This window comes from Salminus brasiliensis, chromosome 24 (genome assembly GCF_030463535.1).
Source record: "Salminus brasiliensis chromosome 24, fSalBra1.hap2, whole genome shotgun sequence".
NCBI classification, from domain to species: Eukaryota; Metazoa; Chordata; class Actinopteri; order Characiformes; family Bryconidae; genus Salminus; species Salminus brasiliensis.
Genome location: NC_132901.1, coordinates 14,437,641 through 14,581,819, shown reverse-complemented (window position 1 = coordinate 14,581,819; position 144,179 = coordinate 14,437,641). Strand labels below are relative to the sequence as shown.

Here is a 144,179-nt window from a genome sequence, read left to right as displayed (position 1 = left end):
ACAGATCCTATATCCTTGTAGATCAAATGACAAAACAACAAGAATTAAAATTGACAAAATATATATATTGTATTAAGAGAATATAGCAAATGTGACATCAGGCAATAATTGATGAAAATGTGAGCAAAAAGTGAAAGTCCATGCTCGTAAACAGTTGCAGACCTATGCAGTGATGTAAGAATGAATCAATCAATGTGAAGATCCAGAACAGGATAGCATTGCAGTGGGTAGCAGGGTAGTGGAAAGCCAGGTCTGGCAGTACAGAGAGAGTTTCATATCAATACATGGGAAAGAGAGAGAGAAAATAGAAAGTAAAATTGTTTGGAGTTTTTTTTCCAGTGGGACAAGACTGATCCAGAGGGTAGGCACCCACACCCAACCACAAACGGACTTGCATCAGCAGTAAGCAGACAGCAAGTGTCAGATCAGCAAAGAGAAGAAGGGGTTTAGGAGTATGAATAGACTGAAAGAAGTAGATCAGAAAGACAACAATAATGATCTTAAACCTGTAATCAGAACCAGTACAGAACAATGTTAGTATGGAAACAGGCTACATCAGCAAGCAAAACAGTACAGTACACTGGTGGATTATGCGAAAGCTTGTCCAAAAAAGGTATGTTTTTAATCTAGACTTAAACACCAAGAGTCCCGAACAGCAACAGGAAGTTAATTCCAGGATTTGTAAGAAAAAGCTCCTCCCCTGGCATTGGTGTCTTCTAAAGCGACTTTACTGACAGTAGGCCGGCGTCCTGCAAACAAAGTGAACATGGCAGGTTGCAGGGTTCAGGAAGTTCCCCAAGGTTACCGTGGGGCCAAACCATTGAGGAAGCTAGTTGGAGCTTATTTAATGATTTGCATGAACTTCCAACCAGAAGGCCATTACAGTAATCCAATCTTGAGGTTATAAATGCATGCACCAGCTTCTCAGCATCCTTTAAAGAGAGTACATTCCCCTAGTTTGGCAATATTACATAGATAGATAGCCAGTTCAACTAGCAAGTGACAATTTAGCATAATTCACTTAGCAAGAGAAAAGTTAGCATAGCCAGTTTACCTACCAGGAGCAATACAAAAAACAAGCATCATTGAATCACAATTGAGTCATCATTACATCGTCATTGAGTCACAATGGAGTCACAATTGAGTCATTGAGTCACAATGGAGTCACTATTGAGTCATCATTGAGTCACAATTGTCACAATTGATTCATAATTGAGTTATCATTGCATCATCATTGAGTCACAATGGAGTCAGAATTGAGTCATCATTGAGTTATCATTGCATCATCATTGAGTCACAATGGAGTCACAATTGAGTCATCATTGAGTCACAATGGAGTCACAATTGAGTCATCAATGAGTTATCATTGCATTATCATTGAGTCACAACGGAGTCATCATTGAGTCATCCTTGAGTCACAATTGAGTCATCATTGAGTCACAATTGAGTCATCATTAAGACACAATTAAGTCATTATTGAGTTATCATTGCATCATCATTGAGTCACAATTGAGTCATCATTGAGTCACAATTGAGTCATTATTGAGTTATCATTGCATCATCATTGAGTCACAATGAAGTCATCATTGAGTCATCATTGCATCATCATTGAGTCACAATGGAGTCATCATTGAGTCACAATTGAGTCATCATTGAGTTATCATTGCATCATCATTGAGTCACAATGGAGTCATTATTGAGTTATCATTGCATCATCATTGATACACAATGGAGTCATCATTGAGTCATCCTTGAGTCACAATTGAGTCACAATTGAGTCATCATTGAGTCACAATTGAGTCATCATTAAGTCACAATTAAGTCATCATTGAGTTATCATTGCATCATCACTGAGTCACAATGGAGTCATTATTGAGTTATCATTGCATCATCATTGATACACAATGGAGTCATCATTGAGTCATCATTGCATCATCATTGAGTCACAATGGAGTCATCATTGAGTCATCCTTGAGTCACAATTGAGTCACAATTGAGTCATCATTGAGTCACAATTGAGTCATCATTAAGTCACAATTAAGTCATCATTGAGTTATCATTGCATCATCACTGAGTCACAATTGAGTCATCATTGAGTCACAATTGAGTCATCTTTGAGTCACATTTGAGTCATCATTGAGTCACAATTGAGTAATAATTGAGTCATCATTGCATCATCATTGAGTCACAATAGAGTCATCATTGAGTCATCATTGAGTCATCATTGAGTCATCATTGCATCATCATTGAGTCACAATGGAGTCATCATTGAGTCATCCTTGAGTCACAATTGAGTCACAATTGAGTCACAATAGAGTCATCATTGAGTCACAATTGAGTCATCATTAAGTCACAATTAAGTCATCATTGAGTTATCATTGCATCATCATTGAGTCACAATGGAGTCACAATTAAGTCATCATTGAGTCATCATTGCATCATCATTGAGTCACAATTGAGTCACAATTGAGTCACAATTGAGACACAATCAAGTCATCATTGATTCACAATTGAGTCATCATTGAGTCAGAATTGAGTCATCTTTGAGTCACAATTGAGTCATCATTGAGTCACAATTGAGTCACAATTGAGTCATCTTTGAGTCACAATTGAGTCATCATTGAGTCACAACTGAGTCATCATTAAGTCACAATTGAGTCATCATTGAGTCACAATTGAGTCATCATTGAGTCATCATAGAGTCATAATTGAGTCACAATTGAGTCATCATTGAGTCACAATTGAGTCATCATTGAGTCATCATAGAGTCATCTTTGAGTCACAATTGAGTCATAATTGAGTCACAATTGAGTCATCATTGAGTCACAATTGAGTCATCATTGAGTCATAATTGAGTGACAATTGAGTCACAATTGAGTCATCATTGAGTCACAACTGAGTCATCATTAAGTCACAATTGAGTCATCATTGAGTCACAATTGAGTCATCATTGAGTCATCATAGAGTCATAATTGAGTCACAATTGAGTCATCATTGAGTTATCATTGAGTCACAATTGAGTCATCATTAAGTCACAATTGAGTCATCATTGAGTCATCATTGCATCATCATTGAGTCACAATTGAGTCATCTTTGAGTCACTGTACATTCTTATCAGGCTTGTTGCCAGTAGCGGTAATTATCCAGTTGTTCTGTTGTAATTCAGGTCCATTGACAGCATATAATAGACTGTGTTGTTCTCAGTTGTTTTTGCTGTTAAGGCACGTTTAGCTTGCTGTTTTGCGCACAAGGCCCTTTGGGTTTTGTGACCTTGGCGGCAGCATTTTGTGTGGTGCATTGAGCCGAACGAAATTGAACTTAGTGGTCAAGTACCCTCCGTTCTTTCGTTCTGCTGCAGCCTGGGAATATTGTCTGTTAATGGTCTTGAAACACCAAAAAACTGATGCTCCTTTCACTAGATCAGTACAGGGCTTCACAATAGAAGATCATTTGCAATCCATAAACTTTCTGACAGGCAACGTGTATGAACATGTGATCAAGCGTATGTGGGCATGTATACATAGCGTATACTCCCCAGCTGTTTTCCCTCTCTGGGCATTTTCATAGGCCTATCAACACCATTCCTGCTCCGTTTTTGTCCCGCTGCTCGCTTTGCTTTAATTCTTTAATTGGTGTTTGATATCTGAACAGTCGTCTCGGTGTTGTCAATTAACTCGACTGAGGTTTGAGCACATCCTGGTAATATCGACAGGGCGTTTCATGCTTCTGCAGCATCAGAGCCTCTCCCGCCCCACTGTACTCAGTTGATGGCATTAATTAGCAGGGATGGGTTTAACACAGGATATTTTGTTCTTAGTTGCTAAATGTTCCTCCAGTGCAAACAGCCTAATTAGCTGTACTTTGTGTTTGTTCTGAGGAGAGGAATTGAATATTAATGCGGTGGGGTATAGAAATAGCAATAAAAACGAGCTGGCTTTGGGCTGAGAGACAGCAGTAATTTACACTCATATAGGTTCACTGCAGATTTCAGCTACGGGGCAGTGGAATAAATCACTTTACGATATTACAGTGAAACGTAATAAGGCATAATTTATTCATATTTGTTCTGCATTGTAAACAATGCTTTAACCAGTTTCCTTTTACACACTTGTACTAATGAATCTACATTGAGTGTAAAAATGAAGCGGCAAAACAGAACAAAATCAGAGACAGTTCGGCTTTTTGGTTCTCAGGAACACATTCAGATCTTAATAAAACACACACACACACACACACACATACACACACAGCTTCAATGAGCATTCAGACACAAATCGTATTCCTGTGTTGATTTAGTCCGTCTTTTCTTCTGAGTTTTATTCAGGCGTATTGGATTCGGGTCCTGTTTTGTTCACCCACATCCAAAAAGAGCCAAGGCGTGAGAGGTGGGCCGGGAGTATCCATGGAAGCCGGAGGAACGAAGTGTTGATAAACAAGTTTTAAGTGTGAGGAAAGCACTCGATCTCTTTCTATTTTTTCATTTTACGCTCACTCTCTCACTCACGCCACACTCTCCAGCCCTTTCTTTCTCTCTTTCCCCCCTTTTTCTTTCCCTTCTCTCCTTTTCAGAGTGGTGGGAACAGCAGGGTTAGTGAATAGAGGGGCCTCCACCATTGCAGCCTTTTTTTTTTTTTTACGATCTATGCCAGAAGAGCAACGCAGGGCTCTTTGGGCTTTCTCTCCGGTCCTCTAATGGACGAGAGAGAATAGAGGCTGGTTAAAACGAGGGGATGGGGCCCTACTGTAATTAGTTATCTCTTTATCTGGCAACCCTTCTGCTGGAGCAGCACTTTCAGAACCTCCCTGTCCTTCTGCTGATGCTTAAAGAATACATAAACAGGATAGTAAAGTGTCCGTGTCCTTCGTTCTGTTTGAGTGGGTTTATGAGCCAAAACAATGAATGAATTCATTTCTACTCTTTCTTTATTACTTAGAATTAAATATTAAATAGTTTTTTTGTTGTTGTTGCTGGGCCTTTTAAACCAATGTATGTAACTGACCTTTGTTCTGATTGGCTGAAGTTTATGTAAAAAGCAGGCTCAAGCCCCTCAAATTTATCTTCATGTTACTTCATCATAAAGGAGTAGGACTAAACTGCAATTGGTTGAATTAAAGCGTGCATTAAAAAAAATGAACAATGTGTACACACCACACACTTTCAAAAAGCATGAAAAAATCATAACATATAATACAGCTGAAATGAAAAGAGGAAGACATCTACAACAGAATAATGATCCTAAAAATACCTCAAACTGAACTACCTCAGGAGGTGCAAGCTGAAGGTTTTGTCCAGGCCTTTACAGTCCCCTGACCTAAACATCATACAAATTATGTGGACAGGCCTTAAAAGAGCCGAGTGTGCAAGCTGGCCCAAAAATCTCACAGAACTAACAAGACTTTTGCTAAGAAGAGTGGGTGAAAATCTTTCAAACAAGAAATGAAAGACTCTTCACTGGCTATAATAAAAGGGGTTTAGAAGCTGTGATTTTCCAGGGTGTTACTAAGGACTAAGTCAGGTCCTTTGCCTTTTTTGTTATTTTTAAACTGTAAAATATAGAAATAAAAAAATAATCTAAAGAAAGAAATATAAAATTTTAAAGTTTATCTGGTCAGAAATGTCACATGATGAATGCTGTTATACAGACTTTTTTCTAGCAATATTTCTAAGAAAAAAATATTCCCTGGTTAAAAAGGCATTTCTCCTTGTGTAGAAGTGTATAATTATTATTTAGATTTTAACATGTTCATTATTGAAGTACATATATTCTTAAATTAATGTGTATTTAACGTTACAAATGTGCACAGTTCTATGCAAAGGTTTCAGTCTATCTGAGAAAATTGCTATGTAAAGCTGTTTGTCTGGACAGCAAGGATTTATCAAACACTAATATTAGAATAAACATAAATAAGTAAATCAGCAGTCCACCATAATTGTTGTGTGTGTGTTTACCCCAATGCTTCCTATCCTACAATGTGTTTGTGCACTTATGTCATTTTTATGTATCAAAATTTTATTTTTACTTGGCCTTTTTAGAGGGGTTTTTGCTGTGTCTTTAAAACTGGTAGGCTGTACTGTAAGTAAATGAGCTGCATTGTGCCTCATTCATGGAGCCGTCTTGGCTAAAGAACTTATTACAGTTTTAGTATTAATGAGTGGGGCTAAACTCCTGTAAGCCAAATGGGCAGAACTAAACTACTGTATGCTGAATAGGAGGGTATATAGAAGATATGTTGAGTTTGTGATATCACAATAATGGTAAATGTAAATGTGCTGGTTTTGCAGCTTAGTTGCCATATATGGAAATGAAACATGTTTTCTGGGTCCTTTTAAATTAAATATGATGAGCTGCTGGTGGGCTGAACTAATCCATACATTATCTGGAGTTCACACGCAGGTCAGAAACCAAACATGTGTTTTTCTGACCAACATATCAATAACTTCACTGACCAACAGCACATTCAGACTACTGATTCTTAGTGCATTTGGGTTGGGTGAAGAGTGTTTTACAGGTAAAATCACTCTTACAGTTGAGATACGCAGTTTGTAACTAATGTTAGGCACAGTAAAGTATGTAAACATCTATTATTCTGTGCATGTGCCCTTTAAAGTAACAGAAAAAAAGTTACTCGTTTGATGGAACATCCCATCTATTGTGTAAAGTTCAAGTGAACGAGAGAGAAAACACTCCAGATAAAAGGAGGGGATGGGACCCAGCTGTAATTAGTGATCTCTTTACCTGGCAACCCTTCTGCTGGAGCAGCACTTCCTATTGTGTAAAGTTGGGGTGGTCTGGCTATTCTACTGCTATACACACTCACAGTAAGGACCAGAGTGCTGTAGAGGCCCAATCGCAAGTACAGAACGTTGGAGAGGCATTTCAGAACTGATTGAAAGTCCCGGTGAAGCTAATGAAGCTACTTTTAAAGTATTAAATTCTGTAGACACCTGGTTCTATTCAATACCACAGTGAACAAGTCTGACTTGGTTAATGTCTTTAGAACGGAGCACTTCGCATTAAATAATTTGAATGACTATAAATTTGTTTATGTTTTAGCCATTTAATTCTGCAGAGATTTTTTTTTAAATTGGTGGAATTCCTCTTAAAATTATAGACTTGCTTATGTGGTTTCGGACACTGTATAAGTCACTGTTATCTAAACAAATAAACACAATTAGAAATTGCTGCACTTTTGTACATTGTAATAGATAACAATTAAGACAGTTTAAAAAAAGCCACAGAGCAAAATGAAAACTCTAGACTTCTAAGACCAACGAGTACTCCAGATCAGCCCCAAACACCCTGTGTGCACGGCACCCTCCAGTGGACACCCCTCATAATTACATGTTCTTGGTTCTCTTTTAACTTTACTGGCCATGTGGAAAGTGGTGTAGATTGTTGTGCTGTGTGCAAAGTGACTTCTAGCATTCATTTATGACATATTAAACTACACCAGTTATAATTATTTTATTAGTAGCATTTAACATATCAGCAACATCTGTTCTTTCAAGCAGCTTTTTCTGAATAATTGTCACTTTTACTGGTAAATTTTTACCAGTGAAAGCCTTCAGATTAATTTTTAAATGTTTAAACTTTATTTTTTACCACTTTTCTTTACTACAGTACGATACAGTTGTTATGGTCAGTATAGGCCACAGTGTTTGTGGTTTAGAAAAATAAAGCTAAAGCTATATTAAACTTTAAATGTAAACAGTGGCATTGGCATTGGCATATGTGCCCAGCGGCCTGGGGTTGTGCAGTCAGATTTAAAATGAATTTTGTCAGGTTACAGTCAAGGTCAGACAGAACCTGGTCAGTTTACAGTGAAGTTCAGACAGAATTTGGTCAGATACAATCAAGTTCAGACAGAATCTAGTCAGATACAATCAAGTTCAGACAGAATCTAGTCAGGTACAGTCAAGTTCAGATAGAATCTAGTCAGGTACAGTCAAGTTCAGACAGAAACTAGTCAGTTTACAGTCAAGTTCAGACAGAATCTAGTCAGTTTACAGTCAAGTTCAGACAGAATTTAGTCAGTTTACAGTCAAGTTCAGTCAGACTGCAGACTCATTGTGCTTTTTCGTGTTCACAGACCCTGCAATACATCCTTTTGAAACACACACACACACCATAACTGAACAAAAATCTACCAAATGTTCACATCAGAAAGCCTCTCAGACTGTGGTTTCTGTTTGGTTTCAGCTATAAACTAGTAAGAGATCTACTGACAACACACATACACATAAAGACATAGTAAAAGGCTTTCTGATGAGGAAGAAATGTGACCATATGGAAGATGTCTCAGAAAGAGTAGAGTGTGCTTTTAAAGGAGAGCCCATTCTGTCATTCATAATTCTGTTGATTGGTGTGTGTTCTGACACACTTATTGCTGTGTTTCATTCTGGAAAAAAAACAAAATCACCAGCTAAGAGCATGCAGAACTACAGGCTCCTGCAGAGGAGAATGAAGAGTGTGTCTGTGTGTGTGTGTGTGTGTGTGTGTGTGTGTGTGTGTGTGTGTGTGTGTGTGTGTGTTTTCTTTGTAATTTTGGGGGTAGGATAATTGGAAGGTGATTTCAAGTCTCTCCCCAAGGCCTGGTAAAACTTTATGAATACACAATAAAATATAAATACTCCTGATCAGATATTGTGTTGGCTGCTGCAATAGTGATGTACTGTAAATGCAGAATTAGCCATGGTCTAAACCTCTTTATTTTTAATGAATGTCACTTTCTAATGTTTAATGACTTATAAGAGGTGTTTCATTTTGCCCAAATGATATAAAAATGATAAAGTGTAGTGAAAAACATGGCGTTTCCTAATTGTTGGCCTCATTATTGGTATACTTTCGGTTTGATCACCACTGATGCCACAGCCTGCCCTGCACTTCCAGTCCTGGCTTATTGGTGGAAACTGAAGACTAAAATTATGGTAAAAATTTCCCCCATATTTATTTATTTATGGATTTGTGGTATTGTGTGTGCTGCACAGCTCCTTGGAGCCTTGGGTTGTGCATTTGTGCATCCTCTATTGGGTTTCCTCTGGTACTCTGGTTTCCTCCCACCTCAAAAAACACACATGGTAGGTTAATTGGCTATGCTAAATTGCCCGTAGGTGTGAGTGTGTCGGGGAATGGGTGTGTGTGGTACCCTGTCTAGGAGGTATTTCTGCCTTGACCAGAAAGAAGCAAGTTTTTCCCAGCAAATTTACCAGTGTAAAATATATTAATTACATCAGTTATTGACACTGTAGACAGACAGAAAAAGAGAAAACAAACAAATTGAATCAGGTTTACTGCCACATCACATTACACAGGTGCAAAGGTGAGTGGAAAACCTAGGTGCATCACGGTAGTAATAACACAAATATATTAAAATAAGAAATACAGAATATATACACATTAACATATAACTATACACACATCATACGTATGCTGTTGTACTGTTTAAAATGTACAGGTTAATATATATCTGAAATATTTACATTACTGTTACATACATACATAAATGTGTATGGATATACAGATAGACAGCATCTCGCATCCAACACCCAAAACAGTATCTGAACTTCAGAGAGAATAGTTATAGCTATAGCCAGAGAGAGATAGAGCTTGTGTGTGTTCCCACAGCACAACCGAGATGAGAAACACTCATCACAAATTCATTTTCCACAGCTGAAATGACTAATGGGCCAGAAGGCAGGGGCTGGATGGTAAAAGAATGAAAAAACAAGCCTGTAGCGGGTGGGACTTGTGTTAAACAGAATGGGGGAACGTAAAGCAGGCATGAAATGAAGGCAGGCAAATGAAGCATTTGCCAGCATGCGCAGAGAAAAGAAACAGTCCAAAACTGCAGAGGCAAATGGTTTAGAAACATTTCCAGAGCAATCCACCATTACCATACACGTGCATCGTACATACTGTACAACTGTACACAGAGAATCCTGTGTTACAATTTCACAAAATGGCTTAGAGAAAAAAAATATTTTGAAGTATACTCTCTGCTACAAATAAAAAAAATATGAACTTTGTTTCCTGCTTTTACTGTTCATGAACAATTCGGCTGTAATTAGAGTGAGTGCAAACTTTACAACTTACCCAATAGTGCTAAAAAAAAAAGTCTGAAAAATCAACACAAGATTTTATACAAACACATAAATATGATCAGTAAAAAGAAACTGAAACAAAAAACGCTAGCATATTAATTTTACACCACAATATACAAAACCAAATATCAGAACCATCCAGTGAACTAGATTTTATTTACCTCCCATCTACAGTGTTTATTTCTAAACAATCTAAATAGTTTAAAAAAAATAAGATGCTGGGAATGTATACAGGGGACATAGAGTTGTCTCATTGTTTCACTCATAGTTTACTTAGTTTAACCCAGTTAACCAAGTCTGTTCACTCAGTGGCCATCTTTGCAACATCACCGGGCAGTTATTTCCAGTCACACGAGTCCAGGCTTATATCTCTGTCAATGGAGAGGGACCAAAACAATCGAAACTGAAGGGTATGAGATCTCCCCTTCATGTTTTAACCAGTGGGTGGCATTCTAATTAATAACGTAAGTAGTTAAACTAACCCCACCATGAGGAGGACGTAATTCAGCCTGGCTAATTCTCACTGTGAATTGTTTACCTGCTTGAAAATGGGGCTCTGCAGTGACAAAGAGGGAGTTCAAATAATATGGGGTTGCATTCTGTGACTTTAACACCCAGCTCGCACTTTCCACGTAAAACTACTACAGAAATGTGGTACAAAAACAGACTGAAACTTCAGATTAAATCTTAATGAATATCTGTTTAACTGCTGTGAATTAAATTGGCTGCTGGAAAAGTAAGCTTCTTTAGAGTTTACACTCTCCATCTCAATGAAGTGCAAGAGCAATAGTGCACAGGTACATCCACTAATATGATAGCCTGCAGTTTGCTGAGTGAGGATGAAGTGTTTACAGTCTGGATTAACAGTGTGTAATCCCAGCAGTAATGTTATTCGCACTTCTCTCCAGTGTATGTAGTGGCATGCTTTGTAATGGATCCCTAAGGCAAGACTCCCATGTAGGGGGTATACCCTATAAATAAAGGATCCAAATCTGGTATAAAAACTCTGAAATACCTATAAGAATAACACACACTATATGCCTGGCCCAGACTAGAACATTGAGAAAATCCTAATGTTAAAAATTTTAAATTATGCATACAGCAACCTAATATTCGTTTAAATGTCCTGAAGCAAGTTGCATCTTGACCAGACTGGTTGTATACTTGACCACTCTTCTTGGTAGAATTGGTATAGTTCAATTAAATGTCTTAGTACCCGTACCTGGCACTGTCCTGCAACATTATGCAGAATTCTTACCTTAAAATAACAGCTTCAACCAGAAGGATAATGCTCGTGAGGACTGCATAACACTGCATAACTATAAACATATTTGTGTAAAGTCCTGTAATATTGCTCTTCCGCTTCAGTCCACATGCTTTATTCACTCTTAACTCAGCCAGAGTGCATGTTTAAAGCCTGTTCTTTAACGGCAGCTAAAATTGCAAATTCTACCCAGGAGCAAGAAATTCCCATTTTCGCACAATACTGCTTTAATTCATAGTGCACACAATCGATGTCTGGACTGTGAGGGTCATTCCAAAATGACTTAATTTTACTCTGCTTTATTATTATTTTTACTTTTCTGGGCATTTTGAAATGTTAACAGTCTTTAGATACTACATCAAATTCTTCACTTAAACACATCTTTGATATAAGCCTACTGTTGGTAATTAACTCCATCAGTGCAGTAATTTGGAAGTATGAAGTTCCAGGGGCCTCCAGTTAAATAACTGGAGACAGCTACTCCAGACATACAGCTAAATAGGACAGGAGGAGTTTTTGATGCCGAATCATATTTGGAGTAGAGATGAAAAGCTATGCATCTGTATGGGCAGTTTTCAGCCAAAAGATGTGACTGACGGATCAGTCGACATTTCAACACCAATCAGATCATATCCAGCAGCTCTGTGTGAGGCTCCACGGTGACAGGGCACTGCAGTTCCTTGTTCAACCATTACTTGGAATAACGGAGCTTGCACATGGCTGCAGAAACTCCTTAAAGTCAGTGCTTGTTCTCTGTGTGCTTTGTGTGTTCATTAAAGACCTTTAACTCCATTAACCAGATACACACTGAGAGTACATCACTCAACCAAGTTCGGTTGAGCACAACTAACCACTCAAAACAGCAAGCCGTGCATGACAGCAGCAACCGTCAGAAAGCTAAAGGAATCACATCCAAAGTGAGGGAATGATATGGGAATAAGGGGATATGGGGACATGGGAATATGGGGATATGGGAATATGGGAATATGGGATATGGGAATATTGGAATAACAGTCCCCAGACATCTTTCACCCTCGAATCACAGCACTATTGTGGAAACTCTCTGTTTTAACCAGTGATGAACAGTGCACTCAAAACCAAGAGCGTAGAGCATGCTAATGCATGAATTACAGATAAATGAATTCATAGCACATTCACTGCTCTATAAAAGACTTATTTTATACTGGAAAGAACAACACATAGTTCAGAGTGTGTAGCACTATACACACACACACACATCATGCATGAAGTGATTTGACTGCAGCATTTTAGTAAGTAACTGGGAGCTGAATGTTCAGTCAGATTGAATTATACAACATTTAACAAACTTTAAAATGATCATGTTAGAAATGTAGACTAAATAACTAAACCAGACCAGTCCAGAATGTCCGATTATATAAGTAGCCTGATAAAAACACAGATTTTACTTGGCTGTATTGTCACTCAAAGATCAGCTCAGAATGTGAGCGCCACCGCAACAGGGGCTGGACACCATGACGGACACAGTGGCACAACTAGATTTCCGCAAAGAGTTGCTAAAAGAAGAATGGAGCACTTTGAAATGTGAATTTGGGACATGGCCCGTGCCACCGGCGCCGTGTGTAATCCGTGAACAGGCCTGCCAGGGCCAGTGCCCTACTACAGAACTCTCCGGGTGGCGGGACAGGCTGGCACAGCCAACTTTCAGAGGAGGCAGAGAGAGACACAATGTGCCAAGTTTCCACACAGACAGACACATACACACACACACACTGCTGAACTGTAAGGATTTCTTGCTGTGATAATGGAAAATGAACAGTAGAAGTACAGTCCAGTGGTTTTAAGGATGGGATATAATAATTAATACGCAGTACCACTGTCACAAATGCACTGGAGGATGGACGGATGAAGCATAAATGCATAAAGAAACCAATGAATCACAGGGTTTTACACTCACTGGAAAAGAAACGGAAAACAAAATGAAAGCTCTAAGGATAAGGAAGCGTCGGAAAACAGCAAAGCCAAAAGTTAGCTTGGGGAGACCACATACACAACGCCATTTCACACAAACAGCACCAAACCAAAACTAGACACACCTTTCTGTGAACGGATTCCATCAGGCAAAAGGAAATACGTACCGGTAGAAGAGAGCAATATTAGTTTGTTTCCTTCCAGTTTAAATAGTCTGTCACATTTTCTGATAGTTCTGTTATGACAATGCGAGAACCATCTATTGTTCCACCACATTGTAGAACCCCCATCGTTCCTCTAAACTGTTAGGGACGCATTTTAATGACAAGTGTAAACAGAATCCATTCAAAGTAGATCCACATACTATCCAGATGTAAATTGAAAGGGGCAAATTCTTTGCAGTTTAGTGACCCAGTCATACATGCCAATGCCATAGCAGTGCTTCCGTCATGTTTGACAGATTGTATTAGCCGTTTGAATCCTGAGGTTTTTCCTTTGTGGGCAGTACCTGGGTAGATGTTTTTAGATGTCTTCTAGCATTCCAAGCTAACCTTTCTGTTCTTGAGTGTTACCAGTGGTTGGCGTCTTAAACTAAACCCTCTGTAGTTACACTCATGAATTAGTTACTTGATTGTAGACTTTACAGTGATATGTCTACCTCCTGTGTTCCTGACTTGAGAAGAGATTTTTATTCACCAAGTAAAGAATTCTACTTTTTCGTATTCTGTGGTCTCTTAAGGCTCTATGTTACATACGAATATTGTCGCTGCCCAATGAAAAACATTATCTCCAAAATAGTTACTTTACAGGAATTTCTATTGGTCTATTCATCCACAATTAGTGACACAGTGTACAGAGCAGATACAGGGTTTAACCTATGGAGAAAGCTAAAAACAGACAAAAAAAGAAGATGAATGGTTTTTGAACTGCGCTCTAATGGATGTATTGTTTAACATTCATGCCAACATAAAGGATGCATGAAAGTATGTGGGCAGTGACGGTTGCAATGTTTGAAATGGACCGGATCATTTTCGTATATAAAGGCAGTATTAAGGAGCCCTTAAAGTCGCTGCTGTCTCTCTGATAGTTTTTTTCTCTGCCTAATGTAGTCCTTTACTTAAATCAACATCTCTCTGGAGACCCCCAGACCAAATCCAGACCACTGATCTCTTTAATCTGTCATGAAATAACAAGAGACCAAACCACACTTGGCCATGCAACTGCTTATCAATCAGTCACGTACTTACCAATTATTGAGGAGTCTGTGAAAATAGAGGGGCTGCATAAGAAGTGATGGTAATTGTGAATTTGCAATTTTTGTAAAGCACTTGAATTAAGAGACACAATTACAAAAATTCAATTTCTGATATTTATGGACCTGACGGTTTGTTGAATTGGATGATAAAGATTACAGGCACGGGTGAATTCATTGGGTAAGATCTTCTAAATGTTGCTTTAGCAGCATTAAATGAGCCTGTTTACACCTGGAATTAACACTGCATAAAACGCTAGGTGTAAACACCACAAAGATGCATTGTGATTGGATTGCGAGCTAATGCATGTTAATGCCAGGTATAAACAGGCTCAATAACTCTACAACATGAACTTGACAAAAATTAAACGATTACAGCTCAAATTGCTTAAGGTATATTATTCCATACAGTACTTTCCACTAATTACAAGCTACTAAGCAAATACTTTTCATTCATGCTTTGTCTTTGTGCATCTGTAGGAATAGAAATACTGAGTAAAGAATAGCAGTGGTTTAGGTAGCTGATTAAAAGTCAGTAAGCAGTTTCTGAGTGACGTGACGTCTCTTGCTGCCTCTTTCAGTGTTGGAACAGATGTTGAGTTGAGAAGTTTTCTGATGTTATTCCAGTCCGCTTAGCCAGAGATTAGCTGTTGCGGGGATTTAGTGTGTGTGCTGATCAAATGAGAAATTAAACAGAGCATGACACTCAGACTGGCAGGCAGAAATTCAGAAATCTGAAATCTGGCAACTTGTACCTTCAGCTAAAGCGTCTGATTCGGACAGCTGAATAATGAGCTAATAAATATGTAAAAAAAAAAAATAGGAATAGCAAAGTATATGTAGCTGTATGAATATTGCGGTTTCATTCACCTTGAAATATCAGGATTATTTATACAAATCCAAGATGTATTTAAATCATATGTAAATCATATCCCTCAGGGGAGGTCTGAGACATATTTTAGCCAGATGTCATATCAGTATAAACATATAAATCTCTCCAAAACACATTAATAAACAAACCCCTTCCCAGTTCTGTAACAGTACACTGCTTACTTGATAGACCCGGTCGATGGATCGCTACCGTTTAGCAGAGAGGAGCTGCTCCCAGTGTTTGACAAAGATTTCTCCTACGAGTTCAGTAGACTACTATACCAGCATGCACTCTGTAGGTAAGTAAATAACTTCCTAATGTCTAATGTAAAGCCCTTCATATTCAGCCATAGACACCACAGCCCCTTATTTAACATTCAGTGTACCATTTGGATGTAAAACCCACTGCAATATGCATAGGGAGCTATTAGAGATGAATCCTGTGACTGTAGCACCTCTTGCTCAAATCCAGCTTTTAAACGGTTCACAGGTTTCACAGAGGCTCTCTTCATAGGAATCATTTCTAGCTGCTGCTGTGATTCTGTTCATGACCTACTACATCAAGTCTAAAGAACCATTTACAAACAATCCACACCACTGAGGCTGAAATATCAGTAATGGCATTGAACATGGAACATGCCTTAAAAAAAGTATGCATGGTTCTTTGAGTGCTGCAATAAAAGAACCACTTTGGTTCTTTGTCATAGAGATGTGACGGTGTAGAGCCTTTTAAAGGTCTAAAGAACCTGTGTGAACCTTGATGTGACGGTTCTTTATCAATTTAAAGGATTCAAGGATTCAAGGAGACTTTATTGTCATTCGCATCACATGTGGTACATGGGGATTAAGATCTCAAGGTGCCAGTTACACCGAAGAGTAATTATTGAATAAATAAAATAATAATGCTAATAAAAAAATCTAGAATATAAGAGGGGAAGACATAAATAGGAAAAGTGGGAAGGCAGAGAATTTTTTAAAAGTAGCAGCAATCTAATTACAATCTGAGATGAGTGTAGAAGCATTAATGAATTAAAAGCTGGACCATAATAAAGTCTGAGTAAAGTGTCAATGCAGTGTGTTTGGCTGGGTGGAGTTTAGGAGTCTTACAGCTTCTGTTTCTCAGGCTCTTCTTTTTACACTTAATGTTTTGCAGCCCCTACCTGTGGGGAGTAAGACAATAAGTGAGTGTACAGGGTTAGTGGGGTCCTTTATGATGCAGGTGGCCCTTTTCCTGCATCTGGAGGTGTAGATGTCCATGGTGGTGGGTAGGCTGACTCTGACGGACTTCTGTGAAGCCTTTCCTGTCTGCAGCAGAGCAGCTTCCATGCCACATGTTGATGCTGGAGCACTGGACGCTCTCCACCACACATCTGTAGAAGGAGGTGAGGACTGCGCTCCTAAGTCCAGCTCACCTCAGCCTCCTGAGGAGGAGTCTTTGATGTGCCTTCCCTACCAGACTAGAAGTGTTGTTACTCCAGGTGAGGTTGTTGCTCAGGTGCACACCCAAGCACCTGTGGCTGGAGACCACTTCCACCGCAGATCCTCCGACGTCCAGGGGAAGGTGGGCATGTCTGCCCCTTCTGAAGTCCACAACCATCTCCTTCGTCTTTTGTACGTTGATGCAGAGGTTGTTCTCTCTTCACCAACCTCTTACACACTGTGGCCAGTTGGATGGTCAGGAAGTCCAGGATCCAGTTGCAAAGGGATGAACTTAGACTAAGTGAGGAGAGTTTGTTTGTCAGGGTCTGGGGTCTGGGGACTATCGGCATGAGGGCTATTGGCCGTCAATCAGACCTGTCACTGCGGAACTCGTGGGGACCGGGATGATGGTGGTGGCCTTCAGGCAGGTGGGAACAGCTGCCTGGATGAGGGAGACGTTGCATACACCTCTATTACAAACATGGTTCTTTAATGAATATATTATGATTAAATACACTATATGGAAGTATTGGGACACTTGCTCATTTGTTGTTTCTTACAAAATCAAGGGTATTTAATAAGAGTTTGTCCTGTTTTTGTTGGAGTAATCATATCTACTAGATTTTCTAGCGTTGCTGTGAGGATTTGATTGAATTCAGCAACAAGAGCATTAGTGAGGTCAGTATGTTGGATAATCACCACACCTACCTCCTCTCCAACTCCCGACTCACCCCCAACTCAGAATTGGATGGAGCACCATCACTGAATAGAACACAGATCCACTGCTATACAGCTTCATGCTGGGTGGCTTTGTGCCCCTCTATCCCATGCCTGGCATTAGGCATACTGCCAATGTGTTCATGTTTATCTGCTCCAGAGAGTCCTATTCTATTAGTGGTGCATCTCTGCAGGGACTAGGTAAGTTATGTGTGTGTGTGTGTGTGTGTGCATTTGTATGTCTGTGTCAGCAATGGGTGCAACTTGAAGTAACTGAATGCATTAACGAAAAGGAGGATGTCCACAAACATTTGGACATATAGTGTCTGTCCAGTCATATAGGTAAAACAAAATGCACAGCTTGGTAAATGGTAAACATCTTTAGGGTCAAATGTGATTTATTAATTGGCTGTTTTAATTGTTTGAGAACCCCTGAGTTATAATGCATGTGATTCGCGCGTGACCGTGGTTAAATTGAACTAGACAGCCGACTTGTGAATAATGACTACCGGGGATTTGTAGTGACACATGTTTTGAACAAATTTATCAATAATCCTATTTAACTACTGATTACAATCCATAGTCAGTACAAGTTATATAAAAGGACCCCAGGTGTAAACGGGGTGTAGACCTAAGATTCAGATAAACTCACCCTGGCAGGTAATACTGATGATGTGGCACTTTAATAGAAGAAGCTCTAGCCTGCCCACTGCTTCCTCACTGTCCTCTCTTGCTCTCTTTCTGTGTGTGTGTGTGTGTGTGTATGTGTGAAGAAGGGCAGAGCTTTCCGCCTCTGCACTGGATGACCGATAGTGTGTTAGATTGGGAGAGAAAGGTGGAAAGAGAGAGAGAAGGGAGAGAGAGAGAAAGAGAGAGATGCCCTCTGGGAGTGAAATTGATTTTGTTATTCTTTACAGGAAGTGGTTTTCTAACATTACAGTCACTTCTTTTCTATCAGTTCGGTTTGAAAAAGACCAGCAGCCGGCAAATCTTCCAGTTGGACATTTTACAGTCCAGCAGCGGTCAGTTCCAGATCTAATCTAACTCACCTAATCTAGATAAATCAAAGTCTTCATTGATTATATGGAGCAGAGAGATAAAAAGTGCAGAGACAAACTCTGTAGGGATGAGTATGAGTGTTGGAGCACTGGAGGAGAGTAAGGAGCACAGCACCTGGGCAGGGGTATGTGTACATAGGCAGACTGCATTAAGCCACATACACTGAGGGAGATGAGCTCATGTCTGTGTATTTTATGCGTGATTTTGATTTGTGTGAGTGGAATAAAACCTGTTCTACTGCTCATTACAGTTGCGTTTATATGCTTTTAGCTTTGGAGCCTTTTCTTGTGCTTTTGGGTATGAGGTGTATGGACATGGAGGCCTTTAACCATATTTCTAACATGCAATCAAACATCACAGTGAGCAGTGATTCCTAGCCAGTTTATGGCTGCATAGCTACTGAAGGGCTTGACAACACCTGATTTGCAAATGTGTGCCCTTATGAGGAATTCTCTTCAGGGGGTTGAGTAATTTTGAGATTGCAGTAGTCATTAAATAGGTATTTTGAGTGGAATGTGGAGACAGCAGTTGTTCTGTTAGTTGTGTTGAGCTTTTTTAATTGCTTTTTTGATTAGTTTATTGCAAACACTTACAAGGTATTTTAATTTTGCTAATAAACCTAATTTGCAGTGGGGGGTTGAATAATTTTAAGGTGTTCTTTTAGGTAGAAATTATAAATATGTGACTTCAGTTGGGGCTGGAAATACAAGCTTTTTTTTTTTAACCACCCTGTTATTTTGCCTCAGAATGACACACACTTTTTCCTTTTACGGTGGGCTTGTGAAAAAAAAACTAATGATGAGTTTTGCTTTTATTTGCAGGTTTACAACACTGCAACGGCTCACAGGAGCCACTTAGCATATCATAGCATGTCATGGCATAGCTTTATTTTAGGCCTGTGACAAGAAAATTGCATTGTAACTATATATGTGTTTAGCCTAGCATGGATACCCACTTGAGTATACACTGGCACAGAAAAGGCTGTGATAACATGGCCTGATTCACATAGCAAGAAAAATATCAGAATCACCATTTTTTCTCCAAGTGGCCCTTGTGTTTTACCATATCACCAGCTTTGACTAGGACTATCAGGCCTTTTGATAGTGGAATGGGTGTATGTACATTTTGGGGGTGTAGATTGTTGGTATTGCCAGTTTCAGAGCCTTTTTAAAGATGGGTTTTCTTTGATAATAATAGAACAACAGTATTTGAGTTGCATCAAACTTTCATTTACTCAACTATGCCAAGGTAAATCCAGTTTTCCATTCTTGGTAACCTTTTCGGCTGCTTTAAAGAGCCACATCACGTCCACACGGTAGCCAAGTCAAGTCACGTGTTTATGAAGTGCTTTTAACAATGCACACTGTCACAAAGCAGCTTTACAAAGATCCGAGGCTAAGCCCCAAGTGAGAGAGGCGCCAGTGGCAAGAAAACACTGTCAGAGCGAGAGGAGGAACCAAGACTCCAAAGTGAAACCTATCCTTTTGCAGTTGACACCAAATACTGACATGGAGAACACAATAAAAGTGTGAAATTAGGAAAGAACTACACAAATTCTACACAGACGTGCTCAGATGTAACTACTGAAAACCAAAGAATAATGTGAGAAGTCTTTTTCACTGGGAATAAAGATTAGCTCTATGATTGCTATGTTTGTAAGACATTGACCTCTATTGGAAATTAAGAAGGTTTTTGTGTAACAAAAGCTGTATTTTATGGTAGCAGTAAGGGTTCAGTAAGAGTCTATGCAGCGATCAGTTTTATCACAGGGTGAGTGGAGCATGCTGGTGAGGTTTTCTGGCTTGGCTGGATGATGAATGGCATACGGCGGACGCTCCATGAAAGTTGAGTCTCTGACGGTCTGGAGGGCAGCAGCAGGCACACCCAGTCGGCATTCATCTTACACCAGCATCAACCCAGACTGGATGGCGGTTCAGCTCGGCTGAAAGGAAAACACAGATGGATTGTGTGTGAGAAGACTGGATTCAATATGTAAGGTAAATTAGAGTGAATTCAGCAGGCCTCACTATAATTACAGCTAACACACAGAGAACAAGGTACAGCATAGAACAGCTGCTGTGCTAAAGAACACGTTTCTGTACAGTGTTCAGTCTTTAAAGACTCACCACAGTTCTATGTGCACATTATAATATTTTTTTTGTTAGCAAAAAAGGCAATATGGCAGAAATTCTACATGAGGCGCTGTGGCACAAATTGAACATTGCTGGAATTCACCAAGCACCACCGAGGAGTAACTAGGCTTGCAAGATCCTGTGGAGTATACTATCATTGCACAGCATACCCTTGGTATCATTGATTGATGATAGTATCATTGTGGGGGAAGCTGCTGCGGTCAACAATTTTGTGGCACCTTTCTAGAAAAGCCTATTTCTTTTTACACAAACAAAGTTAGAGCTTGGTTAGCCTACCAAGGTTGCGCGAGAATGAGCAGACACATGATTACTTTCTCCGAATTTAAGCAGGCTTAATTAATTCAATTTAATTTACTTGAAATTCTAGTGAAATTTTAATATTTACATTGCATGATTTAAAACACCACGTTAATCCAACATGAAAAGTACATTGTAATCAAGGAGGTTCTAATAACATGAATATGAAGAATGAGGTTATAAATAAAGGATTGTCGGGGAATGAAGTTAAGAATGAAATTGTAATAAAAATGATCATCCGGAATAAGTTCTAATAAAATTCATTTCCAGAATGAGGTTCTAATATGATTTCTTTCCATAATGAAGTTCTAATAAGAATAACATCCAGAATTAAGCTGTAATTAAATTTATATCATAAAAATAAAAATAACACCCAGCAATAAGTTCTAATAAAATGAACTTCCAGAATGAGGTTCTTATAAAATGTACTTACAGAATAAAGTTTGAATTACATTAACCTGAATGAAGGTGTAATAAAATTAATATCCAGTAATAATGAAATAGTAATTTGTATTAATACTAATAATAGTGTACAAACACACAGTCATTACATGAAAAGCCATTTGTTTATGTTAAATATCCTGTATGTAATAGTGATGGTCTATAGGTCATTCTCTGTGTTGTCAGAGTTACATACTCAGCTTTACTGATAAATAACTAACCCAGCCAGGCTTCACTTTCAGTACGGCCATTACAAACACAAACACAATGGTTTATTTAAGCCGTCTGTGATTCATATGCTGCTGTGTTCTACCATAACTTACCCTGCAGGCTTTATTTAACGCCACAGCAACATTGGCAGGTGCTACATTTCTTCTCTTCGCGTTTACACACTCACAGATGAAGCTGCTGTCATCCTACAGATGAGCTAATATGGGTTATAGATCCGCGCTGTCAAAACAGAAATAACAACTAATACATTCATCCGCACATACAGGCAAATTCAGCGTGCAGCCTTTGATTAAAGCGAAAGCTCAGCAAAAAAAATCTCATCCCCTGTTTCACTCTCACCCTAAATGTAGGCCAGGAAATGAATGGTGTCTTAAGTGGCTTTACGTTCATATTCAACCTACAAGAATCTCCAATAACTATAAAAATGGACGAAGCAGAGCTTTACACAGTTTAGACATTTAATCAAATATCAAATATGAAATATTAAATATGGGACTCACTTTTGTCTCCCTTTTTGAGACAATTTGCAAAAAAATCAGCTCAAGCTGATGTTAACTGCTCTGTGAAAACCAACAGAGCTACACTCAAGTGAAATTCAATGGCCTACATTGACTATTGTGTTGTATTTGTTTGCATTTAAAAGTATTGTGTGAGCTTTATGGACTCGAATGTCAGGAATGTCACTTTTTGAACTGTACAACATTATAATTAGGGTTTATCCATTCCACAACCACCTGGATATGTGTCTACCACCATCATGCTTAACAGTTGGAACATTGTTCTTGGGGTTGCTCCACCTTTACACTGCCGAACATATACTTTATGGACAAATGTATTGGGACACACCTCTTAGTCACTGAATTCTCTTTTTGCTAAAGGCGGGGGAATTTATTACGAGCACTCCTATTCATATTTCAGCCAGTGGCCGGTCTCCTGATATATTATCTCTAATTTATAAGGACATTTGTGCATTGATTCAGAATCATCCACACCTGCATCGAGATGCATCTAAGAATAAGAAGAATCACTGCTATTGTATAAATGAACTTTAAGCAGAAGGGACTCTATATAGTACTGAAAATATGTTCTTTGACTTGTGACAATAGCAGATCCACTGTAAGAGATTTTATAAAGAACCATCAGTACAAGGTTTTTCACCAATGTGAATTATCCTTCAACAAGATAAAGAACTATTTCAACATTCACATGGTTTTTTGAGTTGCATGTTTTTTTAAATAACTTTTTTTTTAAACAACCCCTGAAGAATGATTCTTTATGGAACCATTCATAGCACCTTTCAATTTAAGAGTGAATATCAGACATCACCAATGCTTATGTGTGGCTAAATCCACCATACAGCAATGTTCCAGCATCTATGTAAGATCTTCCCAGAAAAGTAGAGTCTATTACTACAGCTAAACAGGGACAAACTCAGAGTCAATACTCTTGATTTTAGAAGAAATGCTGGATGAGCAGTCGTCCAAAAACTTTTGGACATGTATTGTATTAATGCATGTGTTTCCAAAACGTAATGTGTAACTGTAACACAGCGGTGAATTCGATGACGATTTATCGATTTACTTCAAACTGCGAATCGCCCCAGCTCTACTGAACAGTCCTGTCCCCTGATCATGTACAGCATGCTGTAGAGCAGAGGTGGGGCTCCCCCTGCTGCCAGCCTTAGGAACCACACTCCTCCCTATCTCCCTCACTGTTAATGAAGCAAAGGGAACAGAGCATCTTCCATAGCAACAGCGCTATGGCAACAGTGATGCTGAATAAAGGATGGCCATTACGGCCAGGCAGAAACGGTCGCTATAGCAGCAAACACTGACAGTTCACACACACACTGCATGTGTGTGTGTGTCTCCGGATTTCATTCAGTGCACGCACACAGCGACCCTGGAGGAGGAGATGGAGAAAGCCAGCAGGGACACATACACGTACGAACACACACATGCGCGTATACACACACACACATACAAACACACATATGCACACATGTACACACGCATACACACACCAATTCCAACTACTTCACAGTTCTAACAAAAGCAAAAGAAAGCAAGAAAGAGAGAGAGAGAGAGAGAGAGAGAGAGAGAGAGAGAGAGAGAAAGACAGACAGACAGACAGACAGACAGACAGAAAGAAAGAAAGAAAGAAAGAAAGAAAGAAAAAGAATGTAAGAGTGAAAGAGAATAAGTAAGGGAGGAGAGAGAGCGAGAGGCATAAAGTAAGAAATTAGGGAAGAGAAAAAGAAAGTTAGGAGGAAGAGTGACAGAAAGGAAGCAAGAAAAGAGAGAGACAATGGTAGGAAGGAGAGAGAGAGACAGAAAAAGATAGAAAGAGAAAGGAAAGAGTTAGAGGAAAAGGAGCAGAGAGAGAGAGAGAAATTAAGAGAAAGAAAGGAACAGAAAAGGGGGGGAGGAGAGATAGAAAGAGAGAGAGAGAGAGACAGAGAGAGAGAGAGAGAGAGAGAGAGAGAGAGGCAGAGAGAGAGAGAGAAAGTAAGACAAAGAAAGGAACAGAAAAGGGGAGGGAGGAGAGAGACAGAAAGAGAGAGAGAGAGAGAGAGAGAGAGAGAGAGAGAGAGAGAGAGAGAGAGAGAGAGAGAGAGAGAGAGAGAAAGAAAGAAAGGAACAGAAAAGGGGAGGGAGGAAAGAGAGAGGGAGAAAGAGAGAGAGAGAAAGAGAGTGTGTGAGAGAGAGAGAGAGAGAGAGAGAGAGAGAGAGAGAGAGAGAGTAAGAAGAAGGAAAGGAACAGAAAAGATGAGGGAGGAGAGAGAGAGAGAGAGATTAAAAGAAAGAATGAAAGAGATGCTATACAAATGTATTCTGATTATATACAAATCACATTTCATTTACATAAGGGGTGAGGGTGCACGTATTTGTCACTGTACAGTGTGCAGCAAAATGGGTCCTCCGCATTTAACCCATCTGTGGTAGTGAACACACACACTAGTGATCTAGGGGCAGTGAGTACACACACATGCCAACTCCAGCGCCCGGGGAGCAGAGAGGGTAAAGGGCCTTGCTAGAGGGCCCAACAGTGGCAGCTTGCCGAGCCCGGGAATCGAACCCATAACCCTGTTATCGATAACCCGGCGCTCTAACCGCTGAGCCACCACTGCCCCTACCACATGCCAGGATATGTCAGACATTTACATTTCATAAAAAAAAATTATTACTTGTAAATGTATATTTCTTTTTTTAAATACTGGATTCCAGTAAAGTTGCTTTGCAGTAATGTCAGCTATAAAATAGCACTATACAAATAAATTCATTTAATTATACAATAATTCATTTCATTTACATACTTTTATTAAAATGTGTATTTTTAAGGTAATTTACATTTTAAAATATTTATTTAATTCCAATTTACATCTTTTTACTTTTTTTATTGTTTATTACTAGATTCCTGTAAAGCTGCTTTGTGATAACATCAGTTTTTACATGTCAGCAATTTTTTTAAATGAAAATTACATTGTTATCATTGTCTAAGTAAGAGTTCCTGTAAAGCTGCTTTGTGACAGCGCTGGTTGTAAAAAGCATTATACAAATAAATTTTGATTTGATTTACATTCATAAACAATGATGTAAGTCATTTCGAGTGATTTGGTGTGAAGTGCTTTATGCTAGAGAAACTCAGAACTGTTCACAGTGGTGCTGAATGGGAACAGGACGTCGGCAGAGCTGCACTCACAGAAGCCTATTACACTAAATATGTGTTGCCTGATGCCTGAGACATTGTTTTACCATAGTTATGAGAGGTTATTGGATCTAAAACAAGTTTTTAAATACATTAATGCAGGAGGGGTACATGAAGGGTGTAGTTTAATGCCATGATGTCTTCCCCTGTAGACACGGTATTGACACCCCCAGCTGCGGCTCCCCTCTGGGCTGATTCAGACCTGGAGGTACACCTGACTCAAGTTCAGCTAATTAGCTGTAGGTATATAGTATCCTGCTCTAAAAAGTTTGCGTGGTCTGAGCTGTGTTCCTGTTTGTGTTTTCTTGTGTACGACCCTTGCCTTGTGTTGCTGTCATGATGAGTGCTGTACCCAACCTCTACTGCCCCATGCAGCATAGTCCCCAAAGAACATGTATGTTTTCAGATTCATCACTATTTTACCATCATCAACATTATGCATAAAACCCAGGAGACACATGCAGGCTCACTGGTGGTTCTGGACAACAAATGAAAATGGATATAGTTGTGTTGTCATCATGGCGACCCCTAATTCCTATTATCACCACTGTAAATAAATCTGGAAAGTTTGTCTACAGTGAACCAATTCACACCAAGCCCAGTCCGAATGACTTTATTTAGGTGTTAGCCATCTGAGGTGTGATGCCCTTTTAAATGCATACTTACAAACAGCCCATAATAAGGATATAGGCCTTCAGCAAGCTTGCAGTTTTTTCTGTGATGACACCAGCAGTGACTATGCTGACCACTGATGTTAAAATTGACACACCATGATCGAACTGAGGAGGAGAGGGAGTATACAGAGCACTTTGATGAAATGTGGTGGACATTTTAAAGGAATGAAGTCAGACTGTCAATGGAGGATGACACTCCAGAAAAGAAAACTCCACAAATATTTTAATAATTAATATTAATATTTTAATAATAATTTAAACATAATAAAAGGACAATATATAGGCTTTTATATGAGTGTCTTTCTCTCTCAGTGCTGATTCAGAGTGTAGTTTGCTAATAAACACAGACACACACACATAACCTCTGCTCTCTTATGCACAGAGAGAGAAACAGTAAGTGGAAAGATAAAAATACAGCAGCTGCTGTGCTGACTACACACCCAACAGTGCTGTTAGAACTACAGAGGCCTCTCAGTGAGAGAACTCGACTGTTCCCCTACATATCACTGACAGCAGATCACACTGAGAAATAACATCGGATCACACTGAGTAATAACATCAGATCACACTGAGTAATGACACCAGATCACTCTGAGTAATGACACCAGATCACACTGAGTAATAACATCAAATCACTCTGAGTAATGACACCAGATCACTCTGAGTAATGACAGCAAACCACTTTCAGTAATATACCAGATCACTCTGAGTAATGACAGCAGATAACTCTGAGTAATAACATCAGATCACTCTCAGTTACAAACCAGATCACACTAAGTAATAACATCAGATCACTCTCAGTTACAAACCAGATCACACTGAGTAATAACACCAGATCACTCTAAGTATTAAACCAGATAACTCTCAGAAATAAACCAGATAACTCTGCGTAATAACAGCAGATAACTCTGAGTAATAACAGCAGATAACTCTCAGAAATAAACCAGATTGCTTTCAGTGATAAACCAGATCACTCTGAGTAATAACAGCAGCTCACTCTCAGTGATAAATCAGATCACTCTGAGTAATGACAGCAGAACACCATGAGTAATAACAGCAGATATCTCTCAGTAATAAACTAGATCATTCTGAGTAATAAACCAGATCACTCTGAGTAATAACAGCAGATCACTCTCAGTAATAAACCAGATGAGTAATGGCAACAGATCGCCCAGAGTAATAACAGCATATATCTCTCAGTAATAAACCACATAATTCTGAGTAATAAACCAGATCACTCTGAGTAATGACAGCAGATCACCCTGAGTAATAACAGCAGATATTACTCAGTAATAAACCAGATCATTCTGGGTAATTAACCAGATCACTCTGAGTAATAACAGCAGATCACTCTCAGTAATAAACCAGATGAATAATGGCAACAGATCACCCAGAGTAATAACAGCAGATATCTCTCAGTAATAAACCAGATCATTCTGAGTAATAAACCATATCACGCTGATTAATGACAGCAGAGCACCATGAGTAATAACAGCAGATATCTCTCAGCAATAAACCAGATCATTCTGAGTAATAAACCAGATCACTCTGCGTAATGGCAGCAGATCACCCTGAGTAATAACAGCAGATATCTCTCAGTAATAAACCAGATCATTCTGGGTAATAACAGCACATGACTCTCAGTAATAAACCAGATCACTTTGAGTAATCACAGCAAATCACTTTGAGTAATAACAGCAGATCACTCTCAGTAATAAAACAGATCATTCTGAGTAATAAACCAGATCACTCTGAGTAATGACAGCAGATCACCCTGAGTAAAAACAGCAGAAATCTCTCAGCAATAAACCAAATCATTCTGAGTAATAAACCAGATCACTCTGAGTAATCTCCACCTACCACCTACTTTCAGACAACTGGAACTTGTTTAAAATGGTGGTCATAATTGTCTGCAACCAATGAACTACTTGTGTAACTGCACACAAGACCTATTTCTAACTGTCCACAGGACTGCCTTCTAACTGCACCCAGGACCACCTACAAACATACAGAACATGCAGTGCTTTTGGCCATCTTCTCATGTTCCCATAGCAACATAGCCTGTAATTTTACCCCATGTTCTGACAGATATTATCCAGATTCACTCTGAAGATGTTTTCTCACAGAATTCACTCCTATTATTCGAATCTCCTTCTTGGTGGCTGTAATAGAGCATCCATTCTCCACAACGCAGTCAGGCAGGTAACTTTCTCCTGGCATTCGCCAAACCCAGACTTGTCCATCAGACTGCCAGGAAGAGAAGCGTGATTCGTCACTCTCATCTGGCGCTTGGCATTGTGTTTGGTGATGTAAGTCTTGCATGCAGCTGCTAAGCCATGGAAACCCATGCCATGAAGTTCCTGGTGCACAGTTTCTGTGCTGCTGTTAATGTCAGAGGAGGTTTGGAGCTCTGCAGTTATTGATTGGGACTTTTGTGCACTATGTGCCTCCGCTCTGTAACTTTAAGTGGTCTGACACTTTGTGGCTTTGTGGTTCCTAAATGCTTCCACTTTCAATAATACAGCTCACAGCTGATCATGGTATATCTAACAGGGAAGAAATGTCACCAAATGACACACACACACTTCTATTACCACATAATAGCCCCACCACTTTGTACAGAAGTCCCTGTAGTTCATGAGTAATACACCTTAGTGTGTAATAAGCCTTTATATAAATGCATTTATGCTGATTTACTCTCGATTAACGAATTTTAAAATGATTTAAATGTGTTTGGCTGCACCCCGCTCTCCTCTATATCAGTACTTCTGAGTGTTAGAGAAACCAGTTTGGAGGATCACGCTGTCAGTAACACACAGCCTGGGTTTTGATCAGACACAGCTGAGCACCTGGTGTCCCGGGTGTGTAGAGAAAATATTACAGCGTTCTTCCTGTCTCCACACACACACACACACACACACATACACCCATCTGTGCTCGGCTGCACTTCCACAACAAGATCAGAAGAGCCAGTCTGAGCAGAGTGTTTAACAGAGTTTGGGCCCGAGTGCAGAAGAAAAGGCCAGACACACTCAGGCTGCAGGTGCTCCAATAATGCTAATCTGATACGCATCCCATTACACGGATTCATTCATCCTCATTTCATTATTTCATTTAAAACTTGGGTACAAATTAGAGCTTATTGTGATTTTGGCCTTTGCAGTACTGGCATCACGGAAGGCTTCAAGTGTGCAAATTACAGTTGCGCAAAAGTGTCAGACGTTCAGTACTTTGTTAATACTACAATACTCTCAACTCTTCAAGCCTGATGCAGGATATTGAAAATCCTTTGAAAAATCTTTGAAAAATCCTTCCTAAACCTCAAGTGTCCACAGAGAAGCACCACAAAACTGTGGATATTGACACTTCTGTGTTTCGCAGAGCTCAGAGTTTCCATTTCTACCATTTTTCCACTCTGCGATTGGCTGGAGTTCCTCACAGTTTCACTGGTAAAACTCCGTCCGTGCTACAGTCGCATCAACTGAATTCCACTTAATTATTTTGTCATTACACAAATGCAGGATTGTACAGTACAACAAAACACTGTTAGGCTAAATCTCCAGTGCAGTAATAGATAAGGATGTGGGTCAGATGTGGGATTTAAGGTGCAAGCTAAGTTAATACACTAATAAGTAACTGTCCGAATGACCTTCCGACTTCGTTTGGTACAGTATCGCAGTATATTGAGTCATAACCCCTGTATTGTGATATGTATTGTAGGTCATCAGCTTCTGATGGTGGGGGTAAAACATTTTTATACACTAGTTAGTGTGCTAGTGTGTGGATTGGGATGCAGCTTTTGGATGTCAGCTTTCATTTATAAGATTAGATAGTCCTTTATTAGTCCCACAGGGGGGGAAATTCACAGTGCCACAGCAGCGAAGGGATAGCAAGACACTCAAATGCAAAACGTAGATAAATTACCAATGTATACACAATATAAATAATAGAAGTAAAAAACTCTGAGAAAGAAAGTACAGCACAGTACCAAATAAGGGGCCAGCTGTGGCCTAAAGGTTAGAGAAGCAGGTTTTCAGAACATCACTAGTTTCCCCCCCGATATCCACAATTGAAGCCCCTGAAATCCCTAACTTCCTTCCAGTGAGTGTGTAGGTTCACTGCCACAGATGGGATAAACATAGAGGCTGAATTTTATTGTACTGCTGTACGATGGCAATAAAGTGCTTTTCATTTGAACTCAGAGATTTCTGCAGGCCGTGATATTTGATATTAAATCTGTGCAGTGTTTGGGCTTGCTGAGAGCAGCGTTCTGCTCAGAATCACCTCAGGTTACAGAAGCAGTGCCGACTACCAATGAGCTACCATACTGCAGTGTTTTGCTCCAACCCTTATCTAACACTCCTAATTAATTAATAGGATTAATTAGTGTCCTCTGGGGCATCTCGGGGGCAGTGGTGGTGCCAGGCTATTGATAACAGGGTTGTGGGTTCGATTCCAGTGCTCGGCAAGCTGCCACTGTTGGGCCCTTGAGCAAGGCCCTTTACCCTCTCTGCTCCCTGGGCGCTGGAGTTGGCTGCCCACCGCTCTGGGTGTGTGTGTACTCACTGCCCCTAGTTCACTAGTGTGTGTGTGTGTGTGTGTTCACTACCACAGATGGGTTAAATGCAGAGGACACATTTCACTGTACATAGTACAGTGACAAATACGTGCACCTTTATCTATATATTAAAGTATGTGTTGGTGTGTATGTGTTGATTCTGAACCCTAAGGCATTTTCACACCTGCACTTTTTAGTACGATTAAATCAGACTCCGGTTCGTTTTCTTCCTTGGTGCGATTTGTTCGGCATGTGTGAATACAGTAATCGCACTAGGATAAGGACCAACGCCAAGACCCTGAGATAAGGTCATTGGATGGACTTTATTTCTGAGTAAAAAACGTATCAGAAGGCCAAAATTGAGGTTCAAAATTGGACTAAAAATGACAGTGTGCATCAGGCATTTTTTAAAATAAGCAAGAACCAGATTAACATTGTCTAAATTCATCTACACAAAAAAATATACTAATTAGGGCTGTACGAAAATATTGATATCAAGGTATTGTGATCATGTTTTGCAATACTGTATTTATTCTCAAAAGAACAGGATCAACACTTTGGCTTCAGATCCCACTGTTCTCATTGTATATGTTATGTTTTATACTATGCCAGTTCTCCACAAATTCGATCTCCAAAAGTTAAAGCTAAACAGCTCCCATAGCCAGGTGTTAACCTTGTATATTGCCCAGATATTTACGACAGCTATGAACTAATGCCACCGCTGCCATAGCTCCATGTTAAACTGCACAGAAGTCTGCACTAACCCATAACACAAGACCTTCCCGTATTTACTTTGTTGCTCCCGCCCCTGAGAGGTCTGACCAATGATCAGAAGTTTAGGTGTGCCTTTCCCTCTGTGAAAACAAGCCAACTCCCAACTTCACAAACTCAACCCCTACCTGATCCAACTAATTACACCCTTCAGGAGATTGAATGGAGAGAAGATTCGCTCTCTCTAGGAGTGCAGTTCAAGACACCTGCTTTATTAGGTCCATGACCAGGACTGGACAGCCCTGAAACAGTTGCAAACACTGATTGACTCAAAGTTGTTTGACATGTTTCCACCTAATTTTAGGAACTACTGTCTAGGGTTTGGTTGGTAAGTGTGAAAATCTGCCATGACCATATACCCCACCTCCACCCTCCTAGTATCAGGAGCATAGCTTATAGGTGGGTTACGAACACTAGGATAATTGACCGTACCACATGACCAATTTATATATAAAAAATAAATAAATAAGGAAAAATGTGGAAACCAGATGAGTTAAGACATTTTAACCTATAATTTACCCGATGTGTTACTTTTAAAAGTATAAAGATCCTTGAGGAACTTTTGAAGGGTCTTCAGTTTGAAACTGTGGAAGAACCTCTAAAAGGGTGCTTTGAAGGAACCTTCAAGAAACACTTATCCTAAAAACCCTTTCTTGAAGGTTCCTTCAAAGCACCTTTTTAGATGTTCCTCCACAGTTTCAAACTGAAGAACCTCCAAATGTCCCTCAGGGATCTTAAACTTTTAACAGTGTACATTGTACCCAGTAAAATTGCTTATAACCCTGTTTTTGGTTCAGGCAAGCATCTCCACTGGTAGAAAAGCAGATATAAAATCAACACTGAATCTGAAATCTGCTTAAAGAAACTAATCCCACAGAGCAGCTTTAACCAGATTATAAAACACAAATGATGAAGGCAGACAGTAAGTGCATTGTAAAGAACCAACGCAGTTTATTGCTGAACAATGTTTACCCTTAAGTGTGGTATTTTTAGTGATCACAAAGGGTAAACCTTGCACTTCAAGGGAAAATAAAGACCTATTCCACCAAAGGCATAAAACAGTAACATATCCTTTGGCTCTTACTCAGATATAACTAGTAAACAATAAATGCCATCAGATTTTTACAGGAAAGAGCTATAAAAATGAACAAACAGGGGCAAACTGACACTGTGGCGAAGAAAGTCCCACTGTGTCCTTCTTTACAAGGCAGCTCTGTCCACATGTGCAAAAACGAGGATAAGAGAGGTCCAATAGAAAACGTGGATTTAAAATAAGGGCGTTTTAGATTTGGTTGTTACAGATAATGTCTGATGTGCACTCAGGCTCCCTCCAGCATAAAACGTGAATAAAAGGATTTAAGGCTTGAGCACTAAAAGTGCAGCAGCAGCAGCAGCAGCAGCAGCAGCTACTCAGAGTGAGGCGGGTGAGGGCGCGAGCAGCCCGGCCTGGCTCAGTCCGTGTACTCCGTGTACTTCTTGGCGGAACCGTGCACCTTGCTGGCCGGGTATTTTCTCCGGTTGAGCTCCATCTTCTGCAGCACGGCCTGGGGCAGGTCCACCCGGCACTTCTCCGCCAGCTCCACCAGATAAATGCACACGTCGCTGAGCTCCTGGGCGACTTTCTCACGATCAGCGTCGCTCCAGTCCGGTAGGCCCTCTGCCACCTCCCCGCGCCACTGGAACAGCTCGGCCACCTCGCCCACCTCTCCCACGAGCGCCAGCAGCAGGTTCCTCGGCTGGTGGAACTGGCTCCAGTCGCGCTCGGCCGTAAACTCGGCCTGCAGCCGCCTGATGCTCTCCAGGCTCGGCTCAGCGCTGAAACTGAACCGCTGCCCCTGCGGTTCGGAGCGCTCGGGAGTCTCCGCTATCCGGTCGGCTCCGTTAACGTGTGCGGTACCGTTTTGACGCGCTGCCATGATGACCGTTACTATAACGATTAACAAAAAAATAAATAAATAAACAAACAAACGCAGGAGTGAGTTTCCGGTCAAGATGTACACAAGACAAGGAAAAGGTTAGCGGTTGATCTGCTGCCGAGATACCATGTGGTTAATTTTTTTTTAAATGATTAAAAATAAAATAAAAACAATCAAACTAGCGCGAGCAGAGCTCACACATGGAAATCTCCCGCCACCTGGAAGCGTCCGACGGAAATGATGAAATAAAGCGTCGCAAAGGAAGAGGCGGAGTTTGGGGACTGTTGAATTATGGGAATCGTAGTTTAAATGTATATGTGTAGTGTAGTGGGTAGCATCAACCTCTCAGCCTCTCACCCAAATGTGATTACTGTCACAGCCAGAAATATCGTTCAAGACGCTTTTCTCTTTAGTCATATAAATATTTTATTTAGCTGCTGTGCACAGAAAAGGAAAAAAGAGAATGTTTCCTTCCTTTTTATGAATTTAATTGTATTCTTACATTTAATTAAAAAAGATATTAATAATAAACGCATACACATTTAGCTACTGTCATAAATTTACAGAGGATTTTTTTATCATGCTTATAACATCACACACAAAAAACAAGCATTGTTTAAAATTACTAGTTTTATATATATATATATATATATATATATATATATATATATATATATATATATATATATATATCAAGATGACCCTAAGCTCTTAGTATTGGACAGCCCTGACTTTGTGATGAACTGAGAAATCCTGCAAACCTCATTCCTGTATTGACATGCTTTGATACACTGTAAATGAGGAGTTAAAATGAAGGAGTTTTGACTGTATTTGTAAGTGTAGTTTCTCTTATCAAACTTTATCTCAGTTGTTTGTCTGAGATGCTGCATGTTGGCTGTTTAAAATCTGTTCTGTTATTTCATAGTTTATATAAAATTATATAACTTTGGCCACTTGCTTCTACAAAAGCACGTCTACAAATCACACCAACAACCCGGATTTCTCCAGAAACAAATCTCATCGATGCCCCCTGATAACGGCGAAATCCGGTCCTCTCACGTGGAATCGCGAACCACCGCTTAAATAGGAGGACGGTCCTGTTGCATCACGGGAAACGTAGTTCTCAGCGACTTCGCCTTGGCAGTTGGCGTCCGCCCCCGAGCAGCCCGAAACTTCATTTCCCATGTCACCCCGTTTTATAAACACGCGAACATGGCCGCCTCCTCTTCGGGAAACAGCGCACTAATGCACAGGTTGTGCACATTTGTGAGATTTAAACATGTCGTCAGTGTTAATCACTGTAAAGCCTCGAGTAGAGGAGTTTGCACGACTGGATCCACGCGCCAACTTCAACCCAAAGCACAGAGTGAGAGGTAAGAAAGCGGGTTTAGGGTTCAGTCTCTCTTCGCCACGGGTGTTTCACCCCAAGACAGTTCAGTGAAATAACGCCGGACTGAATGAATATAGTTAGATTTTAATGATGAATCTGTAGCTAATGTTCAGTCTAGTGTTTACATTCAGACGGATGTCCTTGTTTGTACATGATGACACTTGACCTTACTTTAGGTCCGTTGCTTGTCCTTATCTGACTGAACCATGAATGTCTTGATATATAAAATATATATATTGTAATATAACGTAGCTTTTGGGTGTCGGACTGTAGAAGCCAAGCTAAATGCTAAATTACAGGACGTTTGTTGTGCTAAAACAACGGCATGGTAACACCAACTGTCATACCAAGTCATTGGTCATACTTTTTTGAAAAAATATATAAATATATTTGAGCTCAGTTCAGATATGTTTAACCAAGGGCTAAGGCTTTAAACAGCTTGGTAATTAGTTGCTTACACTCATCATTAAGAACGAACAGGTGTTGAGACCTTGTCCTAACACTCAACAGCCCTGGGTTCCTCTAAGCAGCTGTCCCTCACTCTGATAATGAAAATCACTGAAGGCCACAAAGCAGGAGAAGGATGTGAGAAGATAGCAGTTTCCTCAGTTCATGAGGTAATTAAGAAACAGCAGTTGACAGAAACTGTGGAGCTCAGGTTGAGGTCCAGAAGACCATGATAGATAGATAGATAGATAGATTGGTAGATACTTTATTGATCCTGAAGGAAATTTAGCACCCAGTCACAATTACACAATACAGTACAGTATTACAATACAATAATTAAACAATAAATAGACTAAATGTAAAAAAAAAAATGCATTTGATCCAACCGGAGATGAAAGGCAGTGCAGATATAAAGAATAAGGAATGAATAATGTGCAGTAGGAGTGTGTATCAGCAGTTAGTTGATAATACTGAATAAATACATGCATATATTGTTTTTATATTAAAGGAAAGTGTCAGTGGTGTGCAGGAGTGCAGATGTAAAGGATGTACAGTAAAGTGTGAGTAGTGCAGATAAATCAACCTATTATTAAACATAAGAGACCTGGTCCTCATCTGTCATCCTCCCTCTTCCAGCCCCACTGGGAAGAGTTGAAAAGCCTGATGGCTTTTGGGACAAAGGATCTCCTGAGTCTGTCTGTAGAGTAGCTCTGTGACACCAACCTGCCACTGAACTTGCTCCTGTGGTCCATAATGATGGTGTACAGTGGGTGACCATCATCGTCCAAATGAATGTCTAAACAGGGCTCTGATGAATTCTGGAAATCATCTGGAAAGTCATTTGAACCGATTAAGCCAAAATAGAACTTTTTGGCTGCAATGAGCAAAAGCATCTATGCAGAAAAAAAGAACATCTCTCCAACTGTTTAACACAGGTGGATCAGTAGTGCTTTGGGGTTGTGTTGCAGCCAGTTGGCACCTGGACTGTGTTCTGCTTTTATTAGATTAGGCGAACCAGGTCGGCAGAGCTACAGCAGATGACCAGTGCTGAATGAGAGTAGACCTTAACCAGATTATTCTCTTAAATGAAGTCACATACTCTTTGTTATGTGATGTAATGAGTTTTTTTACTTTTAAAATGTTACATTCAATTAGACTTTAAAATACTTTCAAGTATTTTTATAATTTACTTACAGTTAACATATAAAAAATAAATTGATATGGAGTGGCTCATCGGTCTAATGTGCTACCACGCACATGGCTGTGCCCTCTTTGAGTGGGTAGATGTCGCGTTCTCCCTTCAGTACTCTTAAAAGCGATGTTGGTTGCCTGTTAACACCCTATCCTCCTAGTGTCGGGAGCATTGCTAGTGCAAAGTGACGAGTTATGAACAGGTAGTTTAATTGGCAGTACCAAACTGGGACAAAAAGGGGGCAAAAATCTCATAAGCTTGTATTTTTAATATATTAGGTGGAATGTGATGGCTGTCTAGATTAGAGCTGGGCGATATGGGAAAAATACTATATCACAATATTTAAAGACGTATTTCATGATACACAATATTTACCATGATATATGTAATCACAAACTAAATACATCAGTAGCGACAGATTCTTATAAACCGCTGTTCAGATCCTCATCCGTACTGAGTACAGTGATTTTTATTCAACATCTGCTGCACTTCATCTAATTAAACCAGTGTAATTGCACTGTTTGTAATGAAACCTGCAGCTGATCAGTGTTTATTAAGCACTAACAGTCTCCTCAATATGCTTAGAAAAGCGTATTGTTATCACAATAACAAAATTTATCACAATACGATGAAATATCGTCATATTGCCCAGCTCTAGTCTAGATGCAGACATGTAGAAATGCCTGTATTCTCCCCTCATATCACTAGTAGCTTAAAAGCATTTTCTAGGCTACTCCCTAGTTCTGCCCAGACCATTCATTTAAGTGTTATCTGTGATGGTGAGTTGCTGGAATGTGTTTATAGTACAATAACATGCTGTGTTTTTGTTCCATTAGTGTTACCCCTCAGCTGCGTGGAGTCGTTGGTCTGGAAATCCATGCACAGATCTACGCAACCTCCAAACTGTTCTCCAGCTCGCGCGTGTCCTTCTACAGCCCACCCAATTCATCAGTGTCATTTTTAGATGCTTCACTGCCAGGAACTCTCCCGGTAAGGTGTAGAGCACTGGAGCATAGGATTTATGGTGTGTATGTTTGATACAACAGAAATATCGTACAGTCGTATGCTGAATTTCACACGCCCCTGCTTAAATGATATCTCCTAAGTGAAAATAAGCGAACAACATTCTGCATGCATTTTTTGCAACATTGTAGAGCACAGTTCACATTAATTTCTTAAAGGAATAAAAATAAATAAATAAATAACTTATGCTATATCCATAATCCCCATTTTGTCCACATTTTTTGTATATGATCATTTATGCAAATGTAGAAGTGGGTTCTCTGTAGAGATTGTGTACTTATATACTATCTGCAGTACAGGATAATTTGCCCAGGGGTGCCCAGCGTTTGCATATGACTATATACAAAAATATACAACCCTCCATTGATAAGCATTTGTGTGATGTAGGACTATTAGCATATATTTACATATAGTGCATGTTTAAGAAAACTATTATTGTTTTTGTTTTTTTGTTTTTTTTAATTGTGCAATCCAGAGCATGATATCAGTATTCTCACACACAACCATAACTTGACTAATTTACATACAGAATAAACTAATATCATAATTAGTACTATATTTATTGTGCCTAACAAATGAGATGGTCTTCGAAAAGTGTCTGTTGAATGCAAATGCTGTATGGTACAGTGTATGTGTTGGGATAGTCTCGGACTGCAGTGTGAGGTCTTACAAACAGGACTTACAGCTTCAGGTTTAGGGGAAAACACAAGTAAAATCACATCTCCGCTCTAATCATCAGGTGAAACTGACTGTTTTCTGTTTTTGGAAAGGATGCTGAGCATGTTTTTTTATTTATTTATTTTTTATTCTTCCTTTCCACCTTAACCTGGACACTTGTACACTTTGTTATACATCATCTTGGCAATGCTTGCAGGGTTAGCTATAGGAGCAGCCATAAAATGTATTTCTGTGCAACTATATGTTGGACCTTCAGCATCCTAGTTTAACTATTAAAAAATATAGTAGTATATATTTAGTATATATACTACTAGTATATACTAGTATATACTACTAGTATATAATAGTACTATTTTCTAACTATTAAAAAAGTAAATATTTCCTCGAACTAACTGTTGTTTCAAATGACTAATGTTAAAGCAGCATTAGGCCTGAATTAGTATTTCTTGCTTCTAAACCCCTACAGACAGGATCCATCCCTAAAAGACACCCTTTACACATACATTTCTGGACAAGCTAAGACATACAGAACAGTCACTGAAAGAAGCATGTGGACTCTGGTGCTCGAGTAATTTTACATGAAATTGATGCAGCATTATTCAGTTCTCTGGAGCGCTATGCTGCCTGCTTTACCAGAGTTACATAGCACTAGAGCCGGTGTGCTGAGCCTGGAGTAGCAATGGTACTAGAACGATACAGATGCTATTCTATCTGTAACAGTCAGCAGAGCATTACAGTGATTTTAAAGCTGATGTTTTAAGGTAAAAAATACTACATAATGTTGCTTTTAAGGGCTGAGTGCCTACCACACATCATGTACTGTAAAACCTAGAAAAGCTTAGCTGGAATCAAGGTCTGACTTGACTGGCATACAACTTATGTGGCCTGATTGGCCAAACTGGGCTTTATGATTTTCCTCAGTGGTGAACAGCAGGGGCTCACCATTTTCTTCTTTATAAAAAAATCTCTGCTTTAATCTATTACCCCAGTTCTTTTCAACACTAAAAGTGAACATGAGAAATAAACATGGTAAAGACCTGTGTGTGTCTTCAGCAACGCAAGTCTGTGTCTGTGTCAGCTAACCTTAATCCCTAGTTCTGAATACATATTTTTTCTCAATATGTATTTGATTATTTGTCATGCTTTAATCAATCACCCATCGCACTTGTTAGTAATAACATAACTAAGGGTGAGGACTGACACATGCGTTCTCTGACATATGGACAACCAGCCACCGCTTCTTTTCAAATTGCCACCAATGCAATGTCTCTAGGCAACCAACACGCCCGGAGGAAGGCGCTGGGTACCCAGCTCTGACGCATCAGTTAGCAGACACCTGTACTGACCACAGAAGTGGTGTTAGGGAAGACCTTGAGGCTTCTACCCACCTGGAGAGAGCAAGGCCAATTGTGATCTCTCTGTCTCTGGCTACTGATGGCAGGCAGCATGACCCGGGATTCGAACCAGCCATCCTCGGGTCGTATTGGCAGAGCCATAGTTTGTTGGACACCTAAGAGCCCCCTAATTGTCTCATTTGCATAAGTTGCACACTATGACATTATATTTGATAAAAATATAAATCAATAAAAAACACATTAGCATGTATGTGCTCCTTAAACCGTTCATCACCCCTAATTCAAAACACTGTGCCACACTGCTGAATAAAAGGCAATGTGGGTAATATTTAAATTGTACTGTTATACTGAAATAATAATAATAATAATAATAATAATAATAATAATAACCTTAGAATAAAAAAAAGAGTTTGATGAACTTCACGTCTGAAATAATAAGTGTTGTCTGTGTTGTCTTTGTATTTACTCAGGTGCTGAACAAAAGGTGTGTCGAGGCAGCAGTGATAACAGGCCTGGCCTTGAACTGCACCATCAACAGGAAGTCTCTCTTTGACAGGAAGCACTACTTTTATGCTGACATGCCTGTGAGTTCCAAACTCCTGTTTATCTGCAACTCTAGCAAGACGCATGGGTTTGTATTATCATTCCAACATTGGAAATTGTGGACGGTGAAACAACTTGCAAAGTGGTTTGTTGTATGGCCAGCATTACATTAACTAGCAGAGTTAAAACTGATTAGTGCTGCGTCACGTTCAAAGCTTAGCAATCAGGCTGAATGCACAGGAAGGCATTTACCTAATCGAGGTAGATGACGTAAACACATTGCTAATTCTGATTGGTTCTTTGTCCAATCTGTCCAAAGTCCAAGAGGCCAAATTTAATCCAACAGAAGAAAACCTACGGACAAATAGTCTACAAAATCTCTCCACAGAAAAGTCCAACATCATTTTTTCTATCAGTTTAGAGTAAATTCATCACAGAAACTTTAGATAAGAGTTAGTAAAGAATCATGAAAATAAGTAGACAGGGGCTTTAAGGTAGAACAACCTCAAACCGGAGCCATGCTTAAACCAATCAAGACTTATGATGGAGGAACACCCTAGTAAGTGTACTTGAAGCCACACAAATGATCAATGCACTTAAAGAGTGCTACAATATTTACTTATTATACTTTAACATAGTACTAGTTAGTTCTATTTTTGCACAATTAAAGTATAATAATTAAATGTTGTAACACTCTAAGTGCACTGATCATAAATAAATAAAATGGTACTAACTAGTACTAACTTGAGTCCTCCTTTTGCTCCTTAAAAGACATCTGTGAAGAATGTAAAACCAGTAACACTTGTGTAAAGTGTGTGACTGCCTGTCCTAGAAAACCTTTTTTTAGGGTGTTGATTTTGACCACTGCTCACTGCTATTGAGTGTCTTAGTTTGGTGGTTTTGAACAGTGGTATAGAGCTCAACCAAGGCTGTCACTAAGCACAGTATACATACAGACTGTACATGTTAGCTCTTTTAGAGTAGATAATTTAGTGTGAAAATTTAATACAGACATTTCTATCAAAAGATCACACAATATGTAACATATTGTTGAACATATTGTTTAAGTGATGGTCCTGGTAATGAGTGGGTAGGTTTGTTTGAGTCGGGTACAGCAGTCGGGAACAGGATTTGATCAGAGGCTTTAAAACAGGATGGAAGGTGAATGAGAGCTGGCATAGGAAATACAAGGTTGTTTACTTTGTCTCCTTTAAGATTACAACACATCAGAGTCCAAAAATTCTAAATTAATGTTTTTATAATGTTGCAACTACCAGCGCTGCTTGCTGTCTCTATGACTGTTTATGCTGGAGAGTAAATCAGATTTTTAGACTGCTTTAGACTACTTTGTATGGTCAGAGGTCTTGCATATCCACACAGGTTGCCGTTGCAACAATGTATGCAGGAGTATGGTAATTAGAGAGGGACATGATTTATCATGAGATTGAGAAAAACGTCTTAACTTCTGGCCTCTTTAGATTATGTGGGTGAAAAAAGTTATGTTAAAAACTAGACAATATGTCCTTATATCTTGCTCTAATCTTCAGCACTCTGTGTATGTGAGGGTATGTGAACAATCAACACTGCATATTCTGACCTCAATAATGGGGAAAAAACATTATTGTATATCCAGATATTAGATTTGAAGTCACATAATTTTGCATCTTGAATCAAAATGGAAAAAATCATGAACAGAGAGCACTTTATTAAGCAGGTCATATCGCCCCTGTGCTTCCTGTAGTGTATTACAATCTGTCACAATGACAATGTGGCTCATACAAACATTAAAGAGCACTTTTCTTTTTGAGAAAAAAAGACAAACTTATCTCTATAGCTGATATTGCTGACACCTAATTGACTTTACCCACTAATCTTTAAACCCTTTTAGAAATTGTCTGATATGCTTGTCATGTATCAAAGCAAGTATTCAGAACAGCACAGTATTTCATAAAGATTAGATTTTCTGGTGTAACCAAACACCTGTGCAGAAACTGAAAAGCTCTGCCTTTCAAACTCATGAACTCAGGATGGAACAGCGGCAGTTGATTTTAATCTCTCTGATAGACCGATGAAGTGTTAGTGGCTAGAAATCCCCTTAACAGAGATTTAGAGATGTAAATCCAATAATGTTGAATTAAATAAACAAGGAACGTACTTCTTACTTTACATCCTGAATAAGGAGTTTAAAGAGTTGAAACACAATCTTATTTGAATGTAATATAGATATCCATCTGTGCCAGATGTTTGAGTACCATTATACTTTATTTAGGAAAATTAATCTTGAGTGTGCTTTGTTAGGGGAAACAATTGAAGGAGTACTGGAGATGGTATTGTACCAACCACTTTTTTTTTCTAATATTAAAAATAATTACTGCTCAACTGTTTGTAAACTGGCACGACTTTTAACCAATCACTGCTTAGCAGCCGTCTCCAGACAATTGTTGAAGCAAACAACCACATGCTATCATGAAAAGCAGCAGTTTTATTTTAATAATGAAACTGAAAAAGTGAAGACCACATTCACAGCTCAATGTCCTAACTACTAACAGGCAGCTCTAAAGTCAGATCGCTTGGTGATATTACACATTTAGCTATTCTTAACTTGGCTATCGACAGTTACAGTTTCAATTGAAATGATCCATCCCCCACTGCAATTCAGGTTTATTAGCAAAATGTAAAAGGTTTTAACACGAAGTACCGTTGTAGCGACGACTGCGGCCTCAGAATTATTTACCCTCTTCATGACGAGCATCTTTAATATTTAGTAGAGCAGCCTTTTTCTGTTATGACCTGCTGTGAACATGATGACTTCAGCTTCTAGCAACGTTCCTGAGGAATCTTGGCCCATTCCTCATGTGTAGTGGGCTCAATTTCACAAATATTCTTGGGTTTGTGTGCTGCAACCGCCTTTTTCAAATCCCACCAAAGAATTTCTATGGGGTTCGAGTACGGTAACTGTGACCGCCACTCCAGAATCTTCCAGGACAACCTCTGAAATCAAGTCTTGGTGGACTTTGAGGTATGCTTGGGATAATTGTTTTAAGATCCAATGATGCCCAAGCTTCAGCTTCCTCATAGAAGGCGTGACATGTTTTCATTATCTAGCTTTAAAATAAGCTATACTTTTGAGGTATTGCATGTATAAGGGTTCATTGAAAAGTGCTGTACTCGTAAAAATCACTCACAGTCCAAAACGTAGTAATGCTTCCAATATCCAAAGCAGCATTTTGTGCTGGTGGCTAATGAATGCATTTAGCGTTGCTGTGTGACCAGTAGATAAAAATGTTCTAAAAAGCTCACATGCTGGTCTTTTTCTGCTCAGAAAGCCAGTGTTGACATCTGGTAAAGCAGAAAGAGACCTACTGCTGTGTTGACAACTGGCAGGAAAAAGCAAGACTAAGTGTCAAACATTGTTCCAAACGTGTGTGAGGGGGAAAAGGCTGAGTTTCTGCCCAATCCTCCAGTGCCAACAGACCCTTGACTGATTGGTTTTCATCCCAGCAGTCGTTTGGAATTAGAGTGGCGTTTCTGAAGCGTGTCCGTGTGTCCTGAAGCCCCGCTGAAGAACACCGTAATTAGACGTGTGGATTAGCTGCTGGGGCGCCGATCCGTGTTATTAGAGCTGGTAGAAAAGTTCAGCGTGACCACCGCTTTAATTCTGACACAAAAGCCTGAGCAAAGCCACAGCATCGCTGTCACTATTAAAGTGATAGTTTAGTTTAGCACAAAAAAAACAACAACATTTACACAGCCTTTATCCCAAGTGCAAATGTAGACAATCAGCAAAGACATGTTTGGTGTCTGAAGTTTGCTTTCCTCCGTTTTACTTTGGAAAATCCCAGTTGCTAATAGACAGAAGCTATCAGTTGCTAATGTGTAGGGTCAACAAGAACAGTAGCAATAATAGTCAACAAAGCCAGGAGTGGTTTTGCTCACTGCTCATACGTCTGCATCAGTGTGTTATTTTGTCAGGAGACAGAAACCTGACCATGTGGTAGCTCCGATTGAGGAGATGCAGGTGGAGAGATAGGGTCACAGGTGAAAATGACTGATAACCTGGTGGTATGTTGGTAGTGAGATTCAGTATTGTGAGAGATGGTAGGCTGATGGTGTACTGTGGTTCATCAATGTCAAGTGGGTTTTATTGTCATTTCAACTACATACAGAGTACACAGTGAAACGAAACAACGTTCCTCCAGGACCATGGTGAAGCTATTGCAGAGTCTGGTCGTGTTGGACCGGATGCTGCGGTACCTTCTTCCTGATGGCAGGAGGGAGAACAGTCTGTGTGAAGGGTGGTGGGTGGAGTCATCCACAATGCTGGTTGCTTTGCGGCTGCAGCGGGCAGTGTAAATGTCCATAACGGAGGGGAGAGAGACTCCGATGATCCTCTCAGCTGTCCTCACGATGCGTTGGAGGGTCTTGCGGGCAGAGGCTGTGCAGGTCCCAAACCAGGCACAGCAATCCAGGGAGCCCCCTGCACCTGCTCTAAGTTCCAGAGCTATCACCAAATGGTTTGCTGACCATGACTGTGTGTGATTGGGCAGCCAACTCTTCAGAGCTGAATCCTATAGGGAATCTATGGAGTATTGTCAAGAGAAAGATGAGAAACACCCGGCCCAGCAATACAAACGAGCTGAAGGTCAATGTGGGCTTCAATATCTCAGCAGTTCTATAAGCTGATTGCCTATATGCCACACCACATTGATACATTAATCAGTAAAGGAGCCTCAAACTAAGTATCGAGTGTATAAATGAACATACTTGGCAGACATTTCTGTATGGTACAGCCTTTTCTGTTTGATCTTATAAAAATTCTAATAATTATACTAGTATGTACTTTTTTATGGTTCAGTGTTCCCCAAGGCAGTCTGAATAAGTCTGATCCTGCATGCGGTTTATATAGCTTCCTTATCTGGACCTCTGGACAAAGCCACTCCTACGCATATTTTTGTTGACCAATGTGGTCGATTTAGACAGTGTTTTAGTATTCTGGCTCTTATTTGGCTGCAGTGCAGATATCTACCCCAATTGGATGTTTTCTCCCACATACACTAACCACTGATGATTTTCCCATTTGCATCTGAAGGAGAACATCCTGAGGGACACTAAAGGAGAAAAGTGTGGGTATTATTACTCTCCTTCATCCATGGTCTCTCCCAAATCCAATTTCTCTAGTGCTCAATTGTGTTTGTTTTTGTTGGTTCCAGTAATAAATTAATTGATTTGGTGGATTTCACAGATGGCGGTGTGGTGTTTTTTTCCTTTGTATATGTTTTTTTTTTTTTTGGCATGTCAATAACTATGATTAATGATCAGCCTTTATCTTTTTTCTTCTTTTTTTTGTGGAACGGCAGAGGAGTTGCTATGGTAACGGCTGCGAATGGTGTGTAGTAACTGAATCTGGATCTTTTTTTTCTGAAGACCAAACGAGCTGAAGACCAAACGACTGGTTGTTTAGATCAGTCAATTCTTCACTGGAAGCTGCTCAACGTCACTCTTACCATTTCATTACTATCAAACACATTTCTATGCACAGCGGCCTTTTCATCAAAAGTTGTGTACGGCCAAATGCAATCATAAAATAAGCTCAGGCAAATTCTAGCGAGTCGCGTGTGGTTGGGGTTAGGGCTGTGTATTGGTAAGAACCGGGCGATACGTTTCACAGTACAGTGATTACAATTACAATATCAGTCAATTTTGAAATCACATTTTAGGAAAACGGTCATAGTTTAAAAACACACCATCTTATGCAAATAAAAGCCATGTTGACTTGTTATGCAATCAGAACGGTGGGATCTGAAAATCAATCTTTGCATGCAAACAGTTCATTAAAAATCAACACTGTGTTTGATATTGTATTGCAGAACATGTCGATCTACTATTTTCTTACACCCCTAGTTGGGGTGCATGTAAACTTAAGTGTATTAGTTTCACAACCTGGAAATCTTTGTTTTGTGGACAAGTACTCAACATTATTCTAAATATCAGCGGCAGTAGCAGTATTAACAACAGTTGAAAATAATAATTATACTTATTGTGCACACAACAAACCTTGCCCACATACTGTGCTCATTAGGGGCTGCCCAATATATTGTTTCAGCATCGTCATCACAATGTGTACATGCGCCATATTCACATTGTGGGAACGTGCAATGTTACATAAGGCAAATTAAATTACTCTTTTGCTGCTTGATATAAAAGGAAACTCTGCACAGTTCTCGTTTTCCAAGGAATATTTTACTCCAGTCTTGGAGACACAGAGTGCATTATTAATATCATCATGTTGAATCATTGACATCTTGTGATGTCAGGTGAAATAAGGTTGTTTACCATCTCAGTATATATCTCAGAAAAACAAAATATTGCAATCAGTCAGTTTTTCCTCCGATATTGTGCAGCCATAAGTACACTAATAAAGGAGTACTGTGACTCAATCCCATAGTCACAGTCATAACATAGGAGCCACAAAAGGAGTCCCAACCACTTGGCTATCCAAATAGCAATAACAGCTAAGTGCTAAATCGCTGTAAAATGAAATGCGGTGTAAACATCCTGACAGCCATATTTCTGTCTTCCGGAGCATCAGTGCCCATATGGCAGTACTGTGTCCATCTCCAGTCCAAAGAATTCCTCAGTTGGAATTGAAATTGGACTGTGCTGGAGTGGGCCGCCGTCCAGAGCGTTTTAATTAAAGTCACAGTGAATGAGATGGCATTGAACAAAATGTGGCTGGATTGTTTCAGATTTAAACGTGTGTGTGTGTGTGTGTGTGTGTGTGTGTGTGTGTGTGTGTGTGTGTGTGTGTGTGTGTCTCGCACCCTCAGGCAGGTTATCAGATCACCCAGCAGAGACTGCCCATCGCAGTAAACGGGTCGCTCACCTACAGCTACTTAGGGGGGAAAAAAAGGAGCCAGGTGCTGAGCAGGTGTGTGAGGATCAAACAGATCCAGCTGGAGCAGGACAGTGGGAAGAGTCTCCATGACGACCAGCGTAGCCAGACGCTCATAGACCTGAACAGAGCAGGTATGGCCTGTTGGTTTAACCGCGCCGATGAAGAGGGTCAGATTGTAATGAAAGAAAAGCATTGTCTGTTTAATCTGTACACCATTATCCATCACCCACACAAACCACTGTGACTGATCACATTATTCAAATACCAGCCCTCCCTTCTGCCTCTCTCTCTATTCTCCATCTGTTCTGATTCTGTCTCTCTCTTGTCCTTTCTCTCTCTTTCCCGTTCCCCCCATTCTGTTTCTTCTCTATCTTACTCTCCTTGCTCTCTTTTTCTCTGTAATCTCTCACTCATGCCTTTGTCGACCATATTTTCCCGTCCTTTCACTCTCCCTCTCTCCGTCTCTCCATCTCTCCCTCTTTGTAGGTGTGGGTCTGATGGAGTTAGTGATGGAGGCGGATATGAGTTGTGGTGATGAAGCTGCTGCAGCAGTGAGAGAGCTCCAGCTGACCCTGCAGGCACTTGGCACCTGCCAGGGGAACATGTCTGGTCAGTCACGCATACATACCTGTGTACTCTAGTACTCTTACCAGTGCCTCACACTACCAGATCAGTGTTACTGCCGTTCTGAAAATAGTCCACCAGATAATATGTTGACCAAAAAATGTGATAGAAGGCAGGGGTTTCTAATAAAGTGGCCATTGAGAGGTAGCACAAAGTAGGGGGTTCAAATAAAGTGGCCAGTGAGAGGAAGCAGAGTGTTGGGGTTTCTAATAAAGTGGCCATTGAGAGGTAGCACAAAGTAGGGGTTTCTAATAAAGTGGCCAGTGAGAGGAAACAGAAGTTATGGGTTTCTAATAAAGTGGCCAGTGAGTGGAAGTACAAGGTAGGGGTTTCTAATAAAGTGTTCAGTGAATGGAAGCATATGGTCTGGGTTTCTAATAAAGTGGCCAGTGAGAGGATGCAGAAGGTAGGGGTTTTCTAATAAAGTGGCCAGTGAGTGGAAGCAAAAATTATGGGTTTTTCTATAAAGGTGGCAGTCAGTGGAAGCAGAATGTTGGGGTTTCTAATAAAGTGGCTATAGAGAGGTAGCACAAAGTAGGGGTTTAGTGCCTCACACTACCAGATCAGTGTTACTGCCATGAAAATGGTCCACCAGAGAATATGTGGACCAAAAAATATGATAGAAGGCAGGGGTTTCTAATAAAGTGGCCAGTGAGTGGAAGCAGATGGTAGAGGTTTCCAATAAAGTGGCCAGTGAGTAGAAGCGGAAGGGAGTACTGCAGTATTCTTTTAGAGGACTGATGCTGCATGGCTGAGTGAGATCCTGATGTCTAATTGCTGCAGGGTGTGAAATGGAGCAGGAGCAGATTGTGGTCCATTTTGAAACGGTTCACGTTCGAGTCTTAAAGAGAGTAAATAATTGGTTTCTTCTTCATCTAGTTGCAGCTTGTCACAGCCCAACCAAACCGTTGTCTCGCCATAATGAAAAATTCAAGCGTTCCAGTTTAATCAAAAGGCCCCTGAAGCAAAATACAGCAAATTGTTTATTTGGGTTTGAGCGAAGCAGTGAGCGCGTTTCAGCAGAGCGCAGGCCGCACAGGGACGGCGCATTACTCACCTGCTTCATGCAAATAAAATCATTCGCATTCAAATTTATGCGCAACCTTGCATGCAGAGTTTCACAGAATTCAGGAGGACTGCAACAAATGAGAGATTTCAGCAAGTTTATGTACACAGTCTCTCTCTATCTCTCTCTCTCTCTCTCTCTCTCTCTCTCTCTCTCTCTCTCTCTCTCTCTCTCCCTCCTTTCTCTCTTGTTGTCTTCTCACTTTCTCTTTCTGTCTGTTGCTCACTTATTTCCCCCTTCTCTTTCCTTCTTCTGTCTCTCTCTTTTCTCTCTCTCTGTGTCTAGAGGGTCAGTTGAGGGTGGACGCTAACATCTCTGTGCATCGTCCCGGAGAGCCGCTAGGTGTGAGGACTGAGGTGAAGAACATTAACAGCGCTCGATACATAGCTAGAGCCATAGGTAAGGAACTGTTGCTGCTGAAATCAGTCTCTCCAGATCCCGCCCACTAATTTACGACTGTTATTCTGGATGGTGTTTTTCCAAGCTGACCGAGCATGTCCTGTTCTCTTCCTGACGATGTTCTACAGATTATGAGATACAGAGGCAGACAGAGGTTGTAGAAAGTGGGGGAACCGTTGTGAATGAGACAAGAGCCTTTGACAGCAAATCTGGGTAAGGAAGCATAGCAGGGTCAATAAACAAACAAACAAACAGAACACCCATGTACACGTTTCAGCCCAATGGGTGAAGCAATAAGAATGGTGTCTGTGAGATTTGTATGATTGACGGCTGGACTGGAGTGTTTATGACTTTAATGCTGACTCACATATAACTTAACACACTGTTCCTCTCTCCTCCCTGCCAGAATCACCGTCCCCATGAGAGATAAAGAGGGACTGCAGGACTACAGGTGAGCACAAATTGGGTGGGTGTAGTTACAGAGAGGGTTAAAAACAACACCACAACAGGAGAGAGAGGGGGAAAGGGGGCACAGAAAAACAGTGAGAGAAGGATGAGCGGGAGGGGGGGGGTGGTGGAGATAAGACCCAGTAATGGAAATGCCTACCCTAATATCATCATCATTATTATGTTAATATCCAATATAAATATTTATAGTAATACAATTTATTTATTATTTTATAACTAAAACATGATGGAAAAAAGTATCTAAAATCAACTCATTAAGTTTTTAAAATAAGTTGATTTTAAAATAAGAGCACAACCTCAGAAGTGTATTTTGATGGATGAATGATGGTGACTTTTTTGACTCTCTCTCTCAGGTTCATGCCTGAGCCGAATCTGCCCCCTCTGTTTGTTTACGGGGGCATGGCCTCAGTACCTGCTAGTGTTGACCCCGCCCAGGTGGTGGTGATTGACAGGCTCAAGGCTGAGCTGCCAGAGCTTCCAGGAGTAAGGCGGGCGAGGCTGGTGGAGCAGTACAGAATCCTGCCTGAACACAGCTTTACACTGGTGGTGAGAGGGAGATAAAGACTGCATTTGAATATGTGATTAAACTTTCCTCTTCCTGACTGCTCTCCTCCAGTTTGCACTGCAAGGGACTTTCAACAAACAGTTGAAATTCAGCTTAAGTTGATTTCAAACCAATAGCCAGTAGCTGATGGGCAACAATTAGCCAAAAATATAAACACTATATAGACAAAAGTATTGGGACACCTGCGCATTCATTTGGAGGAGCCTGTTGTATTTAAACCTCAAACATTTAGTTTGGTTTGCTCTTGATTGTTGATGTGAGGGGCATTTCCATGATTTTGGAGGCCTATAGAAAGAAGGTTGCAAATGCAGATGAGTCTGTGAAGAGATTTTAAAAGCACTTAGAATTCAGCTGGTCCACTGTCTGCGAAGTGATTTACAAGTGCAATAACTGCCAACATGGCCAGGTCAGCCCGTTCTAGCAAGTTCAGTCCAACAGCAGACCACAAAATCTATACCTTCATCTATTAATATTGTGTAAATGAAGTTTTTTATGGGGTGGCTTTTTCACATGACTGTATAGTTTACACAAAGTAAGTTGTTTAGAAACAGTATTCGCATGGCAGCACAAGCACTGTTACAGTTATAATTGTTATAATTTGGCTTTGAGCAAAAATAAGTGCAAACTGTTTTTCAGAATGAGGATGGGCTAGTGGATTACTTCGAGCGGGTGGTCAAGAACACAAAAGTGGAGCCGAGGAAGGTGATTGGCTGGGTGACTAAGGAGCTCCTGGGTAATTTGAACCAGCAGGGTCTGAAGGTCTCTCAGAGGTGAGTCGGACAGTGAGTGGAACTAATATCTCTCCTTCTTACCTCCTTTCATCATACTTTCATCATGTGTTACTGGCCTTAACAGATCAACCCATTCTAAAAGCACTTACTGGACATCTTATAACTAGTGACCTTTCAAACGAGCATGCTTTATTAATATTCAGACATTGTCTCTGCCCCAGTTGCCACTCGCTGGGCCCTGCTTGAAACTAGGGGTGTGGCACCAGTCATTCACAGTTCCTCGGTGCTCGGGGCATGGTGGTACATCCATACATCCTATTAACGTACCTTTTAAAGCAGCTTTATGCAAGAATTTGTTTGTTTGTTTGCTTGTGGGCTCCACCTACTGGTGGAGAGTGTAATTCACTACAGTGAAGGCAAAACGTATTTTGGGCTTTTCCCTTGAGCCCATGTGAGATTTTACAAGCTGAGCGACAGAACCAGCATGTGGACTTATGTGATATATAGACTGATGTGATATATAGACTGATGTGATATATATAATAAGGAGAACAGCTCCTCTATCTTTGCTACTCTGGGATTGACACGCTGCTAACTGCACTATGCTAATATAGTGCAGTTAGCAGTGTGTCAATCCCAGAGTAGCAAAGATAGAGGCGCTGTTCTCCTTATTACAGGGCAGTGGAGCGTCACAATGATTTTGAAACCGTTATTTTAAGGTATAAATGCTACATAATGTTGCTTTAAGGGGTACAAGCGTGAATAACACAAAGCCTAGACATCAGCCAGTTAATGCAGTTTCTGTCTAATCCGTTTTTACAGGGAGAAAAGAAGGCATTGAAAAAGCCAAAGGAAGATGACAAGCAGTACATAGGCAGAGCTTTAGCTTTCATTTTTCTCTAATTTCACTTTCTCTCTCTCCTCATACCTTTTCCTTTCTGTTTCTGTTAATTTTTTCCCTCCCTTTTCTCCCCATTACTGTTCTTCCTCCTCTCCTCATTCTTCCTGCCCCCATTCCTCCTCCTTCTCCGTACCTGTCCGGGCGAATAATGAGCAGCACTGACTCACACAGCTCTGAAAAAGGCCAGGGAGATTCAATCACTGTCTAGACCCAGACTGTGGATGTGTGTGTGCGTATGTGTGTGTGGCTGTTTGCTAATTGATTGTATAAGTGCGCAGTGATGAAACGCTAAGAGACGATTGTTACTCAGATGGAGAAACTGAACCACTGTGAACCGATCATGTGTGTCTATTTCCACTCTGTTTATTCCTTTCCAGTTGCAGTTCAGCAGCAGTAAATAACAAGAAATTGAGGTCGTATTTGCTTGTAGCCCAGGGATGTATGCAAGTGTGAACGTGTGTTCCCTAGATCACTGATCCAAGACTGACTTGATGATCAGCTCCATGTTTTTTAGGTGCTCATTGACACTGAGTGAGCGGGGCCAAATTACCTATACACACACACACGCATACATACCCAGGCCTGGAGGTGAGTTAGCCATGATGCTGTGGCTAAAGTAGCAGCCAGTAATGAGTTCTCTTGGGTCCAAACTCAGCCTTACATACTCAAACACACACTCACACACAAGGATTTGTTTGTCTTTCTATACATATTAAGTTAAACCCCCTACCTTGTGCTTCTACTGACCGGACACTTTATTAGAAACCCCTATCTTGTGCTTCCACTCACTGGCTATTTTATTAGAAATCCTTACTTTGTGCCTCCACTTTCTGGCCACTTTATTAGAAACATCTACCCTGTGCTTCCACTCACTGGCCACTTTATTAGAAACCCCTATCTTGTGCTTTCACTCACTGGCCACTTTATTAGAAACCTCTACCCTGTACTTCCACCCACTGGCCACTTTATTAGAAACCCCTATCTTGTGCTTTCACTCACTGGCCACTTTATTAGAAACCCCTACCTTGCTTCAGGAGATTGATAAACTCTACTGTCTGTAACTGTGCACTTGTATAGTGGAGCTATAAGGTAGGTGTTTTGAATAAAGTGGACAGTGAGTGAAGGCAGAAGGTAGGTGTTTTTAATAACTTGTCATATATGTACATATTTCTTCGTTTCCCACAGTATTTCTCTCTCTCTCTCTCTCTCTCTCTCTCTCTCTCTCTCTCTCTCTCTCTCTCTCTCTCTCTCGCTCTCGCTCTTCCTCCCTCCCAGTCCTGTCTCTGTGGAAGCATTGGCGGATCTGCTGAATGTTCTGGAATCTGGTCACATCTCGTCTTCTGCCGCCAAAGTGGTGAGTCAGAAAGTGAACGCTTCACTAATCCTGTTTCCATATTCAACACTACAGTGCACATAGACACTCTGCATGAGTGTCAGCTTCCTGAGGGCTCCTAAAAGAAACACTCAGCTTCCTGAGGGCTCCTGCAAGTACAAAACAATCTGATTTATTAAAGTGCTCTGTAATAACAATGAGCAGTGAGCTTACTCCATCCGTCTGTGTTGATGTGTGGGGTGTAAAATCCAGTGATTAGGGAGGATAAATTATAATAATACTCAATAAAATATACACTCATTTTAGACAAGATAGAATTTTCAGGCTGTGGATCTCCAAACTCAGCTCTGGGCCTTTAATTAATGAATTGATTTTTTAAGACATTTCTGCTCTGGCTTATGAAAATAAAATAAAACATGTCATTTTATCTGTATTGGCTATTGTAATTTATAAAACAAGACCCTTGTTAAATACATGACCACCTCACAACACTTGAATTCAGTATTAAAACACCACCGTTTTAAACCCAGTCAGTTATCTGCAGAATATTACAGATGGAAACTTTGGAGGTAAATAGTGTGTAACTTTTCCATTAGTCTGCTTAACATTAGCTAGCAGAGTTTACCCTTGCTGCTGGAGAAATGGTTATTGCGAATATTATCCATGTATGTAATTTATTAGCTGAACACTAAAGAGAAATACAGTGCTATAGATATGCTTGGTTATGCTGATGCTACTCATTCAGCTTCTTGAGCCAAAGGCTAAAACACAGCCCCAGGCATGCCCTATGCTTCCTACAACTTCTCCTGTTGAGTAAGAGCCCCTTCAGAAAGAGGGGAAACTGTTAACGGACCACACTGTGTGGCTGAAGACTAGTTTAATGTGAATATTTTATGTAAACAAATACAGTAGTGTATTTTATCATATTTTATAATCTATATGTACTACTAGCATTAACGTGTGTCATGGTGTGGAAAATATGCCAAAAGTGCCTTATTGGAAAATAAGCCAAGAGTCCTCTTTTGGGGATTTTCTTACCCATTCATCCTCACAAAAGACTTCTAGATCTGTGAAATGGTCATTTTGCTGCACTGCTATTTTGAGGTCTATCCACAGATGTATGATGTATAGGTCAGAACATCATGGGCCATGACATAACCATCAGCTTGTGACTTTTCAGAGGTAGTCTGTTGTGGATGTTGAGGTGTGTTTAGGATCGTCAGCCTGGCTAGTTTGCTTCCAGAGTTTGCTGGTATGTAATCGAATCCGTTCTCCCACTACCATTGAAATATTCCCTGTGAATGTGGCAGCAACACAAGCTCAAAGCATGATTGATCAATAATCCCAATGATTAACAGTTGGAAAGGTGTTCATTTTATGGAATTCTGCACCCTTTCATCTCCAAACACACAAAAACACTTTGCTCACTGTGGCCAAAAAGTTCTAGTTTAACTTCATCAGTTCGCAGGACTTGTTTCCAAAATGCATCAGGGCTTGTTTAGAGGTTTAGATGCCTTCTGCTGCTTTGTGGGCATCAATTATTGCAGTTTTCAAAGTGCTGAACAGCTGCTCAGAGGAGCCCTGATTAGAGGCAGGTGACAGTTTGAGGAATCAAAGTATTTAAAAAGCTTTGAAATTTGCATCAGCTGGTCTTTCTTAAGCATGACTGTGAACAAACCATAGCCCTAACAAATCATTTAAGGCCGGAGACCTTGGTAAAAGACTTTTATGCCTTTTGTTGATCAGCTTATGTTTTTTTACTCACTTAAAAAAGTTAGCTACCTTTGCTTTATCAGGACTGACAACTCTCATGCATTCACTGCGAAACTCTAATCTCATGCCACACTTACCATGTATTTTTAACAACCCACCCCAGTTCCCCTCCAAAACAACTTTCGGGTGAATTTAACTACAGGTGCTGCTCCGGATTTCACTGATTAAACACAACGGGGGCCGTCTGAATGAGTTAAGGAGAGTGCACCCCCCACATGCACCTCATCCACCTCATCCAGCCACCTGCATAATAGATAGACCCAACCACTACTTCCCCACACCCATCCCCGCTCAGCCAGCCAACAGATGAAGAGTGGGTAGATGCTACCACTACTCCCCACACATGCCCCATTGAAGCAGTGTTAGACTGAATGTAAGAACTCAGAAGTAAATTCAGAGAGAATCTTGGGATAAGTTTGAAAACCATATGATGTTTGGAACATGTCTGTCTTCCACAGTAAGATATGGCAGAGATGCTTTCTCTGCCATATCATGGCGTACCTGATGAGCTGTATTTCAGGATGTAAAAGATAAAGGATTTGGTGTATTGTTCATATTCCATTAATAATAAGTCCCCACTAAATTAGTAAATATAATTTAGAATCATATTAGAAGAAACAAATCTAAAGAATCCTAATTGAATCATTCTGAAGACGTTTGCTACTGGTGTGTATGTATCCCAGGTTTTCCAGGAGATGTGGAAGACTCCGGAAAAGACCGTAGAGCAGCTGGTGAAAGAGCTGGATCTGGGCTTAATCAACGACAGAGACAAACTCCTGAAAATCTGCCAGAGAGTGGTGGACACTCACCCTGAACAAGTGAGGCCCACCTGATCCCCAACACACACACACACCTGGCCACCATTAACTATTGACATGCTCAACTGTGTTTAAAGCAACAGTTTGGTGAAAAACAAATGGACCCCGTTTCCCCTCTTACTCTAAATATAGCTTACGCTGGGGCTGTGAGGTTAATGTAACCGTCTCCTCATGGTTCGCTAGCTCTCTGGTCTGTTTGCGTACTGGAAAAGTCTGGTGTTCCTTCTCAGCCCTGGCTCTGTAAATGGGAATTAAACACAGTGGCTCGAGTAGAGCCGCAAAACACTATTCCAGCCGATCACCAGTAGGGGGCGTTCTTGTTCGATGAGGTTGGGGGCCACTATGCGAACGCTGCGAGTAGAAATGTTGGACGATTTAATTTGCTATATATATATATATAATATATGATTTGCTTGTACATTTTTTGGTATTGCCAATGATCCCACCCATTCATAGCTCCCTCTAGCACTGGCAATGCTCCTGACACTAGGAGGGTAAGGACTCCTGTGCATGCAAAGGCAGCCACTTCCTCTTTTCAACTGCCACAGATGCTGCATCACCAGGCAGCCGACAAGCATCAGCTCCCCAGATTCACCACCCCAGCTAACCCAATGCCTGAGACAGCCAACGAGTGATGAGGGGAAATGCCAATTGTGCGCTCTTGAACTCCAGCCGCCAATGGCAAAGCAGCATGGCTCAGGATTTGAACTTGCAACCCCCAGACCATAGTGGTTGTGCATTGGACCCCTGAGCCACTAACATTTTTAAACCCGCTCTGCTCCAGAGGCTCTGTTTTCCACCATTTACATCAGATACGTCTGTTGCATCAGCAGCTGCACTTCTGGGATGTATATGCAGCCCAGCTCACCTGCAAACCCCACCTTCTTATGGCTTTCTGTGTCTGTGTTTTTGCCCCCAGGTGCAGGCTATCAGGGCTGGGAATAAAAATGTGTTGAATAAACTGATGGGCGCTGTCCAGAGGGAGACCAAGGGCAGAGCAGATCCGGTCCAAGTGAGGGGCATGCTGGAGGAAATGACATCATGACATCCATCCAGTGTGTCTCAACACAGCCAGTGTAAATCCAACTTGCTCTCAATACATGAGTAAGAGTCAGGAGCTAGCATATTTAGGTTTCTTGGCTTGGCCCTCATGTTTTTTTTTCCTCTGAGCTGGATTTCACAGCTAACAGGATAAGTTAAGTGTAATTATTATTATTTTTTGTTTTTAAATATGATTTAGACGTCTTCCAAAAAAAAAGTTTATCCTGCTTTTGTTGGAGTTACTGTCTCTATAGAACAGGGAAGGCTTTCTACTAGATGTTGGTTGCTGTGAGGATTTGATTGCATTCCTCGTTCCCAACTCCCAAACACATCCCAAAAGTACTGGAGCACCGTCCATCATTCCAGAACACAGTTCTTCCACTTCTCCAGAGCTCAATGCTGGGGGGGGGCTTTAATGCCACACCCGGCATTAGACATGGTGCCAACAGGTTCATGTTTATCTGCCTCAGAGAGTTCTATTATGTTGGCAGTTCTTCTCTACAGGGACTGTGTGTCAGCAAAGGGTGCAATGCAACAGGAAGTTTACACTTTCCATAGACTTATTGAGTACAGCCTTATAAGAATTGAAGTTGGTCATCAGTGAATTGCATCATTATGTTTGTTCTTGGTATCATCTGAGCTTAAGTGATGTTTTTCTGTGTTTATTTTATTTCTTTGGGTTTGTTGTATTCTCTCGGGATGTGTGTGCTGTATTTTTGGCAAGGTCTTCTTTAAATCGCAGCATGACTACCACAGTTAAATAAAGGTTACTTAACATGAGAAATAAGTGACAATCAAATAAACCCAAAAGTCCTGTGGTGCCACAGCACTGCACATTTTGGTGTTTTCCGGCTCGATTTTCATTGAATGATTTAGGCTTTAGGGATTTTATGAATAAACCTGAGTGTATTAATTCTATTTAATTTAATTAAATTGAATTAAAATGTATTTATATAGCGCTTTTCACAGCGAATGTTGTCACATAGCAGCTTTACAGAGACCCGGGTCCGAGACGAACTCCCTCAGATCGAGACAAGGAAACCTTGACAAGAACTATAGACTCAAAAGGGGAACCCATCCTCCTGTGGTCGACACTGGATAATACCAAGAATACGCAAATGAAGAGAAAAATAAGAAATGTGGCGTCAAGCCATAAAAGATGTAAACGTGAGTGATGTGATAAAGTCCTTGCAGGTAAACAGTCCCGAGCATAGTCCTGCATGGAGGTGAGGATGAATCAATGCGAGGCCCAGGAGCAGAACAGCGGGCTAGTGTACTAGTACCAGTGTACTAGTGTGGTTCGGACGTGTATACAACCAATAACTAGGAGCTATATGAGCACATCCTGTTTACGCACAGTGCGTTATGCTAATTGCTACAATTACATTTTCCACTAATTCCTCATTTCTTTTTTTGTTTGTTTCATCAAAGATGTGATAGATCTCTAATTAGTACAGATCACTCCATTGCTGATGCAGAAATGATTGTATTGATATTCAAACACAGATAAACTGAGCTGTTTTCATGCGCTAGTGTGTGGCTTGTTTGCGTACCTCTTAGCGATCCCCATTATCAGGCCTCTCTGCCAGCTCATGTGGAAGATGAGTAATTAACACTGGCCTTTAAGCCCTGAAGCCATCAGAAGGAGCTAATTAACTCCTGAAACAATTAGCACACCTGTTATAAGGGCAATTACGGTATGATTTACCTTTTAAGACGTTTTGAGAGCACGGGAATGAGATTAGCAAGAGATGGGAGCTAGTGCTATGTATGGGTGGCTAATCTGTTTCTGAACGATCCCATCTGCTTGCTGTTGCGCACACGGTTAGCACCATGCTAATTAGCGGGGTATCAGCAGGGAAAGTGAGTAAATTTAGGGTCGCCAAACTATCGCTTTAACGCCCACTATCAATTCAGTGTGCCAAATGCAGGTCACTACCCGCAAGCCACACTGAGAGAAGAAAAAGATGCATATAGAGGCAGGTATGCATTTTCTAGTGTAAGTGTGCAGCCTTATTAATTTGACTGCTAGAGTAAGGGCTTTTTGGCAGTAGTGTACGGATGATAATTAAGGTTATAATCGACAAATAATTGGCAGCTGAGTTAACCTTAATACCCAGTAAATCATTTCACCCTCACTCACACAGTTTGGAGAACATCATTAGCTTTAATGACGCGTCATTTGCGTAAAAGAGAAAAGCGAGCCAAGATTGACAGGCAATTATACAAATCCTGCCAGCAGTACTTTTTTTTTTTTGCCCAGAACTAAAGTCTCATTTTAGTTTATTATGCTTCTCATTAAAGCATGTTGGCCACTGCAGAATACTGCCCACCTCCATTGCTTCTAGTGGCTGCACTAGTGCTCTACTGGTGTAATAGGCATAGGCGAGTATTTGGCGCCCTCTTGTGGACAGCAAGCAAAGGTGCGTCATATTTATAATAATAATTGATGTCCGTTTTTGTGAATGAAAAATGAGAAACTGCAATAAACCATTAACATTGATTTTCTTTTTATCATTATAGCAGACTCTGTCACTTTGCAAAATCAGTAAACAACAATAAGTATTTTGGGGGAAATATCACTGCAATTAATTAATTAAGTAATGACCAAAAATTTATTTTTAACTCTACAGTTGGCTTTAATTGCTACTCTGATAAAGCAACATGCATTTACAGTTGTAAGCTCTTTTATTTTAAGCTGTGAAGCTATATTCCTCAGTTACAATGTCTGTGGATTTTGTGGATTGTAAAAAGCGCTAGTTAGTGAATGAATAGATGGGGATCAACTAAACAAACCTGATCTGCTGCTGATGAGCTTGATTATGAACTCACATTAAAATTATTAAACACACATGACTGTCTGAGCCATAAACTCAAATACATATTACTGCAGGGTTTCCAAACATGCAGCCGCAGACCACTAGTGGGCAGTGAAGGACCCTCCAGAGGTCACAGGGATTGACTTAGTGGGAGGCAGTAGATTGTAGTGGATCAGTTCTGGCACTTAATCGAACGACCTTAAAAATCACAGTAGTCTTCATTTCATAAACAATATGACATATTAATAGAGAGGTACTACCAATAAAACATACCCCAGGTGTCGGCTAAACAGACGCCATACGTTTGAGACAATGTGGCTGTTTGCTCACCCTACAGACAGCTAGAGCCTGCTTGCTGGAGATGGAGATGTTTATTAATTATAAAATAAAGGATAACACTGTTCCCCAGAAAAAGCACAAAGCAGCCTGGAAATAGAGCCCAGAATACATTAAATATGAATTTGTGTGAGGCAGGTGGGCCTTGATAATGTTGAGGACCCCTGGACTACTGTAGGCCTGTTAATTACAGTATTTTTCTGTAAACAGGACAATTTACAGTAAAAAGTCAGATTCAGTAGTGTCGCTGTAAAATGACAGTAAATGGCTGGAGACTGCTGCAGTTGTTAATGAATAACACCACATGTAAAATGCATGTATATACAAATATAAATAATGCAGGTATAATAATAATTAATTTGATTATTTTTTTTTATAATGAGCTTTTCACGACAAAGCCCCTTTCGATCAAGCTAGTGGCAACAGTGGCAAGGAAAAACTCCCTCAGATTGTAAGGAACCAAGACTTAAAAGGCAAACACCTCCTCCTCTGGTCGATACCAGATAGCAAAATAATAAGCAATAATATTCATAATAATATTCAGAGAGACATACAGTTCAAAATGTTTACAATAAAACAAATATAAATAATAAACGTAATATAATAAAACATAATTAACCATTAGCCATAATATTTTTGCAGCCCATAAAGTACAAACCCTTTCTTTAACTAAGGCAAAGCCCAAGTCTGCTCAGAAATCAGGAGTCACACATTGAAACAGAGCCAGACGGAGGCAATAATGAAGGGTAAACGAGGCTGCCATTAGAAATCTCAAGGGAAACGGCCTTTATTGTGGTGCTACAGTGCTGGATGGTGATTTCTATGTCCACTGCAGGAGGAGACCTAATTTTGAACAAAAGACTCTTTTTGGAGCATTGTGGACAAATTAGGCCATCTTTGTCCTTCAGCAAATGTTTTCAGTCTGAGGGAGTGAGGATTAGCCGAAACATCAGGCCTGTTTGTTTTCATTTAGAACTTCATTTAGACTATGTTGTCTTATGCAGTAGGACATACTCTACGAAGACAAAAGTATTTGGACACCGACAGGAGCTTTTATGGCATCCCATACATAATTCCATAGGCATTAATATGGAGTTGGTCCCCTTTCTACAACATTTTGAAGTGCATCTATGGGACGTTTTTGCCCATTTATCCAGAGGAGAACATGTGAGGCCAGACACTGATATTGGACGAAAGGCCCTGGCTTGCAGTCTTCGCTCATCCCAGTTCACCCCAAAGTTGTTAAATGGGGCTGAGGTTAGAGCTCAGTGTAGGCCAGTCAAGTTCTTCCACACAAAACTCACCCACATGTCTATATGGGCCTTGCTTTGTGCACTGGGACACAGTCATGCTGGAACAGAAAAGTTCAAAAGTTCCAAACTGTTACCAATAAATGGGAAGTATACACTTGTCCAAAATCTCTTGGTATACTGAAGCATTAGGGTTGCTTTTAACTGGAATTAAGGGGCCTAAAGGCCAACCCCTGAAAAACAACTATGTAGCATTATCCCTCCTCTACCAAACTCTACAGTTGGCACAATGCAGTCAGGCAGGTAACGTTCTCCTAGCATTCGCCAAAGCCAGACCCATCTATCAGACTGACAGACAAAGGCAGTGTGATTCACCACTCCACAGAACACGTTCCCACTGCTTCAGGGTTCAGTGGTGGTGTGCTTTACACTAATCCATCCAACACTTGGCATTGTGCTTGGTGATGAAAGGCTTGCATGCAGCTGCTCTGCCATGGTAAGCCATGCCGTAACAGGCAATGCCAGAGGAGGTTTGGAACTATCAGCAATGTTTCTGCATTACGCACTGCTCTGTAACTTCACATGGTCTACGTTGCTGTGGTTCCTAAATGCAACCGCTTTTTTAATAATACACCTCACAGTTGATGGTGGAATATCTAAGAGGGGAAGAAATTCCTTGTTGCAATGGTGGCATCTTATTACAGCACCACGTTGGAATTCAGTGAGCTCTTTAGATCCACCCATTCTTTCACTAATGTCTGTCTAATGTTTCACTAATGTTAATGACCAAAGGCAGACTGCAGGGCTTGGTGCTTGATTTTATACACCTTTGGTAAAAGGACTGAATGAAACACCTGAATTGGATGAGTTATAGATGTGTCCCAATACTTTTGTCTATATTGTGTATATTGTACATTATGAAACCAGCATTTTTACATTAGCATAAACACAGTTAAAACAACAGTGTGGCCAAAAAATACCCCAATCCCACCTTCCTTACCCTGAAATGTCATCAATCAGCCCATGTTTGGTGTCTGAAGTTCATCTTCTCTAGTTTTACACTGGAGCCACAAGACTAATACAGCTAACAAGTAATGGAAGCGTATAGCCCAGCATTAGAACAATGCTAACTGCATGCAAAAAATTATCACACACTCTCTTCCAACCATGTGAAGATAACATTTAAGGAAGGAGGGGGGGGCTTAAAATTGGTAGGCCTTTGACCTCTGCAATATAATAACAAATAAAATCAATGAAAATGACAATGTCATTGCAGTGTGGCTTCAACAGAAGGACATGTTGTCAACACACACACACAGCAGGAAGAATGTAAGAGTACAAGAGTCTTTATTCCAAAAGGCTTTTTGTGCATTTCTGACACCCCACAATTAGACAGAGCATTAAACTCAGTATCACCTGAACCTATAGCCGGGGCTTCAGAGCACTTGCATTCATTCACATTACCATAGAAAGACTGATTTATTACAAATGAAACAAATAAATCATAACAAATTGTCCTTTTCCTCAAATAGACTAGGAGAAAAAAAAGGAGAAAATTATGCATCAGTATGTCATTGATAGTGGACCTGTACTTGCTGCACCCCTGTAAAAAATATACTTAATACATTTAAAAACCCATATAAATATCTTTGGATTCAAAATTGTACACCATGGCATGATCTCAGCAAATATTGGGGAGTTTGGTCAGAATGAGGAAAAAAAATAATGAGACAAACATTAAATATGTATGGTACAATTCATCCAAATAAAAGCTACTAGGACAGCTAGTAAAAACCACATGTTAGCATGTGTCAACCACCCCGTAACAGGTACTATTCATGATCAGCCTTTGGATGTGGTCATCCTTTACTTTTGTCGATATGGGTTTGTGGATTGTACAGTAATTTGCTCTTAGCACGTGCTGATCACTTTTTATAGTCCATTTATAAAAATATGATTTCTAAAGTTTGTGTCCACTGACATTCTCAAGGCATTCTCAGTGATGGTAAATAGCACTTGTGCAGTACCTCTGCTTCTCAATATAAAAAATAAGCACATTCATCTCAACCCGTCATATCAAATGGACTGTAACCGTATGGATGACCGCCCTCTATAAGTCACATCCACAAATGTGTTATGCTGTGGCTACTGTTGTGAGGTTGGACAAGTTTTGCAGAATGCTGGTCAAAAGAGTTTCTCATGGGCGCTACAGTTTCTCATTAGGGTGAATATTAATAACACTCTAAATGTAGGTATTGTGATATACACTGAGGTGGAGCTACAGTTTCTCATTAGGGTTGAATATTAATAACACTCTAAATGTAGGTATTGTGATATACACTGAGGTGGAGCTACAGTTTCTCATTAGGGTGAATATTAATAACACTCTAAATGTAGGTATTGTGATATACACTAAGGTGGAGCTACAGTTTCTCATTAGGGTGAATATTAATAACACTCTAAATGTAGGTATTGTGATATACACTAAGGTGGAGCTACAGTTTCTCATTAGGGTTGAATATTAATAACACTCTAAATGTAGGTATTGTGATACGAACAATAAACTTTGTAAATAGATTTCCAATTGAATGGGAGATTTTTGTCTACTCCCCCAACAGCAGCTACAAACACATTTGTGGACAGAGAATGGAGGTCAAGTGTATAAATCCTCCTACAACAGGGTCCAATGGTATTCCATCACTATTGCACAAACACGTCTGAACACCCAACAACTTATCGTGAACTGAAAAAAAAGACTGTACACCATTTACACACAAATTTACTCACGCATGCTAAAAATCAAAAAGCTCACCAGAACATGAATATGCTGTTCTGTCTCCTTTCTGCTGTTTCTAATGTGCAAACACACAACTAACATAAGAAGACAAGACATTTACAAGAGAACTTTTAAAAGTATAACGTCCGTGAAAAAATATGGCAATATAATCTCTCTACAAAACAGTTTAAATACCCTCCCCCATTGAAAAAAATAACCAAGACTAATGATTCCCGTGTTACACTGCGCCAAGTTCAAATCTTTCCTAAGACGAACACTTGTACATGTGTAAGGTACTCAGATAAGGCTTGAAAGAGAAACATAAGCGTGTTTGCTGTGTTCAATCAGACTATTGGAAATGTAAAATTGTCATTAGAGTCTACATACCTAACCTGTATTCAAATGTACAGACTGCAAATAATCTACTGTGTATTGTAAGTACATGCCTTTTATTACTGTTAAAATGTCCTAGCTGCAGTTTTTTAGAATTTCATGGTTAGCCAGAAACAAAAACACAGTAAAACAGGAATTCTGCATATTTGAAAAACAAAAATCTGTATAATTAAATGGTTAAGATATCATGTAGAGTTTAGAAATAATTTAGGAGTTGTTTGGTATGAAATGTTTAGTTTACAGAAACTTACAGCCACTATTTTATCATTAACATTACATATAAAACATTCTTGTCTACTGTAGGGTTTTGGAGAATTAATACAATGGCTGTATCTGTGTTGTAGCCATTTTGACCCTTGGGTTTTTTATCACCACCACTGTAAAGAATCAGAGTTGGTAGGTTTCCCTACAACTGAGCATTTCATACCAAACCGCTGATCTCAATTGATCAGAACTCACTGAACTCACTGATCACCTTCTCAACCAAGTAATTATGCCGAGATGTTGAAAAATCTGTGTAAAGAATCAGGCCAGTTCAAACTGTAAGAACCTGCATAGCTCATATTCACTGTTAGAGTAAGCAAGATGCTAACTGGTAAGACTAGCTTCCTCTGACCTGTGTCATTGTGTAGGCAGTGTCATGCCCATCTAAGAAATTCCTTATATAGGTAATGGTCAACTACAGAATGACAATTTCAGAGGTAACTGTTGGCGTGAATGAAATGCTAACTTGCTATGCTAGGTCATATTGCCTGTTAGTGTAAATTAAATTCATGCTTAGCCACATTAGTGTTGTTGTTTTTTTAACAGAGTCAAACTTTGCTTTCTCCATGTGGTATTCACCTCACTGTACGGGCTTTAGACATGGCCGGATAACCAGTAAACGTTTGTGGAATAGGAGATGAAGAAGGCACTACTTTGTGTAATAAGGCCATTAAATGAATGAGGATTCAAAAAGGCATGAACTGTGTATAGACTCAAACCGGATCCTAAAACAATCCTGTACATACATCTTCTGCAATGTTCTGGACCACGGGCACCAGGCTGGAGCTTCTCCTCTTTCAGTCTTTGGTGTTTGCCTGGAGCTGGAATTTCAGCATTGTTGACCGGTTTTGTGTTTCCAGCCAATGAGGCTCAGAATCACATGCCTCCAGGACTGTAACAAGACATACATTTAAGGCGCAACATCCGTCCTTCCCGCCGAGCCTCGTGAGGAACTGAGTTTGATTGATTATGAACTGAGGCTGAATCAGTTCCCTTACAAAAACTTGATGTTCCCCTTGTAAAACTGTGAAACGAAGCTGTCGACAAAAAACATCCATGGCGTTCAAGAGGTATCTCCTTCATCTAGTAGTACTGAGAGCTTGACCTAAGAAAATAAATCCAGTTTAAAAGATGATAAAACTGCCCCACAGCTCTACTCCTCCATGGGGAGGTGGGAGAGGACAGAGTGTTCCTGTGTAATAGCTGCCAGCTCTTTAAGGAACTCTGTGAAAATGACTGTGGCGTACACCTCTGTCCGGTTTGGGGGGACCACAATCTTGGGCTGGACAGGTGGGTTCTTCAGGGTTCTCCCTGCTGTAGGTCCTGAGGAGTGCTCTGAACCGCGTGGGCTGTTTGTGCCTGGATGCAAATCTACGTCAGGACAGAAATAAACCACAGATTACCCATCCAGCAGACTGAGCATATGTGGGTGTGTTCAAAACAATGCTAATAAACTTCATCATCAACTTAGGAGAAAACAGTCCAAACTATAATAAATATACAGAGGATAAACATCTTCTGAATGTTTGCTTCTTTCCTTTCTAACTTTTATAATCTTTCATATCATGATCTGGAAATGCTGTCATATGTAGGTCTGACCGCCTCTTACTGACTTACTTTCTTTTCTTGTTTTTTAATGAAATATTTTTGGAGTTTGGAGTAGCTCTGATATTTTTCACTTTCTTTTTCCTTTTCTGTGTTTTACCCTTTGTTTCTTCACCTTTCATTTTTTCTTTCCTTTATCTTTTATCCTTTTCTTCTTTCTTTCTTCCCTCCTCTTTTTTTTTCCTTTTTTCCTTTTTTAGTTTTTTATTTTGTCCTGTTTCATCTTTTTCCTTTCATTCTTTGTTCTTTATTTCTATTTATTTATTTATGTCATATCCTCCCTGCAAACAATCTTGGCAAGGGAAATCCTCTCAAGTCTAGTTTAAATACACAATATTTTCATTGCTGTAAAAAAATTACTAACTTCTTATTATTTTCACTTGTTTTAAGTACTTTTAGCTACTGAAAGCGTCTATTTTTGCTTGTTTCAAGAATTATTTTGTGATAAACTCTAGTAATAGATAATTAATAAATCCTTTAATATAATTAAATGTAAGTTAAATAATCCTATATTACAAGAGTAATTTCAAAATAAGAATTATTCAAAAACTACATTTAAGAGGATTTCACTTGTTATCATTATAATTTTTGCAGTGTTTTCTTTCTCTTTCTTCTCTTACTTGCTTTCCTTGCTTATCTCCTTGCCTTGTCTGTCAGGACTGTATCTCCTTTAGGAAACATACATTTTGTTTATTTTTATAAATTTCTTCCTTCTTTCTCAGAAGAAATGTTCACAATCTTCTAGCTAGACTTATGTTCTGCAAGCATGTAACTCCAGCTAGAGTATCCCATAGATCATCTTCGACTGTTACTAGCAGCATTACTTTTTTTACCATTATAAGACCAACTAAACTGTTGTTACCAGCACGATTCTCCCAAAGATGGGTTAAACACCTGAAGGACTTTAGTGCTGACAATTGCAGACATCACAAGAAGCAGATAAATGATTTGGAATGGGAAAGCCATGCAAATCTTGTTAAATAGTAAGATATATATTTTATATAATGAAAATGGTGGAGCTACTGCTGAAAGTCCTTAATGGGGAAAGTATCATTTGGGATTTGGGAATGCTGTTGATTTGTTATTAACATTATTAATTTTAATTGAAGTCTAATCAAGAAGTGCTGGTCAATGCATACACCCCCATACAGCACGTTTTTTAAAAATATATTTTTTGTAAATAATAGTGGCACTGAAATGAAAACCTATCTTGGCATAGTTGAATAATGCAATTGATACATGGAAGTGGCATACTGTAAACCTCAAACACTCTTTTGTCCTCTTATGGTACGTTTTAAATCATTAGGCTAAACGCAATGACTACTTTTAGGAGAACATGAAAATAAGACCAAAAAATCTAAAAGCTAACCCTATCAGACTTGATGAAGCAGTGCTTGGAGAAGGACAGACTGGAGAAAGTTCTGCTGTGGGCTAGACAAGGCTATGCTATGTGGCTGTGGGCAGTCATGGTGCCCTAAAACCAGCCAAAAAGCCGAAGCCGATCATGTTTTGGCACTTGAAAGAAAAGTTGTTTCATTTTAATACAGAATAATAATGTGGTAAAACCACATAATCAATATTTATGAAACACTTGGCATCACATTGTTTGGCATCTTTTCCTAGCCTTCCTAAATAGCAGTAGATATTATGTACAGTAGACAGACCTTGACCTTTGAGTGAACTCTCTCTGGCCAGTAGGCACTGCTGTGCCGCTGTGAGGAGCTCTGGGAAATCCTTCCTTGTGGCTGCCAACTGCTCTATCTGGTTCTTCAGAGAAGCGAGCACCTACGGAAAAACATGAAAATGGGATTACCATCCACCTGGCTGTGATGAAGTTCAAACGCTGCTTGTTTTTTTTCCCTCCATTCACTGTTTGAAATGCTGAGTCAAAGGTAGAATGTCTTTATCGACTGATGGACGTGAATGAGCTCACGCATCAGTCATTATCCTAATCAAAAAGCCTCTTTATGACGCATTTTCAAAGCTGAAGTAGGCGTAAGCTTTAAACCCAGCCTGTGCCGTACCAGATACTGCTGTAGAACATCATTCAGTCTGATATGCTTTCATCTCCTCTCTGGCCTGCCTTCAGATGTGCATCTGTCGCAGCTTCATTTGATTTACTTGTTTACAAACCACGCTGTGCTGTCAATGATGCATGAGGCAGGCACGGCCCACAGGAGCTCTGTTAAACCAGCTCTGGTTCCAGATGGAGATGACTGAATTTGGGTTCTTTTCTGGGCCATGGTGGGACTTCTGATAGCTTTTGGGGACTGTGTTTAAAATGACATGCGGTAACACTAAGAATGGGCGGTATGGTAATAATGTTAGAGACCACTGACGTTGAGTAGTGGAGTACAGTTTAAGTAGCTGGTGTTGGTGCAGTCGACCCACTTTCGAGCAACATTGTTTCATCATTTGTATTTTGACTTGTTAATGACCCTGTAGTTCAGGGGATCCAGTGACAATAATCTGACCTCATAAGGTTAACAAGACATATATCGATTTGCCACAACATTAGCACCACTGACTGGTGAAGTGAATAACATCATCTTCATCCACAGTGGCATCTGTCAAAGGGTGGAATACATTAGGCAGCAGGTGTTAGAAGCAGGAAAAATGTTTTTCCTGGTATTCATCCACCGAAACTGTTCCAAGAAAGGATAAGCGGTGAACTGGCAACAGGGTCATGGGCACCTAAGGCTCATAACATGGTTAATGCATGTCTGAATATTTGCAAAGATAATGATTTTGGGCACCCAGCAGCAGCTAAGCTAGCATAACAAATTATATATATATATATATATATATATCACCCATGTACTGTTAAGTAATATTTGAAATTCCAGTCATGTGAGATGCATTTAGTGACCAGGCACTGCACACTGATGTGGATTATGAAGATAGGTGGCGTGTCTCTAATTGTGGTGAAGTGGTGTAGATAAAAGTCCCCGGTCCATCTTGTATTGTACTGGTGTATTGTATTGCATCTTGTATTGTACTGATAGGAGACCTGTGAACTGAATATCTATACCTGGTATAGCGAGCGTACGCTGGGCTGGAAAACCATAGTAGTGTTGAGTAGGAACGAGCGCAGCAGGGGCTGAGGATACGCGGCCAGCTGAGCCAGAATGCCTGTTAGCAGTAGATTCACATGCAGAGAGTTCTCCAGCATGTTCTCCAGCCTAGACAACAACACACTCACAAAAGGACCTGACAACACAGAAAGACAGCAAATGGTGTTTTTAATCTTTCTTGTGACAGAAACACGTGACGTGGCCCTGAGTTTCAAAAACAGGGCCACATGATGAATCAAATTGTAGTTTGAACACAATACCAGTTTTTAAAATGGACACATTGTTTAGGGCTACACGGACTGAAGGAATCACTTGCAGTGTGGGAACTCAAACTCGACCAAAAGCTTTCTAGTCGCAGCCTTGAGGTTCTAGAGAAGGCTGATGACACTGAGCCTCTTCAGTATCGCTGTGCTGGCCCTCTGGGTCTTTTTTCTCTTTTCAAGGACTATAATATACCCCTGTGTGCTCTTGCTTTGGCGGTGTTTGGTTTCCCTGTCTGTGTTCTCTCTGTTGTGTCTGCACTAGTGTGTGATAGTCTCTTCAACTTACAGCTGACTGTTTCTGTAACAGTACAGAGCACGATCAATCTGCTAACAGTTGTGATATATTAACTATCCAGTACTTTTAATTTGTACGGTTGTGATTTAAGTACTTTTTCTAATTTAATATTTAGAAATAGTCAGACTATTTTAATTTATAATGAATCACCTATAATATTGTAACATTACAACTTTTCACAATTCATGACGTTAAAATAGAATAAAATAGTGTACATACAGTGCATTGGGCAGAGCATAAAATATTTCTTAGAGGCAAAAATGAATCTGTATCAACAAAGAAAACCTCCAATCTCTGCAGTGATTACTTCACAGAAGTAAACATTCTAACTTAAGCTCTTTTCAGACCCCCTAGTGGCCATTTCCCACACTGCACATAGTAAAACAGAGTGTTGAGTCTGTGTTGTGTGTGTGCTACCGTGTTTCTACTTCTGTGTAATCATGAAGAAGAGGCAAAAACATATCCGTCTCTCACCAGTAAAAGGTATGGAGTGGTTTCGGCTAGCACTGCGAGGTTTGCTCCCAAACGGTGAGGGGATTTTCTCCGAATCTGGTGTCTCTGCTGAGAACGAGCTGAAATCCATTTCATCCTCCTCTTCCTCCATCGGCACTACCGGACTTCTCAAATCCTTGTCCGATTTTGTTGGACTGCTTGCTTCAACCACCAGAGTCCGAATCAGCTCCTCATACTGAGTGACCAGGTCTACTCCTTCTGGAGATCTGGTCTCCACTGCTTGGGTTCCATCTTTGTCGTTGGAGTGGTTCTCTGTGTTTATGTTTTTCAGAGAGATGTTTGAGCCATTACAGATTGGAGTTTTTATGTCTGTGATCCCAGGCTCAGAATTCTGGTTATCCAGATTGTTTAACAGTTTTTCTGGCATTTCTACAGCTGGTTTGGGTGTAACATGGTTTAGTTTAACTTTAGCAGAGTCTTGAGCATCCTTTTGGGCAACCAGGTCGTAGACCATAACATCGTTTTGGAATTCTGACTCCTCTATATAGGAGCCCTTAACAAGCATTATTGCAGTCCTCCGTAATTCCTGGATGTGCTTTGGGGGCTCGTCCGGGATTGGTGCAGGAATTCCCTGTTCTTCTTCTGCCTGTGTTTGCACAGGACCAGCGTCATAGCTATCGTCCCATTCAAGTTCCAGTACGGGAGTAGCAGTGATGTCATTAAGGGTCTGTGGGTTCACCTGAGACGGACTTTGCAAGTTTTTTGGTGCCCTTCGCAGGGCAGCAGAGGGGCGAACCCTACTACCTTCCTCCAGTGTACTTGGCTGGTACTCATCTGGAGGAGGATCTTCACCATCATATGGGGCGGACCAAACCCGGCATGCCCGCATGCAGCTGCTAATGCCATTGCGAGCGTCATACAGGTAGTGCAGGTAACTGACATCCAGGTAAATCTCTGAACCAATCACACAAGAGTGGCCGGAGTCGTCGTCTTCTGAGAAGGCCTGCTCTGTTTCTGTAGAATCAATAAATGTTGGATTGGAAAGTTACAATCACACAATAAATGACAATAAATAAAAAGACATCGCTGAAATTCATCTTAACATTTTTAAATTAAGTTTCCTTATAGATTACTAAAAACAATGTATAGTAGTTACCTAAAAAAATTAAGCAGATACTGAATAATTCATAGTAAATACTGAATAAATTGTAGTAAAATATCCTCTAACAACTTTTTGACCTGTTATTCTTGATTGTGTCCCTTTTGAATGTGTATATGCAGAGTGTATTGGTGTTTACAAACACACATTTTTTGGCTGATACTTGGTGTGTGAATTTAGTTTTTGATTACAAATAAATAATCCAATCTATACTCTCCAGTCATTGTACTACTACTCATAGCAAAATGACTGGTTAAAGGCTTTGATTAAATCTGAAAACCTTTTCCAACTAAGTTACATATGGATACTAAATATTATGCTTTCAACAAAAAAACAATGCAGGCTTTTAAGCTTAAATATGAGACACTTTGTTCATTAAAAAAGGTGCTGAAAGGTCCCCGTCATTTCAATTGTGCAGAAAACACAAATTGCAATTAGAGAACAAAGGGAACTGTAGAGCCTTGATCCTAATTTGTTTTGTCGAGTCCAACTAATCACCAGCATATGACTTTGGGAAAAGACCAAAATAATGGACTTTGTGTCAGCATGTCTCTGTTCACTTAAAGCTGATCCTAAAGCCTGAAATATTAAAAGTCATGTGGACTTTATCCTATTATGTATAAACCATATACAAAAGTAAGAATGTACTCTTTATTTTACAAAATGGTTTGACCTCAGATGTTAATTTAGTTTCTCTCAAAGCATTACTAAGTATTTTACGGACAAAACAAGTGTAGCCTATGCCAACAAGGATAAAAAAAATCAGAGCTGCATTTAGGTTTTATTTGTATGAATTTGCATAATTTAGAAGCAGACATTGTTTAACAAATCAATTGCAATTAAACATTTTTTATTTTACTTTACGACTAATATTAGAAAGATGGTTATAAAGCAATCCATTATTTCTAAACCAAATTCAAAGTGCAATTAACAGACAGACGTATGAATAAAGATATACAGTTAGAAATTGGCTACTAATGAAAGTATTATCTAAAATAAAGTTCTAATAAAATGATTTACACCAGTGGTAATCATTTTTAAATGAATTTTAATAAAACCAATATGTTGCAATAAAATTAAATTAAATTAATAAAATTAATATCCCGAATGAAGCTCTAATAAAATGAATGGCGTTCTCAAAAATAATATTCAGAATGATGTTCTTGAAAGTAAATATCTAGACCTAGACTAAGTTTTAAAAAGTTAATATCCAGAATGAAATTCTAAAAAAATCAAAATACCCAGAATCGAATATTCAGAATGTTGTAAACTCAATATCCAGAATGAGTTCTAATAATATTTAATTTATAAATACTACTATTACTATATTATACTATAATATTTTACTTGTATATTGTTTCATTACTTATAATAAAATAACACTGAATTTAAAAAATGTCTTATGTACATTGTGGACTTACCCATAGTTCCTGAGTTGGTTCCAGTGGTGCCCTTTGACCAGAGGATGGAGTCCAGTTGTCTGAGAGGTGGAGGGATAATCTCTGGAGAGCAGCAGGACGGAGTAAGGGCTAGAATTTTACCAGCTGAGACGGAGTAGCAGTCTCTTTCCTTCAGCACCCGTCGCTGACTCAGCATCATGTGATTACACGGAATCAGATACCTGCCAAGCAAAACATTGTTAGGTAAAAAAAAAAAAAAAAAATGTCCAGTGACCTTTAGAGTGACACTGAGCCACTCTTGCTTTGTGAATTATTAGCTTTAAGCAGCATCTCAGTATTTCTGCATGACTTATGCCATTTAGCTATTACCCTGAGGTAAAAAAAAACAGCCATGATAAATTTATGATTTTATCAATTCAAGCAAAAAATAAAAATACTCTCATAAATTGTAATTATGGGATTATAAACTGAAGAACTGTAGGCCACTGAGTGTAATGGCTGTGTTGGCATCATGCAAATCAGCACCTCATGACTGTTTGGCTGTTTTAGGTTTCTTATGTTGTACTAATAAATAGCAACTGGCAACAACTGTAGAGGCAAGGAGAGTTCTCTGGATTTTGTCCATAAATCTAAAAATCATATACAAAACACTCCAGTGCCGATTTTACTCCCAAAACTAAACTCAAATATTAAAGCTAAAGCCCTGCAGAAGCATTCCACTCTGCAATCTAGACCTTGTAATCTAGATTTACTTCCCACTAACATACAGACTTCTATTCAGTAAATGTACTCTGTCTTTCCTACAGGTTAAATTGTTCACACTGAACCCCTTCCTGTCAACACCGCTTTATTCCTGGGGAAAAGTGCACACAGCTAGAGTCTATAGAAAGTGACAGCTGGCTGTCAGACGCAAAATGTATATGGATATGAAAAAGGAGACAGGGTGAGAAACCAAACCCCTGTAGATCTGGCGCAATCTTTCCTAGGAGAAAACTTCTGTGATTTTAGCACAAACATTCTGGTGCACCAAGACTAAAATACAGGGGGTTTGTTTGGTAATTGAGTTCAATAAGTCTGTCACCTTCTCTTGGAGAACGGAGAGTTTACTTTAGAGCTGCTTTATACTGGAGGAATCTTGGAGTACTTACTTTAGTATGAGCTGAAGCATGACATCCTCACAGTAAAGTCCAATTAGAGTGCGGAACAGGGCTAGAGAGACAGTCCCCAACTGCAACGCAGAAGACATCCATGAATCAATGAACACATCTAAAAGTCTATTTGTAGAGTTAACTGATGATTTCCAGGTGTAAGTGTTTAGAGTTTACAGCATACAAATAAAAATGTAAACTTTGTTTCCAGCAACAACAAAATACTCAACATAAGGCCAGTGATTAACCGTAACGGACTGAGGGGTTAGTTGTTAATAGTTACTAAAATAATTCAAATACAATTAATTCAACATAATTCTTTGTTTGAACCAGAAAAGCTTCTCGGCCTAAATCCATAGACATGCAGTCATTAGTCACACTGGATGGATATGACAAAACCTATTACTGCACTTAGTCTTCCTTTAGCTCCAGGCTTTTTAATGACAGAATGAGTTTAATCTTAGTCTTTTAATCAGTGGACAGCTCTAATATGATAATAAGGAGAGCACACCATCAGTTCTTTTTGATGTTGATACTTCAGACACATGTAAGCTGCAGAAGGGGAAGATTTTCAATGGAGGATTATGGTTCAATTCACCAACCCGCAAAAGTTATCACTAGTAACAAGTCAGAAGTGCAGACACAACTCCTTACAAGTAGAATGGAAATGTAATGGAAATGTGATGAAAATGTAATGGAAATCAACAGTAGCATCTGTATGCCATTTATTTATTTGTTTTTTAATTTGTTTGTCAAAGATTTCCTTTTTTCTTCCCAATTTGGTGATTGGCACTGGCAATGTTCCCAACACTACGTACAGTTAAGAACTTAACCCGTCTGCTCCGATACATGCGAAGCGCCCCATAGCCTCATTTCGAACCGCCGCCAATGCATCATTGCCGGCCAGCCAACACGCTTGGAGAAAAGCGTTGGGTGTCCCAGCTCCACTGCACCAGCTAATAGACGCCTGTGCCAGCCAACATCTTTGTAAGAGTGATGAGGGGAGAGTGTGCCATCTACCCACCTAGAGAGCTTGGCCACCTGTGCTCTCGCGGACTCCAGTCTGTGATTGTATGTGACTGATTTTAAAGCAGTTCTGCATGCTGAGGTACCTGGAAGGGTGTGTTGATGCGGCTGACCAGAGTGTCCAAGATGTGCACGTTGTCATGGCGATGGAGGAGGATGAAGCTGAGGAAGGTGTGCAGCAGGGCAGGTTCGGTCACACTTCGCAGGAAAAGGTCCAAATATGCTGTCGTGGTCATCGTCTCCTCTATGGTGAGCTACATAAACAACACATACTGCTAGATTCATTTGTTCTAATGCAAACTATGGTTTCTGTAATTAAAAAAAACAAAAAAAACAAAAAAACATCTGTCTCCTCATTAATAAAAGAGCAATAAAATGGCTCTGCGTATCCAACAAGTGTGCATATAAGGTAATCTGCACTACATGTAGCTCTGCCAGTCCCGCATACACCCGGATGAGGGAGTTTCTAGTGGATTACATTTTCTATGAACCCAGATATGTATGTGATCATATGATAATCAAAAGTTAAATTATATTGTGCAGGGAGTATAAAGTAATGTGCTATAGCTGTAGTTGGCATTATTATCAACCTTTTAATCAGGCTCTGAGATCTGATCTTTTTGATTGCCCATTTTCTCTCTTTTCCTGCAAACACTCTTCTACTTCTACTCTACCCAAAAAGGCTTAGAGACTCTTTCCTTCGATAGACATCAGGGGAGGTCTTTAATATTATTGTTGATTATTAGGACATGGTTAAAAGCTTGAGATGAACATCTGGATGGGAAATTAGGAAAATATACATCTGGACGAGACTACAGTTATCAGAGTGTCTCTGTGTTTGGTGAAAAAAAAAGATCAGTCATTGTAGTACATTACCCTGACTAAAGTGCTGACTTTGTCATTTTAATCCAGACTGAATCAAGCTTAACTACACTCAAAATTTAAAAACTGATCTAAACAATGTAAGGAAAATATAACATCTTTATTATACGTAAAAGTGACCCCCACCTTATGAAGTGCTGGTGCCAGAACAGGAACTAAAAACCCATTGCAGATGTAACCAACCAGCTGATCTCGAATAGATGGATGAGCCACCTGTGGAAAAAGAAATAAAACACTCATACACATAAAACACTCTGTGTGTTGTTAACCTTCTCCCCATTGGGCGGACAGTAACTTACTACTGTACTGTACTATGTGTTTTTTAAGTATTTGTAATCTACTGAAGCACTTCCATCTTTTGATATTTTCACTTTCAGTTTTCAGAGATAGATATCCTCCTTTTTACTGCATTCACCAACCCAGCCTATTAATACTGAGTATCAAATTGTAGCTGTAAAATAATGAATAATGAATTTGGTTCATAAATAACAAACACTACTGAAAAAAAGCTTAAAAAGAAATGTAATTAAAAAATAATAAAGAAATAAAAATAACAATATTTACCAAAGTACAGGAGTTGTGGATATTCTCCACCCTGTTTACTGTAATGTTTGTACAGAATTCATGTATTTTGGCAACATGGGTTTAATTGCATGTAGATGTTAGTTTATAGGGGCCATATTCTTCATTTTTTTTTAGTGTCCCTCCACTTAGGTCCACTTACAGCGTTAGTGTGGTAAAGTAAATCTCAGGAGGAAAATACAAGCAAAATATGATAATTTTTTTACACAACCATGTTCCAACCTCTCTTTTTCCCATAGCAATAGGGAACAAATAGGTTATTCTAGTGTCTTTGCCTCTGAGACTGATATATGTAAATTAGCTTTGTTTTTAGAAAGCTGATTGGCTTTTTTTGCTGAAAGGCTTTAGAAAAAGTCCCATTCATATATTTAGCAGTGGTCTGTCTCCTCAATTATAAGTCTCTGCTGTAAGTAGACTGTGACATCAAACCCTGATCAACTGCAACTTAGTTTCTATGTATGGTCTGCGTGGACTGGTACACTTTAGAACACCTTAAATAGGGCTGGGCAATATGATGAGATTTTATCGTACAATGATACATTTTGTTATTGTGACACACAATATGTTTGTTAGTGCTTTAAGAACACTGATCAACTGCAAATTTCTTTACCAACAGTGCAATTAGACTGGTTTAATTAGATGAAGAGCAGCAGATGTTGAATAAATATCACTGTATTCAGTACAGGAGAGATCTGAATAGTAGTCTATAAGAATCTGTTGCTACTGATGTTTTTAGTCTGTGATTAAATATTGTGTATCCTGAAAATATCAGGTCATGTCAATCTGCTCTGATGTCTTTACTTGATATTAGCTGTGTGTCTGAATTGTGCTGTCCTCACCTGCATGACGGCATTGCAGAATTCGAGAGAGTTGAGAAACTGTACGAGAGCGGGAACCTGCTGCCAGTCCTCCCTGTTCAAACAGTGCCAGTCGTCACAGGGCACATCCAGCTTAGTGGGCAAAGACGAGTAAAGACCACTCAGGCCAGTAGCCAACACCTACAAGGGGAAAATGGACACACAGACAGACAGGGAGTCAGAATGGAGTTAAATACAGTATTGTGGAAACATACTGGCCAGCAAAGACAGTGACTTAAAACTCTCAGCAGTGGCTTTGTTCTTATCTGCAAGACACTATAAAACAGAACAAATATATAATTAGTAGGGGTTAGCAGCCCATCAGAGGAAATCACTTTCTTTTTTTCGAAGAGTTTATAAACTGTAGAGGTTGTGATGCTGGGGGTTGACATGGCAGAGCAACATGGCAGGAGCTGAACGTTCAAGAACTTTTATTTATCTATAGGGAACCTGCCTGTGTAGGACAGAATTCAAGCTGAGGAATTTAAGCCTTTTACCATAGAAAAGAAAAAAATAAAATGTTATATATATATATATATATATATATATATATATAGAGAGAGAGAGAGAGAGAGAGAGAGACATATTAAATGGTCAGTATTATTTTTATTTTTTATATATATATATATACATATACATACATACACACAGATTTTTTTTTTTTCCCCCAACATACACACATACACACATACACTTTATGAACCAAGGAGTGAACTGTAAGCCCTTTTCATGCTTTCTCCCACAAACCCTTTAGGGGCAAAACAACTCTGAACATGTAAGCACAGGGTGTGTCTGTGTGTGAGATTGTACAGGCACAGTGAAGTCTTATTTGCGTACACGCTGTACAGTTGTGACTGCCACTCATCAGTGTTAATGTCTCCTAATGCTAATTCCTAATACCATTATATAACAGCGTTCAACATGCCACTACACATCTTACAGCACACACCTGCACCAGCACAGCTTCAGTACACACCTTTACAGTCAAGTTTGAGCATGAGGTTGTTCCTCTCTGCTCTTTTCATAAGCCTTGAGGGTCATTCAGGAGCAGGTAAATGTTCGGCTCCACCTGATTAATGTGCTTCCCATCATTTTAAACAGCTTCTGGTCTAAATGTCAAACTTCAAGTGTTTAACATCTATATATCTGTACACTACGGTCCATAACTCAACACACTACACTACTGTACCTTAATACATTACTGCACAAATACCTTGCACATTACATATCCAAACGTTTCCGGACAGCTAATAGATGGCAACAGTTTACTTTTAAAGCTACATGACTCCCACACCTGTCATGACAACATTTATAAAGGCTTAATTTATTAAGTGTTCACTTGTATAAACGCAGAAGCTGCCGATTTTCATGTCATTTCACATCAGCAGTTGGGACACTAGTTGGAGCAACTAGTTTATAAATTTATAAATTTAGATAGGTCAACAATACAATTAAGTTGAGCTTAGCCAAAAACAAAAGGTTAATATGATTCTTCATAACCTGGATGTTCGTAAATTGTTATCAGATTTTTACTCCTAGCCCTCCTACCCTTCAATTTCTTCCATACAGGTTCCTGCAGGTTAGACTCCCCCCATTATATGATGTTTACAGTCCTGAGCACGAAGCCCTGTGGCATTACTGGGATTCAAATATGAACTCGTACCAATGACTGGAATTGGAAAGTTGGACAGCTGCACCAGTCTTACACCTAAAATATATATTAGAAAATATATTACATTCTTTGTCTTGGACACATACTTTTCCAGCTCTAGAATGGAGAAGCGGTCTAACTGCCTGGTCATCAGAACATCATAAGCTCAAATCCTACAGCCTTCCATGGTCAGGGGTCAGAGGGTACACACAGCCCTTGAGGAACTGGAGGTTCTTCTTTTTGAAAATGTGAATAAGTCTCTTCAGGCGCTTTGAGAAACTTTTTCTTCTAAAAACCTTTTCTTGAAGGTTCCTAAAAGCACTTTAAGAGGTTCAAGGATCTAATACTTTTAAAATTGTAGGACACAGTCAACACCAGATGTGGAAATTAGAAATAATAAGTTAATTTTTCAGATTGTATATAATTTTGTCTAAAATATCCTCAGTTAACATCATATTTGCTCTTGAACATCTGTTAATACTTTAAGGCAATAATAAGGAGACCTCACTGTATAGCAGTTGATGTACATCCACTTGCTCAGGGATCATTAGCATGGAGTTGATGCTTGTTTTACTATTTATGAAAACATTTTTTCCCAGTATATGAACCTGTACAACAAGTTCTTGTCTTTGGAGTTTATTTTGCATCGTTAAACACTACCAGTGTAATCTGATACACGGCCTACTATCATCATTTCACACAGCCAGTATACCCGACAGGCAAAGTCTCTCTTCCTCTGCTAGCATGCAAATTTTTCCGATATGATGGAATTCTGTTATAAAGTGGATACATTTTCTTTGATTCAACTAATCCTCATAGTACTTGCCAATGCTTGCAATTGTGTCCAACTACTATGTTATTTCTGCACTGAACATGTACATCTGTGAAGCACTTTGACAATTAAATGCTAGGAATAGTACAATGTGCTTTTAATGGTGGTGTACGACATAATATTTAACACTGTAGTGACTTTGGACACTTTGGAGCCATTCTCAGCTTCAGACACAGCACGTAAACAGGTGCCAAGTTACGCTTTAAGAGAATTCCCTTTCATATTTCAACCAGTAACCGGTCCCTTCATTTATAACATGCAGAAGGGTCATGCATGAAAGTATCAATGTGTGCAGGCAATCCGTTTCAGGGACAGATTTAGATCTCTTACGTTTAGGAATGTGAACCGTCAAATCTAGGTCTAAACTAAAAATTAGAATTAATAAATGAGTATTGTAATGTGGAAGCAGCCTGGCTAAGCCTGATTGTCTGTGAATTTGTCAGTTCCATTCGGATTATTCTGACTGGCTATCCCTATGTCCACACAAGCTATCTGTGTGGACAAATAATCAAATACTCTGACTCAATCTTCAATTTTACTTCCTATATATTCCCACAAATGTAAAAAATGCCACTGCAGAATCAGGTATTTCAGTCTGCAGCAACAACAAAAACAATCTCCAAATCCTGGGGAGTTTGATAATTAACAAACCTGTGCCACACTAGGGTTGGGTGGTACAATAGTAATAGGCTATACTGTGGAATATAAAATGAAGACTGTATCTTCAAATCAGGACTGTGTCATACATGTGCATTTAAGAGGGCCAAATGGTAGGGGTGCCGTGGGAGTTCACCGAGTAGTGACGTCACACCCTGAAACAGGTGTTAAAAACATCCGATATGAAACATTATCCCCTTAATGTGGGTCATTTCAGCCTCAGTTACCTGGAAAACGACCTGTACTGTGGTGTTTAACCTGCTAGCTATTTTCCAGTTAAAGTTTTTAACATCAAACTCAATGCATGTAGTGCAGCATTTAGTCAGAAGCAGCTGTGCTGTGCTGCAATACTAAAAGTGTAGCCAAGCTAGCTACGTACTGGTCAGCTTAGTGAGAGGGCTACAGGTCCAACACCACAGGAAAACAATAAATGTAATAACACAGGATGAGATGGAATGGATGCTACGTAGGACCATCAGCACTATTTACGCTACTCTCTGTTCTTAGTAATACAGTATTACGTGGTTATGTTTGAGGGCGGTACTACTACACACACTTCCATTGTCCAAATGTCCCTTAATGTAAAAGAGTTTATTCCAGGTCATTTTGAGTTTTGAGTACAATATAAATTTTAAAAGTTGATGTAAAATCACTTATTGCAGCATCTACTGATAAAGTGCGCCTTTACTCAAATATGGAACAGAGAAATATCTTTAATTTCACTATTTATCTTAACGTTATAGTAAATGTGAAATAAACAACAAAGATTTCTTGCTTTGTTTTGTCTTGTTCTCAACTTGGACTTGACTATTACAAAGCCTTGGTTGACCCACATGTATCCCGGTCTGTATATTGGCTCAGTCTCCCCAACACCAGTAGTGGAATGGCCCTTAGGATGGCTTGGAATCCCATGAGGAAAAATGTTGAGGCCACACTGACATGGGCATGTTAACAGCAGTACTGAATGTTTGAGGCGGGGATGTTTCGTGTTCTAGAGCTCTCAGCATTGTCCGAATAGCATGCATAATACTCATAGTGTTAAAATAACATGCATTTTAAACAGCATTCATCTGAACATGTGCACACATAACATGTGTTTCTAATAACATGCATACTGCCCACATTGTCCAAATGACATGCAGAATACCAGTGTAAAACACAAATGCCACTCTGTGTCCTGACTGAAAAGGTCACAGTGGGTTTAATTCAACGTCTGTGAGAAACATAATGAAAACTTTAGTTACAGCGTCACAGCAGTCTCAGCGTTGGCAGGGTACCAACAGTGCTGTTTTTGAGCCGGTGAACTGGAACTGAACCTCAAGGAAGTAAAGACAACTCAACTTTAAGTCATAAGTCATCTTATTTTACAACATCTCTTACAACAGGAAAAGATTAAGAAAAAATACTTAGGGTTACACATAGGGCCCATATTGGCCCCTTTACACATATTCTAATCATCTACTACTTTGCAAGCCCTTCACAGGGGTCATCTGGTTGGTGTCAGTGTTTCACTGAATTAAACCCACGACACTTCCGTAAAGCTCAATAGTGAGGTCTGTCATCCCAGACCCACAAATCCTACAATCGATCTTGTTTACACTGCCCCTCACTTACAAACCTAATTGCTGTATAGCCCCCAACAATGGTCATGCTGTTAACCTCTGAACGCTTCTTATCACATGCACATGCCAAAGACCTAAGTACCTGATTAGGCCTCCACATGTAGCAACCCTGCGATAAACTAACATTACATGCTGACAAAACGTGTTTCAATGTCCCATTCCAAGCACACTCCTTTCATCAAGCAGCCTATAAATGATGGAACATTGCCCCCTACACTGTCAGAACTACACTTACTTCCCATGACTAGCGTTACTGACTATCTGATCTTGTGGACAAGACAAAAAACAGGCAGCTCTTACCGGACAGAAGTAAGTATTCTCTGCAATGTGTTTGGCCACCACATGGTTTTCGGCAGACAGTGCCATGATGAGAAGCAGGGCGTCTCTGGCCTGCTGTCCCACAGCTCCCTCTCTGTGGATAAAAGGGATCAGCAGGGAGAAGATGAGGAAGTTAGCAGCCCCCTGATCCTCGCTGGTGTGGAAGAAGAGCTCCAGGATAGACGGATCTTTGGCCAGGACACAGCACAGCTGGTTCAGGAGTAGCACTAGCTCAGCCTCCACGGTGCCCGCTGTACCTGCTGTGCCAGGCTGCACAATGAAAATATAATATTGTATGGGATTATTTACTACGACTGGGATGCCCTGAAATGCCTTACAATCAGGTTGCAATTTCATTGTAGACTACAGGAACACATGTGAAATACCAAACATGTCTGAGCTGATCAACTGCATCTGGATTAATCATGTTAGGGTGATTTTTTGCCAAACTATTATGTGAATCATTACACTTCTGATATACCGTGATTATGATTAAGCCCTACCGCTGAGCCTGCCGCGCCAGAACAGGATGAGAGCAACATCATCAGTGGCCTCAGGATGGGTTTGTGGTGCAGAAGCGGCTGCCGGGCCTGACCGATAAGCATCTCGTACATCTTTAGCTGGTCCAGCTTCATGTCATCGGTGAACTCTCTTCTGAGGCTCCAGATGAACAGCCTCTCCATCACATTCTCCATCACCACAAACTCCAGGATTGGCCCCATCGCCCCGCTCTGGCCGCTCTCCTCCTCCATCAATAAGAACAGCATGTGTTCCACGTAGTTCTGCACTGCGCTCGCCTCGTCACCAGGGATCTGACCCAAACGCAGTCCCCCGTGACTTCCAGTCCCCAGGCCATGACCTCCCAGACCGCTACGTAAAGGGTCATGCTTCTCCAGGATCTTTACCACCTGATTATAGAGAGAGAGAGAGAGAGAGAGAGAGATCTTTTAGAGCACACAGAAGTACATTTGAAATGTATGAAACTTGCTATTATAACAAGTTAAAAAACTACTACTACTCTCTCTCAAACCAAGTAAAGGAATTGTAAATGCAAAAAGGATGCATACTCTGTACTGGTATGGTGGTTCTGTTGCCATGGTGACAGAGCCTGGTCAGGTGTAAGAGACGGTGAGTGGTTAAAAAAAATGTAAGTGTGACCTCATAGCTCCAGGAAGAGAAAAAGGGAACTCTAATCTACTGATACTTATCAACAGCTACTGTAGCACTTCCTCATAAAACACATTTAGGCTAGCAGAGGCCCAGTCTACTAACAGAACTGTTATTTCCTTCCTTGTACTTTTTTCTATGAACTGTAATATTATAGCTATATAGATTGTTGCTTGCATGTCCACTCAAACACTCTAAGCACTACCTTGTGCTTCCACTGATTGGCCATTTTATTAGAACCCCATCCCTTATAGCTCCAATATGTAGGTGTACAGTTGCAGACTGCTGTTGCTGTTGCTGCAAAGGTTATCGGCTTCCTTCTACTCTCATCATTGAGCAGTTTGTGCTTTTGTCCATATATCATTGAGTTGGTGAACCATTCTCTGCATCTTGTGCTTCTAGTCACTGTCCACTTTATTAGAAACCTCTACCTTGTACTCCCTACCACTCACTGGCCACTTTTTTTTTTTAGAACCCCCCTAACTTCAGATAGCTCCACTATTCAGATGTACAGTTCCAGATTGCTGCCATTTCTTGGGACAGCAATGGCACTGAAGTGTGTGTGGTGCCTGTTGTGAGTGTTTCAGGCTCATTAGTTTGCTGGGCTTTGCTTACAAATCAGACAAAATGCTGGACTGAGAGAAGATCCACCCAGACGGTGCATCAACAGACAGGCTACAGTCTTTAACAGTACATGGGATGTGGATCTACAAGAAACTAGAAATTCATGGGTTTCTAATAAAGTGTCAGAAGAGTGTCTGTCACAGAGGCTCATTGTTCCCTCTCAGAGCTCCTGTACACAAAACAATGCAGGCACTGTCCTGGGTCACTCTACCAGGCCAAAAGCCCATGGGCCACATAAACATACAGTACACTTTGCTGATCCCAGTTCAGCTCAGCTAGAAATTAGAAGCATGTTGGGTTTGATCTGAGGGTAGCAATTCAATTGTATGGATGGACTTATTGTGTTATAATTGATTGTAATAATATTCAATAAAGTGTGTGATGATAAACCTGCCATTTTGTTGTTATTGCCTATATTCCAGTGTTGTGTAAATCCATTTATGCTCAGTGAATGTTTTTTTTAATGATTCAGAATGTGATAAACCATCAATGATTTCATTTCATTTCAAAATTGTACTCATATCACAGCTGGGAAAGCGGAGGCCAGAGCACAGGGTTTAGCAATTATATGACTGCCCTTGGTCTTGGGCCTTGCTCAAGGGCCCAACAGCTGCAACTCAGTGGACATGGGTATCGAACCCACAACCTTGCGATCAAAAATCCAGTGCTCTTACCACAGAGCCACATTTATTTATACATATGTTACTGATAGTAGGTCTGCAAAATTCTTGGGTCATGTTACCAAGAAGCCTCTCTGAATGTTTCCTGAAGCTGCCTGTGCTTCGACTTACAGTGTAGTATGTATGTAGCCTGTATTTAGTTTTACATTTCTATTACATTTAAGGCATTTAGCAGACACTCTCATCCAGAGCGACTTACAAAAGTGCTTCATGGTTTACTCAGAAAATACCATTAGCTAGTTTGTATAGACTAGAGTCCAAAAGACACCTTTAAGCCAGTCAAGAAGTCAGTATGGAGACCACAATACTCGACACTACACTTCGCCCAAGTATTCTGTGTCTGCGTCTAAAGACAGTGAGCAACTCAGGCCATTCGGACACCCTGGGGAAGTTCATTCCACCACACAGTAAAAAAGCCTGGATGCTTGTCTTTTGCGGATCTTAAAGCATGGTGGGTCAAGCTGAGCCATGCTCGAAGGGCTCTTGGTACAGATCGACGAGTACTAGGCAGTTCTATAGTGCTAGACGCTTTTAGCACTCTCAGCTTAAGCTTATTTTAGAGTTAGCAAGCTAACTAAATTAGCCATGTGAAAGAGAGACAGCTGATTAAATGTAGGTTAAATTGAGACCTTAAGCCTGCCAGCAGAAACAAAGCAAATCACATTTCAGCATTCTTTACAGGCTCTAGCATTTAATCCTTACAAAGCAACCACTACTAAAACACCTTTTTCCACTGAGCACAGTTTGGGCTTCTTCCAGTAGTCTACTACAGAACACAGCACTGTGTCAAATGGTTTTAGACACCTGTGGAACAAACGCTTTAAAAGCTGTTTAGTTTATATAAATCTCTACAAGTATCTGAAGTATCAGCGTTACCTGAGCCCAGTGGTTTTTGAAGACAATCATGCATGTTTCAGGGTCCACACCCTTCAGGACCACAGACTGGCCCCCCTGAGTCCCATTGGCCAGCACAGATGCCATTATGATAACCTCACAGCATGGTGTGTGTGTGTGTGAAGAGGGAGGGGTCCTCACTGTCCTCTGATTAACGGCAATACATGAAGGTCCTGATGAGTAAAACAGAAAACATGCATTAACACATTAAACAGTGGGGTTAATATTTACTTTACCACAGTAAGATCCAGCCTGGCAAGACGACTGGCTAAGAGATATTCTATGAGAACTCTGAACTAATCTTATATGCTTGTGACCTAGCAATGACCGCCACTCGTTCAAACCGTAACAGCAACAGGGGGGCCCAGAGTGGAGCGGCTGCAATGGCCTAATCATTGCATGGCTCTCTGATGTAACAGTTATTTGGCAGTTAGCGTTCTCCACTAAGCACTTTCTAATGTCTAATGACGTTGTATCAGCGGTGGCTCACACAGCAACATAATCAATAATACTTGCTTATGTGGTTTTTGAAGACCTGCTTATGGGCTAGGTTATGTAGCAGCAGCCAGAGGCCCAAAATGCACTCTGTTCTTTAGTCCATGTTTATAGATAATAATAAGCAAATAAGCAAATTTAATGGAAATCACTAAACAATCACGATTCATGCATCTGATTAGCACCATGCTAACTGGTGGGGTATAAACATGCTTCAGCGCTCTCGCATGTCTTACAGAGTCATTAATCATTAAAACACATGGATTTGGTTCTTGCACACAGATCCTGAAGTGAGAACACAATCCACCAAAACAATAATACGAGAAGCCCTAAGCAGCATGGTGTGTGTGAGTGCGTATATGTAGGCCCCTTTCTCCTCAGCCCGGCCTCCACACAGCTATGAAAGGAATGTGTGCAGGGAAACACACACTGACTCAGGAAAAACACCACTGAACCTCTGAAGGCTCAAATGGATCTTCCACTGGACAACAGTGTACTCTGACGCCAGCTGAGAGCGAGTGATACTCCCACAGCACTCTGGCTACCATGCCTCTTAAAGGTGACACAATGCCACAGTCATTTGCAGTGGTTTGTGACATGCTACATAGTATTACAATTAGCTTAACTGGTAGAGAGAGTGTTCAAAGTGATGCTCGCTCTACCATTTTACAATGATTCTTGAGCTATGGATGATCAGAACAAAAACAAACAAAAATCAACATATTATATAATGTATATAATGCATTAATGTGTTCCTTTTGATAGTTAGAGATCACATCAACACACAAAACTAAATATAACATCACATTTGTAACACAAAAATGGCCCACAGAGCAAAAACATCTACGACGAGACATCTACTCACCACAGGAATTAGGTACAGTTTAGCTAGAACTTTATTTTAGCTAGCCTTAATCAAATTGTCTCATATATAATTTAACTGACATGTTGTGTCTCTGAAGCAAGAGCACATTAAGTTATTAAAGCAAGATCTCTTTCCATTCAAACCTTCAATCATAATAGTGCATTGTTTACTTAAAGCAGCATCAGTATTTCTTGCTCCTGGGCTCCCCCTACAGTCGGGAAGTGTAATTCACCTTTTGAGCCACCACTGAAGGACACGCTTTACACATGTACTTCTGGACAAGCTGAGGGATACAGAATCATCAATGAAAGTGACAGAAGAATGTGGACTGAGGTGGTAGTAATATAACAAGAATTTACACAAATAAGTTATGCAGTTCAGTAAAGCTTCAAAATGATTTAAAGCTACTATTTTAAGGTAAGGAATACTCTATGCTGTTTTAAAGGTGCCCTAGAATGAAAAACCTTGGCATAGTTCAAACATGAGAGTTCAGTACATACCGTGAACCCTCAAACACTGTTGTCAAAACCTAACTTTAAAATGTGTTGATTTCAAAAACCCTGACAGTCTTAGCTCATTATATTTACACTCTCCAAATGTACATACAATATGTTGTGCAAATGCCACAAAAGCCACCTAGAGAAACACTAGTAGTCAGTTTTCTGAGACAAGCAGCACATCACTGCCAGACTCTGACCGTAATCTGAGATTGGTTGCTACACAAACCAAGCTGTGCATTTTCTTGTGGCCAGTGTCCGCAAAAAGGCCGACTGTATATTCAGTGAAGGCACCAAAGTTGTAAGGCAGTTTGTGTGATTCATAACATGCTGAAATGCACTTATCTACAGATTTGTTTTATTTATTCTCAGTATTTGTGGACATATCTAAGTGACATACATAATACATTACTAATATTGTATATGTCAAATATAATTTTCCTATTGTGTGGAATACACTCCTGGATTTGGAATAGAAGTTTGACTCCAAAATGTGTCGGATCAAACAGCCCTAAATAAGCAAAACAGAAGAGGGAATATGAAAACAGCCATACACATCACAGACATACACAAATACATTATGCACTAACAGAACAGAACTGAGGGGGAAAAAAATTAGAGCTCATATGCGAGGACTCGCTCCCTGCATGTGCAACTATTTTTAGCACAGGCAATTAAACCCACACGCAGAAGTTCTAACCTGAAACTGGGAGATTCCACTTGTACAAGCTAAGAGTGTGTGATCACTGAGGTCAGCTCAGCCAGCTCACCTTCAAACCCAAAGGCAAAACTTTCCCTAATGCATTTATACTGCTGGGCTGATGTTCACGCTAAACGCAGGTTTACACGCAATTCCGATTAAACTGCGGGGAGTCTGATTGTGTTGCACTTTATATGCAACCCTGTACAACAGCAGCTACGATTACAATAGAAAAGCAAAGATTAATCTGTAAGTACATTTGCGTTGTTTTAACAGATAACAGCATGCACTGTTCATGTGAGGCTGCATAAAGCCAGCAATGCTATCTGTGCATTCCAGACTGTGTGGGCTTTCTAGTAATGCCATAAACAACTGAACACTGCCACATGATGATGCGTACACAAACATTGAAGGAAGGGTCAGGGTTTGATGTTCACACTTCCACCATCACCATCCCTCACAGGAAAGCAGGATCAGTTATTATTGCAATGAAACTAATATATATATATAGTAAAAAAAAAAAAAAAAAAAAGCAACAAGGACTAGATTAAATTCAAATGTTTTTTAGGACACTTCCGGGTTGATAATGGTTAGCAGGCGTGAGAGGCATGGAACACTAAGGCCTGGGGAATGTTCATGACCCGTTGAAAAATGCAAACCTCTGGCTTTCAGGCTGTAATTGGCTCAGCCTCTTTCTGCATCTGTCTGAAATGTACGTTCCTTATCTCACTGATCTAAACGGCACTTTAGCTCACCTCATTTAGATTTTTTTTTTAACACAGCACTATAATCTCTACCTCTCGGTTTTGTCTAGCATAACGGTCAACATCCAGCTATAGAAAGTCATCAATACTGTTAACACAACTGTGCATTAGATCTGCTCACTAACCTGCGTATTTATTAGTTATGGCTGGTTGTATGAGGTATCTGCCTGACACGCCTAGCAATATGCTAAATATCGATGTATGTGCATTATGTATCATTACACTCATTCTGTTATGTATCATTATCACATACACTTAGTCTAATATTCGCTTTATAGACTGCAGTGAACAGGAGCATGAGTTAGTTAGGAACTAATGCATATTAGCGAGGAGTTTGAATAACATGAGAATGAATAAGGGGCGGTACAGTAAATATGAGTATGAATTAGCTAAGGCTTGTACTGAGTATATGAGTTTTATCCAGGGGGCTGTATTGTGAGTTTAGCATGAATTCACTAGGGGCAGTGAACATGAATAAGATGAGAACAATATAGTAAAAACTAGCATGGATTAGACAAGACTGTTTAGTGAATATATGAGCATGAATCAGCAGACCTGTATAAGAGCAAATAACAAGGGCTGTAAGAGGAACTTGAGCATGAATTAGCTAGTAAATAGCATGGATTATCTATGGGACGTAAACATGAATTAGTTAAGATTGTAGGGTAATGAATACTATCATATATTAGATGGGGCAGAGGAGTGAATATTAGCATGGATTTGCTAGGGTCTATACAGTGACCATTACCATGAAATAGCTAGGGCTAGGCAGTACAGGCATGGATTAACTAGGGTGTCTCTACAGTGACTGCATTAGCTAGGGGCAGTATTGTGAATATTTGCATGACTTAGTTAGGAACTATGTAGTAAATGCAGTCATAAACAAGCAAAATGCTGTTCGATGAATAGCAGCAGAGGTTAGCACAGTCTTGGAGAAAGTAAAGGCAGAAAATAAAGCACCATATTGCTATTTATACCATCGCCATACTGCCCCAGTTGATTAGAGACGTTGGGTGGCCATATGTTTAACCCACAGACCTAACAGATGCGTGTGCCTAGAAAACCCATGAGCCCCACTTTACGAGCCCCACAGGGGGGTAAACTGCCCATAAACTTTCATTGTCAGGCTGTAGACAACTTTCCAGCCAATCATTGGACAGACAATTCAAAGCATGCTGGATTTTCAAGCCAATCACAATCTTTCAGCGTTAAATGAAAGAGAGAGCACAGACTGGAAGAAATCGGTCATGACGGCAAGAAACGGACTAAAACACGGTCGTGTTCGGAGTTAAACCCAGTGAGCAAATGAGGGAAATGGCAGTAAAGCCCCGAGCTAAGCTTTCTGTACTTTGTAACTGTAATTATACTGATGGTATATCCAAGACAATTACACTTACTGCCCTGTTCAAATGTAAATGCGAGTGTCTCTTTCACACTAACCCTGTCCTACACTTAAAGAGCATGCAAAACTCCCTACCTGTGTTTGAGCACAGCCACTAGTTAAGGGTGTCCTCTCATCAATGGACTTTTGCCATCTCCAGAGGAGATCCAGCAGAGCTTCGAATTCAAGTCCAAGCGCTCAGAATAAAGTGGTGAAAATCCTTAAAGAGTGAAGGAGTCAGATGAGGAGCGAGAGGCAGCCTGAGATTGAAAAGAGCAGCTTTTCTGTAGGAGAGCGGCGTGAGCATGTGTGTGTGTGTGTGTGTGTGTGGGGGAGTGCGTGAGGAAATGACAGGATGGAAGTGAGGAGTGAGTAAGACACTCCAGCCAGAGAGCGGGAATGAGGGATAGAGGGAGAGAAAGAGTGGGAGGGAAAAGAAGGAGTGTGGGAGGAGTGTCTGTGTGTGTGTGTCTGTGTGTGTGTGTGTCTGTGTGTGTGTGTGTCTGTGTGTGCGCACGCAAGTGTGTGAGCAGTGGTCATAAGTGCAAAACAGAGCATGCAGGATTTTTCTGAATGAAAATGCGCCCTCTCAGGAATGTAAGTAAATGATCCAAACCCACTGAACACAAAACCCTATTCACCAGAACTCTCAGACAGCAGGCCACAGCCACAATCAGCGGAGTGTCAACCAGGAGTGGGAAGCGGCATGCTCCAGTTACTAGGTTCCATATTATTGTTGTCACGAATCTATATTTTTTACTTTCGGACATAATTCGAATCTGGTAGTTGTTCTTTATATTGTAACAGAATTTCATGATGAACGAACCAATAGAAATGCTTCAAAATGACTTGGAATAAAAGCTTTCTACTTTGACCTCCATTAAAAATTGTTAAAGTTACCATTTTGGAGATGCAAGGTTTTTGTGCAACAGTTATAGTATGCTTAAAGGACCCATATCATGAAATATCAAAAATCTATTCTTTACAGCTGAAATCTAGGTCATAAAGAGGTCATAAACCTAACGTATGGACATACTGTATATTCATCTTCCAGCAGTTTAGCCTTACCCATTCACACTAAAGTTATAAGTAGTCTTTCCACCTAGACTGCTTTTGAAATGTTGCACATATCAGTCTTAACGGCACAGTAACAAAAACAGCCTCTTTAATTAAAAGGGATAAAGAAACAGCTGAAAAATGCAAGTCCAATCAAATATAAATGGCTAGTTGTACTATCCATGACTAGCCGAACAAATGCCTTTAAAGCAGCATTATGTAGCATTTTTACCTCTATTTTTACTCTGGGCTCAGCAGTATGTGACTGGTACACATAGCCCAAGCCACATTTGTGTAAAATCCTGCAATATTACTCTACTGCCTTAGTCCACATGCTTCCTTCATATTCAATGACGGTTCTGTATTTCTTAGCTTGTTCAGAAATGCACGTGTAAAGCGTGTGGTTTTAGTGGCTGTTCAAAGCAGAAATTCCTCTTCCCAACTGTAGGTGGAGCAAAAAAATGAAAATTCTCACATAATACTGGTTTAAATAAAGGAAAATGTGAAGTTTTGGGCCTCTTAAGTACAAAGTACAATTTGTACTTTTCTGAGCTTTTATCTATGCCCACACTTTTACCTCTATTGTCAGCATATTAGTTCTATTTTAGTTAATTATTCAGATGTGTGGGTTCCCAAACTGCGATACTGTTACTCAGACTTTAAGCTTGAGCCTTTTACTTTACATCAAAAGGATCCAAACACACAAGAGTCAAACAGATGTCAGTTTCTATGCTGAGAGAAGTGGGATGGACTAAGATGCACTGCTTTTCTAAAAGTTACTGAGCAGCTGCTACGGTTGTTGTTCTTCTCAAGTTGCTTTGTGGAACACATGTTTACTCGTGTTGAAAGAATAATTATGATATGCTATTCCTAGAAGTCTTTAGAAATGAAATAATCTCAGTATGTGCTGTGACTCAAGGGAGATCAAACACTTGTGCTATGCAAAGCCTTATTAGCACAAATCCAAGGCTCTCCAAGGATTTGTGTCAGAGTCACAAAAAAAGGGTCAACCATATACTCCACATCTGAGACCAAAACACAGAATTAGGGCACGTGCTTAATGATCTTTTTGTGTTAAACAGGTCAAACATCTCAAGCCTGCCACCCATTCAGCTCTGGTTAGCCTGAGTCTGATTTATAATACTCCAACAGTCGTTTTTCCAGCTGGATTTTCACACCAGACTGTGTCTGATCTTTGGAGACGACAAACAAAGATCCAGAGAGATTAGCAACGCACCACAGCCGGGATTAACCAATTTAACCAATACCACAATGTGCAACACAATGCTAGTATGGATTGGCCCAGACTATGACTTGCAAACAAAATGCTAGCATGCTTAAGACCAGCTTCCTCCCATATAGTTACAACCATTAGACACGCAAGAGAACCATTAAATAAATGCAAGCTAGTAGGTTGCCACTCATCACTATATAATCGAGAGAAAGGTGCTCACTATTGTGGATGCAGCAGAACTGAATTTCAATCCCATGGGGCACACAATCCAGGGTTGGAACAGACCAAAGTTTATCAACATAAAATGCTTTAATTCCCAGGCCGAGAAAGCCCACCACCCTACACCAGTAAGAGTCCTTGTGCAAAACTCCTAATGCTACATTCACCTACAACACGAGGTAAACGTAAGTCACTCTGGGTGAGTGTGTAACCACAATGTGGTAACAGTAAGGTCAATTACTTAAATTACCGGGATTTGATCCATTAGAGCCGGGCGCTATTCTGCAGTCAACCTTGCCTCCTGTAATACAAGAATAATAAGAATTTAGCTTTTTTATGCCACGACTCACTCAATATGACAATAGCAAAGGAAGTAACAATGTAAAAAACAAAGTTGCAATTTGAGTTCTTGTCTTTAAGGTTGGATTTAAAAAGGACAGGATATTTCAACTTAATATAATATTACAATTAAGTGCAAAGTGCAAAACTGAAGTAAGTAAATGAACTATGGCAATGGCAATTAGAATTAAAACTAGCATGACAAAGGCCCAGATATAACAGGTTTATCTTTTTAATACATTAATTTTATACACATATATTTATTTATTTATGTATTTATTTATTTATTCCACTATTTTTAATTTAGTACATAAATAGACAAGACAAACTAAATAAGAAACTGTAGAAATTCTGAAATTAAAAGATTCCGTAAATTCATATTCTGTTCCAACATAAAAAACATATTTACATTTACCATTATTTTATCTGTAGAGGTTTACAAAAAGAAGATATGTGATATAACCGATTACTGTGCATGTCCTTATTCTAATAGTTAGATAAAAAATGCAAATAAATAAATAAACAAATACACTCATAATTCAAATACACAAAACTGGGTATATTAAGTGTTGAGACCTCACTAAGCTCAGTTTCCTCAAATAAAGCAGAGAAAAACCTCAATTACATCCAGGCCTTCTGTCTAAAAAAGTGGCGCTTGCGCAGGAGTATGTGTATGTGTGCATGTGTGTATGAATGAGAGCACTCAGCGGGATTAATGGGTGTGCTGGGTTTGACTGTGCTTATCCAATCACAGTAATTGGGTTAATTATGCTGGTTTAGAGCTTCCAGACTCATGCCCACAGAAACCACATTAGGTTCATCACAAATACCTCACACACACTCACACACACACACCAAGGGGCTGGAAAATATGAGGATATTGATTCTTTTCATCCAGACGGCCGTTATGATGAGGGAGTTTAGCTACTTCAAGGTGTAGTAAGTGCTGACACATGCATTCAGTCGCACACACATTCAGCTTGTATAACCTCCATAAACGGTGACTTTCTGGAGCTGCTGGAGCTACACATGAGAGGCGTTTTCCTACAGCAAAATACAGACAATAATGTCTTTCTGAAAAAGCCAGCTCAGAGATCTTTTTTTTTCCTTATAGTGGAAGATACTGTTAGATTTAGCCTCACGCTGAGCAGACATATTAAGCAAATCTACCTATATATTATTCCATGTATTTTTTTTTCGATGGTGCTACAGTCCTACAGTGTTTGTGTGTGTCCTCCAAGGTGTTGGGGTCAAATACACTGTTTTTCAGGGCATCATAATGTTTGGGACATTGCAATAGTAGGACATATGAGAAATGATCTCCAGCATGCAGTGACTGCTTCATAGACATGACCAGGTGCTGAGGATCTTCTCTGGTGATGTTTTGCAAAGCCTCTAATGCAGCCTTCAGCTCTCTTAAGTTTTCTCTTCAGCATATGGACGCATGCTCAACTGAATTTAAATTAGGTGACTTTCCATTTTTTACTTTGAAAAAACACCGGTGTTGCAGTATGTTTGGAATTACTTACTGACTTACTGGAACTGTGACCTCTGCTCAGTCACACTGCACCCACAGACTCACTCCTTATCCAGTATCTTTATGTAAATAGTAATGTAAATGTTCCAGATTATATATTAAACCTGTATATTTTAAACAGTGAAATGATGTACATAGAGAGTTTATATAGTATGTGTGCATAGTGTGTGTGTACAATAATTGTATAGTGCAAGTTAGTATAAATATTCTGTATTTCCGTTTTGTAAATATCTGTGTTTCTATAGTAAGGGACTATGCCCCTATGTTTTTCACTCACCTTACACCTGTAAATGTGATTGGATCTGACTGTCTTGCTATAAGATGAAATGGAACTGAGGCAGATAAGATGTTCCTATACACCTCAGAATTCATTGTGCTGCTGCTTTCAGCAGTTACACCATCAATGAAGATAAGCAGCCAGTAGCTGTGGCAGTCATACATGCTTAAGCAATGATCCCACCACCATCAGACCACACTTTGCTCTTGACCTCACTCTGATACAGGTTTATCTTAGCCTCATCTGCCCAGAAGACCTTTTGCCAGAATTCTGCAGCTCCTTAAAGTACTTCTCTGCTAACTGCTAATCCTGCCAGTCTGTTTTTGTGGCACTGCTCTAGCCCTTTATTGTGCTCATTTTCAGACCACAGAGCCAATCTGGTGTGCTGAGAATGGTCCACCACCCAAATAATATCAGAGTGCCTGATGATGGATGGGCTAGAGGGGGCCAGATAAACTGCACAGCAACAGACAAACTACAACATAGTGATTGGAAGTACAAGGCAGGGGTTTCTAATAAAGTGGCCAGTGAGTGAAGGCACAAGGTACAGGTTTCCCATAAAGTGGCCAGTTCCCACACACTAGCTAGACTTCCACCTATTGCACAGTGAGAGATATGGCATGTGTTGTACTTGAACATGTAAATGAAAGACTACTGCATTCCATACTGATAAGATTAGCAAACAGGTGTCCTGTATATGAAGCCCCCACAGAGACACTAATCCCCCCCAGATTAAAGAAAAAGTGTGTGTCTCTTTATGTCATATGAAGGTGACTAGAATTAGCTTTGTGACGATTCCCATTTGCCTCCCCAGCTTTTGCTTTGGCGCGAACAGAGTTTGAGCCCTCCTTCTGTGGACACTGGTACAGGAAAAAGCATGGTCATGAGCAACCAATATCCCCATAGGGCTTTCACTAGTGGGCTGGGTGTATGTACAGTCACTTCCATGTACTGTTCTTGTTCAACTAGGCCAAGCAAAATACTTTTTGACATTCTAGGACCCCCCCCCAACCCCTCAATTGCTTATAGATACCACCCATTAATAACGTTTTAGATATAGGTCTCATTGCTACTGTCTAGAAACAATCTTAAGGCCCTGAACATGTTTTGTCTGGTCGACTATATTTGGGATAAAAGGGGGTTAACTGGGGGTCTTTTCACTGAGCTATGCCTTTAAATATTGCAAGGGCTTATAGGCTGCAGTACTCCTATAAGTGTTATTTAAAAATGCAGCATGAGTTTTAGAAGCTTTCAAACATGTGTATCAGTTCCAGACCCAGAGTTTTTTTGTTTTTTTACGCTGATGTTTTTATAAAACGTGTTTAAGCAGTTACGCAACTGCTTCATGGCACAAATTGTGAAAACACTGAAAACAATGAGTCCTTGGCTAAAGTCATCTTACAGTGTTCAGACTTCGCTGCAAGGAGCTGAAACAGGGCTCCAGTCTTCATCACCAACGTCCCATCAGAGAAACAGTGACTGCATGTTGTGTCCAATGATTATATGTACCATATGTCTCTTACAGTAGATGCAGTTAGTGGTTGAGCTCCTCTGTGATTGTAGCCTCTCACTCTCCTTCATACATTTGCTGTAGACGGTTGTTACACTGGAGGCTCTCGAGGGGAACTGGAGCTCCACTGCGCTGCTATTTTTGTTACTTTGCTACTGGTTGATTTAGCCATAGGCTTCCAATTTAGCACTGCCTAGTGCAGTTTGCAGAAGGTGCAAAAAGTCTAAACATGCGCATACACACACACACACACACACACACACACACACACACACACAGATTCTTTTCTGTTAATAAGCATTTCAAAGTAGAAGTATGGTATCGATTACTGTGTTTGTGCTGCGTGTGTGCGGGATGTGTTCCCTTTGTGAATAATTCTGGGAGTGACTCCAGCTTTACACCCCAAGAACAAGAGGGTGTGTCCCTCAGCAAGCAAGAAAGCGAGCAAGCGAGAGAATAGAGCAAGGTTAAGTTGAATAAAGTGGAATAAAATAAAGTAAGTTTTATAAATAAAAAAAAACTTACAGGGTCAGTCATGCTACTGACTATGGAACCCACAGCCCTGCGGTACTTTTATGGTACCAATGACATTTTTAACTAAACGAGTGTGATGTAGGAGTTTGAAATTGTAAAACACAGTCAATGTGGAAGGCAAGCTGCAAAAACATAAATCATAATAATAATGAATTAATGAATAAAATCAGGGCAACTTATAACGTGTATTCAATTATTATCATTTAACTTTTTTTAAAGTTCTGTTTGGAAATTATTTTTACATTTATATGCATCTGCTATTCAGCCTACAGGTGTTTAACCTCGCACATTCAGCCTACGACATCTTAGCCTCACCCATTCAGCAGACAGCAGGTTAGCCCTGCCCGTTCAACTCTGGGAAAGAAAATAAAGAAAAATGCAAAATGGGGCCCCTCATTAAATTCAGTTATAATCCATATGCAGGTTATTAATGGTCATGCTCCTTCATTAGTCTGCTGTCCTTTACATCATTCCCTACACTACACACACTTCCAGCACCTAACAACCTTTGGTTCGCTGTCAAAAGAAGGCATAGGGGAAACATAATGCTTAAGAATGAATGTGTCTTAATGGTGTCGATACTGAAATACTTCTCCCTGTAGCTCACAGAGTGATGCTGGCCCTCACATTCCATCAGCAACATGTGGCATCTCTCACTTTTTCACATACACACACACACACTAGTCTCGGTTCTGCTGACTCTGAGATGAACAGTGATGTAAAGTCTGCTGTCAGGATCTACTGAAATATTTACATAGGGCTAGATCACACACTATTAATACCCTCCAGCACAGCTGGTCTGAGATCAGTCTTACAGTTTTACATTATGAAGATTTTAAGCTCTTACCAGCAAAGCATTACTCGCACTACGCCAATTTCCATACACACAAACAATAGTCACTGCAATGTAGAAGAATCTGTTAGAATGACTGTGTGAATCAGACAACCCTCAAAACCCTCGTAAAGGCTGAAATTGGTAAGGTGTAATAGGGAGGTGTGTAATTTAAAAAATATAAGGTTTAAACTCACAGTAGGAGATCAAATTCATGTGCTTCACAACTCCTAAGACGCACAAACACGCACATACATGCAAATGCAAGCACAGTGCAGCCTAATTTACATCCCCTGGAAAACAGAACCTGATATGAGGAAGTTTTTTTTTAGTCCTAAGGGCTGTGTGCGTGGGGGGGGTGTGGGGGGGGATGAAGTGACACGGTAACTGTAACCATGGAAACATCAACAATCAGCTTCCAAGAGAGAGCAGCTATGAAACCCCAGAAGAATAAGACCGAACACACAGACACACACACACAGACACACACACACAGACACACACACACAATGACACACACACACAATGACACACACACACAATGACACACACACACAATGACACACACACAATGACACACACAGTGAAGTACAGATGATGAGGGATGACATCAAAGTTCACATGTTTGGCTTGTTACAGTGTCACAATTTCATAGCTGGGTTGGGCAATATAGAAAAATATAATCACCACTGGCAGACGGAAAAAAAAAAACTAGTAGTGCCAGAATTTCAAAATAAAAGCGTCTCCTATCTGTTCAAACTAAACGGTAAATAAACAAGAACAACAATGTCCACAAAATATTCCATTTACATCCTAAAGGTTCATGTTATTTATAGCTAAAAGCCTTGAGCGGATTTAAAACGGTGAATTTTCTAAAAAAGACTCGGATCTCTACAGCACAGTGCAATTTAGCAAGTCTTGACCCCAAGACTTGGGCTAGGCTTTACTTAGCCTAGTAAGAGTTACTTAGCCTTAAGTAAGACTAAGCTCCAGCAAATCAAAAGCAAAACATGAGGCAAAACACGGGTTATGGAAAGCGGTAACTTTGTGGTGAGATGTTCTAGAGCCGCCACAGGAAAGATGTACCGAGAACAGATTTCTCAGAGATTTCACTGAGTGCCTCCTAATGGAATAACGTTGGTGCCCCACGGGCCATACCAGAGGGGAACGACGACTCCGGCGAATGGTGCAGAGCAATTGGCGCGCCACTGTGGAGCAGTTAACCTCTATAATAAACACCTTCCCTCACCTAATACAGTCCATACCACAAGGACTCGCTAGTGTCATTCAAAACAAGGGCGGTTATTCCCACTATTAGGTACTGTGACATGACCGTCGCACTGTACAGGACTTGCGCTTACTATTCCTGCAGAATAGAATTAAACACAGGATACAGGAGTGTATAGGAGAACTGCATCGCAGTCCCATCTAAGAGATTACCTAACACAGTAACAGTAGTAATAGAGGCCAAAAACACACTGAGGCACTGAGGAAAAAAAAGTATAGGAGGAATTTAGGGCTGGACCCGAATATTCGCTCCACCTTGGTAGAGGTTACATTCTATTTAATTAATATTTTATTTTTAAGTGTGCCACGCTGCTACCACATTATATGTGCTATTATGTAAAATTTATTACAATTATTTAATTCCATATTTAAGGTATTTATTTTTAATTAAAGTGTTCTCATTGTGTGCGTGCTTATAAAAATATATTATATGTAGTGTTTTGGTATTTAAAATATTTTGTTCAATTTTCTATATTTTGTAATTTGCATTTAAGATATTTAATTAGTGTTTTTTGTGATTGTGTTTCATATTATCGTATGTAATAATTATTTTTATTTGAAGTGTTCAAGGACTTTTAAAGTCTCCTCCGCTGCTACAATAGGTGCTACTCCTGTTCCAATGTTACTTTTTTTAACAGTTGCTATTTTTTTCGTTTGTTTGGGAGAATTTCCCCACTGTGGGACTAATAAAGGATTATCTTATCTTTTCTTATCTTATCTTCTCTGTAATCAATAAAAATGTAATACTAATTTAATATTAAAAAGTTTGTTCCTTACAGAATGTTTTGCAATTTTTTTAAAGGTTAAATAATGAAAGTTAATGTACTTCGTTTCTACATAAGGTCATGCTTTTCTTTTTTTGTTTACATTTTGTCACTACCTTCTATTCCCTGCAGTTTATTTTATTTTTTGTACTTGTAACCTGTTTTTATCTTTTTAATGTGTTTGTAACCAAAAATAATAATAATAATACAAAAAAAGGCATTGAATATTCGCTATCAATCAGTATATATATATAACTTCAGCAAATATAATATTCGGGCCAGCCCCAGAGGAAGTATAGAGGAGGAAAAGAATCACCCCCCTTCATCAGTGTGTGGCTGAATTAAGACCATGGCGCCTTTGGAAAGCTGGTGACTAAGGCTGTACCAGGCCCCACTAGAGGATTAAGGAAGAATCCGTGAGGAGCAGAGATATAATAGAGGAGCAAAAGAGGAATAAAAGAGGAGGAATATGGAAAGATTGAAGAAGGAATAAAGCATGTTGGTCTAATACAGGAGGGAAATGGGAAGAAAAAAGGAAATTGGATAAGGAATAGGGAAGGGTTTACAGCTTCCTGCATGTGAGTGTGTGTGTGTGTGTGCGCATAGTGTAGACCTGCTCTACAATGCTCAGCTGGGCGGTGTGTTTACAGAGGTATAAAGATAAAGGGTGTGTGTGTGTGTGTGTGTGTGTGTGTGTGTACACTCATTCCAGAAAAAGAAGAAAGGTGACCTAGTGTTAGAAACACGAGAGACAGCGAGAGAGAGAAATAAGAGCTCATGTTTATGGTGAATGCGCATCACAGCAGCAGTATTCATCTCTTTAACACAGTGCTGTTAGAGACCACCAACACACACACACACTTACAGCACTACATCATTTCCATACAGTGCAGACAGAGCGGCGAGTGCGTGTGTGAAGTAAGTCTCAGAGCAGATAGTGTGTGTAATCTCTCAGCAATCTGAACCTCCACCCAAACACACCCGGCATTAACCTGAGGGGACGTCCCACAGGGGCTCTGAGAGAGAGAAAGAGAGAGAGGACAAAACAACAGACAGACAGAGAAAGAGAGAGAGACAGATAGACTGAGTTTCAGTGTCCCAACTGAGTACTACACATTAATACTATTATACTAATACTAATTAATACTAAGGTATATAATATATGCTAATCTTAATAGTGTGGGTTTGGAAGGTTACTACACCACATATTAACATACTAACATGTTCTGTACTAACAGCAAGTGGTGAAGCTAGGCAAAGTTCCTCTGCCGCACTTGCAGCACTTGCTAGCTTGGCCTTAAGGTGCCATTCAATAATCAGTGCAGATTACTGTCCGATCTGGATATTGTTCTGCCAACAAAACCGCTGAATTAAAATCAGACAGTGTTTACACTCGGAGAAAGCAGGGCATATCTGGGGTCAAACAATACATTGTTCTGCCAAACCAACTAGCTAATATTAAGGCTCCTCGGACCAATCTGTGCAGACATTTAAAAGACTTACAGTTCTGCAGGTAATATTGGTCAATATTCTGGCTCAATGCACCAATCAATGCTGACTAGAGGTTAACTGAAATATAATTTTGCTGCCACAGATTAACCCCCCAAACAAACACTCAACAAAAACTATATTTATATGATATGTATTTAATGTATTACATAATTAGATACTGAACAAGTGCTTTTAATGTGAAAAGAATTGAAAGATATTTTAGTAGCACTGTGCCAGCCTTTAGAGCACATCTGAAACTACAATAAGGAACACAGTTGACCATTGAAAATGTATATAGTCCAGTCCAGTCCATTTCTTAAATATTTAAAATTATATCAACAATATAATAATATCTATCGATCTATTATCAGAATATTTTCACTTCTTCAAATCAGTATCAGACTCTACATTTCCATATTAGTCCGTTTATAGAGCAGATATCAGATCAGAAAGGCACGGAGCTCACTTGTAGGCAGAGTGTGAGATAAAGCACTGTGTTTCACCATGAAAGAAGACAAGCTGGCTGTTCCACGATGCACTACACCTCTGGTATTTGTCATAGACATGCCATCAGCCGAAGCATCTCAGGACTTCATAAAATGTCTATGACATAATAACAGAGACGTCCATCTGTCTGGTAAAAAGAAACACAACCTGCCTGTTTTTAACGTAATTAAATAGTCTAAAACACAACAACACAATTCATTTATTTATAAATGTAAAAAGTTTTAAACAGTTACAGACGAAGGCACTGCAAAACCTCTTAGGAGTACCAACCTACATTTTTTTTTGTTGCAGGTTGTTTATATACTAACTCATAATTCATTTCTATAAAACCATTTTCCAACATCCCTTAGAATTAAACCAATCTCAGCAACCTGAGCAACAAAGAAAAATGCTATTTCCACCATTTATTAAAATAACTGTTCATTAATCGGAATCGAGGTAAAATGTTCAGTTAATCATGATGTTGATTTGAGGTCATATCATCCAGTGCCAATGTAATGTGTTGTCTTCGGTCATATAACAAAAATAGTGAATTCAAAACTGCAGCTTATTTTTCATATACGAACTGTGTAGACTGGGGACTGGACTGTACACTATCCGAAGTTGGTTTCCCATGATATGGTCTGTTTAATAAAATAAATTACAATAAAGTTCAGTCCAACTTTGATTTATTATAAGCAGACAATGGACCTGTATTGCAGAAATCCTCTACAAATTAATTTCATAAATAAATTAAACAACAAAAAAAAATAATCAAAATGAACACAATAAAGAAAGCTTTATCTTTGTCCTCACTGATGGAAGGCCAGCCGCTACTATCTCTAAGGACAAAGATAAAGCTTTAGAGGATGCAACACATTCAGTTCAGAGCAAACACCATCACAAAGACCAACAACAGATGTACCTGTAACACAACATTTAACCCTCAAGTGGACTGCCATGTATAAGACATTCCTATTATCACTTCATTACTTTATAACTTAACATTTGTAGTTACATATTTGTTTTGTCAGAAGACAACTGCTATGCTTACTATTTCATTGCAATCGTATGCTAAAATTCCACAAATTTATAATATAACCGTAGGACTATAACAATTAGTTAAACTGGCCATTAACAAGGTTCACAATAAAAAATAAAATCAGCTCACAATTTGTTCACAAACAAAATTGCTCTATAATGCCTTATAATGTTTATTCACTATATAGACAAAAGTATTGGGACACCCACTCATTCATTGTTTCTTCCAAAATCAAGGCTATTAAACAGAGTTTAACCTGCTTTTGTTGGAGTAACTGTTTCCATTGTCTTTCTATTAGATTTTGAAGCATTGCTGTGAGGGTTTGTTTGCATTCAACGACGTGAGCATTAATGATCAGAACCCCACCTCATCCTCAAATCCCCAACTCATCCCAAAAGTATGGATGGAGCACCATCATTCCAGAGAACACAGTTCCAGTAATGCACGGCTTAATACTGGGGGGCTCTATACCGCCCTCTAGCCCACATCTGTCATTAGCAGATTCATATTTATCTGTTTGTATGTTCAGAGTCTTATTCTATTGCCAATACCTATCTACAGAGATTAGACAAGCTGCGTGTGTGTGTGCGCGTGTGTGTGTGCAACTGTACATCTCTGTCAGCAATGGGCGACACGCCAGCAGCTGACTGGAATCACTAGAAGGGGTGTCCAAAAACACTTATAGACATATAGTGGATGATCCACACACTCACAATGACAGATTGTAATACGCTACAGGAAGTCTAGGGGGCGGTATGGTATATATTGTTATATTTAAATTGTAATACTGTAATACATTACAGAAAGTACAGTACCTTTTTAAAATTTAGTAATGCCACAATTCCTGAAGGGTTATTTTTGGAGAGACAAGGTTTTTGCATGACAGTGAATATATATAAAGTTTGTTTGTGAGTATACAATCATATGTTACAATAAGTAAACATGCTTAAATATATATATTTTTATATTTCTATTTTTTATATAGTTATTTATTTGAATTTAATGTTTGTTTTTCAAAAATATGAAATGTTATGGCACATTTTATGTTATGTTCATTTCTTCCTATATGTTAACTTCAGCAAATAAATTATAATTGTACTTTAATATCCAGGAAAATGCTGTTTTTACTTTTTTTGTGCCACTGACAAAGTACTCGATATTCAACAAACTTTCATACATACAAACATGCGTACATTTGAGAAAGGAAATGAGAATGATCATTTGAAAACCATCTGAAAACCAGTGCAACAAGTAACTAAGCTGCTCTACACTTCCAGCTTCTCCACAAACAGGGACTGGAAGGCCAAGACTGGGCGAGGGCAAGTTGTATGTGTGTGTTCGTGGTTAGCTCACACAGCACACCTTCGCGTTCAATAATGCAACCCGGCTGTGCTAACCCAACCCTGCGGGATTTTAAATAAAAGATGGCACAGGTGTTAAATATAGATGGCTCTCTTTCTGAATGTGATCAGATTGTAGTAACCTGACACAGATACAGACCTGCAGGTCTCAGGTCCTTTTCTCTGGACCAGCTGCTTTCGTGGTTTTGAGGGCTAAGCTTCTGTGTCAGCATAATCGTACAGGGCAATTCTGCCACTACTTCTGATGTTTTGACATAATCAAATGGTTAGGATGTAAACATGGTTGTTCAGAGGAGTTTGGTGTGTCTGTCTGGCGGTGAACGGGACGGGACGAGACCTCTGAAGAGTTGAAGGACGGTAAAAGCTCTAAATTCCTTTAAAGCCTGTTCATGATGGAGGGGGACCTGCAGGATATTGTGAGGTCCCTGACAGTCCCCCAAATAAAACATACTGTTTCAGACTTGCCACTATTGACCCCCCCCCCCCCCCCCACACACACACACACACACACACACACACACACCTTGATTTCCACTAGCAAATAAAACTGTATAATCAGACAAAGACCAGATAAACATACATGACAAGCAAGGAAATATATGAAGATAAGAATATAGGGTAGAACAATATGATATAATTACCAAAACATAAACATCTCCAGTGTGTAGTTCCTCCCACCTACATACTGGAGGGGCACATGCGTCATCAGAAGGAGGGCCTAGGCTTTAAACCGGAAACTCTCGCTGTACAGATACTGCGGCACACCTGCGGAGTGTCCCTTTAAAAATATTACCACAGCTTTTACAGCTGCATTCACAGGTGTTTACTGCTATTTAACTGGTTAGCCTTTACTGTCTCTTATTAGATCTTAGATTAAATTAGTCTTGGTATTAATCTTTTATATATATATATATATATATATATATATATATATATATATATATAAAATAAACTAAGAACCTCTCACCTCCCACGTGGCTTTACTTTCTCTGGGTAATATTGAGACATTTTCTTGTGAAATGTCCTTTCTGGACCACAACAAGATGACCCACCTTAAAGTGTCCAGCTGTGACTGCAACCCAGTATAAACACACACACGTCTCCTCTGTGGGCTAAATCTTAGCTTAGAGTTATTTACTGACAACTTTGAAGGACTTTAAAAGGTATAGAGAGGTACTGTATAAAATCTTTAGTGAAAAAATCAAACTATTTCTCTTAATTTACCCGGTTTTACTGAGTAACCCCGCCAACATCCATGCTGAGATACATGTACAGCTTTACAAATGGACGAACGACAAAAACAACACCACCTGCAGCAGCTGCGGCAGCAGCGGTAGCAGCTCAGTCAGGCTAAAAGGTAAAACTCACCTTTACAGGTAAGACTCCGCCAGGTGCTGCAGGTAAAGGTGTGTCTCGTTTTCTGAATGAACAGCCAGAACTCTCCATTCCCTCTAAACTACTCTTCAACGCACTTTCCTCTCCTTTAGGCCCGTGAAACTGCCTTAGGTCGCTGCGCTAATTTCCATTTCAACACGCAGCGAGGGACTCGTTCTGTCGCCTGAGCGACGACTGGCAGCTCCTCAAGCCCCGCCCCTCGCCATTACGCCTCCAATAAACCACGCCTTCAAACCGAAAAGGAAGAGCCCGATATACCAAACCTGAACTCTGTCTGACTCCACCAGTCCACACTGTCCACCAATCCACCAGTCTGTACAGTTCACCTGTCCATATAGCCCATACAGTCCACCAGTCCACACTGTCCACCAATCCACCAGTCTGTACAGTTCACCTGTCCATATAGCCCATACAGTCCACCAGTCCACACTGTCCACCAATCCACCAGTCTGTACAGTTCACCTGTCCATATAGCCCATACAGTCCACCAGTCCACACTGTCCACCAATCCACCAGTCTGTACAGTTCACCTGTCCATATGGCCCATACAGTCCACCAGTCCACACTGTTCACCAATCCACCAGTCTGTACAGTTCACCTGTCCATATAGCCCATACAGTCCACCAGTCCACACTGTCCACCAATCCACCAGTCTGTACAGTTCACCTGTCCATATGGCCCATACAGTCCACCAGTCCACACTGTTCACCAATCCACCAGTCTGTACAGTTCACCTGTCCATATAGCCCATACAGTCCACCAGTCCACACTGTCCACCAATCCACCAGTCTGTACAGTTCACCTGTCCATATGGCCCATACAGTCCACCAGTCCACACTGTCCACCAATCCACCAGTCTGTACAGTTCACCTGTCCATATGGCCCATACAGTCCACCAGTCCACACTGTTCACCAATCCACCAGTCTGTACAGTTCACCTGTCCATATAGCCCATACAGTCCACCAGTCCACACTGTCCACCAATCCACCAGTCTGTACAGTTCACCTGTCCATATAGCCCATACAGTCCACCAGTCCACACTGTCCACCAATCCACCAGTCTGTACAGTTCACCTGTCCATATGGCCCATACAGTCCACCAGTCCACACTGTCCACACAGTCCACCAGTCTGTACAGTTCACCTGTCCATATAGCCCATACAGTCCACCAGTCCACACTGTCCACACAACCCACCAATACACTTGTCTTTATAGTCCACCAGTCCACACTGTCCACCAATCCACCAGTCTATACAGTTCACCTGTCCATATAGCCCATACAGTCCACCAATCCACACTGTCCACCAATCCACCAGTCTGTACAGTTCACCTGTCCATATAGCCCATACAGTCCACCAGTCCACACTGTCCACCAATCCACCAGTCTGTACAGTTCACCTGTCCATATGGCCCATACAGTCCACCAGTCCACACTGTTCACCAATCCACCAGTCTGTACAGTTCACCTGTCCATATAGCCCATACAGTCCACCAGTCCACACTGTCCACCAATCCACCAGTCTGTACAGTTCACCTGTCCATATGGCCCATACAGTCCACCAGTCCACACTGTCCACCAATCCACCAGTCTGTACAGTTCACCTGTCCATATGGCCCATACAGTCCACCAGTCCACACTGTTCACCAATCCACCAGTCTGTACAGTTCACCTGTCCATATAGCCCATACAGTCCACCAGTCCACACAGTCCACACAGTCCACCAGTCTGTACAGTTCACCTGTCCATATGGCCCATACAGTCCACCAGTCCACACAGTCCACACAGTCCACCAGTCTGTACAGTTCACCTGTCCATATGGCCCATACAGTCCACCAGTCCACACTGTCCACCAATCCACCAGTCTGTACAGTTCACCTGTCCATATAGCCCATACAGTCCACCAGTCCACACTGTCCACCAATCCACCAGTCTGTACAGTTCACCTGTCCATATAGCCCATACAGTCCACCAGTCCACACTGTCCACCAATCCACCAGTCTGTACAGTTCACCTGTCCATATAGCCCATACAGTCCACCAGTCCACACTGTCCACCAATCCACCAGTCTGTACAGTTCACCTGTCCATATAGCCCATACAGTCCACCAGTCCACACTGTCCACCAATCCACCAGTCTGTACAGTTCACCTGTCCATATAGCCCATACAGTCCACCAGTCCACACTGTCCACCAATCCACCAGTCTGTACAGTTCACCTGTCCATATGGCCCATACAGTCCACCAGTCCACACAGTACACCAGTCCACCTGTCTATACAGTTCACACAGTCCACACAGCCCACCAATACACTTGTCTATACAGTTCACCAGTCCACACAGTACACAAGTCCACCTGTCTATACAGTCCACCAGTTCACACGGTCCACAAAGCCCACCAATACACTTGTCTATACAGTTCACCAGTCCACCAGTACACCAATCCACCAGTCCATGCAGTTCACCAGTCCATATGGCCCATACAGTCCCCTAGTCCATACAGTTTACCAGTCCATATAGCCCATACAGTCCCCTAGTCCATATAGTTTACCAGTCCATACAGTCCATACAGTCCACCAGTCCATGTAGTCCATATAGCCCACACAGTCCACTAGTCCATGTAGTCCATATAGCCCACACAGTCCACCAGTCCATGTAGTCCATATAGCCCACACAGTCCACCAGTCCATGTAGTCCATATAGCCCACACAGTCCACTAGTCCATGTAGTCCATATAGCCCACACAGTCCACCAGTCCATGTAGTCCATATAGCCCACACAGTCCACTAGTCCATGTAGTCCATATAGCCCACACAGTACCACCAGTCCATGTAGTCCATATAGCCCACACAGTCCACCAGTCCATGTAGTCCATATAGCCCACACAGTCCACTAGTCCATGTAGTCCATATAGCCCACACAGTCCACTAGTCCATGTAGTCCATATAGCCCACACAGTCCACCAGTCCATGTAGTCCATATAGCCCACACAGTCCACCAGTCCATGTAGTCCATGTAGTCCATGTAGTCCAGGTAGTCCACACAGTCCTCCAGTCCACAAAGTCCACCAGTCCACACAGTCCACCAGTCCACACAGTCCACCAGTCCATAGAGTTTACCAGTCAATAGAGTTCACCAGTCCAAATAGTCTATTTATGGACACTAAGCTGCACAAAAATCAACGTATTTACATGTATCTGCCTATTCAGCTCAACCCATTATGCTGAGGTTTCAGGCCAGACTGATGAAGTTGCTTTAGCCAATCAGAATAGATCTTATTTACATACAGATATCAGTCTTAAAGGGACAGTAACAGAAACAGCCAGTTTCGCTTTAGGGTCAGCTTGTTTTACTGTATTTAGCCTTAATGTCTTCAAATTAATCAAATACATTTCAAAAGCCTATTTTTTTGGTTTGATAATGTTCTTCTGATCTTGTTTTACATGTGCTCGTAGAGCGCCTATTAATTAATAAAATAAAATAATAATTTAAGTAAAATATGATATAGCTCCTAACACTCGCACTCTTTGATTTGATTTGATCTTTAGCTGTTTGATCTCTAGGGTATTTTCAACAACATTTTATTGATCAATAGCGCCATCCTGTGGAGGAAGGGTGCTACTCTGCCACATAAGCACCTCAACTGTTCACTCTGTCACTGGCTCTGACAGCAGAGGTCTGCCCTTTTTCCCCTCAGTCTAATTCACTTACTGACCTCCTCAACAACACAGGATGATATTCTTCCTCACTGTTACAGTAAAGCTGAAACCTACTAAATGGATTGATGAATAGATTCATGAACAGATTTATTTGTTAAAGATATTTTAATAGATATTTTACAAAAACTGTAGAAACACAGTATAGTTAAATTATACAGAAGAGGCCTTTCTATAACATCTACTTCTACATGGGGTGTTCTGACATTATCAGGGTGGTTCCAAAACACACAGAGTGAAAACATCACACTGTTTATGGTAGCTGGTTTCGGATGGTTTGATGATCAAGGGGGTTGAAAAGCTGGTCAACAACGCAAAAGAATACTTTATGCTCTGGGCCCACATACTCTGCCCAGATACTCTTATGGCATTTTAGAGCCCCTGTCAGTTACAGGCCCTTAGAATTGCTCTAACTCTAGTTAAACTGATTAACTAGCTTTGCTTTTGATCAACATAACATATGTTTTTATATAAGTTTAATAGTGAAGTCCAGAAAGGCGCCCAGCATGACCAATCTGACCTAAGCTAGTCGGCAAACTGGTCATACTGGCTGTCATGCCATAGTTATGCTGGTTGATCTGCTCGACTACCATGGTCCGCAAGCTTGGTCACACTGGTTGGCGTCACCGACCACCTTGGTCATGCTGGTCATGCTAGTCAGTAAGCTTGAATATTTATTTTCTCAAGCATTAAGCTTGAAAAAAATCTTATGGCTCTAATGTACTAATGTAAAGTTTTATTTTTAACATATATATATATAGTTCTATTTATTCATCTCATACAGAGCAGGTAGATATTTTTAATTCATTAGTTAATTCACTTATTTATTTATTTATTCATTAGGTCTTATACCTAAAAGCATCTCACTGCTGCTCCACAGCGCCCCCTTTTGGACCCTGTCATAAAGGGCTCCTCACTGCTGCTCCACAGCGCCCTCTTTTGGACCCTGTCATAAAGGGCTCCTCACTGCTGCTCCACAGCGCCCTCTTTTGGACCCTGTCATAAAGGACTCCTCACTGCTGCTCCACAGCGCCCCCTTTTGGACCCTATCATAAAGGGCTCCTCACTGCTGCTCCACAGCGCCCTCTTTTGGACCCTGTCATAAAGGGCTCCTCACTGCTGCTCCACAGCGCCCCCTTTTGGACCCTGTCATAAAGGGCTCCTCACTGCTGCTCTCACTCATTCATCGCCCTCACTCTGGGCTGGACGGGACAGCAGAGCCGGGTAGATCCCCCCTCAGCAGTAACCATGAGAGAAAGTGAGACAACAGTTGTTTAGACAGTTGCTCAGGTTCTTTAACGTGATAAGCTAAGAGGCACACTCAGACCTTCCACACTTTTACTGAAGCTCTCCAGAGTTCCTGCTGTTCAAATTGGAGGGTCTGATGGCTGAAGGGAAAAGAGAGGAAGACACTGAAGGGCTGCCGGGTGGGAGAGTTCTTTTAAGGAGCCGAAGCGCAACAGGTAACACCACTGTTATCAAGTACTGCTTTTGCTTCTCTAACTAAGTCACAACAGTGCAGGGGGGCATTCGGGGGCGAGGTATCCCTTCTGCACTGAGCAGCACTGTGCTCTTACTCCTGCTCTGAGCTCTGATCTGTCTGTTAGTGGTCTGGCTGGATAACTTCAGCTGAGCGTGGAGAAAGATAGATAAATAGATAGATAGATAGATAGATAGATAGATAGATAGATAGATAGATAGATAGATAAATGGATAGATACATAAATAGATAGATAGATAGATAGATAGATAGATAGATAGATAGATAAATGGATAGATACATAAATAGATAGATAGATAGATAGATAGATAGATAAATGGATAGATACATAAATAGATAGATAGATAGATAGATAGATAGATAGATAGATAGACAGACAGACACAGACAGATAGATAGATAGATAGATAAATGGATAGATAGATAAATAGATAGATAGATAGACAGACAGATAAATAAATAGATAGATAGATAAATAGATAGATAGATAGATAAACAGACAGATAGATAGATAGATAGATAGACAGACAGATAGATAAATAGATAGATAGATAAATAGATAGATAGATAAATGGATAGATAGATAGATAGATAGATAGATAGATAGATAGACAGACAGACACAGACAGATAGATAGATAAATAGATAGATAGATAGATAGATAGATAGATAGATAGACAAATATATAAATAGATACACAGATAGAAAGATAGCTAAACAGACAGACAGACAGATAGATAGATAGATAGATAGATAGATTACACAGTGTACCATCATTCTACTCATCAGCAGCAGGGTAAGGACACACACAGGTGATGTCTGAGTGGAGTTTGGGTTTTGAAGGGGGGGGGGAATTCCGCTCCCTGTTTTCAGCGTTGGTGCTGCGTTTGGCTGAGTCAGCAGGGTGTGTGGAAAAAGCAGACCCCCCCACACACTCCACTCCCAATCACCCACACATACAGGGTGTGTTAATGTGCCAGCTGGTCCAAAGTGAGACACCTGTGTGCTTAATACCGGCAACTGTCCCATATCATTTTTCACCAACAAAGACTCCAAGCACAGCTGCTCCTGTGGGAAAACTCCACTCAGTTACAGCAGGAGTTTTACCAAAATCTAATTCCACCTAGTCTGCCTGTCTGGATACTTTTGGACATGTGGAGACAAGTTTGAGGCACATGTGCTGTGGCATGCAGTTAGGGACATGCTAATTGGTGGTTTAATTACTTGATAGCCATATTAGCCTCATAGGTTTGGTGTAAAACTAAATAAGTGTTATAATGACTGATGGATTACATTTGATTGTAAGTAAGGAAACTGGGGGGATTCAAAAAGTCTAACAGGACATTGTAGTTAGGCTAGGAGTGCTCAATTAGCTCATTGTAACAGACAGGGTTATACTGGGCTACATGAGCTTCTCTTTCTCTAACCAGTCCACAAAACACACTTCTGAGAGTATAGATAGGCCGAGTGTAGGAGGCTGAGTTTTGATGGCACAATAACTTTCATGAAATTCTGAAATATGAATATATAATAATAATAATAATATATAACATAGTGTCATGCAGGCCTGACAAGAGACTGACATGCTGACATGATTGCATGTCAGCAACTTCCAGAGCAACCTAATTTCACATGTGAAGCTGCATGTTGACTTCAGCTTAGCTGGCATGTAAATTCGCATCCTTAAAAGTGTTGGGGTGCTACGAAAGTGCTGAAACATCTTAAGGTGCTTTTGAAGGAGCTCCTGGCGGGAGGTTGAGTGATAAGCCTTTTTCCTCATTTGCCATGCCCATTGTCACGTTTTATTCTACAGCAGCTGAGACGATTCAATATCAAGCTCACGTTGAGCTGGAAATAATTACAGTGGTTACAAATCTGTATAAATACAGTAATTTAGGGGGAATTCATTAGAGAGTTGGAGAACTGATCCTAGAGCTGATCCTCTGTATTCATCACTGTTAGGAAAAATGATAATTCCTGAATGGGTGGGGTTAAACTGCCGTAGGCTGAATAGACAGATATACAGTCAGGTATAAATTAGGGTTATAAGTCTCAAACAGGCTGATTATATACAAAAGTTTATAGTTTTGTTCTTTCGCACTAGCTAGTTCTTCCTGTATCAGATGATATTGCCACCACATCTTTTCAAACTAGGAGAACAAGGAGAACACTTACCATCAGCTCTATTGCCACAGCTAACAGATGTGCCGGCCAGCATCACACTGGCTGACTGGGGAGAGGAAAATCCATCCCACTCACCCAGAGAGAGCAAGGCCAATTATTCAATCTGGGACTCCCAGACACTGATGGATTGCCAGGAATCAAACTTGAGTGATCCCCCGATAACAGGACCAACACTATGATGGCTGCACCACTTTGGAGTCCCCCATTTTGGTCACTTATTTTTAAAAAGTCTTCACACTGTATGAACATTTCATGATGATTCGACCAACAGAAATGCTCAAGAGAGCACAGGGGTTGTTTACTGTTACTGTACTGTTGCTTAGTGTCCCACATGAAAATGGTGCCCACCAGGAAATCGCAAGTATGCCAAGTTCAGTTTTATGAACACACCCCAAGCTTGTACCCGACCTGGCTCATAAACAGGTTATCATATCTCTTGATAATTAAGCGTGCTAGAGTAACACACACACACAGCCAATCAGCATAAGCTACACAAGTAGTGAAGATGGTTCTACGTTTATGTGGCTTCCATACAATCTCATCCCGCATTATTTTAAACCCATAAAACTTAAAAGTTAAAAGTTGAGCTACCGACACAAGTGCTGATGATTAAAAACCTGTGTCTGAGAGAGCGAAGTCGAGAGACTGGTGTTGGGAGACGCAGAAAGGCAAAGCGAGACCTGTTCTGTTCCCTGTTACTGGTGTTTGGACTAGTAGCCGGCTATCTAGGCTTAGAGAAGTCAGCTAGCAGGCAAACAGTGGTTTATGCTTTCAATTAGAAGTAGCCTTAAATATAAATATATAGTTAGATATAGTTTTATTGCCCAGCCCTAGACCAGTGCCATGTTTCTTATTCGTTCTGCAGTTTTAAGTGATTCTCTCTGTAAAGGCCTCCATTTTAAGCTTTTTCAGAATAGTACTGAGGCAGCCTGCTAGCCTGCCATCCATATGCTAAAATTTGTCATGGCTAGAATACAGTCCTGTCACAGAGAATATGAAGTCGAGTGAAGTCAAATTTATTTGTATTGCGCTTTTTACAACTGTTGTCGTCACAAAGCAGCTTTACATAATCAGTAATTAGTAAAAGACAGAGACAAAGACCCCCAGTGAGCAAGCCCACGGCAACAATGGCAAGGAAAAACTCCCTCAGAGTTGGAGGAAGAAACCGTGGGAGGAACCAAGACTCACAAGGGGGACCGACCCTCTAATCAGAACTATTTAAACATTATTGATAAAAATTACCAAACTAGATACAACAGATAATTAAGGTGTTAACAATGTTAATAATGGTGATATTAATAGTGGCAGATAGTTACGAGTCCATTTAGGTTTTAACACGGTAATTAAACAGGTAGCAGTGGTAGGAGGGTGTGCCGCTGGTCTGGCATGGGTGGTGGTGGGTGGGGGGGCCTGATGGTCGGACTGGTAGGTGGCAGCTGGTCTGACGCAGGTAGAGGGGACCTCAGCGGACAATCTTCCAGCAGGTCGGGCTGGGTGGCCGTTTACTGGGAGTGCAAACTGCATTATATGGATGGGTCTCGCGCACACACACACACACACACACACACACACACACAAATAAATGGGTAGTTGCACCCCTGATCAAATAAATAAAATTGGGCTACTGACATATCTACAATAAAAGATAGTTTGGATTTGACCTCTTTTACTCCTGTCATTCCACAGTAACTGTCTAGTAAAGAAAGCCCTTCATGAGTTCTTGTTTTCACTCGTGTACCTGTAGATTTAGTTACAGCAGGTTGTGGACAGTATGTTTGGGGTGGAGTGAAACGTGCCTAATCATAAAGAACGTGTGCTAAAGTCGAGGGCAGATGCTTCCTCGCTGATCCAGGACCTGCGACAGTGAGCCCTTCACTGACACAGAGAGAAGCTAGAGACTGAACCCAGAGCAGCAGTGAAACAGCAGTGTGAGCCAGGAGACTGAGTCAGAATGAAGGCCTGCATGGGCAGGATTTAACCACAGTACACACAGTACACACACTCAGTCAGCAGCTTTCACAACCACAAACACACACACACACACACACAAACAGACTGAGACTAGGCTTGGCCTGCAGGATGATGACTGAACGTCTGATTTTTTCACATGCTACATGCTTGCAGGTAGAACATAGGGTATTACTCAACTACCTCCATTAGCCACTCAGTTTAGGTGAGAGTGGGACACGAGGATTGATAATATCATAACAGGAGCCTGCTGAACTGTGCTACTAATGAAGATGCTAACGTTGTTTCCAGTTCCTACTGTCTTACCCCATAGGCAGGGTTATGTAAAACAGGCCAAGGGGTGATGTCATGTCATGTCACCAAAAAAAAGGTTTATCAGGTTTATTAGCAAATTAAACAAGTGTTCCTACATATTTAACACAAAATGCCACTTATAATGATGACTGCAGTCTCAGAACTATTCAACCCCTTCATGAGAAGCATCTTTAGGACTTAGTAGAGCCCCCTTTTGCGGCTAGGACCTGCATAGCCAGACACCAGCTTCTGCCAGCGCTCCTGAGGAATCTTAGCCCATTCCTCATGGACAGTGGCCTCCAATTCCCTAAGGGTGAGATTTTTCATCCTTCAGACATACCGCTGATCCATAGGCCCGAAATAGGTTCAGATTTGGAGCGAATAAACAAATCTGGACCTTTTCAGGCCTATTGATCAGAGGGATGTCTGGAGGAGGAAAAATACAAACCCCCTGTGATACAAAGCCCACAGTGAAGAATGACAATGGCTCTGTGATGTTACTAAAGACGCTTGTCATGAAGGGGTTGAATAACATTAAAAGTGATGCTTTGTGTTGAATGTGGAGACACCACTTCTAGTTTCTATTAGTTTGGATTGATTGGTTTATTGTAAACAGCTGAAAGTTTGTACGTTTTGCTAATAAGCCTATTTTGCAGTGGGGAGGAATAACTTCCCCTGCAACTGTATATGAGTTTTCTTATTGTTTATGTTGAGGGTGTTTGCTGTCCTGTGTAGTATTGTTGGCTCATCAAACTGAATGTATGAAGCTGTTGGAAATAAATGAGTTAAAGGGTAATACAGTTGACTTAAAATGTCTGGGTAATTATATTATCTGAGCACATTAGTGAATCAAAATATATACATTTCAGACAGCATACAAATCTATCCAGCAAGTAGCCAGTAAGTGTGTAGTGAATGTGTAATGACTGCAGGATGAGTGGATAGTGAATGTGTCGTGAGAGCGTAATGAGTGTGGTGTGTGTGTGTTTTAGTGTGTAATGTATATATATATGTGTGTGTGTGTTCTGGTTGAGGAGACATTTGTTGCTGCATGTGTTAAAGCTGCACCATCACTGCTGCTTAATCAGCTGTTGCAGTCACCTACTCAGCAAACACACACACACACACTCTCTCACACACACAACATCTACCTCCAATTAAATCTGTTCTAACGAGAAACTAAACTGAAACTGCATTTATTAACCCTGTCGTGACTAACAGATAACTCTAGGCCACAGTAACCTGTTGGATTGTAGATTTACAGGTTTAATGTAATTTACACAAATTCAGTTTTAATTGTGTACAACTTAAAACAACCCAGTTAATGTGTTAACAGTTAAACCAGTTCATGTGTTAACACAATCTCTTTTCCTGTTTTTTCCATAGTTAATGTAGAACATTTGAATAGATTTATGAACCAAAACATGCATAATTCAAGTTTCCAACCTGTTTTTATCCCTTTTATTGCACCACATTCAGAAAAGCAGTTAACATTCAAGCCCTAAAACTCAAACACTGAACTCAAACACTGCTCTAGACACACACACACACACACACACACACACACACACACACACACACACACAGACAAACTGCTCTAGACTGAATGGGTGGAGCTAAATCTCTGTAGACTGAAGGGGTGGAGCTAAATCTCTGTAGACTGAATTGGTGAAGATAAATATCTGTAGACTAAAAGGGTGGAGCTAAGTTTCTGTAGACTGAATGGGTGGAGCTCAATGTCTGTAAACTGAAGGGGTGGAGCTAAATCTCTGTAGACTGAAGGGGTGGAGCTCCCTTCCATAGGTCTCTATCTTTACAGAGCTTATATATACAGGTCATAATATATATATATATATATATATATATATATATATATATATATATATATATATATTATATATATATATTTGTTTATGTATAACTTTTATATAATATATATTATTTGTATAACTTGTCTTGGTTTTTCATGATATGGGTTAAAATGACCACTCTTGTTCCTCAGGTTCGAGTGTTCAACTATTTATAGTTGTTAAAACACTGGTGCCACCAAAATATGCATGGAAATATGTGGGTGCGGTTAATGTGTTTGAACTGAAAAGAATAAACCTGACGTCAAAGATGACACACCAACATGGGGAGCTGCCTGTTCTTTGCTATTGCTTATAGATTGTCAGTAAAATCTTTGTAAAAGTGAGCAAAGCAAGTGGCTGGACTTTTTTTTTTTAAGGTTAGTGAAAACAGTATTGATATGTTGGGTAGAACTTAGCATTAGAAACATAGGTTTAGCTTCAGGCACTGTAAAGATGAGCTCCCCTCAGTTACTGTAGTGAAGGACTGATTAGGGAAACTAGGTATTGGATGGGAACTGGAAATGCGGGTCTTCTTCCAGATGCTGGAAATGGTTAAGCTGATTGTGTTTATGCTTATTGTAATAATTATTAAAGTAATCACTTAATAAACTGCCCAGATACGCAATGGTAACCTGGCTGGTAACATTGGCTCAGTGCTGTATATAATATTATACTTTCAATGCACTAAATCTGGACTTGTTTAGTCACTATGCACTTGCACTTCCTGATTGATCACATTCCAGCTGACCAGACTAGCCAAGTTTAAACTAGGCCGTCCTCTTCTGATACACCTGCACTTCCTGCTTTACACACACACACACACACACACACACAAACGCTGGAGTGGCTACAGTGTGTTTTAGTGAAATATCCCATTGGCTTGTTGTCTGGAGTCACTATTTAAAGCCTTACAGAAGGTAGGAGCGTCTGCTGTTGATTGTTTTTTTTCATTAATGTGACATTGTGTCCATTCTGTTTATGCTTAGATATTCAAAAACTGAGAAATACTCAGATATAATTATGAGTTTCTTTATTACTGCTTTTTTTTTTTTTTTTTACTAAATGTTTGTTGCCATCATTTAGCATTAACGACCGTGTGTTTAATAACCATGTGTCTTAATGTATGCTGAATGTTTTAGGTCATTTATACCTTGACTTGTATATCTGGCTTTGAGTGCTTTACACACATACATACACACACACACACACCCACAGAGGGTAGAAAGAATGCAGCCTTGGCAGGTGTGTAAGTGTGTATGTGTGTGTGAGACCCGTGTATTAATGACAGCAGCACAAAGCCTCCATTAGCATGCAGCTATTAGCCTCTAACTTGTGCTGTACTGGTGTGTGTGTTAGTGTAAGTTTACACTGTGAAAGAGGCCGGCCTGCTTTTTTTTTTTTTTAACACACACTGCTGTTTGCTCTCTTAGACTAGGTCACAAATTTACATGCAACAGATAGCCAAATGCAGTGAGTGAGAGTGTGCTGTGTGAATGCTTGTCTTGATGAATGTTATCATGATATTTGCATTGGCTTTTCCTGCATGGTGACATGTGGGACAGTGACACTGTGGGAAAAGGTGTCTGTCTGTGAAATTGTCTGAAGTGAAGCATTGAATGTACTTGATTTAAATCTGTGTCATTTACATGTTAATAAACATTTAAAAAAGGAAATTATGTAAATTATTGCCAGAACTAAGTCATCTAAAATATACATTTATGTTGGTATGATACTTAATTAATGTGGTATGATATTTAATTTCTAAAAATAGGGAAAAAAGGGAAATAAACACTTTCTCTATTACACTCTTGACTTTCTGGGACATAACATTCTATAATCTTTAAAAACACTATGTATAATTTTATAAATTTATTTTAATACAGTATTTTTACATTTATTTTTACTGTGTTTCATATTTTCAATCTATTTCAAATATTGCAGAATTTTTCAAATATTTACAGACATTTCTGATATTTTGGCCTTCTACCATGTTGGAACATGTTGGGCTATTTAGATGGTGATCCCGTCTAAAATACACAAGGACAGCACATACAATAATTCATATGCGGCCTTATTTTAATACATTACACCCAGTAAATGATTAAACATTGTCCAATTTGCAGATATTACTAAATTTCTAAATAAAAGCTATTCATTAACAGGACAATACAAATAAATAGTTTTTACCCTTCAAATGTTGTAATTAGTCTATTTATCGAAGTTGTTTGAGATAAATACTTAAACATCAGCTTCAACATTTAAAGAATTTTGTCCCAGACATTTAGATCTCAGCATGCTTTCAGTTCAGGTATGTCTGTACATGACTGGCACTGTAACTCAAGTCAAGTCAAATTTATTTGTGTAGCGCTTTTTACAACTGTTGTCATCACAAAGCAGCTTTACATAATCAGTAATTAGTAAAAGACAAAAACAAAAAAAAAAGAAATAACGTAAGACATGAAGGATTAAAGACCCCCAGTGAGCAGCCAATGGCGACAGTGGCAAGGAAACTCCCTCAGAGCTGGAGGAAGAAACCTTAGGAGGAACCAATACTCACAAGGGGGACCCGACCCGTCCTTCTCTGATCAGAACTATTTAAACATTATTGATAAAAATTACCAAACTAGATCCAACAGATAGTTAATAATGGTGATATTAATAGTGGCAGATAGATAGACGAGTCCAAGAGTCTGTAAGGAAGATGTAGAGGAGAAACACACAGCACCAGAGTGTGTAGTTAAAAACAGGTTTATCAGGAGTAAAGCTCACAGTGTAGGCTGCCTGTCGGACATTGTAAACTGAGTGAACTGCTCAAGGCCAGCAGTATTAATGAAGCATGGTGTGTCAATGACGTTGGAAATGTGCTTGTTGAAATGGGTTGAACATTTACAGGAAAAACCTGGTTAAGGATAAGTTTCGTAGCAGTGGTTCGCTTCAGGCCTCTGTCCTCCAGGGCGCTTTGTTGGTAGTGTTTTGTGTGTGTTTTTTTTAGATATGATATGGCCAAAAAACATCCAAAGTACAGGCATGTATCATTCAAATGGAACATTTACTGGCTAACTAGCTATCGAGGATAATAGTCCAGAAAATAGCCATTTTATAGTCATTCATGATAATAAAACAATGTGAAATGCATCTTTCTTTCTTCAAAGAACAAAATCTAATTTTAGATCTTTGGTTGTTACAAGAGAATTGTCTTATAACAGCTGCCCCCCCCTTCACCAGCTGCCTACCCTCCACCAGCTGCCCACCCTCCTGCAACTGCTACCTGCCTCAGAATAGTTGCACACATTCATTAATGACTATGTTTAAGCTTTTATGGATTCTAAAATTATTATTATTATTATTATTATTATTACCCCTGAGCAGACTTATGTGATAAGACAGTGACTTTCTATTCATAAGTTAAGAGTAGTTTTGACCTTAGGGGAATTGGTCCTCCCTTGTGAGGGTTCCTATATATATATATATATATATATATATATATATAGTAGATTTACCCCACTTGAATCTACAACAGCTACATATAAACACTATATATTTCTACTATATATATATATATATATATATATATATATATATATATATATATATATATATATAACCCCCCCCCCATCACTAGTAATGCCCTTAACACTTGGAGAGTGAAGTCTAGCACACATCTCCTCCAACACATGTGAAGACAGCCACCACCTCTTTTCAAACAGCTAGGTAGCCTGTGCGCTCTGAGGAAAGCACAGCTTCCCAGATCCAATACAACAGCTAAAAGGCACCTGTGCTGAGCAGCATCACACTAGGAGTAATGTGGGGAGGAAGTGCCTGTAGCCCATCCCTGGGTGTGCTCTCTGCTGATGATCATTTTTGATTGAATTGCCCAGCCTTAGTGAAAAAGTGAAAATGACAGTTTTCTCCTGGACAGACAATCAAAATCCAAGGAAATCAATGATCAATCCAATGATAAAAGGAAAGAAATCCTAATCCTAGGTGGGAGATGTAAGAAATGTTAAAAAAAGGGTCCTGCCTGGTAGGCCTGCAGTGAGTTAGCTGTAAGTTTCAGTTCTGTGGGCTTGGTGTTCTCCTCTGAATGCCACACACTCTATGGAATGAAAAAACACTATCAGGATTCACAGGTTATGGAAGCATTCAATGCTCTTGCAATGTGGTGCTACTGGTTACGTGACAGAAAGTATTACACTGCAAGGAATCGACTTTGACTAAATAGAACAAACGAAGGAATGGTTGGCTCTCCTTAGATGGGTGACAGTCTTTTGTTTTCTTCACAGATCGACCAGAAAGAAATAAACCGGACCACTTTTATTCCAGGTAAGACCCTTGCAGTGTTAGCTGATCTGTTCCTCATTAGCTATGTTAGCGTTGTTGGTAAAAATATATTTTTTAGTTTCTGACAGCAAGTATCTCAGTCCCAGTTGGTAGCATATTCTGAGCTCGTCTGAATTTTAGCTTAGATGGACTTTGTGTGTTTTTATGCTGATCCAGGATCTCCCTCATGTCTACTCTATCTCCCCTCTCTCTCTCTCTCTCACTCTCTCTCTCTCTTTCGCTCTCTCTCTCTTTCTCTGTCTCCCTCTCTCTCTTTCTCTCTCTCTCTCTCCCCCTCTCTCTCTCTCTCACTTTGCTCTCCCTCCATATTGTTTTCACCCTCTCCCTCATGTCTACTCTATCTCCTCTCTCTCTCTCTCTCTCTCTCTCTCTCTCTCGCTCTCTCTCTCTCTCTCTCGCTCTCTCTCTTCCACTTTGCTCTCCCATCCTATTTTGTCTCCCTCTGTCTCATGTCCCCCCCCCCTCTCTCTCTCGCTCTCACTCTCTCTCACTCACTCTCTCTCTCCCCTCACTCTCTCTCTCTCTATGACAGAGCACTTCAGCTATGCTGTTGTATAGTGTAGCGCTCAGGGCTAATAGTGAAGCCTCAGATTCAGCAGTCTGTCTGGATCAGGAGAGATTTCAGTTCTATATTTCTGGTGTTTTCTGCTTGTACAGTCCGTGCTGCAGTTATGCACATTGCTGGGTTTTTAGCTTGTATCTCTTCTTCTGGAAAATGATGGGACTATGTGAAGATACTGCTTTAAGATACTGCTTTACATATGGTAAAGGATTATACTACAGAATGGTCCTGTGTTTGGGGTCTGTGTTTTATTTTATTATTTGAAGTATTTAGTAATTTCATGCTATATAATACAGCATTGCGTTGGCAAATGAGTCTGGGATTATGAGAGACAGATCTGCAGTTTGTTTCGTATGTGTAGTAGCTCCTTACACTTCTATAGTTCTGTAGTTTTTATACTGTTCTTACACTCTTTTTTCTCTTTTTCTTCTTCAGCCCGGGGCCACTGTCTTCAATAAGAGCTGCTTTTAAAAAAAGTTAGTTTAATTATGAGTTTATTATTATTGTTGTTGTTGTTGTTGTTGTTATTTCTATGTAAGCTGCATTATAATGTTTCCTCTACATTTACTGGACATATTTCATCTAGATTTCTGTGTTAAATTGGGATGCACAGTTTCGTAACTGAAATAATGTTGGATATTGTTTTTTGCAGCTTCAGTGAGGTCAAACTCTCAGGGAGACAGAGGGGCAGAGAGAAGGTAAAGAACAACTACAGGAGACATAGCTTTCTTCTCTTACAGGGCAGATTTGACCAGCAGTCATTTGTGGAAATTAAGGCTTAAATTAATTAAATGAATAAAAAATACATGGTCAATAATAATCATTTCTGCTAGCGCCCCTATAGGATTAGTAATCGCTTGTTGGAGCTAAGCTAGTGCCTTGAACCCCTGCACTGAACACCTTTTGACTGTTCTAGATTAAACAGGCCTTTTTAAAGCTTATAAATGCAATTCTATGTGTTTTTTTACGTGCACCGAGGTCAGCTTTGAATAACTTCCAGATGGACTAGAGGACTAGATGGTTTTACTCACTATCAGCTGTGAATCAGTGCGTGATTGTGTGATTCCTAATTATGTTGGTGATTAATCTGGCATCCATGACCTTCAGTCCAGTTCCTGAAGGACTAACCAATGAGAGAATCCGCCTAGCTGTATAAGCCTGAAAATGACCAAGGTGTGTTTTTTAGCTCCTACAAATCAGTTAGACTTCTCTGAAGCCCTAAAGGGCCCAAGGGTGTTTCCCACAGCTACAGTAAAACATATAAATATACAGCTCTGGAAAAAATTAAGAGAACACTTAATTTATTTTTCTTAATTGTGCATCTCTATGTATATGGCAGCCATTTTTTCCAGGCATTTCTTCAAACAAAGCTGAGTTAGCTGAATTTGCAGACTATGAAGGGCATAAAGACACCCAACAGCAATGTGAAAGACTAGTGGAGACATGAAAGCTGTGATTGGCAGTCAAGGTTATTTCACCATAGTGATTTTTGGATGTTTCAAAATTTCACTACTGTGTTGTTTAAATCTGATTAATAACATCTCTGCATTATAATTATTATAATCATTTCTTTGCATTATTTGAGCAGTTGTTTTTGAGCAGTGATTCTGTATAATACATTTTGGGGAAATGTTGTCCATGGTTCATGAAATACAATACAAATAATAATTTCCCTAAACACATTGCCTATGAATAGAAAAAACTGAGAAACTGATAATGTAGGGCAGCCTCCGGAGCTGTATTATTATAAAAGTATATTAGTTAGATAGGTTAGTTCTCAGATACTAAGATAAGATAATCCTTTATTAGTCCCACAGTGGGAAAATTCTCAGTGTCACAGCAGAAAATGGATTAAAAAAAAGGGAAAAGGGAAAGACACTCAGATGCAAAACATAGATTAATTACCACTATATACACAATATAAATAATAGTAAAAAAAAGCAATAACAATATTATTTACAGATTACGTACAGATAATTGACTCCATAAAAGATGGCAGATGCCACCACTGTGTCGAAGAAAGTCCTCAGGAGTGCTCCCTGCACCCCAAAGGATCTCAGTCTCCTCAGTGGGTAGAGTCTGCTCTGGCCTTTCTTGTAAAGTGTAGCAGTGTTGACTGACCAGTCCAGTTTGATTGTTCAGATGAACACCCAGGTATTTATAAGAGTCCACATTCTCGATCTCCAGGGATGTTCACTGATGGAGGGGGGTGTCTGCACCTGCGGAAACCCACCACCAGTTCTTTGGTCTTTAGATGGTTACTAGCTACGTGTAAAACTATGGAAAAAAATAAGTAAATAGTGTGTAATCGTTCACATATACCCTTTGGCAGTGGTTCCCAATCTTGGTCCCGGACGACCCTCTGATGTGCACATTTTAGTGTAAACCCTGCTCCAAACCAACTGATCACTGAGGTGAAGGTAGTGTGTAAGAGCAGGAAATCACTGGAGGAGCAGGAAATGTGCAGGGCAGGGCACGTAGCAAAACTCACTTCTCTTCCAAAACAATGAAATGTGTTTTCATCTGTGATGTTCACCACTGAGAAGAAGCGTCTCTGTTTTTCTCTTTTTCTGTTTTTCAGGCGTCCAGAGATAACCATCCTGTCTGTAGAGCCACTGCCGGCCACCAACTGGTTCCCAGGGGCATCTGGGGGATTTCCTGTGCACCCCCCTTCCTCTCAGCCTGTCTGGGATGGAGGGATTCACATCTCTGAACAACAGGTAGAGTGATAGTGACTGCTCCGCTGGTTGGTGTGGCGCAACAGATAACACCACTACCTGCCACTGAGCTACCACACCATGTGGGAGACTGGGGTTCGATTCCCGGTCTGGGTGACTATGCTGCGCTACACCAATAAGAGTCCTTAGACTCCTAAAACTACGCTGTCCCACCTCTGTAATACGAGTAACCTTGTAAGTCGCTCTGGATAAGAGCGTCTGCTAAATGCCGTAAATGTAAATGCTCAAACTTCCCATAACACAGGGTTTAAGCTAGAGATGCATGATGATATCATATTATTTTTATGCAGATGATTAAATGTTTATGATAAATTAAGCTGATATTAATTGAGATTAATTTCATTGATCTATACACTTTACATTTTGTGGCGGTACTTTAAACTTAACGCTAACAGTTCCACTTGAACATGAAATTAATGGAGCTTACTAAAGGAAAAGGCTGTTGAGCCTTCTGGAGGTGTTGTGGGCTTAGTTCAGTGAAACAGTGGATAAGGATGGTGCGTACCTGATGACCACTGTGAAGAGTTTGGGATGTAGTGGATGGTTAGTGTGTAGGTGAAGGGAAAGTTATGTGTAACTTAACAAGATGTGAAGGATCTTGTCATCTTCCATGTCCCAATGAAAGTGTTGCTGATCAACCACAGCAGCATTCATTGTTGTGTATGATCTTCTCATGTTTGTGTACTAATGTTAAATGTATTGCTGGATCATAAATGGTCACAGTGACCTCCAAATCCATAAGCAAAACCTCTTGACTCTGTGGATATATGTATCTAAACATGCATACATATATTCACATTCATATATTATGATTAGATAAACTGGCTGGAAACTGGAAATGGCTAAGCACCCACGCACACAAGTGACAGTTTCCAAAGAAAAAACAAAACCATTCAGATGGCATAAAATCAGTCAGTGTATGTGTGTGTGTTCATGTTTTTTGCTGCTTGTGTGTGAGTGATAACAGTGCCTCCACTCTCTCACGCTTCAGCCCCCACCATCCTATGACCAGGTGATTAAAGAGAAGACTCAGGAAAAGGTTGTGACCCCTACAGCCCCCCCACGCCGTTCACACACCAACACCGCTGCCACTCAGACTGACTCTGTGGAGCAACGCACTCACACACCACAATACACAGGAGCTACAGGTAAGCAAGAGTTCATACTCTTTGTTTAGTAGAGCCCAAACTACTCATTTGTAAGTGGTATGCTCACTATACATTAAATTTAATTTATTATGATCCATATTAGTTAATAAACTGGATGGCTGTTATGTCATAATTGCAATTAATAACATTTGCCTTATTATTAATGTTGATCAGAAATGCTTTATTTTTCCCAGTCTCATCGGTAGGGAAACCCAAAAAGCCCCCTAGGCCATCGCAGCCCAAACCACTTCCTGTTAACGTTACAGGACCTACAGTGGACACAGAAACTGCTACTGACCCAGATATAGCCACATCACCAGACTCCACTGAACCTTCCCCAAGGCCACACCCAGTACCCCGCCCTCGCGCCAAACTCAAACCAGCAGACCAGGTTCAAACGCTGGTTCCCCTGCAAGAAGGTGGCGACTGTGAGCCTGTGACTTCTTGGGAGAATGAATCACTTTCCCCAGGGAAGTATCTGAAAGAACTTTTAGAGGCTTTCGACTGTGATCCTGAGCTCGTCCTGCCCGGCACTGACAGAAATCAGGAAAACCAGAGTAAGCAAGAAGGAGAGGACCCAGCTGAGAACATGAATGGCCATCACAGTGACCGTAACATCCGGGCAAGGATCCAAGCCTTTGAGAGCCAGACCAGCACTGATGAGGCTAGCGCTCCACTTGCACGACCTCGCAACATTTACATCAAATTACCAGTGGGGCCAGCAAAACCATCCGTTGCTCCTCGACCCTCTCTCAGTAGCAAACCCGCTGAAGAAAAGCCTGCAGACACGCCAGAGGATTACTACGAGGAGGTTGATGCCCCTCCAATGCCCCCATCACCTGCTCCAAAACCACAACTTCCCAGAAAACCCTCCATGAGCTCCAAAGAGGGGCCCAAACCCCAGCCACTGTTTAAAACAGCCCTTTTACCCCCTCGACCCTCACTGGTCAGATCAAAAACCTTAGGCTCTCAAGATGAGGAAGCTATAAGTATTTTTAAAGGCCCTCCTCCTCCATTGAAGCCCACCAAAGATCTACTGAACATGAACAATCACAACTCCACCGCTCTGCTGAACGCAACTCAGACTCTCGCTGTAGGCGAGAACGAATACATGGACGGTCCGATCAGTAAGTCAGAGCGGTACAGCACAAACAGCTGCATTCATATAGCTCTTCTCTCATCCTTAGGTTTGGTGTGTTGGCCATTTTGTCCTAATGACTCCTCTGCCCACCAGGTCGTGCCCCAATTAAACCAGCCCGTGTAGGAGGTTTGTCCAGCCTGGCATCCAGCGCACAACCTGCTATCAGGAGACCCACGGTCATCAGAGTGCCCAGCAGAAGTTAGTGCTCAAGTCCTAAATCATTTGCTGTGACTTTACTTTATCTACAGCAGGGCTTTCTTTTCTCTTTTCTCTGCTCAGACCTAAGCAGCTATTGTAAGGTGATGTCCAGTATTTAAGTCATATGCAATAAGTGTGTGCACCCCCTTAACTTAAATATGGTCATTTTGACCACATTCTAAAGCACATTTTCTATGAATTGGTTAAATGAAGTGCTGAGTGATATGTCCTTAAATCCACATCACGATTTATTGAACGTTTTTACCTTATATATTAATATATGAATATTATATGAATATTACATAACAACAGTATAAGCTGATTGAGTTGGTCAGTTGGCTCGCTGTTTGAGTTCTTCTCCGTGTTGCTTCCATATCGTTGAATGGGAGGGGGTAGGGTCACGTGAATACACATAAGGTAGTATACTTATTTACTGTAAGGGGACAGTAAATAAGCACACACACTGGGGCAAGTATTTAAAGAATAATGTAATATAATAATTTTTTAAAACCACAATAATCAACATGGGAAAGATTACATCAATTAGAGGTTCTGAATATGGGCTTCGATTTTTTTTATTAATTACCCAGCCCAATGTAGATATAACAAATCTGAATAAAAATAATAATAGCTGTATAAAAATTGCCATAAAGTGTGCCATAACCGTTATATCCGTTCCATGATTTATGTTTTATTTTTCCCATTACGTAATATTCTATAAATCACCAAAAGTGAAGAAGTTTGTCTTTAGAGGATGTTTACTTATTTACCCGTAGAACAATCAACAATACACATCACTTGACCAAGGCTGCCAAATGTTTTGCTCTGTGACAGTATTTATCAATCTGTGTCTTTTCTAACCGGCTTTATGTATCTCTTTCAAAAGAAAAAACATACTAATCACCCAAAAAGTAGACATTAGGCTGCGTATGTATCCTTTATTTCACTTAGCAGCAGAGAAAAAACGAACCAAACCAGGATAAACATTAGTAAACAAGACCTGGAAGTGACGGTAGAGTAGTAGAAAGTGTAGTATGTCAGTAGTGTCATTAGCCAATATTTACTGAAACACACTACTTAGCACGGTTTCAAGCTAATCTGTCCACTATGTTGGCATCATTAACCACAGGATCCAAGTCAGTATTAGAGGTTTAATGTTTGCACTCATTTGCATATAAACTTTACGGACAAAACTAATGGGACACATCTCTTATCATTGAGCATCATTGAATTCAGGTGTTTCATTCAGGCCTATTGCTACGGATATAAAAATCAAGCATCTAGCCATGCGGTCTGACTACACACTACACACATTAGTGCAAGAATAGATGGTTCTAAATAAACTGTGAGTTGTGTTATTGAAAGGTTGAAGCGTTGAGGAGTGGCAGACCACATAAAGTTACAGAACAGGGTCACAGAGCTCTGCTGACTCAGTAACTACAGAGCTCCAGACCTGCTGTTAGAGCTGCACAGGGGGGACCAACTCTATATTAATGGTATAAGAATGGGACATCATAAAAGCTTGTGTAGGTGTAATGTGTAGGGGTGTCCCATTACCTTTTTCCATATAGTGTATCAGTAATAAACACAGATACAGACTGTTTAATTGTAAGGGATAATGAGAGGTCAGAAATGATCATGAATAAAAACTGGTTTTGATGCATTAATCCACACACACAAGGGGAAATACTGTTCATATAAGGCAAGATATTAAGCTTATATGAACTATGTACTATTTATATCTAAATATGTGTGTATTCATAAATTGCATTTGTTTTCCACAGATCAGGAGGAAGCATTTGATTTTCCCCCTCCTCTTCCAGTTCAGAAAGCTGTAGGCGCCTTCACACCTCCACCCAAACTTACACACAAGGTAAACTCACACAAACACCTACATCTACTCACACACAAGGTACATTTCTCTGAGGGATGATTTAACTTTAACTGTAGGTGGTAGAAACCAGTATATACCCTTCCCCCGTCTTACAGTAATCATTAGTAAATTCACTTTTTGGTCCACATAGACAGACAAGACTTAAGGAAACACTCTCAATGAATACTTCTAAAGCAGAGTTCTGGTTCTATGTTGGCTTACTGATGTATGTTTGAGCTAGACTGGGTAATGTAACACTGCTTTCAAAACACATAGAAACCCACTGACTCCGTTAACACTACTGATTATTAACTATACAGGAGTGCAGTACAATAAACACATTGTTATTAGCGATTAGCTAATTGGTTTAATTGGTAGCCACTTCAGAAGCACAGTCATGCTGCTCCAGGCCTTCCATTCCCCAAACTAGTTCCACAAAGTTGGAAGCATCTAATTGTCTAAAATGCCTCTGTGTACTGTAGCTAAGCCCAAACCCTGGGAATTATTCCTCTTCCTCCTACAAACTTTACTGTTTGCACTGTGTAGTCTGGTGTGTAGTGCTCCAGGTATACGCCAAACCTAGAATCCGACTGCGAATCAGGCTGCCAGATCAGACTGGCACTGCCAGATAGTGAAGTGCGATTTATTATTGAGGTAAAGAATGCCTCAAGACCTCAAGACCAATATCTTTTGGCTGCAGGTCTGTTGGTGTGATTAATCCAGCTCTAAATATCTGTAATATTTACAAAACCATACACAACTCTGAACAACCTACTGTATAGAACTGTATAGAATGTTGGGTATGTTACTGTAATGATGCTTGATTAAACTGGTCCTTTCGTGTCATTTCTATTGGTCCATTTATCATGAAATGTTCAGATGCAAAAGCTCTAAAACTGGACATCATCCTGTCTTCCATAGTCAGTGACATTCCCATATAAGGAACTCGGGGACTTATCTTTGAATCCACATAGAGATCCTCATTAGGCTGACTCACCTCAGCCTGATTGATTATGCTGAACAACTCAGACGTTTCCCCTTACCTTAGCCTGAATGTGTCTCCAGAGACAAGCCCAGTCAGTCCGCACAGATGCTGCTTTGTTCCAGACCAACTGTAGAGGTCAGTTTCCTCCTGCAAAGCAAGCTGAAAATGCCAGCACGTCCTTGGAGATTCCACTCAATGTCACTAAGTTACACAGCAACCAAATGTGTTAAAAGTCCTGCGCTGCAAATCCAAGCTCAGCTTTATGCTGTCAGAGATTTCACAGGTGATTTAATTGTATTAAACAGAAATTGACATACTGTATATAGTACATTAACAGATGGGTGAAGCTATATGGTGGTTTCTAATAAAGTCTCCAGTGAATGGATGTTTAAGGTGTGGGTTTCTGATAAAGTGGACAGTAAGTGGACATCCAGGGTAGGGTTTTTTATTAAAGTGGCCAGTGAGTGGAGGCACAAGGTGGGGTTTATGATAAAGTGGCCAGTGAGTAGAAGCACAAAGTGGGGTTTCTAGTAAAGAGGCGGGAGCGGTGGGTAGCCATCGCTGCGTTGCCGCAGGGAGCAGAGAGGGTGAAGGGCTTTTCTCAAGGGCCTAAGGTCCCAACAGTGGCAGCTTGCCAAGCCCAAGTATCAAACCCAAAACCCTGTCGTCAATAGTCGGTGCTCTAACCCTTTACCATCTGAGCCAACACTTCAAGACGAGGTTCAAGACAAAGGATTATGATAGAGTGGCCAGTGAGTGGATGCACAAGGCTGGGGTTTCTGATAAAGTGGCCAGTGAGTGGATGCACAAAGTAGAAGTTTCTAATAATGTGGCCAGTGAGGGTAGAAAAAGACATAAAGCAAATTCTTAGCTCAAATCTTAGGTCATACACTATACTGAATTCTGTTAGCTGTCGATAAACCCTGGCTGAAATAAGAAGTTCTTTTGGTTCTGTCTGATCTAGGAGTCGTTCCGCAGCGCTGCTAATATGGTCCTGCCCCCACGGTAAGCATGACTCTATATCAACCTCACCTCAGCCTCACACACACAAGCACAAACAGTGAACAAACATTATAATCATGTTCATATTCACCTTCATTTCTACTAGTACATTATTTTTTCTGGTTCATTAAATACAGATGGATTTTGGTCCCAGAGGGGAAATCTGGAAACTACAGCACTAATAACTTATAACACATAATTCCACACACTACACATCAGATTCTTCGATCTTTGACCTTGTGATCATCTGGTCCATTTCCTCCTGTCCTTTCAGCCCCAGCGGAGGTAAAGTGCCCCCCCCTCGCCCCCCTCCAGCTAAAACAGCCCCAGCTCGGCCTCCCCCGCCACGTAGAAACAGCGTCCAGCTGCCCATTGTCCACCAGACGGCTCCACCTCGATACTCACCCCAACCGCTAAACAAACAGAGCCGCAAAACACAGAAGAAGGGTCCGGTCCTTCCTCCAAGACCAAACCCTGGCCATCGCCTCTACAACAGTTACACTGTGAGCCTCCTACTGCTTTTAAATGGTTGTGTGGAACATTATACATTACTGTGTATTTAAGGTCTGTGTATTTCTGTGTACTCTTAGCAAACACCAGTGCCTTAAAGATCGGATCAACCTAAGAATAGACTGGTTCTTTTTTTTACCCTGTTAGTAAAGTATATAAATCTTTCACTGCCATGAAACATCTTCTGATTTTTGATGACATCACCATGGCAAAACAATATCATGTTGCACCTTCCTCTCCCACCAACCCCACCTAAAACTGACTGTTTTTATAAATTACCATAAATTCTGTGATTAAAATGCAGAAAAATAGATTCAGTTCAGGTAACATTCACACTGTTACATGCCATGGTGATCATGATGTCTTACCATTTGGCATGACATATTTTTGCAGTCGTTTATTGTTATAAATAATAATCCTCAACAGCTCAAAGGTGTTTCACTTTACATTAAAACAGTGTCCCACTATATTCAGCAAAAGTGAGACAGGATTAAAACCCACATTATCAGTGAATAAATGGCTGTAAGTTTGATGGTAAACATACAAATTGTAAGCTCACCACTCTAGACAGTTCAACTTAATAAATATTCATTAAATTAAATGGCACATAAATGGCATATATAGCTAGTATCCCCAGCCAGCATATGGATGTGTTCAGTTCCATCATGCACTCACCTGATTTACCAATGGTGTGGGTTGATAACTGTAAATAGTACTAGACTCACATTAGGAGAGCTTTGGAGATGTTTTATTGAACACAGTAATGTAAAACTACAACTCTCTGAATGAACGTTATTAATATTTATTCTGATATTAATGTTTTACTGAGGAAATATAAAAAATGTCCAGATAAGGAGCTTTAAGGCTAATATATATATAGGGCTATCCCATCACACCATGCTACCAGTGTTGGGAGGGATATATATATTTAATTTACATGAAATCACAGTAAAAAAAAAAAACGTTAATCATATGACAACAACAAATTCTTGAAAATTAGCTCATGTCCACTTCTAAGAATTCTGTTTTGAATACAGCATACACTCAGACCACTTGGTACTCGGTATCTTTGTGTTCCCTGATCATTATTCTAAAGTGAACGCTTTCTTACCTGGTTAAGTAAAGGGACAGAATGAATGACGGGTTGGTGAAATTCTGTGTGAGGATGCCTTTTTTTTGTGTCTAACTACAGTACCTATTCTCTTTTTCCATACTTGTCGATGTAGCTGGAAATCCCACACGGCATTGCTGAGTTTGACTACAACGGCACCCAGATGGGCGAGCTTTCCTTCCAGGTACAATCACTAAAGTCAGTTATATACAGAAGTGTGTTACTTCACTAGTTACATGTAGTGATGTAATCAGGGTGGACTGATAATAATAATTTTTTGGGCTCCATCCATTCATTGTTTCAGATCCTGAGCTGCTGTACTGTAGCTCACACGTCTCACTTTAAAGCTTTACCATTTTATTTCATTTCTAAATGATTCAAAATAAAGAGAATAGAGTCTATTAGACTTCCGGTCCAGTACTGGCAGAGGCTGGATGGAGCTTCTACTACTGCAGTTTTCCACCTGCTACTTTTGCTTTTCTCAAGTTGTTTTTGGAAAGGTTCTTTTACTGCAGTCCATATCATTTACTGCAGGCACAACATTTTACTGCAGGATGGGGAATTCCACACATCTCTTTTTATATCCTATCTTCATTCTCCATACTTTTTGAGTCTGTTTATTTAGTTTGTATGTTTGCTCATGAACTCAAGCCCCAGTCGCAAAAAGCTGACATGCATGTTCTTTGTCCACTGTAGAAAAATGAGGTGCTGGTTCTTCTAAACCAAATAGACAACAAGACGTTTGAGTGCCAAGTGGGGGATGTGAAAGGAACAGTGCAGAAATCTCACATTAAGATCATCACACCACTAGAAAACTACTATAAGAACACAAACAATCAGGTGCCAGCACAGGTAACCAACATCAGTTATTCGTTTCATATCATTTACTTCTGCAAACTGCTTCGTAATTTGTATTCTTTCTGTCTTGTGCTTGGACAGTGCATTAATACAGAGTGTTTATCTGTAGGAGAGAAGCTCGAATCAGGCTTTTGAGCATTCGGAGGAAAACGACACCCTCGAGGTTCAGGCTCTGTTTGACTTCACTCCAGGTAACAGCAAGCACAATAATGCATGAGAAGTCATGCTATACCGTGAGATATCGGTCCAGGTGTCCTGCAGTTGTAGGCCTTACACCTGCACACCTGTGCCACAAACCATGGCATAGCATGACTTTGAGGGTATACCACAGTTCTGATTGTACTGATATTTATTAGAGTTTAGAAGACTAGTTCTGCAGCTCTCTGTTCTCCACCTCCTGAGTTACTTTCTCCTCAGTTTAGTTCTCCTCATCCGTGTTTGATGAGCTTAACCATGTCCTCATAAAAGATGTCTGCCGTCATTGCTTCACATCAGTGCTTCAGCTTACAGATAGAGAAGCTAGCGGTGCTGGCTGTAAGGATGTTATTAGCTCATTGGAAGTTCGCTAAGGTTCGTTACCCGTAGCTACTACTTTTAAATGCCGGACGAGTAAGACGAGTAAGGCTGATACCTACAGAGGTTAGTTAGAATGCTGTTATCGTGAGATACTGGCACTCATAGAATGCCTCTCAGCCAATCACATTGCGAGATCAGAACTAACTGTGCTATTATAAGAGATACAGGATTGTTTTGAGGCAGCACAGACATTGACAGTGCTAGCTTTCCTTATAGTGATAGCTGGCCAGTGAGCAAAAGTACAGACAGGCTTCTGACTGCTGCTACTCTTCTTAGCTTCGCTCTGTACTTCGGTTCATGTGCATGGGGATCACAAGCAGGCAAGGGTAGGGTTTGGTCTAGATTATCATCAGATATTTTTGAAGAGGAATAAGACATGAACTCAAAGTAGAACAGAACAAAAATATGTAGACTATATGTACAAAAGTATCCAGATACTCTGGACTTTTAATGAGTGAGTTCAGTTGATTTTACGATGCACCCATTACTGACACAGGCATTTAGTTGCGCATGCACAGCTTTTTTAATCCCAGGGAAAAGCACTGCCAATATAACAGGAAGCTCTGGAGCAGCCATGCATGAGTCTAAAGCCACCCTGCCCAATGCCATCCGATAGATTGATAGAGGGGTATAAAGCCCTAAAGCACCGGACTGTGGTGCAGTGTTACTGAAGCTCCAGCCAATACCTCTGAGATATGTTTGAGTGTCATTTTTAAACTATAACTAATCATCTATTATCAGTACCTGACCTCACTAATGCTCTCATGGATGAATGCCATCCAATCCTAACAGCATTGTTCCAAAATCTAGTGGAAGGCCTTTCCAGAAGAATAGAGGCTGTTACTGCAGCAAAGAGAAAACAGACTCCATATTATTACCCTTAATTTCAAAAGCAACTCTGGAGGAGCAGGTGTCCACAAACTTTTGTACATATCGTATGTATGTATAGACCCACACTGTTACACCCATTGTGAGTACCATTTAAATGCCTACTAGATTGGTAGCTAACACTTTCACTAATCACTGTTGCCTCGAAGTGTGTGACCGTCTGAACAACCCCATACAATCTGAGGCAAGTGTGTGCTGATTTAGGCATGCAGTTAGAGACATGCTAATTGCTGTGGAGTAAGCTTTCATTACTTGATAGCTAGATTAGCCAAATAGCTCCAGTGCTAGGAGCAAGCCAGGAGCAAACTTCAGACATTAAACATGTCTTGGCTTTTCAGTTACATTTGAGGTAAGCAGCTCCCTTAAAGTCCACCATGCAGGCCTGACTGCATTCTACCCCACCTCCCAACCCACCTTTGTCAGGTGATGAACGCCTTACAGTCAGGCCTGCCTGGTGGAGTCTAGAGTGCTGCATCTCATACAGAAATAGTTGAGGAAATCTTCAGCCCTTTACCTCAAATGTAACTGATTAGCCAGGACATGTTTGATGCCTGAAGTTTGCTCACTCTGGCCCTTTTCGGATAAGACTGGACGCTGCTGCTTCGTACTTGATCAGATGAATATTGAGCTGTGGAGCGGCTTTCTCTAAGACTGGACTAGAAATGCTTCTGCTGTTTGAACTGGTGTCCCAATAGCCTGTAGTAAACAACTAGGTTTTTTTGTTGTTGTTGTCAGAGGGTCCAGGAGAGCTGGCGCTGAGGGCAGGAGATGTGGTGACCAATGTGGAGCAAGTGGACAGTGAGTGGTATCTGGGTGTATGCAGAGGGATGACCGGTTTCTTCCCCATCAACTACGTCAAACCACTGGTGAGGGTTAAGCCTGTGTGTCTACTTAAACAGCAACTTTTAGCACCAATAACATAAACCCATATTGAGCCTTGCAAGCTATTACCAGCCATAATAAGAGAATGTGTATATTCATTTCACAAGATTACAGTATTTACATTGAGCTCACTGAAGCAAGTGGAGAAATTCAGATTCTAAATTTGCAGTGCTTTTATGTTTTCATAGTTTTTGTTATAATCTGAATGTGATTCATTTGAATTAGCCTGACAAAACTACAGTAAAAACAAAGAGGATTCATTACAAAACTGTGAAATTAACCCTCTGGAGTTTACAAATGCACTGGCGCGTCAAATTCAATGTTTCTTGGTGTTTTTCTATTAATCTTTGCAATAATACAGCACAGAAATACAGTTCAAACATTGCTCACATCCATAGTTATGAGATTGTAAAGATAGGTCGAGAGATTAGTCTATGCTTTTCGGCGAATCTAACTGGTGGATTCGTACGTCCGTCATCTCCCTATTACTGGATTTGTGCATTCCGCCTACGCTTTGTGTGAAACTGACCAATGGACACGTCTTCTGTCAATCTTGTCTTCTGCCTCTCGTCGTATATAAACAATTTTATTCGTACATTCCACTGCTTAAGTGAAGCTAAGACTCATTTCAAGAACCCATTTCAAGAACCAAAACAATTCGAGTAAAGATATGTTTTCACAGGAAATATGAAGATTTTGAAGAATATATGAATATATGAAGAATTTCTTAGGGTCATCTCTTCACACTGTGATCTAGGTCTTGTTATAGAAAGCTGAGATTTTTTTAAATGCGTAATTACAGTGAAATGATGATATAATGCAACAGTAGTAGCTCTACACTGAGAAAAAGGAAGCACTTCATTCATTCATTCTTGTGAAAGTAAATTCTGATTCTCTTTCTGTCTAAACATCTCCGATGTTGATCCATAAACATCTCCAGTTACAATTTTACCTCACAAAACTTGGGTTAGTGTAAATGTAGTTCCTTAAATATGACCTAATCTTTCTGTAGAAACAGTCTGGCCAACCTGCTCCAGCTCCAACTCCTGTTCATGAGAGGAAAGTCCAGCCAGCACCTGAAGTGAGGTAAGAAAGATATTTGGACATTGTTTTATGCTCGAAGTAGTACACCTTTCATGCACAGTAAAGCTTCAAATTAGACTCCTTCTGTGTGTTCGGGGTGTACAGTCCATCATGATTAATTTATCTGAAATCGAATCTAATTATACTCATGTGCATAGGGGTCCGCGGTGTGTGGCGAGGTTTGATTTTGAAGGTGAACACAGTAGTGAGCTGTCGTTCGTTGAGGGCGACGTGATCCGGCTAAGCGAGTATGTGGGAGAAGAGTGGGCTCGAGGAGAATTGGGAGGCAGATCAGGAATCTTCCCTCTGAACTTTGTGGACGTGCTGGAAGATCTTCCCCCACCAGTGGAACAGAATCATTCCAAGATCCCTCTGCCTGGTAGGCCCACTAACACACACTCTTGTCTTAGTCTTAGTCCATCTAAGAAAATGAGATGTTTATCTGACCGTTGAGAGCTTGTTTGTTCAAAAACAACGCACTAAGATTAGAATAGTATTTATATAGGTTTGTTTATGTAGTGCCTTCGCAAGCTTGTAGCAATTTGCTGCTGTGAGAAGAGTAAAGTGTGTTCTCTGTCCAGTAGTTTATTGTAATGAGCTCATGTGAGTTTATCAGTCACTACCTGTGTTAGCTGACCAGTTGTATATATATTTATATGAAGGAGGTTCACCCAAAGCTTTACTTTTTTCTCAGATTGTACACATTTACAGCAGTTTCAGACTTGCCCAGGAGGAACTTTTCTCATTTTCGCTAACTTCATGTCTGTTGTCTAATAAGTTTGAAAGAAAAAAAGCACTTTCAATATTAGCTCTTGTTTAGCATTTCTTGTTGTTATTTTGCCCACGGTGATACAGGGCACTTATTGCTTAGCCTATGAGACAGAGTTGGGGGTGGAGCAATTATTCTCTGTCCTTGCACCAAAGTGTCCAAACAGCAGAATCATTTGCTAGCTTCTAACGTCAACTAAAGACGCACTTAATAAAGCACTAAGATCTATTAATAGCTTTTGTAGCATTCTAGGAATTGTTGCATTAGGGTTATTGGGTACTCATTTCTAGCAGGACATTGCTCAAAAGTATCTTCGAGGTCTATCAACAATAGCTTTGGATATTCGGAGTAATCGAGTCAAGCACTTTTGCAAGTCGCTCTGGATAAAAGCTAAATGGCATAAATGTCAATGTAAAACGAGGGATGGGGCACTGATTAATGTTTCTTATAGTCTCTTACAGTCAAATCTGCCATCATTTTAAAATTATTGGTATTAATATGAAGTTAGCCTCTCTTTAAAAGCATCTATATTATTGCCCATGGCTTTAGAATGGGATGTCCAACAAGTTCATAGTGTGATCAGAGTGTGGGTGATGGGCATGGATAACAAATAAGGTAATGGGAAAGAGGAGAATGGTACAGTGTGTATATGTGTGTGTGTTCAACACAGTCATATAGACACATATGGAAACACTCCATAAACACACTACAGTACAGTTCAAACCTGAACATGTTGACTGTGTGTGTGTGTGTGTGTGTGTGTTATACATAGAAAAGCAGCACATTATTGTGTGCTCTTGTCTTTGAGGGGTGTGTTAGATACACTTATACAAAAGCATTCATTACTCAGGTATTTTACTCAAATATTTAGAGCAACATGCAAACAGGAGTATCTTTGGTTAAATAAACACTTTGCTGTAATTAAAACCTGAAACCGTTTTAAAGCAACACTATGTAGAACCTTTACCTTAAAATATGTGCTTCAGAATCTTGTGGGGTGCTCCACTTACTGTCCAAGAGAGAATAGCATGTCTTATCGTTGCTATTTGGCGCTAAGCACACTGCTAACTGCAGTGTGTAATACTCGTGAGAACTGTGGACTGCTGCCTACCTTGAATCATACTTGTGTAAAGTCCTGTAATCTTACTCTACCGCCTCAGTCCACATGCTTCTTCTGCATCTCTCAACTTGTGCCCTTTAGTGGTGGCTAAAAGTGAGATTTACACTTCCTGACTGTAGGGGGAGCCCAGGAGCAAGAAAATGCTGTGTGGGAAAGCGTGTCACATTATTGTATGTATTGTATGTATTGTTGTCTTTGAAGGGTGTTTCCACATGCTTTTGTATAAGTGTATCTAACACACACACACACATTGTATATGTGTGTGTGTGTGTGTGTGTGTGTGTAAACACTCCCCTATGCTGGAACGTGAAGAATGTGCCCATCTGTTTGTGTTTCATTAGGCGCTCTGTGTCTGTGGTATGTCAGCTGTGGACAGTACTTGACCCATCACCCTGATTTAGGGACAGCTGCTCATAACTGACCTCCAATTTCATCACTATAAGAAAAAAAAGTGCAGAAATGTGTTCAGATCAGTTTGAACTCTTTTCTGTCCTGGAATATAAAATCATAAAATATGAAATCCACATCAAACTGAATGAAACTAGTGTACTACTATTACAGTGACTTCTGGTGTTCATTTAAGGAGAGACGTTTTGATATTACAAGAGACTTACTGGAGTTAGAGTGTCCTCACATTCTTCATAATTTTGCTCACATATTTAGAGCAACATGCAAACAGGAGGATGTTTGAGTTAAATAGACACTTTGCTGTAATTAAAACCGGAAACAATTTTAAAGCAACACTATGAAAAACTTCTACCTTGAAATAATCTAAACCTTACCTTCAAAATCATTGAAATGCTCCAGTGACCGTCTTATCTTTGCTACTCCGGGCTCAGAAAACTGCTAACTGCAGTCTGTAACACTCGTGAGAACTGTGAAATGCTGTGTAATGATGGTTCTGTATCTCTCAGCTCATCCAGAAAATTGCATCCTTCATGGTGGCGTAATCTGCTGATTATTTTCTCCGTTAATCGATTATAATTATTATAGTTTAGCTTTTCAATCTCTGAAAGTATTGAATAATTGGTGGGTTTGAAGAATTTTCTGTTCAGTTGCAATTTTTTTTACACAGTATACTAACCAATTTTATACCATGGTATACTTGAAACTGAAAGAATTTCAGTGACACATGACACACTGAATCACTATATTGAATATGTATCAGAAAAACACATTACATTACATTAATAATCATACGTGTTCTTTGTGATTTGCTATTGACATAGTACACATGTAAAATATGAAAGCAAAGAAAATATGGTCATTCTTGTTCACCCAAGAGTAAACACAAACCCTTACCTTTCATAACTTTGCTGTTGTGCAAAATCTCGATGAATCTTGATTTTTGCCTTTTTTTCACATTTGAACATAATTTGGATTGTGTCACAATTTCATGATGAATGGACCTAAATGACTTGGAATAAAATTCCATAGAAAGCTATGCAGCTTTTTTCTTCTGATGTAAAGTTGCCATTCATAGATTATAAAGTTTTTGCATGACCGGGACAATTTACAGAAAAGGTTAGAGGTAATTCTGCCCCTAACCATGGAATTGTTGTATGAAGGCTACTGGTTACCAGTGTTGCACCCCCCCCCCCTTTTTGGTTGACAGACCAATGTACAATACTAAAATTTCTTCTCTTTGCTTTATTAGGTATGGCCGCCTCACCCAGCATGCATACTGCACCCGCATCTGCTCAGGTATCACATACACACCTGAAGACACACCTTTGGTACAGCTGTGCCAAGCAGTATCATGATTAAAGGCCTTAGACAGATCTGTCACTCATGAAAGCTTTAATTTTATTAATTAAACATTTAGAGTGAATTACAATCAGGAGTTGGAATATACAGTTAAACGGTTCTGTTTGGGGGTCCTGAGGGGCTGTGCTGGGAAAGACTGATTTAAGGTCAGCAAGGCCAAAGCAAACAAACAGTACAAGTTAAAATCCCAGAAGTATTTGATTCCCAAAGACACCATTTCCTGTTTACCGCTTTATTATTATCTGTTTACACATGTTTCTGCCTGATAACTTGTTTAATGTCAGATAATAATGATTGACAAATTACACTCAACGGTATTATCCTGTGAATTACATTGATGGTCATTATAAAATGGTTTGTGTGATGTATTTATGTCTTCATACAGTGACCAATTACACATATTAACCAGCAAGGTCTTCTGTGTGTGTGTAAATGTACTCCATGGAGGTAGTTTTTAGCTTGATTTTAATATTAGCTATACATGGTATAGTCTAAATGTCTGAAAGCACATTAGGCAAAGTTGAGAAGCTAAAACTATTGAAGTGAACTTCATGGTACATCAGATAAGTGTCAAATGTGTTGTGAGTCTGATCTCTACCATTATTGCTTGTTATTGATATTGCCCATTGATATATTGATATAATCTCTACCATTATTGCTTGTTATTGATATTGATTGTGTTCAGGCGACTCTAAGCTTACATTGAAGCAAAAGAGGGGCACACCACCAGATCCTAAAAACCTTAGATCATGTTTTTGGTTTATTTATTTTGAATTATAATAATGGCTTATGTATACCGACACATAAATATATGGATTTTACAATTTTGTTGATTCACCAAAGCCTACAGTGACAATAAAGTTAATTCTGTATAGCAGAATATTGATATTCCAACTATTGTGTGTGTGTGTGTGCATAGGTGGAGGGTCATGGGGTGGAGTGGGCCGTGGCTCTGTATGACTTCACACCTGAAGCAGAAGACGAGCTGCTGTTCGTGCAGGGCGATATGATTCTGGTGACAGATCACCTGGACTCAGAGTGGAGCAGCGGGAGGCTGAACGGCAGAGAGGGTATCTTCCCCACTGCTTTCGTACGCCCCTGCTCAGGTACATTGGCAAAAACAAATATACCATAATATTCCTGTCATTCCTGTTAATAGTCTCTTAATTTACCCAATTATTATCCAACACCTGCTACCTGTCAGTGGCATTTTCTTTCCAAATTGACTTTAGCCCTGCTTTGTGACACTTTTAATAATATATAATAATAATTTCACTGATTTACACTGCACTGTAAAGTTATGGGCACAGCCTACATTTTACAAAAGTCTGCAATATTGTGCACTGTGACACGTTCAGAAAGCAGTCCGGGCAGAAGCTGTCCTTCTAACACTGGGAAGGGGCAGGGCTGATGTATGCTGAATGGGCATATATATATATATATATATATATATATATATATATATATATATATATATATATATATATATATATATATATATTGATTTCATTACATCACAAAAATGTCTGTCTACACAAAAATGACTGTTCTAACATATATAATTTTTTTTTAAATATATGTTCATATTTAATTTAGTTACTTTTAAGGTCTGTGTATTGATGCTGTCCCTCAAAACTCTTGTAGCCCCATAACTTAGAATCTGGCAACTGTTCTGTACATTGAGCCAAAATCAAATTCTGTTGAATGGACCAATAGAATGATCCAAAATGACTGGGAATAAATACATTTTTTTTTTTTTTTTTTTTTTCGCAATATATCGCTGCTATATTTTTGACATACTTTTTGAGATGAATTTACAATAACATGATTGTACGTAGTTTGTACAGGGTGTTTTGCACACTGCTAGACTGAAGCTTACGTTTATTTTACATACACTGTTGCCATCTAGGTGTGATGGGTAGGAAGTGCAGTTCAGAGAATGTGAGCGTTCACTATGTTTACAGTGAATGATGTAGCAGGGTCTGATCCTTACAAACCCTAACCCTAATGGGTTATTTTCCAGGTATGGTCTAGGGAGTGAACAAATCGTTGTGTGAGCTTAACAGTTTAGAAAAAAAAGAAAAAATGAGCCCTTTAACACTCAACCAATACTAAACAACCCTGTGTGATCTGTGTAAAGAAACATTAATGCAGGTCCTATTTGAGTGTATGTGTTGTGTGGTGGAAATGGATGGAAATGGTGTTACTGAAGTCTTAAAAAGGGTGATGTATTTACTGAACTGAATGTGTTCTCTGTAAAGGCGGTTTCCCGTGAATGCTTATTAGCAGACCAGTTGGAATGAGGGTGGAAGAACTAATGAAGAACCCAGCTGAAGAACCTAGCTGAAGTGCCTTACCACTGGTTCGACTGCGCTCGACTGATCTGCCAGAAGATGCTTCCATTACTGCTGTATTACTGTCCAGCCCATGCTGTCCTGCTGGATCAGACGGTTGTGGTTCGATATTTTTTTCCGCTGGCTGCCAAAATCTACACCCTTCAAAATGGTTCTGCAAGTGTCCTCTAATGTAGGATTGTCACAACTCAAAGAACCATTTAAAAGCCTCTTAAGTTCTTGGTTCTATAGAGCACCAAAAAGTGTTTGCTACTGTAACAGAAGCCTTTATGCCAGTAAGTCTTAAGAGCATAGATATTTATAATAATATAATATAATATAATAACTTATAATATAATATAATAAAATAACAAAAAATTACACATAGAAAACGATTTGAAGAACCTCCACCAACTATAAACGGTCTAGGATGCACTGGTAAATTGGTACAGGGTCTTTACAATGTAGATTAAAAAAGGGTTCCCCAAGGTTTCTTTAGTATAGCCAGTGGTTCTACATAGAGCTATGACAACTCAGAGAAGCATTAGGAAGTTTAGATGGTTCTTAGCAATGTCAACCATAAGAATGGTTCATTATAGTATCAAAAGAGCCCATGTTTTTAGGAGTGTATGTAATTTTAGTACAGAAAAAGAAATCACTGTTGTTACAAATCAAACAATCCATTTTTGTTCTATATAGAATGATATTTCTATAAATGTAAGTTATGTGAAAAATAATAGCATCACTGAAAGATCCATTTTGCACCTTTTTAAGGCGGGTAGCATGAACATTTTTTATGAACGTGACCTATTTCTAATCCCCTGTAGATGTTTCCCTTCATAAAAGCACACAGCGTCAGGTTCGGTTTGGTGTGTGAGTATGAAGTAAGTCTACCGGCAGAACTGTGAAGGGAGGAGGCCGGAAACTACTTCAGTACTGATCGGATTACCTGTACGAGACAGACTGGCTTGTATTTGAAACACTAACTGTTGCGGTTTTCAGTATTCCTGTGGATGTGTGTTTATTTAAGACGTAGAATAGTGTCACAGTTTCACACCATGTATTGTGA

General features: G+C 40.1%; 4 protein-coding genes across 4 annotated transcripts; 2 read left to right on the top strand and 2 right to left on the bottom strand.

The window, feature by feature from the left end:
* Positions 1–32,418: 32,418 nt before the first annotated feature.
* dctpp1 (dCTP pyrophosphatase 1) lies at positions 32,419–33,605 on the bottom strand. The gene has a single exon (XM_072670367.1). The coding sequence runs from the start codon at positions 33,380–33,382 to the stop codon at positions 32,918–32,920; it is 465 nt and encodes a 154-aa protein (XP_072526468.1). The 5' UTR covers positions 33,383–33,605; the 3' UTR covers positions 32,419–32,917.
* A 638-nt stretch (positions 33,606–34,243) lies between these two features.
* Positions 34,244–59,415, top strand: gatb (glutamyl-tRNA(Gln) amidotransferase, subunit B). Its single transcript, XM_072670426.1, has 13 exons — positions 34,244–34,755; positions 37,248–37,401; positions 39,938–40,051; positions 46,838–47,036; positions 47,392–47,514; positions 48,881–48,994; positions 49,123–49,207; positions 49,401–49,445; positions 49,816–50,008; positions 50,664–50,797; positions 52,935–53,013; positions 55,449–55,583; positions 56,503–59,415. The coding sequence occupies exons 1-13, from the start codon at positions 34,595–34,597 to the stop codon at positions 56,626–56,628; spliced, it is 1,662 nt and encodes a 553-aa protein (XP_072526527.1). The 5' UTR covers positions 34,244–34,594; the 3' UTR covers positions 56,629–59,415.
* Positions 59,416–64,334: 4,919 nt separating this feature from the next.
* On the bottom strand, positions 64,335–90,681 carry fhip1aa (FHF complex subunit HOOK interacting protein 1Aa). The gene is made up of 13 exons (XM_072670595.1): positions 90,450–90,681; positions 85,634–85,824; positions 82,790–83,194; positions 82,269–82,556; positions 77,189–77,347; positions 75,894–75,980; positions 74,972–75,139; positions 73,860–73,939; positions 72,733–72,932; positions 70,174–71,166; positions 69,099–69,277; positions 67,732–67,852; positions 64,335–65,833 (listed from the first exon to the last, which is right to left on the bottom strand). Exons 2-13 carry the CDS (start codon positions 85,736–85,738, stop codon positions 65,616–65,618), a joined length of 3,003 nt encoding a protein of 1,000 aa, XP_072526696.1. The 5' UTR covers positions 85,739–85,824; positions 90,450–90,681; the 3' UTR covers positions 64,335–65,615.
* A 20,126-nt stretch (positions 90,682–110,807) lies between these two features.
* On the top strand, positions 110,808–143,267 carry sh3d19 (SH3 domain containing 19). Its single transcript, XM_072670172.1, has 20 exons — positions 110,808–110,892; positions 121,509–121,548; positions 122,564–122,604; positions 122,781–122,826; positions 124,710–124,848; positions 125,858–126,014; positions 126,209–127,141; positions 127,249–127,353; positions 129,138–129,226; positions 131,176–131,216; positions 131,488–131,716; positions 132,950–133,018; positions 133,531–133,686; positions 133,802–133,883; positions 135,892–136,022; positions 137,051–137,124; positions 137,280–137,500; positions 140,668–140,714; positions 141,697–141,883; positions 143,039–143,267. The coding sequence occupies exons 1-20, from the start codon at positions 110,814–110,816 to the stop codon at positions 143,050–143,052; spliced, it is 2,880 nt and encodes a 959-aa protein (XP_072526273.1). The 5' UTR covers positions 110,808–110,813; the 3' UTR covers positions 143,053–143,267.
* The last annotated feature ends 912 nt before the right edge of the window (positions 143,268–144,179 follow it).

Bases quoted from the DNA above. Each gene is read 5' to 3' on its own strand.
- dctpp1 (XM_072670367.1), bottom strand. From the start codon at position 33,382: ATGGCAGCGCGTCAAAACGGTACCGCACACGTTAACGGAGCCGACCGG.
- sh3d19 (XM_072670172.1), top strand. From the start codon at position 110,814: ATGGCTGAAGGGAAAAGAGAGGAAGACACTGAAGGGCTGCCGGGTGGG. The intron at 129,227-131,175 runs GTAAACTCACAC...TGTCTGATCTAG, and splicing joins CACCCAAACTTACACACAAG to GAGTCGTTCCGCAGCGCTGC. The intron at 137,501-140,667 runs GTAGGCCCACTA...TTGCTTTATTAG, and splicing joins TTCCAAGATCCCTCTGCCTG to GTATGGCCGCCTCACCCAGC.
- gatb (XM_072670426.1), top strand. From the start codon at position 34,595: ATGGCCGCCTCCTCTTCGGGAAACAGCGCACTAATGCACAGGTTGTGC. The intron at 48,995-49,122 runs GTAAGGAACTGT...GATGTTCTACAG, and splicing joins ATACATAGCTAGAGCCATAG to ATTATGAGATACAGAGGCAG. The intron at 49,446-49,815 runs GTGAGCACAAAT...TCTCTCTCTCAG, and splicing joins GAGGGACTGCAGGACTACAG to GTTCATGCCTGAGCCGAATC.
- fhip1aa (XM_072670595.1), bottom strand. From the start codon at position 85,738: ATGGCATCTGTGCTGGCCAATGGGACTCAGGGGGGCCAGTCTGTGGTC. The intron at 83,195-85,633 runs GTAACGCTGATA...CTCTATAATCAG, and splicing joins TCAAAAACCACTGGGCTCAG to GTGGTAAAGATCCTGGAGAA. The intron at 71,167-72,732 runs GTAAGTCCACAA...TTGATTCTACAG, and splicing joins AACCAACTCAGGAACTATGG to AAACAGAGCAGGCCTTCTCA.